Source organism: Podarcis raffonei, chromosome 1, assembly GCF_027172205.1.
Source record: "Podarcis raffonei isolate rPodRaf1 chromosome 1, rPodRaf1.pri, whole genome shotgun sequence".
Taxonomy (NCBI): Eukaryota; Metazoa; Chordata; class Lepidosauria; order Squamata; family Lacertidae; genus Podarcis; species Podarcis raffonei.
The window spans coordinates 106,604,938-106,749,116 of NC_070602.1; the positions used below are offsets into that span (position 1 = coordinate 106,604,938).

The following is a 144,179-nucleotide window of genomic DNA, read 5'->3' on the forward strand; positions in this document are numbered from 1 at the left end:
GATCACTGTGAAAGTAAGGGGCTAAACAGTTAAGAACTTCATAGCCAACTTGCTGTTGGCTTTGTAGTTTACAGAGCATCACAGCAATCAGCGAGAGCTTCCTTGTGAGGAGGGAGGTAATATTCAGAGCAGCCTGGCCTTTAGCCTTAAATGCTATTGCTTGTGTGAGGAATCTTGCTTTATGCATTCTGAACCAGAAAACAACTTAAAATGATGCTTGATTCATATTATATCTGAGCATTCTGGGTAGTTATGGGTGCAATTCTGGAATTTTATATATTGCTCTGGATGTAGCCACAATGATAGCCATATGTACAAAGGGATGTCATGATAGCAGAAACATAAGACAAGCAAACTTTTAGAGATTTGATATATTTACATTATTTTATACGATGATTTTTATTTTCTAGATACCGGTATTATTCCTGGGTAGCAGTGGGGTATGTTGTTCCTTTATTGCATGGAAGTGTTGTAATAGTTTTCATATTGTGAGTGCTATTGTGAGTCTAGTGAATTAAATAATTGATTTTAACAGCCTGTATATCATCATCTGAACATATGACCTTAACAGGTGTCAAATACAATTCCTCCATACCAACATGAAAATCTTATAAATCAAAACATTGTGAAGATTTCAGGTAATCTCTTCACAGGTTCAGCGAGGGAAGGGCAAGGATTAACAGTTTTATTAATATCATGTTTAATGGTAAATTAATAGAGCATTTGTGTGCATTGACAATGGGCTGAAGCCCAAGATACAGAGGCTGTGTAGGAGAAAGAGAAGGGCCTTCTCAGTGGCAGCCTCCTGGTTGCAGAATGCCTTTCCCAGGAAGCTTTTCCTGGCACATACTTAATACTTTTTATTTTCTTGGGCCTTTTAAAGATTTAAATCTTTAAACCAGCTTTATTGCTAACATCCTAACATCTCCATTTTGTGATGGTGCTTTTTTGCCTTTAGGAGGATTTTATGGTCTGCTGTAATGTGATTTCTGCTAAAGTTTCTTGTGGTGTTAAGCTAGTTTTACGGGAACCATTATTTTGTTCTGCTTTGGTACCCAGAGACCCTCAGTTATTTGGCATTTGAGATATAATGTAATGTAATAACCTAATTACTATTTTTATTAAAGCAATCCACTTTGCAGTATATGATAAAATTTGATGACAATCCTGTGTTATTTATTATTTCAGGATCAAGTCAGAAAAAAATATGTCCTTTAAATTAGTTAAGCTATTTCAAAAATTGTTCTAAATATATGTCACCAAGGCAACCTTTTCCCTCCGATTAAGGATGGATGCCTCAAGCTTCTGAAGGCAGTGGAAGGTAACAATGTTCTGTATAAAAACTACATTTTAGTCTCCTCCCCGACAGGTCTTGAAATATATATTCCAGATATATAAATGGACAAGTAACATATTGTTTGCATATTAACGAAATGAAATTGCCCTCTAGTGGCTAATGAGAGTAAAGCCATTGAAATCCCATTCCCTTCTGGGAAAGATAATGGATTTGTTCCATGTCTGTTCCCCCTTCCCCCTCCCCAACCCTGGTCCCAAAATAGCTCAGAGGAAAATTCTGTGGCTGCTACTAAAATGAAGACACTTCTGGCATAAGCAGCCCTAAAGGCAAAGAGGACCTTTAGAGCAGAGCATTTGTACATTTGCCCTCAACTCCCCCATTTTTATGTTCAGGAATTCAGAGCAGCTTTCATAAAGGATCTTTCTCTTTGTGCATAACTAGTGCTGGTCATGTGACTGCCATCTGGAATCAATGAGGATCCCATTCACTGGCTGAAATACAGGCGGTGGTGTGTTCTTTTTGTCCTGAACTGTTTTCCCAGAGATAACTGGTGGATTATTTCATCAGCAAAATATTTTCAGGAAGGGAATTGACTGGAACTGATCAGAAGCTCCTTCCCCCACACCCTTTCAGACTGAAGCAATATCCTCCCACCAGCAAATCCCTCACTGCTAACGTTGCCCTTAAGAATGCAATGTGAAAAATCAGTGTTGGAGTCAAAGATTTCAACAAAGCACAAAGGATGGGCCATATGAACACTTAATGGTTGGGAGAGCCACGGAGAATATACAAAATAAATTCCCTTCCCCTCTGATGGACAACACACACTTCCCGTGGCAGCTGAGTTTTGTATTATATTAGGTATCCTGATGTTGTAAACAGAAGGGGATTACAGGGGGCCACTGCATACAGTATGTGGGCAAGGATCCATTCTTGGCCAATGATCTCAGAAATGTGTCTGCTATACATTTATAGACAAGCGCTTTCCCATAACATATTATGGGCATCTACTAGGAGATGTACAATGGACAAGTATCTAACTCTATAAGTCTCCAACATGGCACCTATGAACACATTGACATCCTAAAAACCTTCTTTGTGCCCACCAAGTCCTCCTACCCCTCCATTTTTTTAAAAAAAAGCATGGAGGGTTTTTTCCTCCTATTGTTTTTTTTTAGCTGGAAAGTCCCCCAAACATGGAGAGAAATAGACATTTTGCCTCTTGGTGAAAGAAGGGAACTGGGAAAAGGTTTGGGGCATTTCCAGTTTTCCTTCTTTGAAATGGGTGCCCACAAGAGTTTCCAAATGTGCCCCCCCTTTAGATACCCTAAAGTTGGGTATCCCTAATCTGTCTGTTGCAGGAAGTGTGAAAAAGTGTGTGATATACTCCTTTGGTCCATTCATCCAGGCGGTACCACCTTGTATCATTTCAAGGCACTCAGATCTTTTTGTCTTGGTGGCATTAAGAATTGAGTTTGGATTTGATATCCGGCTTTATCACTACCCTAAGGAGTCTCAAAGCAGCTCACAATCTCCTTTCACTTCCTCCCCCACAATAGACACCCTGTGAAGTGAATGGGGCCGAGAGACTAGCCCAAGGTCACCCAGTAGCTGCATGTGGAGGAGCAGAGATGCGAACCCGGTTCACCAGATTACGAGTCTACTGCTCCTAACCACTACACCACACTGGCTCTTAAGACATTGTGGAATGTCTCAAATGAGTCCTTGGGGATAATCTTGATTCTCATGGAATGAAAAGGTTTTAACTCACCCTGTGGCTGATAGAATAAAAATGGACAAGAAGCTGAGTTCTGCAGAAGCAGTATGTTATCTTTCCTGCCCTGAGCCACTGACGAATTTAACAGGCTTAAAAAGTAAATAAAAGAATATACAGAGATCTAAATGGATCCAAAACCCATGCCCATGAATTTCCTACTCCCCATCATCCAATTCTCTTAGTCAGATCCCATTATAGGCCAAGCAGGGTGATAAAATATTTTAATGGCAAGATGTTTCTGTGGAAGGGTTATCTACTGGCAGGGAGCAACTGTCCTGTCAAGCCAGTTCTTATAGGTGGCACAGGCAATTCGCCAGGGCTCACTTCAGGTCACCAGATAACTTCCCTCACACACTTTCCCAAAGCAAGCCTGACTGAATTTGTGCTCTTATCTGATCTGATCTGACAGCTAAGGGACTGCCACAGACAGTGCCCTTTCTTGGGCCTTCCTATATACAAGGGATCATATGTCCTGGTGCAAGGAACAAGTTCTCTGAAGGTACCACCCAGAGTAGAGGCAGCCTAGCTGGCTTGCCAAGTGAGCTAAAGTTGAAAGAACTCCTCCTACACATTTGGCCAACATCCTTTGATGTGCTTTTTACTATTGTAAGATAAAGAGGAAACACTGCCACTATTTTAGATGAGGTTAGAATTATGTGAGAGTCTTATTGATACCATATCTTCCAAAAAATTTCTGGGTCTGGAATGGAAGGACACTGAAGAGACAAATGCTCCTTCATTTATGGCAGCTGGTCGTTTATGTTAGCTACATTTTCAAGCATTTTACATTATGTAGCATTTCTTCCTTGAGAATAATATATTACAGTTTGAGAAAGTTACTATTCATTACAATAAAGCCTACGTAAATTCACCTGAGATAGAAGTAATTTTTTTTTTCAGTTATGAAGTTCAGCTGCTTGTTTCCACCCACTGTTAAAAAACACACATAAAAAGTTTATATTTTGATCTTTTTTATTCAAAAGTTTTCAAAAGAAACAAAACAGAAAAAAACTAATGATCTAATCAAATTTACAGTTCAAAAATGTCTTTTGGCATTTAACAACAAGTCCTAGGAAACAAAATGACAGAGTATCTTGAACCGGACAAATAAGTTACCACTGGCAAGTTTGTGGCACTAGTAAAACAAAAATAAAAAATTAACTCTCTTGATCATATAGATATCTCTATGAAAATCTTTTTTTTTCAATCTGTACAAAAGGTCTTTCTTCATAAATTATTTTTTTTTATAATTTAATGGCTGTCTACTATGTGATGTTTAAGTAACTGATTATTTCTTTATGTACAGAGGTTACATTTTGCAAATCTTACCCAGATAATGAGTATGGCACTTAGTTCAGACTTTTCTAGCAGCATCTATTCCCTCCCTCTAACCCTAATGCTTAGCTAATTGAAATAAAACATCAAGTAGCAAATATCTGCCTGCCCCCAAATCTTCTCCCCCACATCTGGAAATACACCAGCTATAGGGAATGAGTTGCAAGAAGTCTGAACTTTGACAAAGCAGTCAATTCCAGGGAGCATAGAACCAATAATACCACAACTTTTTAAACTTTTTTTTAAAAAACAAAAGAACAAAAACAAAAAGAAACAAACACATTTCTTATGACTATGTAATTTACTAGAATCTACACTTCTCAGAGCAGCATTGACTTTTGAAACTATGAAATGTCACTGACATCTGTACTTGAATACTCACATAAAATTTAAAAACTTTAAAAAAAAATAAGTGAAAAGAAAGAATTGCTTAGGCCTAGCTCCTGAGCTAGGATGATTTGGTCTGTGGTAACAGGGAGGGCCAGCAACCTGTCCCATTACAAAAGGAAATAAGCCTTGAGGTAGATAACTGATCATACACAGCTGACCAGACAAGTACACAGTTTTGGAAGACAACTTAATTTACCGTTTGATTTAATACACATGCGATCATAATAAAATGAGCTTTAATAGCAGTGAGTTTTATCATCTAATATGTAAAAAGTACAAATAACAGTGTATTTGTTAAATCAGGAATTTCATAGTTTCAAAATTGTATTTTCTTCTTCTTCTTCTTTACACTTAACACTTGTAGTGATGATGTAAAGTGTGGCACTGCTTGGATCCAAGTCTTCCTTCATGCTTTTTGTTTGTTTGTTTGTGTCCATACATCAATTAAAAATTATAAAACCTAAATGCAAATGTACAAAAAAAGGCACATTCTTCTAACCGCAAACTGGTCCGGCAACAAAATTAAAAGAGTACAGAAGACATAACTGCTGAGACAAAATCAGAATTATTGGTTACTGGCTCTTTGTTCTTTGGTAAAGTTACCTTTAAAAAGTGCCAAGTCTTTATTTACCTAATATAGAGAGCTAGTACCCAATCTAGTATGTTTTCTACTTACATCTCAGCTTATGTTTTGAAAAAAGTCTTTTAGCTTTCGCCTTTGCTGTAAAAGCAAACGCTTCTATTTGCTATTTTCTCTGCACAGCATCATTCTAAAGCACTATTCATTACTAGAAAGGAAGGACAGAAACATTCTGTGGATTCCCCATCCCCAAAACTCCCCCACCCTAAAACTAGAACATCAATTATCTTCTGGAAAAAGGCAAAAAGATTATTTTTTTTTTTACATTGCATCATACAGCAGAGTTCCTAACTAGCAGAGGAAAACTAATTGGCATAAGGCCTTACAAACAATTTATCCTATTAAAATTTCCCCAGTCAGAAAATGTGTTTCACACAAAACATTTCCCTACCCCCCAATCTTGCATTTCACAACCTTACATTATTATGTGAGGGGAAACAAAATCATTAAAAACACCTACTACACATTTTTTAAAAGCCAAATTTTTCAGCAATTTTAATCGACTACCTGTTAAAAGCCCTATCCTGCTGTTTTTACAAGGCATAATAGACCAGCTCATTTGGTCAAAAGCATTCTACACCATTAGTTTGGACTACGTACTGAAACAGCTACAGCATTAAAAGAGTTAAGGCAAATTGGAATTGATAGAAAAAGGATAAGACACTTCACACTACCTTAAAAGAAAAAGAGGGAGAGAGAGAGAGAGAAAGCTATGAAAATAGACCCTACAACTGCAACACTGCACTATAGCGACACTCACACGGCAAGCACAGAACATCGGCATGGATGTTTTTACTAGTTTAAACTTCAAAAAATAAAAACAAAATCTTAATACGGTAAAACAAAAAAAACTAAAACAAACCAAGAGACTGATTCTGTCATGCACGTGAACATGTCTCCATTGCAATCTGTGCATGGACAGATTTCCCCCCCATTTATTTAATTATTTACCTTTATTTTATTTTTTTTGCGTCGTTAATACTTGATAAAAAATTTCTTACTAAAATAAACCTGTTCAAGGGGGGAGGGGGAGGGAAACAGCTACTAGGATGAATTTAAGGATTTTTTTTCTTTTTCTTTATGCACCTTATAGAACTTATAGCAAAAATAGTTTCAGTTGATTTCATTATAAATAACGTTTTCAAGAACCTGTGCAAAACTGTCAATAATTTCTAAAGCACAATTGATCAGTAAAATCCATGATTGTTTCAGCCTTTGCATCCTTCTCCAGGCGAGGTCAACAACACATTTCTGAAAGGGAGAGAAAAAGAAAAAGTAGAATTCAGTTGTACTCTTCTGATTCATAGCATTTATAGCCTGTGTGACCTGACTCTGTGAGTCTAGAAATAGAAAAAAGTAGATAACTACATATTTCTTTGTGCCTGTGTATGTACAGGCAGATTTCTGCATGTGGTTACTTTGGCCAAAGGGTTTGTACTTCTGGTTCCTGGGACTGCATTAAGCATATAGAATGGAGAAACTATACTGATCTGAGCATAGAGGAAGGAGACATACTTTTCCACATCAATAGCATCCACTTAATTTATTACCTCCGCTTCACCCTAAGATTTTAGGGAGTTCATTACAACAATTTAAAACACATCACAAGCTTTTAAAAACAACTTACAATCACAAATGCAGGCAGGATCCTTCAAATAGGCCTCATGTGCAGGGCAGAGGATGTTGTTGTGGGGCAGATTCATGACCAAGTTACAATAAGATAAGGTTTTCAAAAAGACTCAAGTTCCCCAGTGTCAACACTCAAACGTGTTGAAGATACATTGAATATTGATGTTAGTTCAGATTGCAGTTGCGAGATAACTAAGTGACACTGGGCATTAGGATCATGTTACACTGACACCACGCCAGTTGCAGTGGTTCCCATCCATTCCCAGGTCCAATTCAAAGAACTAATTTTGATCTTTTAAAGTCCTTTGTGACTTAGGATGAGGATACTTGAAGGGCCACTTGTTTCCATATGTGTGTGCCTGCTCTGCAGGTTCTCTTGCCTTGTGAGGCAAGGTCAGCAGCCTTCTCTGTGGTGGTGCTCTCTGGCCTCCCTAGAGAGATCTGCCTGGCACCTACCTTGCTGTCCTCCTATTCACAGGCACAGACTTTCCCATAGGATTGTGCTTCTCTTTGCCACTAATTCATTAAAGTATTGCTGCCATCTTCAATTAGCAATGAAGTATCTCATATATAAAGTAATGAATCCACCCAGAGTGGCTGGGGCAATCCAGTCAGATGGGTAGGGCACAAGTAATAAAATTATTATTTGAATAACAAATGTATGATATTTAGGTGGTGCCTTTATCTAAAAGGTTATTGTAAAAAATGATTTAATGATTCCAGGTAAAGCTGTTAAATCAAATATGGCACTATTTGGAACAGCTGCCACACATGTATATGGGGATGGGTCAATGGTCCAATGAAAATTATAGATCCAGTAGCTCTGCACTAAACAATTTGCTGCAACAACCATAAACAGAGAACTTGGTAAATCACTTTATCTGGAGTTGTTAAGTCACTTTTATAATACGTTTGACAAACTGATAGTTCATACAAGCCAACTTTGGTAAGTCACAGATATTCTGAAGATGTCCAATGTACCAAGTGTATGGCATCTCTGGAACATGCATGCAGCTTCTCAGTTTGTTGCATCATTAAGTGAACATCAAAAAGGCTCCAGAAAATGATTGGAAGTGTCCGAATATACTACATGAAGGATGTTTTCCCTTCAATTCATTTTTTTCAAAGAAACATGAAAGCAACTTTACCTCATGATTACTTGTTTTGCTGATAAGTATATGGCGAATGATCACTGGACGTCTCTACTGTAACTTGCTGTTGACCACTGGCTTCCTGAAAGAGAAGAGATTGTAAGCAGGAGACACACAGCATCTAATTATTAGCTGTGGTATTACAAAGGGTAAATTTGTCTTGAGTTTTATCATTGACTGCCTGCGCATCTTCCATAGTTTATATCCCTTCCTGAAGAGCACTCGGGGAGGGGGGGCAGATGCAGGATTCGTACCAATGACATCTTTTGCTTATTGCAGCACTGATGTCATTTCAGCAAGTTACATTTATTGAAATATTATGTATGATGTAAATAATGGATTTTAACTAGAAGACTCTCCCATTAATTAAAAAGAAAAACTACCTCAACTGGAACAGCTGCTGTCTGAACGTGTGTGTACTGGGGTATGTAGGCTCCTTGCATAGCTGTTGTGGCAGGCATGTACTGCAAAGGAAAAAGAGATTAATGTATTCAGCTAAATGAAACTAATACACACAACAGATGGTTCGACCCAAAACAAATGTGAAAGGAAGGGAGATAAGCCACTAGTAAAGCTAAAGGTACCCCTGACCATTAGGTCCAGTCGTGACCGACTCTGGGGTTGCGGCGCTCATCTCGCTTTATTGGTCGAGGGAGCTGGCGTTCGTCCGCAGACAGCTTCCGGGTCATGTGGCCAGCATGACTAAGCTGCTTCTGGCGAACCAGAGCAGCACAAGGTAACGCTGTTTACCTTCCCGCCAGAGCGGTACCTATTTATCTACTTGCACTTTGACGTGCTTTCGAACTGCTAGGTTGTCAGGAGCAGGGACCGAACATCAGGAGCTCACCCCGTCGTGGGGATTCAAACCACCGACCTTCTGATCGGCAAGTCTTAGGTTCTGTGGTTTAACCCAGAGCGCCACCCATTTCCCTAAGCCACTAGTAGTGTTCCCCAAAAGCTTTCAAAAGTGTGATCTAATAAAAGGTTGCACAACACTTCCTTTACATGAGGTTGCACAGAAAAGACCATCTTTGAATTTCATCTTTCTTATGCAGCATTCCAGCATAAAACATAATGCAGCCCTTCAATGATGCATGCCCTCCACATGCATTAGCGTGTCTTTGGATACCACCCAAATAATTCAAAACACATAGAAAGCCCAACAGCATTGGTTTTTGTTTTTGCTTTAGGATGTAAGAAGAAAAGGATTTGGGTCTTCTCAAAATTGCTGCTAAGAGTGATATTTCTAAAGACACTGGCAATACATCTTCCCTTTAGGACAGAGGGTCCATTTGGCAATGCCAATTCTTATCCCCAGCCTAGGGACAAGGAGACAACAGGATGATTTATGCTGTGTTCCAAAAACATACATCCACAATAGTGTTATCAGCATTGACAGTTCAGATCACACATTTTGGGGGAGAACCCCGTCCAAGCCCCCCATCCCCTCTATTCTGATAGATAAAGGAAGATCAGCAAGATTCAGCCTTACACTGCTCAGAGATGTCAATAGTAGCCAAGTTTTACCTCTTTAATATTAAAAGTAAAATTTCCCCAAGTGACTAAGATGCATTGCAATAGAAAATGGATTTATGATGCACATGCAATTACTGGTCAGTGAAAACAAAATGTGACAGATGGAATACTCTAAATGTCTTTCCTACGGGCAGAATATATAGTAAATACGTCAGTTTTTTCTGGGTGTTATTATTATTATTAGAATTGTCACGTACTGTTCCAGTACTGCCCAATGAAAGGTGACTCATCTGCTGTGTCAGTGGACTTATCATTGATGCAGGCTGCAGTGACATGGTGTGGTCCATGGAAGGAGTTAATACAGTACCCTGTAAGAGTGGGGAGGAAATTGTTTCAGATTAAAGCAGTAAAGTTGTACACAGCTTCTGTTGATTTACGTTTTACTGACACATGTTCAATTTTTCTTTTGTAAAGGTGCATGCATTTGAAACACTTCATTGATAGCAAAACATGGTGATGTGACAAATACAGTAATAGTAAGATCCATCTATGGGTCAGAAAAGACTTGAGGGTATACATGAAATCCTGCACCTATGAGTCACTCTAGTTTGTGTTTTTCGCCAAGAACCCATGTGATTTGTAGCAGAAAAAATTCTACTCTGAACTGCAGCTCCCTTATGAAACTACAGTTCATTCATGGGATAACATCTTACAGTGATGTCAGTCTAACCCTCTCAATGCCTAGAGATTCTAGTTATCAGGGGTTCCCCCACTGAAATGAATGGGAAAAAACAAAACTAGCAAAGCTAATTGGGATCCAATCTATCACCAGGAACTTCATTATCCTGTATAAAATTCCATGTTTTGCAGTTGCATCTCATTGGGATTCTCCCCCCTCCCCGCAGTCCTTGAAATATTCTCACTTCCCTGCTTGTTTATATCTCAAGACAAACACTTGTTACAAAGCATTGCATGGGTCTGTTGGGCCAGAGAACAAAATTTTATCCTAGGGGATTAATTCTGCTCCAAGTTGGCTTTATCTTAACACTCTCATGATGCAAACAAACAACACTGGTTTTTATTTATTTATAACATTCTTCCAGGGGAAAAGAACACTATTAGGGTATTGAAATACATTGAACCCCTTCCAGTGATTTTATTAGGCGCCTAATATTTCCCTTAGGTATTTTTGTTGTTTCTTCCCACCCACCACCCCACTACCCCCGATTATGAACCTACTATTTCACCAACCCTCACCTCCATTTTCCTTCCTCCAGGATTTCCTGATATCCCATAAAAGAATTTGAGTTCAGTTTGAGGGGTTCAACATACTCCAAAAGTTTTTGCGTTAAGACTATGTGTTTGGAATGCAATGCTAACAAAGTTTTCTTTTATATTAAACTGGAGAAATTTTGGAATCAGCTATTAAAGTTATTCCCAGCTAGGACTTTGAAGGAGATTAATGTTATACTGGGCACTGTACAGAAGAATATGGGCTCTGCCCAGTTTCACTGAAGCAGATATCTGACTGCACAAGCTGCTTTGCCTAATTACCAGCAATTTCACCTGGCACATTCCAAATATTCAGTGTGGCTCCTCTGACACTCAGGAGAGGTTTGCAGGTGGTTGATGTGTTGCGTGTGTTCTGGGTAAGGAGGAGGAAAGCCTCTCCCTCTACTTTTGTAATGCTTGATTCAGCCTACTACGTTCCAAGTGTGGGCATGGATTTTAACTGGTATTGAGAAAATCAGTTGCAATCACACCTCTGTTGGCATTTTACTTGTGAAATTCAGCAGCCAGTGATAGACTGCAGGCAACCCAAAACATGCCTGGTGATTGTTATCCATGGCTTAAATTTGCTTTTCTTTAAGTACCCAACTTAAAGCACCCCCCAACCACCTTAATCTGGAGCAGCTCTCAAAGAGTAAGGGAATGAAGAACTATGACCTCCATGTCCTTCCTGCCTACGTGCTTCCCTGAAGCATCTGGCTGGCCAGTGTGAGAAACAAGATGCTGAACTAGATGGACCTTTGGTCTAATCTGGCAGGACTCTTTATGTTCTGCCAATAGGATTTTTTTCTGACCAAGTCATTTGAGAACTGTGGACTGTACTGGGGTAAGGAATTAAAACACAAGCACTGTGTTCCACAAATATGGGGGGGGGGTATCACTGCCCCATAGGTTGCAAGGTTCTTTAAATTAAATTCAGTGTCAAAAATGTGCACATAGAAAAAGTCAAACCCTAACCTTTAGAGACCACAGACAGGGAGCTTTTGTGTGTCAGAACTATACATCTGTGGGAGGCTTACATGATGCAGCATAATAGCCCAGCAATCTCAGTGCCTTGTCTTTAACTGCTTTGCTTTCGATTTGCATATTGTTTATTATTTTGGAACATTTGTTAAGTGCTATCATTGCACTTGTGAGAGACGAATCCAGCTATTCTAATTATTCTAATAGGAAGTATCAAGAGAATCTAAGTGTCCAAGACAATTGCATTTGCTTTCATATGTAGAAAAGGCATAATCAAAGATGATTTGGATTTTGATAGCTGTACGGAGATCAACACCAATACTTTGTCTATGCTAGATTCTAAAGTGCTATTGTTTGCAAGCCGTGACACTGCATACATTAACACAAGAAACCTTTATGTGTATTGTCATTGCTGTATGAATACGGTTCTCTTTTGCATCTGCCATGCAGCAGTACAATGTAGGAGATTAAGAGGCATGTATAGTCTGTGCGATATTTATATGTTAATGGAGCTTTGTTCCTCCCCTGCTCTGTACAGGTGCGTGCATATGCTTCTTCAACAAGAAACTCTTAATTACCTTGGCTATTTTACCTGGGGAAGGACTGTAGCTTACTAGTAGAGCAATTGCTTTACATGCCAGAAGTCCAAGGTTGGATCTCCAGGATCTCCAGGTAGGACTGGGAGAGACCCTGACCTGGAGAGCCATTGCTAGTCAGTGTAGACAATACTAGAAGGACCAAGCAGCTTTTTGTTTACATTAACCTCTTCCTTACCTCTGTCTTTTAATCAAAATTTGACTTCTACCTTCCATGAGCCCCAACCAACACAGCCAATGGTCAGAAATGATGGAAGTTGTCATCCACAATATCTGCAGAGCCACAGGTTCCTGGCCCCCATTGCACAGCTTTCCCTCTCCCCCCTCTACTACTCCCAGTTATTACTTCATTCCATTGGATGTTGCCAGAATCAATTCAATAGCCACCCATCAAGATTCTACTGTGCACGCTAGGAAGACTTGGCATAAGGCTAGGCTATCTATTATTGGGCTGCAGAAAGCCATACCAGTTGGATATTATTTAGTGTGGGCATTAAGAAATAGCGCCCACCAGAGAAAGAAATAACTAATGAAAATGAGGAACAAATAAGAATATTGATCCTAAGCTGACATAGGTGAAAGTATGCAAACTTACAGGATGCTGCATTATATATGGTTGAGGCTGCATCCATGAAGGGCTCTGTAGATAATGAAAAGGTTTTGTTTTGTTAAGAAAACAATATTCACAACTTTAATGTCTATATTACACACATTTCAAAGCATCATGCTTTCATCTTAACTCATTGTTCTGGCCTTCATTGCTGCCTACAAGTGCTAAGAATTGCAATAACCCTTTTTGAAGCACAAGAATGGGAAAAGCCTGAATTAAATCACAGCCTTCCCCTTTCTCTTATTAAGTGCACCCCCCCCAAAAAAAAATATTATGCACAGACAATTTCAACAGAAGCTCTGAGGATCTGAGATGGTGGTAGTATGGCACAGAGAGTAAAGAGAGAAATGTCCAGTTCCTCAAGTTCACTCTTAGGAAGAACTGGAATGAAAAGTATGATCAGTTCAATATTCACTTTTACTCAGCATGCAGCAAGCCGAACACTGACAATCCTATTCCAACATCACAAAGACAGCCAGAGTACAGGATGTGATCTTCTCTGTGTGCTTTTCTCAGAGAGCATGGAGAGGGAGTGGTTCTGCTAAGTGGTAACATCTGTTTCCTCTCTCTCCAACTGACTGAGATTTGCATTATCAGAGATGGCTTGAGCCCTGGTAGAATGCCCAACTGCGATGGCAGGTTAACTGCAGAAGATTCTCATAAATATGCTCAGCAGCTATTCTGCTTTTATTTTTGAAGGGAGGGGGAAATCTTCCGTAAAAGTAACAGCTAGTTGGGAAAAGTAGAGATTCAAGAAACTAGGGGAAATTGTTCCTTAGGTCTGATAAGGAACAGCTGGAAATTGGGAGGTGGGGTAATGGAGAAGAAGCTATTCCACAACATACAACTGCAGCCCTAGATCCTTCTTTGTTTGGATAACTAAACAAGAGTGTTTAAATGCTGCTTTCCTTTCCCAGTAAGTACTGATTAGAATTAGAACAACATACTCAGTTGGCAGTTTGGTAGGTTTAGAGACTGACTGGAAAACCAAGTGTAAGTAAAATTTGCCTTTAAAAAAAATCAAACTGAGGAGCTGAAGTAAGAGGAGAGTTGTGATGCATCCTTCTACCACTCCCTCCTGTACCTAGCTCTGGGGAGGTTAGTGGAGAAGTGGAGAGGCAGAGGGATGGAGGCTCTGTTCTTTGATCTTACCCATCACTTTTCACTGCATGTTCTCTTGAGCCCTCCTTTTCGGTTGCTTTTTGGAACTTGCAGGCAGGAGAATTCTGGGGAAGTGGCTAACATACCCAAATGAGATGTGGTGCAGATGTCCCCAGAGTCCCTTCTCTGTATGGAAGCTCCAGTGAGGGCAGGGGGGTTTACTGTTCTCCTTGTGACAAGCCCAGCATTCAGCCTATCCTAACCCTGAGGAGAGCCGCAGGCTCTTGTGTTGGCTGAACAAAGCTCTCTTCCCTGAAACCAGAACAGTTTCCTCTTCTAATGGGCCAAGTGTTAACACACACAACTTTGACCTTTGCTACCAGAGATATTTCCTGGAAGCATGAGGGGAAGTGTGCATGTACAACCTTCACCCACAGCAGTTCAACCCCACTTCCCAAACCATGCCTCTTTCCCATGCTCAGTGTCTTTAGAAAGAGAAAGAAAGAGACTCACAAAGGGACTCAAGAGAGATTGAGAGTAAATGGAGTAGCAGGATTCCCCTTACCACTTCCCACCCATTTCTCCTAATCTGGAGAGGCTGGTAAAGTGTCCTGAGAACACATGGGATGTAGGGTCAGACCTCCACAGAAACCGCCTGTGAAGAGTTTGGGGCTAGAAGGGCAGCTTGCTCACCACCCTCATCAACTCTGAGCCACTGTAGCAACTTGTCTTGGCATCAGGGAATGAACACAAGCGCTCTCTCCCCCTTCATTGCCAAATCCTCTATGTGTGGGGTACTGAGCTGAGTCAAAGGAAAGCAAACAGCAGGACATTTGCTTCCTTGCAACCATCCATCTCTCCCCATTGAGACTGGTTGAGGTCTTTCGCTTTAGCTCTTCAGAGTGTCCCTGCACCTCCAGGCAGTGTGTATTTAAAACTGCTGACCTGAACCAGGTTTTGGGGGGAGTTTACTGTGCACTTGCAGGATATGTTTGAAAGTGGTAAGCAAGCTCTCTTTCACAGAAGCTTGTCTTGCCATTACTCATCTCCTCACTGAAAAAAACACTATGACATCTGCCTTAGCAGTAAAATTAAGCAGACAAGCTTCTATTTCATCATACTCCACACACTGATTTCTGTTCTACAGGAAACCAAGAATACTTCAAAAGCAAGTTTCTTGTGTTTCCTTTCTGATCTCCGGCTGTTTTATACATAGAATGACAAAAATGGTAAGGTATTGCATTCCACAAAGCCTTCATGTGAGCTCTACACAAATTCCTACCAAGTATTTTAATAGCTTATCCTTCCATCTTGAAATACAGACCTGGTATGCAGAAACTGGAGAAGCAATATATGGCGTGATAGACGTCTGAGTGATCATTCTGTTTGTTGCAATACTGTATGGCGAATGATAAAATCTAAAAGCACAAACACCTTTATTAATACCTTTAAAAGGGTACCATGGAATAACTTATATTTATTGTCTGATTGTACATACCCATTTTGTAAAGCAGCTGTAGTTGGATCATACGTAAGTGTCATTCCAGCCTTTAGGGAAGGGATAAAACATATACTCAATGAAAAGATTGGCTACCACTCCAAACCAAAACATTAGCACTAGCCCAACTGTCTGAAATAGTCAAAGTTGCCAGTACTGCCTTATGTTTTGTGAAATTTTGTTGGCGCAAGTGATTTGCAGTAAGTAACCTGTTTTGGATCTCCCTTATGCATTAAAAGATTATGGACCCAATCCAGAGGCTTCTTGCATGGACACAGAGCTTCTGAATATACAAGGGCTTCCTCATTCCCTACAACACCAGGACAGTTTTGCTTCTACTACGTTGCAATGGCCGCTCTGCAATTATACTCCAAAGTACCAATGGACCCATGTGTGTATCCACTGTATACGTTTTCATTATTTTGATGTGCACCACTAAGAAACTTTTGTAATTAAGCGGCTTATAAATACCTTAAATAAAGAAAGTACCATCTCTTTTGAGAGGCTGCTGGTAAGATCTGCTTTGATGAAGACTCAAAAAGGCCCAGCTTACATGCACGTGAAACAGTGTGCAGGAACACAGTTGAGATGTTAAATTATGTGCAGTAAGTTCTAGAGCAGCGGTTCTCAACCTGTGGGTCCCCAGATGTTGTTGGACTACAACTCCCATCATCCCTGAGCTCTGGGCCTTGCTAGCTAGGGGTGATGGGAGTTGTAGTTCAACAAGATCTGGGGACCCACAGGTTGAGAAAGGCTGTTCTAGAGTGATGTACTAGCAGCGGGGCAATTTCAGTATTTGCAGCCATTTTATTGGGACGCCCAACTGGCTCCAGTGTTATTTGCCTTCAGACACCAGGTTAAAAGCTGGCTTTAAAAATAAGGACTCTGGGGTCAGTGAATCTTGCTTTTCTAAAACAGACAATTTTCTGCTTCCCTGGATTTCCCCTGATTAATTATATCATGCTGATTTGGTTACAGATAGTTGACTATTTATCTACTGACTTTGCTGGTGTTTTTATTGAGTCTGTTTGTGAGCTACTATGAATTATTTAAGAAAAGTCAGCCTTATACACACACACACACACACACAGGCAAAAGAAAATACATTCGTATAAAATATTTACAATGGGTTGCATTCATATAATTACAATGGGTTGTACTCAACATAGGACTAAGGAGATAGAAATATGTGTGTTCATGGAATTATCTCCCCTCCCTTCCCATAGTGCACTGTTCTGGTAGTTTTCCAGTCCCTCAAGAACAGATTCAGGGAGGGTGTGTAGGGGGAGAAGTACTGCTGGCGGGAATTCCCATTGCACTCATGGGAACCCTAGCACTGGTTTCCGCTAACACAATAAGTTGGTTGAATATGGCCCAATATTTTAAACAGTGCATTTAAATATGTCCAAGTAACAAAGCGGAATGCAGGATTGTAATATTCCATTGAACAATGCAGGAGGACGCCAAGGTAGCCCATCTCTTTGCGACTATTGTTTTCTTAATGCACATCCATAGACACACACACACACTCTAACTAAAGGTTGAGAGGAGGACTTACAAGTCTCACCTCGCCTTCTCGGTGCCACGCTCTTCCATTCTGTATATATTTGTTCTGATTCTGTCTCTTTTTTTGTCCTCCATCTGCAAACTTGCACAACAAAGGTTCTGCAGGAGCTAAAACAACAACAAAACAAACCATTTAGGAATAGTCTACATAATAACCTTTGTGATATCAAAATAAAGTGCATTTCAAAAGTTGTCACTTGTGAAAAGATGTTACACAGTAGGTTTTCCCCAAATTATTTTGCTTGGAAGCCATAACATTCAGATACATGCTTAGTGCCCAGTGTTTTCATGCATTCCCAAACATCCTGATTGCAAAGATTTGCTATGTTTTAGTAGATACAAGCACTCCAACACACCTCCATGTGACATTTCTTCATTATTTCAACAAAGGGCCATAGCTGAAAAGGGATGGATACATAGAGCTGCTGCATTAATTGATGTAATTTGGAAAGCCTGATTTCTTTAGGAGCTCCACAGATGCATCAGAGGACAATGAGCTCTAGACTGAAGGAAGGGTCTGCAGTGTGGAATCTGTTTTGATGTTATGATCAAAAAAATAATCTGACAAATGGTTTACACTAGGGGTCAGCAAACTTTTTCAGTAGGGGGCCGGTCTACTGTCCCTTGGACCTTGTGGGTGGTTGGACTATATTTTGAAAAAAATAATAATGAATGAATTCCTATGCACACTGGGAAGAATGGGGTGGGGGAAGGGCAGGTGTTATAAAATAAGATAGTGTGCATTAAAGCAGGGTGGGGAAGGCTCCTCAACAGACAAGCTCACCCACTACCATGCTGCTCATCCTCCCGCCACCCCCCAAAACATACACACACACAGACCCACAATCGCCCCACAGAGAAAAGGGAAGCAAGTTCAATATGCAGAGAACAGCCGAGGCGAAGGAGAGATGGCGGCTCTGGGGAAGCAGCACCAGGGGGGTGGAGCTGGAAGAAGAGGCAAGGGGGGCAAGTAGTCCTCCCCCCCCAGCCCTAGCCACCTTCCCGGTTTGCCGCCTGCCTCATTTGCCGAAGGGTTGGCAGCGGTGGCATGAAACAGGCTTCCTCCCCGCCTAGAGGAAGCCGCCTCCGCTTTTTGTGAGGTGGGTAGGCAGAGTGAGCTCATCCACTCTGGTCTCTGGCCCACAGGAGCACTAGGGCAGTGGCGGCGGTGGCGATGGGAGGAAGATTATTATTATTACTACTACTATTTCCCCAATGGCCTGACTTAGAGGGAGAACAAGAGGGGAAAGGCTGGTGGGAAAGCAGAGAGAAAGAGAGGAAAGAGGATTTTTGTCCTTCCACCATCTAACTCCCCACGCCCACTCAGCTTCTGGGGGCACAAAACAATACAAATACTAATAACAATATTAATGATATCGGGGTAAGTAAGCAAGCAAAAGCCACTGAGGTAAATCAGGCACGGCATTTGAGTGCCAGAGCCACCACTGCTTGGCCTCTTCCTCCTGCTGCGATCGCCAAGAGTCTCGGCTTTGCGGCGGGTGGTGGGTTCTTAAATGGCCGGGTGGGCCTGATCTGGCCCAGAGACGTAGTTTGCCAACCCCTGGTTTACAGAGAATTCTCCCCTCATTATAAGTTTCTGGTTACAGATGTGCTATATATGAAGTCACACCTACGTGCTCTGTCACTTCATTGCTAGCAGCTAGTCCAACTCAACTTCATCCAAAAATACTGTATCTGAGACAAAAGTAGTTTTCTTTGCCTCTGGTATTAAGTCTACTTTGGCTTATTCACTCATGCACTTAAGTGATTGAGGTGCATGTGTGCAATGGCCCTAATGAAACCAATGGGGTTTACTTCCAAACCAACAGCTTTAGGGCTGAGGTCAGTCACTTAAATGACTTAAACGACATTTAAACCTGTGTGGGAAGACCTAGGATTGGCACAAAATGGCCATCAAAAAAAGCTACATGTTTATTGTGCTACTTTATGCAACACATGAAAGAAACTAGTTAGATACAGGTATTCACTGAACATTATTTACGTAGGTGCTCTGGTTGGATTACTTATATAAATTTTTAAATGAGGACACTATAAATTGCTCTCGGGACACACAATATATGTTCTGGCATGCTTCCGAAGCCAGCAGAATCTTGGAAGGCTAACTCTGAGCTCTGCATTCAAAAGAAAAAGTGGCAAGTTATGAGCAGAAGCCACTTGAATTCATTTCTATGGTTTCCATGTCTGGTCCTTTCGTTAAATGAAAACACCCTTTGAGTGTTTCAACAGCATCCCTTTACTTACGTATTGTTCCAGTACCACAGATTTCTACAGAAAAGGGTTCTCTGAGAGAGTAAATTACTTTTGACAACCATGCAACTAATGGTTAAGGGCATAGATACAAAGATGCTGCAAAAGGGTTGAGTGCTTTTTTAACTCTTTCCACTGCGCAAGCCAGAAAGGTGACTTTCAGCGTTTTCTGTCTTATTCTACAGAAGTATCATATTGCATGATGAGCTAGCAGGTGGCTTTTACTTAATCTGATAACATATGCAGGTAACCCATGCAGGTATTATTCCTATTTTACAGACATGAAACCCAGGCTGAAGAATTGAGTTTACTAAGCAAGCTGGTAAAACGCAATAACCCAGTTTCCAAGCTCCAAGTCAAGCGCTCATGTCCTTCATTATAGTTCTTGTTCTGTTTTTGAAGTTTAACACAGGACAATTTCAGGAGTGGCAATGCTTGTCTCAGTCATACCCCATTACCTAAATGCACCACCTGCATCTGGCTGAAATAGAGTCCTTCTCTCTTTTTCCTTGTTATCCCTAATCACTGAGTGGAAATGCTGTTGTAGTCATGGCTTCTCACACTTTTTGCTAATAATTTCGTTCCTCACAAATCTACAGTTCGGTCTGTCCTAGACAGACAAAGATGCCTACAGAAATGTGCTGCTTCACGAAATATACAACCCATGTTAGAACTGTGTATGTCAGAAGGATTAAAAACAAAACTCAGATCATGAATGGGTGGCACAGAATCAAACAACCAGCTTGAATGTTCCAAGGTGTGACAATTCCCCTCCTGCTGTGGCTTTGACAGCATTGTGAGTTGCACTTAAAATGGTAACTCACATTCTTATGTGCTGTTTGAATCAGCAATGTACACTTGGGCTTTCAAACAAATACTTGATGATGTTCCCCACTAAATGTGCCTGAGTAAAATTAGCAGTCACAGGATAAGAGGACAAGCCCTTTATGGATTGACTTTTCTCACAATGGAAGGAATTTCCCCGCAAGGACCTGTATTAGGAGCAGTGCCTTCACACTTGTTCATAAATGATCCACATAAGAAGTGAGGCAGACAAGTCTGCATATGACACAGAATTATTCAGGGTGGTTAAAACCAGAAAGAGATTGCAAAAAAAGGGATTGCAAGCGGTTCCAAAAGTGAACGTCTAAATTGAGTGAATGGGCATTAAAATGGCAAATGCGATTCAAGATAGGTAAGTGCAAGAAGGTGAGCACTGAAGCAAAAAAATTACTAACCCCACATTGATGGGGGCATGGGATGGTGGTGAATGATCAGGACAGGGATGAGGTTGTTATTATTTATTATATTTGTTAATAACATTTCTAACATTGATTGTGATGAATTAATTGTTCAATGAAAATGTCAAACCAGTGTGGCAGTTATGAAAAATGCTAATTCTATGTTAGGGATCATTTGAAAGGCATCGAAAAATAAAATTTGCCACTATTGTAATGCCTTTATTCAAATCTATGGTATAACTTCACCTGAAATACGGTGTACAATTTGGATCAGAAAGGATACTGTAGAGCTGGAAAAAGTGCAGAAAACGGAAAACCAAAATGGCTGCAACTGGGCTAGTCCCACTATGAGGAAAAGTTACAATATCTTTTTTGGAAGAGGCAGGGGAGTGAGTAAAGTGGGAAATGATACAGGCATTTAAAAAATCATGTACGCTATGGAGAAAGCAGGTACGAGCTACGTTTTTCTCCCACTCATAAAGTATTAGGTCCCTGAGTCATCTAATGATGACTGTTGGGATATTCAAGATGGAAAAAATGAAGCGCTTCTTCACACAGCACACAGTTAAAACTTATGGAATTTGCTACCATGAGCTAATGAAGGATAATGCAATGGCTGCTAGTCAAGTTGGAGGGAAAAGATTGAGGCAAAAATATCCTAGCTCCACATATACATGGATGATGTCTGATCTGGTGGTGAGTGATGACTGATGGGGGAAGAATAGCAGGAGAGAGCTGTTGGGCTCCAATGCTTGCAGACTTCCCTTAGGCATCTGGTTGGTCTCTGAAGGAAACAGGATGTAATCCAAAACATCCGGAGAGCATCAGGTAGTGGAAGGCTGCTTTAATGTTACCTTGTAGCTACCACAGGCTGTGCCTGAGACTATGGCAGGAAGTGTAATCTTCAGAGTCGATCTGTTTGTGCGCTCTGAAGTTTTAACGTAGTGTTTCCACATACAAATTTACAAAAAAACCTACTAAAACTAAGTATGCGTGTATTTTTTACCAGCTGGTCTAGTCTCCTTGAGTCTGTTTGCACAAGAATTTCCTGACCTGCTTCACACTATCCAGGAGGCCCGACCTCCTTTCTTATAAAACTATTTAGCTATTCCATTTTCAGTTCCAAACTCTCGTTATTTTAGCTAAGCTGCACTATGACAGCATGCTTTTCTTAAACAGATGTTCCTCCTCCTCCCACACCTATTCCATTGCCATCTTCTGGATTCTCCGTCCATTACGACATTTCCCCCATCCAACTGAAATTTGCCAATTTACCCTAGTTTCTGTGAAACTTGGCGTTGCAAACATTCTCATGCTGCAGATTATTCCTTGCCCTTTACCTGGGAAGAACTTTGCTAATGGTGCGTCTCCTGAACTTGGGAGTGAAGCAATGCCTGCCTCTCTCACAAAGCCAAGAAACAAAGTGAAGGTCAAATGAGACAGATGACTGAAGACACACATAGGACTCCAGTAACATAACAAGGTCAGCTGAAGGCATATGTGTGCACGTGCACATGTAATTATGAGGAAAGGAATGTGGTGTAGTAGAAAATGGCTTTGACAACCTGCTCTGAGAAGGGAGATCCCGTAGGCCTCCATGTGGGATCACCTACAAGAGCTAAGTCAACCACAAATAACCAACCATTCAAAATTATGCTGCAAATTCTATAACATCTGGGAAAGTGCTATAGTTCAGTGGTAGAGCATTTGCTTTGCCTGCAGGGAAGTCCCAGGTTCAATCCTCGGTACCTTCAGTGCTTTGAAGAATGAGCCATGTCCCTCCTAATAGTGATACTAACCTCAACCCAGATTTGTCACTAAGTCTGCTGCTATTTGTATAGCACCACCCAAATGGCCTCTAAAGGCAGTAGAGTCTGTTAAAGGTTAGTTCCTGTAACATGAGAACTGAGAGTTTCTTAGTAATGGTAGGAGTATGGCACAGCAAAGGTTAATTTACCTTGTCCCATCAAACTGTGTACAGTGGTACCTCGGGTTAAGTACTTAATTCATTCCAGAGGTCCGTTCTTAACCTGAAACTGTTCTTAACCTGAAGCACCACTTTAGCTAATGGGGCCTCCTGCTGCCGCCACGCTGCCGGAGCACAATTTCTGTTCTCATCCTGAAGCAAAGTTCTTAACCTGAAGCACTGTTTCTGGGTTAGCGGAGTCTGTAACCTGAAGCGTCTGTAACTGAAGCATATGTAACCCAAGGTACCACTGTATTCTGCTGGTCAGAGTCAGGCTGCTCAAAAGTGGCTGGCTGCTAAGTCAGCCCTGTTACCTAAATAACGGGTGTTTGCAGTAACATGGGAAAAGGAAGTATATTATCTTTCTCTTTTTTTGCACTGGGGGCATCCTGGAAAATTCTACATTGAAACCCCATTTTGAAGAATGTGTGGCTACCACCCACACTAGAGAGGGGGGGAGCAGGAGAGAGAACCAAAACATGGGATATATAGTCTGAAGGTACATGAGGTCATGACCTTGCTGAAGTTCAGCCGGTCTGAGGATGGCCATTGCCTGGATGAACAATCACCAGAGAATCACATGTATGCAGCCTTGGGCTCCATGATGAAACAAAGACAGGATATAAATGTAAGAAAAATAAATAAATATGAATACCCTACCTTTGATTTCTTCACCTGAATTCTGCCATGAATGCTACTATGTCTCTTCTTTCTTATAGGATACAATTTTACTATCCCCAGAAAGTCAAAGAAAAGCACTATTTATTGTATAGTAAATTTCCTCTCTCACTCTGTTATTGTCTTCTGTCTTTCTGGTCATATTAATTTAGTCCTATCCAGCAATAATCTGCTACTCCCTGGCAGAGGCTGATAGTAAAAGGGTGTCAACTCTTGGCTTCAAAAGAGCCCATAGCAAGAAGTGCAATCAATTATCATGAGCTGACAGCTTTCCATCATAAGATGGCTTGGGAGTCTCACAGCAGCAAATGAATAAATTAAGCTGCATTAGGAGAACACCTCATGGACCTTTTTTGTTTCCTTGCTAATTTTTTTGCACTAGAAAGGCGCAAGTTAATTTAGACAGGAAGAGGGGGATCTAAAATTATCATCATCATTTGGTATTTGGGTATCAGGTTTTCTCATCGAGGTTCATTCACCTTCAGCGCTATTGAACAAGCTTGCAAAGCCACAGGAAAAAGGGGACTAATTAAAAATAGAAGCCTTATTTGTTCCCCTCCCTGCACACCTTATCTAGAACTATTTACAGCTGTTGGGAGGACCTGTGCCCGAAGCTTCAGAGCAATCCTTGTAAAGCAGCAGAATGCTACAATACTCAGAGTAGCAATGGCCTATATTCAGGGTCTTCAGTGTCCAGACTCACATGGTTTTCCAGAAAATGGCATAATGCTTGACTACAAACACAGTAGTTGGATCACTGGAATCAACAGCACCCTTAATCTCTCTGCCCATACTCAGGACTGGGGCTGTGTAATACAAATTCAGAGAGCTACCTTCCCTTGTCAGAGTTACAGTATTCTCAGTGCTTCTCCTATTATATGCAAACCTCTATAATGTAAAGAAAATGCGGCTGTGATTACAGAAATACTACCAACTATGCTCACTTGCTCAGTTCACAAGTTGCATGTGCCCTCATGAATGCATTCTGGGAATGATGATTTGGATGTTCAAGTAAAGGTGTCTGAATTCGTATTGGGTCTACAAGCCCACTAGCCCACAGGGGAAGGACTCAAGGGAAAGGTAATAAAGAAGAGATGCTTCTGCATTCCTGAAATTTCTTCCTCGGCCCCCCAAGGGCCTGAACAGCACAGAGTGTCCTTCTTCAGGGCTCCAGACAGTATATAACAGGGTTACTGTAGTGCTGTTCACACTCCTTTTAGAGGTGGTGTTATGCAGGTGCCACTTGCATAATCTAGTTACAGGAATCATTAGATTGTAACATTTTCAGAAGAATACTTAGACCTACCTGAAACTCCTGGGGGTGTTTTAATAAATTTCCCATTAAAATGAGCAATTACTGCTTCACATTTTTCTGTCGATTCCATCCTGTGTAAAAGACAAAAAAGAAAGAAAGAAAGAAAGAAAGAAAGAAAGAAAGAAAGAAAGAAAGAGATAACTGTGTAATATTGATTTGCACATGTTTTGCTTTCTTATTAGGTCACAATGACAAAGCTTCCAGCCCAGTCCCGTCGTAATGACAAAACAAGGCTTGGGCAGTATGTGGATAAACATGACTTGTGCACTCCCTTTATCCCTTTGTGCACTGTGATGTCTTTTCTCATGGTTTGCTGGCCATTGTTTGTCAGCACATGCAAAGTGGGCCAACTGCAGTTTTCTGACAAAAAGGGAGGCAGTGAATCTTAGTAGATGAACCCAAGATGAATCCTGTAGTGCCAAACCAGGGGGAGAGGCCATAGCTCAGTGGTATAACGCATGCTTTGAATGTAGTGTGTTCCTGGTTCACTTCCCAGAATTTATGGCTGGAAAATCTCCTTGAGAGATGCTATTGGTCAATATTGAGATGGATGGACCAGTGATCTGACTCATTATAAAGAAGCTTCCTAAGGTTTGGAATTATGTCTGTGTCCATATCTGTCCATCTCACTGTCTCTCCCCGGCTCCTTCTACAAGCTCTATGCAGTGCTTGCACATTTTTGTATGTGTGTGAGAAGGATGCTTTAACTGTGTGTTTTGAAAAAATAAATTTGGGGTAAGATTTATGCTTCCCCCCCAATCATCGTTCCACTATTAAAGACTGAAAGTAAACATTCAAATGGCAGTGTTTTTCTCATTGCACATTGGAACTATCTAAAAAGGAAAGTCAACTTGTCTTGGGTATGAACACAGTTTTCCTTATTTAGTTTAACAAGTTTCTTGTGTGTAATTACTAATCGAATTCAACTTTGTATATTACCTTTGTATGGATATGGCAATACTGGGTAATTATTTCTGAGTACTCATTGTGTAAGAACCCTTAAAATAACTGAGCCAATTAAAAACATGCAAAGAATAAGGCAGCAATATTAGGATTGGAATAGAAGGCAACTAACAACTTGTTTGATTGCAGTTTAATATTGTCTAATAAGTCAATATTGCCCTTGTGTCAGTTGTGTCCCATCTTGTAACTGCAAGAGAGCAATAAAATTCAAATTGCACCTTAAAGCAAGTGTGGTGTGAAAACCCTTTTTTCTTCAAAAGTCAGGCCCCACACCCATTCTTCTAAGACCAGCCTTTCCAAACCTGGTGCCCTTCAGCAGTTTTGGAGTATAATTCCCATCAGCCCCAGCTGCCATGCTGATTTAGACTATAACATCTTATGTTCTTTAACCACACCCACCTTTAAACATACACTTTTGTCTTTTGTGGCTGGTACATTAATAATAAGCTGTTAATGCCAATATTTGACATTTGTACAATTCTCTATTACAGTACTAATAGGTGCATGCCATGCATCCTTGAATATTATTTGACCCATTAATATTTTGGTTAAATGATCAGTCCTACCATCTTTGTTTTGAGTTTCTTGTCATGGTAAGATACTGTTTTCCTTTGCTAAGCACCTTCATTTTACTTTAACTATAATTGTTCTGAAGATACTATTCATGAAGTGATATAAAAGACAGCTACCATCGTACCTTGCAAAGCCAACCCCACGACTTGTGCCATTGGAATCACGAAGTATTCTTGTAGAGATAACTTGCCCAAAAGGTTTCAGCATATTCTCCAGCTCTTGTTCATCCATTGAAAGTGGCAAATTGGAAATATATAGATTAGTTGGATCCTGCTCTTGTTGCTGAAAAAAAAAGCAATAAAAATAATAATATTACTTTTCAGAAGAATATTGGAAATTTTGAACATAAAATTGTACCCACGAGACTTACTTTGCTCTGAAAGTCTCCACAATAAAGTGGTACCAACAGCAGTCAAAGCTAAATGTGTAATTTTGAAGTCACTGAATAGCAGTCTCTCAAGACTTCCCTAGGAGATCAATGAAACTAGAGAAACGGCTGTGGCCAAAATGTATGATTACATCTATTCATCGTTACTACCATTCACAGAATAAGCTCTTCCTTCTTCTGACAACATAAGCCATTATCATCTCTAGAATTACATTCATGGGAAAATAAATAGATAAAAAGGAATGTATTTGCTGCACCATGGAAAGGCTTTTGCCATGCTGGATCCTGCATCCCTGAAAATATTGTCCCAATTTTAATCAGTTAGCTAAGACGATTCACATGAAAGTCTACAACAGATCACAAGGCCTATTTCAAAAGTTCTGCAGAATAAAGTGGCTTTGCTCAGAGTTGGTCAAAAAACCATGGCTCGGGTTCAAAGATTCTGATGTGCAAGTAGGAGACCCTTCTGCCCATAGGTTTTCTGTTGCCAATTTCCCCTCTAGAAATCCACCTCAGGACTCCTATCCAACCCCCTGAAGCTAGCGAGGACAGTTGTAGACAGAAAGGGAATCTGTATGTTTGCACTGGAGTATTTGGCTCTAACTATCTTGTTTGAGTGAGCTTGAGATAAATTAGAGTATATATGATCAGGAGCTCTTTTTCTGCCTCCTGAAGCTGCCTTCCATATTTATATACACTATCTCATTCTCTCTTTGACAGAGAAGACTAAGAAGTCGTTGGCTCTATTTTAACATTATATAAAGATGCAGATTATGAATAAACAGATGACATCAGAATAGTGCAAACACCCCAAGGTGTTCATACAAACCAGTAACAAATTTAAAGTGAGGGCAACTTCCATGCACGATCAGGCTCTGAGAATCCATTTAGCAAAGACTCACGAGAAGCACATGCTTCTCAAAGGCGTGACAATGAAACTGAATATACAATACAAAATTATTCAGCAAGCATATGTGTCACCTCAGCAATTTGTAGCAGGAAGGATAACATAGCAACACTTTTAGGTAGAGGATGCTTTTTGGCCTGTCCAAAAAATACATCAGGCAGCAACACAGCAGTGGGCTTCTCAATGATGGCACCCACTTTATGCAATACAAAAGGCACCAACAGTAGTTTGTCTCAGTTACCTTTTAAATACCTATTTTTGTTTTTGTTTTTGGATAAGCATTCCCAGATATTTGATGCCAGCTTTTATTTCACCTTCCACACTGCATGGTGAATGTTTTATGATATTTTATAATACTGTTGTCCTGTTGCTGTTTCTGTAAAGATTTTTGAGATTATGTATCAAAATGTGCTGCTATGTTTCTGTTTTGAAGGGAAGGCATTGTTTTATTGCATTTATTATAGTTATGTTTAATACCGCACCACATTGAATAACAAATACAAGAAGTAAACTGGTCCTTGCAAAAGAAGAACTCCTGTGTTGGGCTTCCGCTAACAAAAAGGGAAGGAAAGGTAACTTAGAACTAAAAGCTTTCGAGTCTGCTGAATTCACTTATTTGCTTTTCCTCAAGCATATCAAAACAAGGCTGATTTTAAGTTAGCGTTCTTCTGTATGTATGCATGTTATTCTTCCTTAGGCACTCAAGGGATTAAGTATCTAATAAGCATAAAGCTATGTTCAGCATTTTTTATGGGACGCGGGTGGCGCTGTGGGTAAAAGCCTCAGCGCCTAGGGCTTGCCGATCGAAAGGTCGGCGGTTCGAATCCCCGCAGTGGGGTGCGCTCCCGTTGCTCGGTCCCAGCGCCTGCCAACCTAGCAGTTCGAAAGGACGTCAAAGTGCAAGTAGATAAATAGGGACCGCTTACCAGCGGGAAGGTAAACGGCGTTTCCGTGTGCTGCGCTGGCTCGCCAGATGCAGCTTTGTCACGCTGGCCACGTGACCCGGAAGTGTCTGCGGACAGCGCTGGCCCCCGGCCTCTTGAGTGAGATGGGCGCACAACCCTAGAGTCTGTCAAGACTGGCCCGTACGGGCAGGGGTACCTTTACCTTTACCTTTATGTTCAGCATTTATTAAGAAATGGGGACAGCCAGCCGTGAGCATCGACTTGAGCAGGGCAGGGGTGGCAGATGGGGGTGGGGTGTTGGAGAGAAGAGCAGTAACTGGAGGTCCTGCATGGTGTAAAACTCCCAGTCATCATCTGAAACTAATTAACAAAAACTCCCTGTGTGTAGAACTGTTCCTAACATGCAGGGGGGGGGGGAAGCCCCAACAACTTGGCAGCATGATAAAACATCTGTTTTCTCTTCCATTGCAAAGGGTCACGGCTAATAGACAGCCATTCAGAAAACATGTGACTGTATGGAAGACCCTTTTGGCACAAGGGATTCGATCCTAGCTGGCCTGCCTTCCCATGGAAGCAGTGCTCATGTGTATCACTGAAGATGCACCCACAGTTAAATGTAAAACTATTCAAGCTTCAGCTGCAGTGCTGTCAGTTACTGCTCTGACCCATTCAGCAAATGGGTTGAACTAGGCATCCATATATGGCTTTATTTCTGGTCTGGAACAGCCACAAAAATGCATCAGTAAAAAATAACTCCCAAGTCTACATTAGTCAGCTAATTATCAGGGTCCTCTCTCTAAAAATAAAATAAAATAAATTAGCATGGTTATTGTTTTTGTTCATTGATCTCAAGGAACTATTTAAAGGTACTTTGTTACAATGAATGCTGTTGTAATGCTAACAGCACGGTTAATTGTTTAATCATATGGTTTTTCGTCTTCACGCACATCCTGTTTTTCCTTTTAAAAAGTACATGAAGCATGAAGTTGAAATAATTGTGCTCCAAGACCGCTTAGAACACAGAGCTCACCCTTGAAATCACAATCTCTATAATTAGAAGTTCCCCCCCTCCTGAACAAGTTGAAATACTAAGCCTCTTAAAAAAAAAGAAAAGTGGTTGTATTTATTTAGTTTGGAATGGTGCCTCGAATTGCTTATATTGTGTAATAGGTGCACAAAATAGGGGAAAAGATCAGCAGAGACAGCAAACTTCATAACTGCAACAAAATTCATATGTTGTAGAAATTTTTATGGATGAATTGCAGCCACCGTGGATATACCTCCATGGTCTTTGAGGTCTGTGGCTGAATCCTTCATTCATGTTCCCAAATTTGTAGAGCCAAGTTGTAATATAAAGCTGGGCCTTTTTTTCTAGTTATCATGGAGTCCACATTATGTAATTCTCTGTCTGGGAACATTGGCTATGTAGCCTCCTCTCATAGCTTCTGCTGATAAATTGTCATGCTTAGAATAATGCAATTGAAATTGATGGGTCTTATATTAGCCACAACTAACTTGCTGATCTCAGTAGGTCTACTGTAAGCAAGGCTGGATCCAATCCACTCTGGCTGCTGTCATATAGGTTTCCCCCTCCTCCCACTTAATATTTTAAAAATTAACTGTTGCTTTAACAACTTTTGTTATGTTTTAATATACTTGCAAGCAGCTTTGCATTCTATTTGCTCTGCAGAAAGGCTGTGACCCTCAGGAAGTTCCAAAAGATTAGTGGGGCTTATTGCAGATTTCCTTAAAATACCATGTTAGTAGCAGCTCTCAGTATGCTGGGAGCACCAAAACAATATCCCAACACATGGGGACCACCATATGTATTTATCTAGCTCTCTTTGAAAGCTGGAGAGAGAGAGAGGGAACACAGATCCATTATGTTCCATGGGGATCACTTCCCAGTAAGTGGGTATAGAACTAAAGCTTTAAACTAGTTAGAGAAAGGGGGGGATTAAAACCGAAAATGAAAAACAAGAAACACACCTTGCATTATCTAGTCAAATATAAAAAATGCCAATGGAAGCAAAGTTAACATTGTATGGCAACATTTTCAGTAGGCATGATTGATAATCCTTTCTGTGTCATAGAACTTGATTCCATTGCAATGGCAGGGGAGAAAGTGCCATGTATATCATGGTTCAGTATGTTACTTGCTTTCCAACAAGGGATATACATAGGTAGTGAAGTGAAATGATGCTCATGTAACTCTTTCAAAAACTTGCCACCTGAGGAAAGATTGCGCCCCCATCCCCCAAATGATCTAAGTATTGCCGGAGGAAACGTGTGTAGCAACCCACAATAATATGGGAGTCTTTGGGACATTAGTGCAATTATGACCAAATTATTCCTCAGCTTGCAACTCAGTGCTGACAATCACAATCTAGTACCTGATTCATTCATTCATTCATTCATTCACTCACTCACTCACTCACTCACTCACTGCATTCATATACAGTGGTGCCTCGCAAGACGAAATTAATTCGTTCCGCAAGTTTTTTCTTCTTGCGAGTTTTTCGTCTTGCGAAGCACCGTTTCCCATAGGAATGCATTGAAAATCAATCAAAAAGCCCCGGGGGTTTTAAAATGCAGAGAAGTCTCCGCTGTCCCGGGGGTTTTAAAATGCTGGGGGTCGGCAGCGAAGGCTTCGCTGCCGCCCGCCAGCATTTTAAGATCGCCCCGGGACAGCAGAGAAGTCTCCGCTGTCCAGGGAAGGCAGGCGGGGGGGAGCAAAGACTTTTGCCCCCCGCCGGCCTTCAGAAGAGGTCCAGGACCTCTTCTGAAGGCCGGCGGTGGGCGAAAGTCTTTGCTCCCGATGGCCAGCATTTTAAAAGCGGTCCGGGATAGCGGGAAAGCCCTGCTATCCCGGACCGCTTTTAAAATGCTGGCGGTGGGGAGCAAAGCCTTTCGGCCCCCGCCGGCCTTCCTGGACCTCTTCTGAAGGCCGGCGGGGGGCGAAAGGCTTTGCTCCCCACCGCCAGCATTTAAAAGAGGTCCCCGGAGATTTCCCTATGGGCTTTCTTCTTGCGAAGCAAGCCCATAGGGAAATTCGTCTTGCGGAACGACTCAAAAACGGAAAACTCTTTCGTCTTGCGAGTTTTCCGTTTTGCGAGGCGTTCGTCTTGCGAGGCACCACTGTATGCCTTTCTGTATGGGCACCCAAGGCAGCTTATGATTCTAAAGGACTAAAACAAAGTTAGCCTGATGGGAGGGGACAGTCCCACTGGAGCAGGCCCTAATGTTGTCTGTGCCTGCCTCCCTAGCCTCTTCTTCCTCCTCACAGGGCAGATAGTGCAGGAAGAGAAGTCTTAACCTCATAGAGCTTAGCACAAGATTCCACGATTCAATTCCATCACGGAACTTTCAGCACTGCTACTAGAAAGCTTCACTGAAACAGAAAAATGGTGTGCCATTCATACTGGTCTTAAATCTATGTATGAACACAAAAGACAGTTTCTGCTTCCTGATTATAATGGCATTCAAAAAAGACAAGCAGCATGGCTGAAAGGGGCCTTTATTTTTCGCCAGACTATGGTACAAGAACATAGCTGAGCAAATCTGAAACAGCGTTTCTTTTCAATTCATGAGAATGGAGACATTCCTAAGTGCCTTTTGGATAAGAGGACAACCCTTTGTATGAAGATGTTCAGGGCTTTGTTAAGAAAGCAATGCAATGAGACCTTTTAGAAGCCCCACGTGTATTCCACTAACCTTATCTGAGAGGACCACACAAAACCAAAAACATTCATGGGGAAAAAATAAAAATAAATACCGTATTTTTCGCTCTATAAGACGCACCAGACCACAAGACGCACCTAGTTTGTGGAGAAGGAAAACAAGAAAAAAAATATTCTGAATCCCAGAAGCCAGAACAGCAAGAGGGATCTCTGCGCAGCGAAAGCCACGATCCCTCTTGCTGTTCTAGCTTCTGGGATAGCTGCGTAGCCTGCATTCGCTCTATAAGACGCACACACATTTCCCCTTACTTTTTAGGAGGGGAAAATTTAGTCTTATAGAGCAAAAAATACGGTACTTTTCATTTTGTAAGAGGAACTCTCAATTAATTAAATCAATGGGCATATACTGTAGGCATGTATAGGTGTTCAGACTTCATTTTAACATTGCACTGAGCTCATGGAAGTTGGGCGGAGTAGACAAACTAACACAATAAACTTAAGAAGTAGACTTGAGTTCACGTAATTGGAATCCAAAAGTCCAAGCAGTGGTCCAGAGTAAGTATGTTGTAAGAGACATCTCACTCTACTGTCTACGGTGATGTTCTGGTGTTTAAGTAAATATAATTGTGTGTGTATGTCATGATATTAGAGTAATTAAGGTAAATGTGTAGGTAATTGTGGTATTTACATTAAGGTATGTGTTAGGCTGGGAGAAGGAGAGAGTTCTTGGAATGCTGGAAGTGAGTGGTGACTGAATAAGAGTTTGAGAGGGAGCCTCAACACTAGTGTGAGACTGTTCAGAGAATAAGTTGAGTTTCAAACTGGGTGGTAGTTGGAGTGAGAACTGGAGGTGTTTAGAGTGTGTTTGAGTGGTGGTAGCAAGGGTTGGCATAATAGAATAGTATTAGTACTACATAACCATTGCTTCATATGTAAAAAAAGGGGGGGGGGAATAAAACATAACAGAAACCATACCCTTCTGTGCACTAAGTGATCACATAACTTCTGTTTTAATAAAATTACTGTATTGCACCACATGCCACTTATTTGGCTACATTACAGATGGGAAGGATTCTGGTACATCGTATGTGGGGTGGCAGTAAGATTAAAGGGAGTTTACAGAAAGCCATTAGAAGCCCAACTCAGAGCTGTACCTTTTGCAAAGAGTGAGAAGGTGGTAGAGGGGAGTAAGGAGATTAGTTTATCAGGTGACAAAAGCAACATAAGAAAAGGACAGAAAATAACCATAAATGAAACTGCTAAGGCCCTACAGGGAAAACTTTAAGCTGTCTCATAAGCAATTTGTTTATAAAAGCAAACATACTATATATTTTAAGAAGATTACACAGCACACCCAGATATCAAGACACAGCATCAATAGCCCTTATTAAAAATAGGAAATGTTTTGTTGAAGAGCAAACACATTAAGATGTCATCTCCTGAACCCTGTCATTTATATAACAATGTTGTCAGCTGCCTAACTTTATAGCCCTAACCCCTTTAACCAGCCAACATAACGGTAAATAATGGTCCCTTGCATTACACAAAAAATTAAGCTTACCTATGGGCTAAAACTAGATTTCCTTCTTGATGCAGGTTAGTAAACATAGTGCTCAGTCTACAGCAAACTAGATGTACAGGTTCTAGGCTAGTGTTCTCTGTGACATGTTAGCTTTCTGTGTGAGATTTTCAATATAAGCAAGCAAAGGAACATTGAACCTTGTAAGCTTCTGTCTGCAATGGTTCAAACCACACACAGGTTTATCCTCTCCATCAGACTAGGTCCAGGCCACTATATAATCTAGAAAATGAGGTCTCTGCATGCCTGAACCAGGATGACATCTCTAGTTAGCCGACTCTGCTATTCACATGTGAAGTACATTTCCCTTTCTCTCCCCTTTGTTGACTGAAACTTTGCTCATTCCAAATACTATGGAATTAAATGCTTATCACTCACCATATGTAATAAGGGTGATGAAATTATAGTCACATTGCCTTTTGAGTTTTATAAGTGGACCCCATCAGCACATACACATAGTTCAGAGCACTGTTGCCTTTTCAGATTTCTATCCTCTTGTGTTTCCAACTTCCGTTTGAAATTTAAGAGCATAACCATGAACACATTGCTGCTTTTAAAACTCAAATTCACACAAAGAGGGCTCATTAACATTGGAGACAAATGTGCACTATTTCCAGTTTTTGTTTTGTGTGTTCCTCTCACCTGTCACGTGCCTAGATATTAAATATTATGACACCACCATTAACACAGAGACCCACAGAACAGCCATAATGCAAGAAAGTCATCTAGTAAGAGCAAGTGTGCATGCATGTGATAAAATGTGCATTAAGTAATAGACATATGGTTTTCATTTTGCTGTCCTGGAACTAATCCAAGGACATTTCAGGTTATTAGCTCCACTGTTCCTCAGTGGAGAATTTGGAAAAATATTGCCTAAGCTGAAAAAAGCCACCCTGGTTTATACATTACTCAAGAAGAAGCAGAACGGACAAGAAAGGTGTGCCAGATTTGTTTCATATTTAATCATTCTGAGGGGCTCTCACATTATTTAGTCACTTGAATATTTTAGAAAGTACTATGTTTTCAAACTTGGAAGGATAGACTTTAAAGAATGATTGCAATATATGTATGTGCAGAAGACCTGCATCACTCATAGTTTACAATACTTCCCATTATTGACAGCTGCCTGCATTATAATCTGTCACAACTGGACAAAGATAAGGACCCATACAGCAAAAGACTGGAGGATCAAAACATGGAAAATAGTAAATACAATAAAATTAACTAACCTTGTGGAAAGGTGGGGTATGTCTATAATATATTAGTGCACCAGAGTACAGGAGTACATACTTTTCAGGATGTTGCAAGTCACTTAAGAAATTATATATATTCTGTTTAGGTAAACAGTATTGTTGGAATAGATTTGCTATTACAATGTGTTGGCAGCTGATGACCACGCATCCCAGAGAGTTTTGTTGCCTTTATATCCCTATCATTATATCTCTATCATTAATGTATCTCTTTTGTTGTAATTATATTTTGACCGACCTGTAGTTGGATAACAACAAGAGCAACGACCACACCAATGGCTCCCACTTGCTGGTCTTATGAAAGTTTGACATACAAATAAAGGCTATTTGAACTGCTCTGCAAAGATTCACACTCTTCAGTCATTTTCTACTTCTTTCATTTCATATGCCGTTAATGCAGAGAGGTATTACAATTACCATTGTAAGTAGGGGAATATGCTTTAGAAAAATTAAGTGTTTTGCTGCTATAACCAATACAAAATTTTCCAGGAAATGGCAGGGACTTTCTATTTAATGAAGTTCAGATTCTGAAGAAAGTTTATTCCCGCCCCCCGCTGTTCAGTTCTTTCCACAAGACTGCTCATTCTCCTAATTTATATGCATTCTGTTGGCAACCTTTGGCCTTTATAAAATAGCAACATTTGTAGCATTACTCAGGCTGACTTGAGTTTTATCAGATTACGTTTCTTTTGGTGGCTGAAATGGCTGATTCTAGATCAGCAGAACCTGACAAAAATACCGCAATTTATTTTTTAGTGAGTGAACCATGCCTGACATTTGGCTTCCTCCATCTCCAAAGCAAGTTCTAGTGCAAGTTCCATGTGCTAGGCCACAGTATGTGATGGCTGGAGTTGCAACTATTTACAAGAATTTGCCACTCACTGGTTTTATTTGCAAGCATCTTCATATTGGAGTACTAAATGACCTCAGAACACTGGTTGTCATAGTGTAGAGCTTGGTCTTTTGGTTCCTGATTAACTTGCATATTATGCGCATAACCAAGTCAACATACCTTTCTTTTAAGGGGAGTAAGAAGGGTGATGGGTAAATAGGCCTCAATGTGGACAATTGCACTCCCCCCCCCAAACATAAATGCAGCATAAACAGCAGAGTTGAAAACTGTTGTGTTCCATCTTTTAAAAACAAGAAACAATGCATGTTTCATTGTCATAACAAGCTGCTGAGAATATGTGCCTGGTAGTGACATAATTTTTGTCTTGATGGTTAGCTTAGTATTACAAGTGGTACCTGCTGAGCATTTTGTCTTCATTGGGCTGTTTGGAGATTTCATCTTCCCTTACTTTTCTTCCTAAAGGTTTGTTGTTGCAAACCTTGGAGTTCCCCCTCCTCTACTGATAACCTCCTTTCTCTGCGTTGTTGTGCTGTTTTGGCTACATTAATCAACAACACTCATGGCTGGAGACTGGAATTAGAGGGGGAAGATTCCAGGCATGCTCTGTAAGGTAGCCAAAAGTGGTGACTACTTCCTGAGTAAAGTATTTAGTTTCTCTTCAAGTGACAAATTGTCATTGCTATAGGTTTATGGTAACAAAATCTAACTACCCCAGGAGTAGTACTGTCAAAAGTCATCCTAGGTGATGGTTTAAGACTTTGCCCCATGAGCATGTTTTGTTTTTTTAAATGATGGAGGACTTCAAGTACACATGAGAAGGTCCATTATGAGAAGGCATTGATGAGAGGGCATTGATTTCATGCCAGGAAGGATCCACCAGAGTGTAGAGCAGGGGTGAAGAATATGTGGCTCCCCAGGTGTTGCTGGACTATAACTCTTTTCTTGTCCCCAGCCAATATGGTCAGCAGTGAGGGATGATGGGAGTTAAAAAGTCCAACAATAACTGGAGGCCACAGGTTTCTGAGGTTACTCTCCGAATGATCCAAATGCATTTATCTTACCTTTGCCATCTGTGCTTGGACTCCAGTGGCCTTCAGAGCGGATACTGCTTTCTGAGCTGCGGCTGGACTGTCAAAGTCTACAAAACCATAACCTGGAATTTAAAACATCGCTTATTTATTGGGTAAGAAAAGCTGAAGTGTTCACTTCCTATTTCATCTGAAAGCTTAAGGGCAATGGCTTATAACATGCATGTTTTATTTCATCCTCATAACCATCCCCTGAAAAATGAGGATGAGGAAATAGTGTCTATGAAAGCACACTCTGCATTGTTTTCCGGAGCTTCCAAAAGGCTTTTTTTCTTTAACTGTTACTACTGCACAATTCACTAGAAAAGAGATGTTGACTTAGTTTGAAACATTTCATATTGCAAAAAACAAATATCTGAGACGTTTGTTTGGATTTGGTTTTTTATTGGCACATGCTCCATTTACTGTCTATAATGATTCCTTGTTCAGTGCCATATATAAGGCTATCACTTGTAGCCTTTTACAAAAATTGTATATGCACATTATTTGTACATCTACTGAATATACAATATACAATGGGCATTCATCCATGAATGGTGATATCTCATCATGAAGAGAATGGCCAAATGTATTTAGCCCATATTTGTTGCTAACCCTTATCTGCACTGAAATATGACTGCAATATCACTAAATACAACAATCTGCTTATCCAGATATTTTTTTTAAAAAAACCATGCTATTCTTGGGTTGGGTCATACTTGCACCATGCCATGGTTCAATGCTTATGTTGGCAAGCTTCTGAGAGATTCAGCAAAGAGTAGGGTCTGCATGCTCCCTCTTACCCACATGGCCAAGACTAGTTTGAAAGAACTATGGGTGAGCAACATGCATGAACCAAGAATCCTGGTTTAAAACAAGCAACAGACTGTTACAACAAGCCAGCTTCATAAACCATGGTTTGAAGTTGGCTTATTTAGCAACTAATCATTGGTTGTTGTAAACTGGGGTGTAATACGAAGCAGATATTCTTTGAAACTAAAAGTAAATTAGGAAGATGCAGCCATGCAGGAAGATGTGAAGAGGATGTGTCTGAGCTCATTAATGCTTGCTCATGGTTTTTAGTGCTTTGTGCGGACCAGCAGATTTTCACTACATGCAGTTAAATTAAAAGGAGGAATGCATGCTGTCTGCTTGGGTGGACACTCTCATCGCAGTCATCCTAGATGGGAATCTGGAAATCTTTATTAAACCCAGCCAAGGATTAGATGGCAACTGGGAGTGCACCCATATACTAAATTAAAGAGACTGTTTTGCATCTTCTTATATGTTCTTTATTGATGATGGTCATGGTGGTAAAACAGAGGAGATTAAGCAGTCTTTTTGGTGGTGGCACACATAACCTTCCCTGAGCAATAAGGCATATGCCACTGCTAGTTCAGTTGCTGAATACCTTTTTATTTACTTTCGCCTTTGTTGTTACAAGTTTTAATTTATTTGGAATATAGATTGTGTTTGGATTTGGATTTTATTATGCATTGTATTGCTTTTTACTGTAGTGCATTTCCACAACTATCAGAAATGTTTGAAATTAAGTTTTTGATTAAAAGGGAGAAAGTCAACAAAGCCCTTTTTATATGCCTTGAATATGACATTTAAAGAAATGCAAAGCTTTACTTTGATATTTTTTAAAAAAATCACAGTAGATAGTATCCAACAAAGTAGATCTATTAGTGCAAAGATTTTCATTTGTTCAATGGAACTTTCCCTCCATATCTTCACCTAGGGTGACATTCCCAACTTTGTTCTGGAGCATTGCGGGAAGTCCCAGAACAGATTTAGGGAGTGCACAGGGATAAGAGTGGGAGGTGAATTTTCACTGTGCAGTCCAAAGTCCTTGTGCTTACAGAGATACTTCATTGGATACCCCCAATATTTAGAATATTTTATATATGTATTCTAAATAAAATATGATATAATATAATTTAATATATTTAGATATTGTAAGTAAGATTACATTTTATTCTCTTTCTTAAGAAAAATGAAGACACTATGTTGTTTCCACTGCAGTCGTAACCTTGGTTTTCGAACAGCTTAGTTCTCGAAAATTTTGGCTCCCAAATGCCACAAACCAGGAAGTGACTGTTCCTGTTTGTGAACTATTTTCAGAAGTTGAACGTCCAACGGGGCCTCTGTGGCTTCCGATTCGCTGCAGGAGCTTCCTACAGCCACTCAGAACCTGTGCTTTGGTTTTTGGAAGTTGAACGGACTTCCGGAACAGATTCCGTCCGACTTCCAAGGTACAACTGTAGTGGCCTTCTGCAAATGGAGTCTTTCCATTCGCAGAAGAGTCTTTGTTCTAGCATATGCCTTTGTTAATGAAAGAGAAAGAGAGACGGCTTGTGCAGCTTCTACCTTCCTTCTGCACTCATCTTCCACACTGTTCTGGATGGTCCCCACAACCTCCTGGGAAGAGACCCCTCACATGAAATGAGGGATTGCTGCACAGCAATTAAGTACAAAACAATCCAATAAAGAAGGATAACGTATGACAATTGCAGTAAGCAGGACTCATTTGACTAGTATCAAAGGCCTGCGGAAGCTTGAGTAAGTAGAAGCTCACTACAGTTGCCTGCTGTATGTAGGTGGGAAGGTCATTCCACAGGCTGGGGACCACCACGGAAAAGGTACTTTGTCATCCTAACACTGCAATCCTATACATGTTTATTCAGATGAAGTCCCTGGGACACTCCCACAAACGGGTATAGGACTGCAGCCTAATTCAATTTAAGTAATTCCTGTTTTCAAACACTGGATACATCTGAGCATTAAGTTTAGCATCAGCATGAAAATAATGTGGACAAATCCAATTAATAGAATCTCTTTTGAGATTAAAATCCTCTGTATGTTTTCTGAAATAACTGGCTTTTTACCACCAGCCTTTGAGTAAAATGTTTGGGTTCGGTTAATGATGAGCTTTCACTTTCTTTGTTCTTGCTTGTCAACTTTGTCCCTAATCGTGGAGGGAGTCAATATTAGCCTTGCTAAGTTGGCAGATGCTTTCCTGTGCTTAAGAGTGGTGTTCCTCCCCTTTTGGAAAGAGGGGCTGCGACCTGATATGTCAGTGTTTGCCATTACGTTCCACCCACCACTCATTCTGTTAGGAAATGATCTAATCATAATTACACTGAAGGTCACCAAACTAAATTAATGTACCCGGTGTCTCAGAAAGAAGTTTATTGTTCCCCCCCAGCTATAATTATGTCAGTGAAAATGAACCCCCCCCCCGCTCCATTATATTCAAAAAGAAACAGAACACAAATACAATTAGAGGATTGGAACATGCAATTAAGAACTGATTAACACTACTTCGTTCTAATTAATAAAGCCAATTTACACAATATGTAATCTTTTCAGATACTTTCTGCCGTCAAATGGTCTTTGTAAAGAGTTCTCATCTCGGCAGGCTAAGGGGGGTGGTGGTGGAAGCATTTCAAACCTCCCTTTCTTCTTTGAAGCTGAGGCTAAATGGCAAACAGTGCCATGCATGTTAAATTTGACTGAAGTCATCTGAAGTTTTGGCACCCTGTTTGCAGGGCTGGGTACATTCCAGACCTACTAGGGAACAAATGCTCCAGAGTAATGCATGGCAAGACCATTTGTGTGTGTGTGTGTGTGTGTGTGTGTGTGTGTGTGTTTAAAGCAAATTTTAAAGGATATTAAATCAAAAATTGAAAAAGAATTAACAAGGAACATACCTTTGCATTTGTTTGTCGTTTTATCCAAAATAGCTTTCGTAGACACAATTTTCCCATATCTAAAGTTTTTTTTCATAAAAGGAAGAAAGCAGAAGTTACGCTTACAAAATTCCAGCACTAAGAATGAAACTGCAGCACTACTGTGCAACCCTGCACTTGTGAAAATACATTTACTCAATTGCTTTAACCTCCAAAAAGGAAACAAAAGTACTGCCCAACAACCCAATCCTACCCGTGGCTGCAGTGACCTGAGTACACAACAGGGCTTTGCATCAGACCAGCAATAGTGGCACCCACTGTGCCTACTTTCTATTAAACAGAAGGTGGGGCAACTGCATGCTTCAACTCCTTTATATTATGTAATACTGCATTTGTGGACCAGAACAGCTGGATTCCATCCTTTGTCCTTAAATTTTATCTGTAGCACTCCAAAGCATTACATTTTGGATTTTTTGTTCCCATTTTTCAGAACTGATACTTGAGAGTAGTAGAGAGATGGTATGGTCCACAACATTTGGAGGGAATGTCTACCCCTGGTATAGATATTATGTAGCTAGATGGAAAAATGGTCCGACTTGATAGAAGGGTAAGTCCTCCTTATGTTCCATCAATTAGATCTGGGCTCTGATCAGAGTGAAGCCTGCTGAGTTTTACGCACTCCAAGACATGTGTTTCATGTGGCTGTTGCATGAAAGCTGCACTTTAGGTTTGTAGTACACTGCAATAAGGTACAGTAATACAACACAGCATAAAATTGTCCTTTATTTCCTGATAAATTTATTTATCAAGGAATATGCAGACTAAAAATATGAAATCACAGTAAGAACTCCTCCATTGCATTCCTGCAACACAAACCTGTGTTTTCAGGGCTATAAGCTAATAAACTTTTTTTAAAAATTTTTTATCTAGTGGCATAATAATACCCACTTTCAAGTGGTGATGAAGGCCAGTAATACGGGGGTGGTAGTTTCCTTTCAGATGCTAGGTGCAGATGTATAAAATTTATAGAAATTTTGAAACTGGGGGCGTGGTGCACTTATTTTCCTGGTTTGTGGGGGGAAGAAATGGAAATCTTAGAGAAAATAGGAAAATATGCATTTTTAACACCATTTACAGATCAAAAGCCACTTGGTTTGTCATAACATTATCATGTTTGGAAAGTAAAAGTACAGTTCATTTATACAATACAGTACTTACAATTTAAAATTCCTTAAACAAACGAATTTAATTTCATTAAAACAAATTATTATGTATTTTGGAATACATAATAATTGGAATACACAGTCTCCACAGTGCCAAGCAGACATAAAGCATTCATTGCCATAAAAAAGAGAGTTTTATTCTGGATTGTTCTATTTCATGTTTTAATGTGTTGTAAACTGCTTTGAGATTTGTTCTTTAAAATATAAAGCAGTACAGAAATAAAATGAATAATAATAATAATAATAATAAAGTCCACCGCAAAACCAAAACAAACAAAAACGGTGCCTAGACATTCCATTTATGGCGCCATTTTGTGCATATGGTATATCTGGAGATGATGAATGAACTAAAGAGGAGATGGATCGTTCTGAAACACTTTTTGGACTCACACATACTTCTTGCTTTAAAAAAAATATTCTTCAAAGGAGCAGCACACATTCCAAAGAGGAAATTGTGCCCTTTTTGGAGGGTGGGGGACTGGAGGCAAGAGGTACCAGGTCAGCAGCAGCTGCTGACTAGCTCAATGTACCCCACATGGACCTGGACATATTATGTCATAGGTCCATGCCCACATGGGATGCAGCTGGCCAATAAGCAGCTGTGTGCCTGCACCATGGTGACCTATCTGCCCTCCACCACTGCTGAAGTCACCAACTGGTAATGTCATGTCCACATCGTCAGCTACCACCTCTCATTTCTGCTAACATTATCTCACCTAAGAAAAGCCCTGCTGGATCAAGCCAATGGCCCATCTAGTCCTGCATGCTGTTTGTACAGCAACCAAACAGCTGCATGTTGGAAACTTCCAAGCAGGATTCGAGCAGGAGAGAACTCTCCCCCCTCCCTTTGGTTTCCAGCCACTGATTTTCAGAAGCATTTCTGCCTCCAACCATGGCTGGTGCCTTGCGGCTGACCTAGAACTGGTGCAGACCAGAGGAATCTGACTGTTCAATGTCGCTCAGAAGTAATGTTTTAAGCATATTTAAAAATGGATTTGTTGGAACCCCACAAACATATACAATAAATCAAATCAAATATATAGCCAGCATCGTTTTTTCACAGATGGTTGTACATATGTTCTCAAAAAATTAATAGCCAATTTCTTTGGAACATTCTATCACTATCTATCTTCTCTGCACAGAATGTGATGGTTTTCAGAAGAGCAGAAGATCCATGCATTTTGTTTTCCCACTCCTAGACACTTGGAATTTTCTCCAACCTTTAGTATTTTTCATGAGTTCCCTGCTACCATAAACAAGCATGATTACATCCCACCTCTCTCTTCAGTTAGTTTTTAAAAAATAAGTTGGAAGGAAAACAACATGATCTACGTCTATTAAAGATTATTATACAAACCACATTCCCAATCATCACAGCAATACTTTTATTTAACTGGGAACATTCAGTCTTGAAGCCGCTTTATACAAATACAAAAAATAAAATAAAATCATCATCATGAAATATTTTATGGTGGTGTGGATCCTTAACAGTCAACGATGATTACAGTCTTACCTTGGAAGTCGAATGGAATCTGTTCCAGAAGTCTATTCAACTTCCAAAATGTTAGAAAACCAAATTGCGGCTTCTGCAGCCAATCAGAAGCTGCGGAAGCCCCACTTCCAATTAGGAAGGGAGGAGGGAGAGTGCAAACAAAGCAGGAGACATGGTGCCTGAAAATTATCTGTAAAGTATCTGTTCAGCTGAGCTACCCCCTGGAAGCTGTCAAGTCTCCACCTTTTGTTCACAGCTATATTGCCTTGTCAAAACACTTATCACAATGTTATTTTAATACCGGTATTCAACAATATGGCGATTTATCACACAGTCCTAGTGTGTGTACATATATAATGTAAATAAGGATTTATTACATATACATTCTCTATCTGTTCTTTCAATTATTCCCCTATAGCTAACATTTTCACACCTCTTTTTGAGCTTCATAATTTTATAGTTTTCTCTCTATAAATCTTTATGGATTGTTTCACATTCTACAACCCTTTCAATAAAAAAGGGGAAGGGAAGGCTGTATATGTAAGTAAACTTTCTACTGCATGTAACACAATAGAACAGCAGCATATGCAACTCTTTCTGCTCTGTTCAAGTCCAGATCACTTTTAAGTAACATCACTCAAGGTACTTTACTTTAAATTAAATACTTTAATAAGCATAGTGTCTTGGAATGTGTTCATCACACAAGAAATACAAGTCAAACCAGTTTCTCTTCACTTGAAAAAAAAAAGTGAATGGGAAGCCACATCCCTGCACTATTCCTTTTACAATGGAAGTATCTACACAAGAACAACAAATGCAGTCTTCAATAACTCATGCTCAAATCCTCCAAGGGAAACATTTTGTCAAGTCAGGTGTATGTAGCATGTGGCTGGAATACTATGGCATATTATCACCCCACCTTTCCTCTAAGAAGTTCCATGTGATGTAGTTGGGGTTCTCTCTTGTTAACTACAGCAACTACCCTATGAGGCAAGTAGGTTGAGTCACTGCAATTTATCCAAGGCCACCCAGTGAGCTTGATAGCTCAAGCAAGAATTTCATCTGAGCTACAAAAACAACAAACTCTAACCACTGCAGCTCATGCAGAAGCTGATCTGTTGCACAAAGTATTTCAAGGAACACGTAAGAAATGTAGGCAACTCTAAAGCCTCAACTCTCACTCTTCACTTTTTTGCTATCAGCCGCATATGCTAAAATGGACAGAACTCACCCTATTTTGTTTATACAGTGTTCGATTTATTCTATTCACTTTCAAACTACATTTTGTAAGTCTGTCATTCTCAATTACCTTCACCAGTGTCAATGACCTTTCATAAGTATGTCCTCCCCCTTCAGGAAAAGTCAGAGGAGAGTCACACTCTGTGCACTCTTATGTGGGAATAAACCCCACTTAATATAATAGGACTTACTTCACTGTTAATTGGTACTCTTAATCAAAATCAGCATTAATTCAAAGAGAATGGGATCTTGGAATTCCCATTATGGAACAAACATGGCTCCCCATATTTCATTCTATTAAGACAATGCCATTAAGTCTGCAAATACAGTATAAACTGTTGCTTCAGTGGTTCTTAGAACACCAGTGCAACTTAATGGGATATCCTCAATCATTCAATTCAAATGCTAGAATGTAAGGCATCTGGAGCATATCATCTTCATATCTGATAGGGATACCAGCAGGCTCAGGTGTACGAGCAACAAATACTGCATCATATCTCAAGATGGCATCTCTCACATTTGGTTCATATCCTACTGATATCGTTTAATATGACAAAGACAGATTTACCAAGCCCTATGAAACTGTTCATGAAACTCATTGATTTCTGTTAAGACAATTATGGGCAAGACATTGGAAACATTCCCAATCAACCACAATTTGGGAATGGTTATTAAAACATGTTAAAACTGGGCTGCAATGGATAAATTAACCAAAGAGGTGCACAGGAAAGAAGGCTTGCAACAAATAATCAGAGGAGAAGATAAGGATAGAATTTTACAAATTAATGATAAGATTATGGATAGCACTGAGCAAATGGAATTCCAATGCGAGTGCCAATTCATTATTATGAAGTATGTGTATAAATGACAAGGATGCCATTTTCCCAAAGATGGATAATTTAGGACAGAGAAATGGACTAGGCCTATAACTATAGATAATGGGGATGCTATTCCTTTAGGGAAAGTGGACAAAGCATTCTGGAAGCATGAGAGGAGGAGCAGAAGCAAAGACAGAAGTTCAGTCTCATTCAAAGTACTGACATCAGTGTCAAAGCATGACCCTGCATGTGTTTTCCCAAAAGGCTCTGTAGTGCTGGAGGAAAGGGATACAGCGAGATGTGCATCCCACTGTGATAGGAATGTCCACATCACCTGGTGGCCAGCAGCGTTAGTAGAACTTCAAAAGCAAAGTAGAATTTTATTCTGGAGTGTTTTGACATATGCTTGCATGTACCTGTGAGATGACTTTGTTCAAAGACTTGAAGAGGGCCCAGTTATTTTCACAACATAAAAATAATTATATCCTTTAAAAAAATGTTTTAAATTGTGCTTCTGTGTTACTATGAAGCTTGACCCTTCAGGGACCAGGTAAATCTAACTTTATGCTTCATGGTTTCAAAGAAAATTAAAGTTCATAGTTGTTTTCTATGAAGTACTTATGCATATTAATAATTTAATTCAGTTATTAAATGTGTATACAGCCCTTCATCCGAAGACCACAGAGCGGTTCACAATACAAAAACACAAAATACATAACAAAAAACCAAAATCAGCCATATTAAGATTTATAAGTTAGAAGAATGAATTCTCTTGCACTGTGTCACCCAATGGCCATGTTTGCACATCATGGGAAGTCATACACCATAAAGTAGTGCATATAAGTGAATTGTATCCACTTTGGTCCTTCCTATTAGCTTGCGAAGGAAACAAAGTCTGGCTTAGCAGTATGTCTAAATTTAAACAAACCTTGATCAAAGAACAAAATTTGGCTTACCAATCATGGTTTAAGGCTTACTGTGATGTGTGAATGCAGTCAATGCCTTTTGCTGGTTGTTTCATAACAATTTGTGTCAGTGCCAGATTTCTTTTGCTAACCCATCTTTGGATCCAGCCCATGACATTTAAATTGTCTTGTGTATGCAAAGCTTGCTATGGAAAAGTTCAGCTGTGCAATAATTTTGGCATAGGAAATGAAATGAAGGCTATGCAAACAAGAGGAAAGGAGGGAAATGCTTTAGAAGTCAGGAAATGTTTCTTTCCTCCTGTTTGTAGAGACTGGGTACCAGCCTGTGTAGTCCAAAATCCAACCGGAAATGCAGTAACCCACACATTATTTTAGCCTTGAACAGGGATTTTTTTGGTCAAAATTAAACTTAGTTGTTTCAATATGGGGAGTGCATTTTGGTATACTAATAGAAGAATAGGGAATTAAGTGTATTATGGCTGTGTCATCTCTAGGACATTTTGAATAAACACATCAAAGTGCATTTCCTAATCATGACTATAAGATCTGTTACTGGTTTACAGAGAGGAAAGCAACAGTTTTAGTTACAGAAGTTTCAATGTGAAAGTTTCCACCAGACAGAAGACAGAGCCTGGCAAGACAGATCAAAGCATCCTTTAAGTATTTTAAGAATATTGTCTTCCATGAAAACATGTGATACGACACCATGCTCTAGTCATTGGGCTGGATCCAAAGGACTATGAGTGGAAGGAAAATAGTAATTGGCTCTGTTCTGCAACACTCAAACAGATCACAAAGTGGGAGCAACTATGGCTCAGTGGCACAGTGCATGCTCTACAAGAAGAACATCCCAAGTTGAATCCCCAGCATTTAGAGTTATAAGCAGGGAACTCGCCAGAACTGAGTTCTGGCACCTCTCAAGTGGGCAACATTGGCATTATAAGAGAACAAGAGAGACGTTCATGGTGAGTTCTGACACCTCTTTTTCTAGAAAAATAGCACTGGTTGTAAGGCTCAGGTAACAGGTGATAGGAAAGACCTCTGTCCAACTGTGGGGTGCCACAAGCCTTGGGAATATTGCCATGTATACACCAAGAACAAGCATACACACTTCCTGTGAGAACAGAAATAATTTTGTTTTCTTTATAAAGCAAGGCCAAAAGGTTAAGCTAATCATGAATTTACTGTGTTTCACAGTAATGTGCAGAACACAAACAAATGAAAAATCCAACAAAATAAATAAGATCCAAGCTTGCAGGCGACCCTTTACTGACCAAGGATCTCTGGTAATGAATAGGCATAGCAAGGTCAATAGTATAGACAGACACCTAAAGAGGGCCAATTACACTGAACAGTGAATTGTGAAAAATTAATGCGGCATTCATACAAGCAAAATTCATAGTTTGCTTTTTGTGATTTAGCAAGAGGAAAGTATAGCAATCACTAAGCTCAAAATTTGATTACTTTGGCCTGGTTATGGTGCAATGTTCTTTTTGTCTAACCATGTTTAGGAGACTGGGATCATCTCATCTGAGAGCAACACACGTGCTATTCTTCTACCTCTCATTACTATTGGTCTTGAAACATACAAGAAAGAACACGAATAGGTTTAATTGGGACAGAAGAGTAATTGATGCCCTTATATTCCTATGCTCTTCTACTTAACCATTGTAAATTAAGTCAATTACCCTCCTAAACAATGGTCTGAAATCCATTATATGGGGTGGAAACTTTTCCATTACTGTAGTTTTCCATAGGAAAATATTCCACCTTCAAAACTGATCACACTAACACTATACACACAATACAAATTGAGCAAATAGAAAATACAGTATCTAAAATACAGTATCTAAAAATCAAAGTTGTAATTCTTTTTTCATAGCTTCATTTTCTCTCTTAAAATCTAACTGCACACTAATGAGCTGACATTATTTACACATATTCCAATGAAGTAACAATAACTACTAAGCCAAGCTCTGACTTTCTTTCTAGTAGCACCTCCCCCCCCCCCCAATGCTGTGCAGCAGACTGGTTGGAGCAACATGGGAAGCTGCCTTATACCCAGTCAAACCATTGAGTCCATCTAGGTCAGTACAGTCTACACTGGTTGGGACTGGCTCTCTAGGGGACATTCCTAGCCCTACCTTAGAGATGCCAGGGATTGATCATGGAGCCTTCTGCAAGTGGTTGTTTTATCACAGACTTATGGTCCTTCTTCAAACTTGGAGAGTGCCTCTGATTCAACAGGAGAAACTAAGGCTAGCATAAAACATGAGGGAAACCACGAGGGAGAACACAGAAGTGCCTGAACACACCTAGGTGAGTATCCTTTTAAAGTACAGTGGTACCTCGGGTTAAGAACTTAATTTGTTCTGGAGGTCTGTTCTTAACCTGAAACTTTTCTTAACCTGAGGTACCACTTTAGCTGATGGGGCCTCCCACTGCTGCCATGCAATTTCTGTTCTCATCCTGAAGCAAAGCTCTTAACCCGAGGTACTATTTCTGGGTTAGCGGAGTCTGTAATCTGAAGCATCTGTAACCTGAAGCGTCTGTAACCCAAGGTACCACTGTATGTCATTTCCCCCTTTTAAAAGGCTAAGTTATTAGAATCCCAGTATTCTGCCTGCCCCATCAGAAGGTATTAAAAAGTAAAGAACAGTAGATCACCAGGACAAGAAAACCAAAGGTTACAAATATCTATTAATATGTATATAGCAGGTGTGGGGAGCCTATGGCCCTCCAGATATTGTTGGACCTCCAACTCCCATCAATCCTACTCTGCACAGGTAATGGTCAAGGATGATGGCAACTGCAATCCAAAAATTATATGGAGGGTCAGTTTCCCACCCTGATGTGTGGAGCGTGCTTCCCTTCTGCAAGGGGAATTCCCAAGCCTCCACCAATACTGAACTGAACAGTAAGTGTGGCCTCAGAAACAAGCCAGGTTTAATGTACCTGCCAACCCCAACTCCCTGATGATAGAGGGGAGCAATATGTTTATCTTCAGAGCAAAAAGCTATTATGCTCCCAGCTGGCTTATCTTGGCTTCCTCATCTCAGAGGTGAGTCCTCCCAGGTTGGTCACCCCAGGTCTAACACCATATCCATTTAAGACTATCTGCTGCTTCGCCTTCCCTTCTCCCACCAGGCCTAATAGGAAGTATTACCTTTCTGAGAATTGGAGTGATCCCTGAAGTTGTTTTATCCAGGGACTTCTGGGGTTGATGCCTAACCATAACATATCAAATGAAGCAACAAACAAACAAGCTTAATGGATAAGCCCAGTTAGGAGCACCCTACTGGGAAAAGGCCACAGTAATTTCAGAGGAGAGAACAACAAGAGGTTGCTTCTCTCTTGAATCTTACTGCCCAGTATAATCACTCAGCCAAGACTTCAAAGCAAGCACTTCAATATTAGCTGCAACACTGAATAAGACTATATTTAAATACATTAATCAAGATCAAAACAGGATCCTTGCCAAGTGGTAACAATTTACACCACAAAGGAATTCATTCCTTGGGTTATTTGAATTAAAAAAGATCAGCATTTCCTCCTCTGATTCCAGAATTAGAAAGAGCTGTCATTAAATTGGGGGGGGGGGGAGAGAGAAATTATTGTTATTATTAAACTGAAGGTATTAAAGATGCTTAATAAGAATGATAAAATTAAAAGTACTGGAATAATTTAAATAAATCCTTCCTCTAAAGGCTTAATCAATGGTTAGGTTTCTGAAATAGTTAATGTTGAAAGGCTATCAAATAGCGGAGTCTCATTCCTACAACATTGCTTAGCATCTTTGTTCAGCAAGCATAGCCATTATGCTCTTGGGTCCCATTATCCCCGACCACCTGATGAGAGCTGCAGTCCAACAACATCTGGAAAGTGCCATGTGGGCTACTCCTGCTGTGTAGGATATTTTTTAAAAAATAAAATGATGCAAACATGCATTACTTAAAGAGTGTGGCTTAGCAGCAAATCACAGATTCAAAGTCCCAGATTCAATCCTTGGCATCTCTAGATGGGACTGTGGAAAACTCCTGTCTCAAATGCTGCAAAGCAGCTGCCTGTTGCTGTAGACAACACTGAGCTAGATGGCTCTAGTAGTATAAGGTAGTTAGATGCATTCTCTGTAAGGCAGCTTCTTCCTATGTTCCTACAACATAGCAGTGTGCACTTTTTCCTTTTGATGCACAAGGCATGTTAATGAATTGCAAAGAGTATGCCAGGTAACATGTTCAGATATTAATGCAGAAAGATTTTATTATTTCTTGTGCTGGAGGAGACTCTTGAGAGTCCCATGGACTGCAAGAAGATCAAACCTATCCATTCTTAAGGAAATCAGCCCTGAATGCTCACTGGAAGGACAGATCCTGAAGCTGAAGCTCCAGTACTTTGGCCACCTCATGAGAAGAGAAGACTCCTTGGAAAAGACCCTGATGTTGGGGAAGATGGAGGGCACAAGGAGAAGGGGACAACAGAGGCCGAGATGGTTGGACACTGTTCTTGAAGCTATAAACATGAGTTTGACCAAACTGCGGGAGGCAGTGAAAGAGAGGAGTGCCTGGCATGCTCTGGTCCATGGGGTCATGAAGAGTCGGATACGACTAAACAACTAAACAACAACAATGCATTAGGCACAAAGGGAAGGATCTTTCTATATCTCCATTTCCCAGACCAGAGAATAGGATAAGTGCACACAGATCTGCTAATCAGCTGAGGTACCTCACTTTCTAACTAGTATCTTTTTTGCCACCCAGAAAGTAAGAAAGTGTGACTGATTCACTGCTGCACACCAATCTCTTTGTGGCCCTTCAGTAATCCAAGATCCAGCAAGGAGAAGATTCATAGATCTGCAGCCCTGCCCATCAGTGGCTGTTGTTTGGAGGGAGGAGAAAAAAGAGTTTAATTCCCAACTGCATCCATGTCCTCCTTTTTTAAGGACAGCCAGTGGGAGACATGGTGCAGTGAGAAGATGATGTTGAAGCAAATATCTGTGCTAGTGGGGACAAACAATGCATTTGTGCATAAAACTCAACACTGAAAACTTTCTTCCCCGTGTTCTTCTGATAGAATGAGGATCTTGCCAGTTCAGACTCATGTGCATACTTCGTGAGTAAGAAGAGGTGGGTGCCATGCCACTAAAGGTGCAGCATTATGAGGCTTAACTGTAAGATTACTACACCAATCCATTAAGAACAGTAGCAAGATTGGCAATGGTGATCATTATGATTAGGGTTACTTACTCAGTTGAAACTAGCAACATGCTAGCCCAAATGGAATGCACATTCTCTGCACCATGATCTCCTCTACACAAAATACTCAGTTATGACTTGAAGGAACAAGATCTTATTGATGGGGCTCACAAGAATGGAAATAACACAGAAAGCGGAGGAAACTGTCAGCCAGGTCTTCTGTGCTCTTCTTGCCAATAAAGCATTTAAATCTTGCTACATGCCTCTTTCCTCATATCAACTGAAAAAATCAGTGGTACCAAGCCAAGCTGCCATTGTTTTTGGCATACATTTTAAAACCTGCTTTGCTGGTTTCCCATACTTATGGCTAAGTTTGTAACAAATATTCAAGTGTTTATCTTAATTTTGCTTACTTTAACTTTTTACATGCCACTTTTTCAGCTGTTATGAGTGGCCAAAATCAGCTTAGAGCTAAACTACTTGAATGTAATAATGATAAGCAGGTAAGAAGCAATGCAGCATGTATAATATTCCAAAGAAGAAATGGGAAAGCAAAGTACATTGACAAACACCAGCTGGGCATATAAGCCTGCTGATACAAACCGGTTTTCACTGCCATAGTAGGAGCCAAACCATAATCAAGGGCAATGTGTTTCATAATCTGGAAATTACTATGGATAAGGCCCTCTTTGGCATCACCACCAACTAAGCCTCTTACTTGTATTATAGACAGCAAGAGAGACCTGTAACAATGGCAATGTGAAGTGCTCTTCATAAGGGTTCTAGGTAGTCAAGCAACAATACCTTCTTTCAGGATATACCATTTCATAGTAACTACTATCTCAGAACTATGCATTCATGAAATTGGGAGGCAAATGAGGAAAACCTAAGGTTATTAATTTAGTTACCCAAACAGAAATGAAGACTAATTAAACAATGATGTAGAAATACCTGCAAGCTTATTTGTGCTACTCAAATTTACAAAAAATAGGCTACATGTGTAGCAGAAAAGCTTATTGCTGGACTGTTACATCTAAATGTTTTGCACATAAAGCCATCAACTCAGCTACCTCTTGGATTATGCTGGAACTACCTGCCTACAAAAAAAGAGTTTTACTTCCTTGGTGCTAAAGTGTTCAACTTTCTAAGGCTAAATGTGCATCTTTCTGAAGTTCAAGTAGGGTTATAAAGGCATAATTCCAAAAGATTTGCAGTCTCTTTGGTTCATGTATCACAAAGCTAGTCTTTAAGAGACCGTGGTCCATTATTACATCAATCCTGGAAGAGGACTGTGATCTGCAGCCGTAATTATATCACTAATTTTATTATCATAAGAACAGCTGCTTTTCTAATTGCAGTTCAGTTTAATGTCTATGTGTGGCAGCCATAACAGCAACATTATAGGAAGAGGAAGAACTTGAGCAAGAACTTTGTTTCTGATTTTTTATTATATATGCTTGCCAGGATTTTAAAAAAGAAACAAATCAAATAGATTTTGAATAGAATATTCAAAGCTAGATATGTCAACCGTGTTTCAGCAGCAGGAGGGCCACTTAAGAACAGAACACCACTTAATACTAAAAAAAAGAGAAATGTGCAAAAAAAAAGTTTTCTTTTGGAGTATCTCCAACCAATGGACTCCTGACACAGGCATACTGGTAAGTTACACTGCTTCTTACAGTGTGGGGTTGTAAAGATAACAGGATGTCAGGTTTTAGCAGCAGTCTGGTGTTCTTACCACAAACGGTTTTGCTCTATGGTGGTGAACCTGTGGCCCTCCAGATATTGTTGGACTCCAACTCCCATCAGCCCCAGCAAGGATTGTCAGGGATGATGGGAGCTGAAGTTCAACATCACCATCTCTATTCTATGACACCCAACTATAGAATGAATGAGGGGCAGCCAAGAAAAGGCCATCATCACAAAGAAGTGCTATGCATAAGAATTCCTATCTTTGGATCAAAGTACAACATGTTCTTAAGTTCTGAACCATGGGACTTATATAGGTATTCACCTCATCCATCTTTTGCTTCAGTGAGATGCTCATAGTTCAGTAATATCCACCCCCCTCCCCCCGGGAAACATTTGTATGATAATTTGAAAATGCAAAGCACTAGCTGCAAATCACCTCAACAAAAAGTCCAATTGAGCACAATCCTCAAATCATTCCGTAGTCTCTCAAAGGGCAGGGAGAAGACTTGGCTGTCCTAAAGCAAAACAACACTGGTACATTTGTGTTTCAAAATAGGGCAACCTATTGAAAACAGAGTCCTGTCTCCCCACTTTCAGCGAGAGCTCCACTAATGCCATCTGAAAACACCTGCTCTCCCAAGCGAGTCTTTGACATACACTATACTGAAGTCTGTTCCAATCTGGCAGGAAAAGCACAAGCTGTACACCCGTTAGAAAGAACAGATGAATAGAGGTGAGGAATAGAAGATACCCAAAGAGGAAACAGACTGGCAACAAGAAATGGTCTCCCCAGCAAAAGTACTTTCCCCACATTAATCTGTTAAAAAAGCACCCAAAGCAGCACAAAAAAGAATGCAAACATTATAACTGTACTGCTACAAATAAGGAGATAAAAAACACAACATGCCTGTAATTAGATAAGAGCTCTCTCAAGCAACTTCCCAAAAGAAGAAAATAATCATCAGAATACAAACATGTTCAAGTTTATCACTGCCAGTAGCACTATGCCAAAACCGAGATGAATGCAGTGGACGAAGCAAGAAGGGGCAGAAACAAATGGACACAGAACTAAGAGCGACACAAATATAGCAAAAGCTCCTTCTGAAACCGGAAGAAGAATCCAGAACAGAAATACAAATGAACAGTTTAGGTGTAATTTTTAAAGTCAAACTGGAAAGATTTGTATCACTTTGCCCCTCTTGCCAAGTACAGGGTGCTGTGGTATCAAACCACTTTGTATGTTATTGCTGCTAAAAGCACATTAATAAGGCAGGGAACAACATTGTCCAAAGAGAAATTTAGCAGGAAGAACTTGGCTTGTGCTTAACTTTCCACAATCCATAAAATTAATACAGTGACAACTTGGCAAAGGCCAGCTAGTTTTTATCTTCTTGAACCATTTGCTTCTAGTTGTTCAGGACCATGTTGAAAGAAGTTAGCTTTCATAGACCCACATATGTTGCCTGCAGTGACCCAAGCCTCATGCACCTATCTGGATATCTTTTGTTAGAGAAATCTGGGCCTGTTCTATCTACACAGTTGCCACTTGATTCAGTGATAAACTTAAAGGGTTGGATCCAAATAACTGTGAGTGGAAGGTAAACAGCCACTAGCACTGCTCCACAAACGCCCATCCAAGAACTTGAACATATAGTGCTATAATATGTAGGTTCTCTTATAGTTGTTATGCTTCCAAGTTCACAAGCTTTTGTGCTTATACAAAAGAACGTAATTGGATTTAGTCAAACTTTTTTTCGTACAGCACTGTAGTATGAGGTGTAAAAGACATCCCTCCAATAAGGAGAATATACATTCTTGCATATGAGGCACAATATCCTAAAAAAGACCCCAACACAATATCCTAAAAAAGAACAGCACAAATATTTTACTAGTTTTTATTCAAATGATTTCTACAAAGCTAACAGCATCCCTCTTAAAGTTTGCAAACAACAGCCTTATATTTATATACGAGGAAGAAGTTTTTGCAAGTGAACAGCTCCATAACACAAGTTGCTGTACAGCATACAGGTGATGCATATGGGCAACCTCAACCATTTTGACTTACTACGCTTCAGTATTTATTCATTTATTTATTTAGGGGTTGTTTGCATGCCCTGCACAAAATCACTTAAAGCACCTTCTCACTTTAGCAACATATCCCTCAATTTTCAAAATGTATACTTACGGTTGGCATAGTTTTACTAAGTCCTGGTCAGTGGTGTTTGGTGGCAGACCTCGGATATAAAGATTTGTTTTGCTTAATTGATCCCATCCTGAGTTGCTGCTGCTGCTGTTGTTGCTATTGCTGCTGGTGATGATGGGGCTAGGAGGAGCCATTGGATGGGCAGGCACGATGGGCTGCTGAAAAATAAAGCAAGAAAAGAGGAGCTCATTTAGGACATACAGTATGAACTGCACAGCACCTTGATTCATCCTGGGGAAAGTTCTGATGCTATTACTCCGTGGTACAAATATCCTTGCTTCCACAGCACCTTGGAAGCCTACAGAGCAAGTCACTCAAAGCATGCAAGGAGACGACACACGTATTATGGTGCAAATACATCATATTGCCCTTTCACAGGATGGCATATAGTACAAGGTAGAATGTTTCTCTTTAAACAGACAAGCACAACTGAAGATGTAGAGAACATAAACTTCTTATCATCAGCATGTCTCTCTTTGACCAGGCTAAAGCCTCCAACTTAAAATAAGGCTGTCAAATCAGCATGAGCTGACCATATCTACAGCTTGTGTCTACCCTAAACATACTGCACTATGTCATATCATGGAAAGTTATCCACTCCTTTATGCAGGGGTAAGGGAGAAGAAACTTTTCAGGTAGAGGCAATGTACATGCTTGGTGATGTATTATTTAAGTTCAAACACACTGAATAGCTTAGTCCTCATTGGAAATACGTACATAACTGAATTTACAACAATTATTCTTTATTAATTTACTTCTCCTTTTTGTTACTGCTCTACTGCTTCCTCACTCACCCATCAAGTTCTAGCTGTAAGCTCCTTGAAGCAAGAGTTGACATTTTTAGTTCAGTTGCATTGAACTATGCACATTTATGGCATCCATTATCATAAGTGTACTGGATTACCAACCATATAGAACAGGGGTCAGCAAACTTTTTCAGCAGTCCACTGTCCCTCAGACCTTGGGGGGGCAGACTATATTTTTTGGGGGGTGAGAAGAACAAATTCCTATGCCCCACAAATAACCCAGAGATGCATTTTAAATAAAAGGACACATTCTACTCATGTAAAAACACGCTGATTCCCGGACTGTCCGCAGGCCAGATTGAGAAGGCGACTGGGCCACATCCAGCCCCTGGGCCTTGGTTTGCTTACCCCTGATATAGAATAATAAGTCTTGCTGAAGCAAAACCAGCATGGCTTTTGAAAGGGTAATCTGCCCTGCCTCCTGGATATGGAGAACGTTCTTCTTGGATCAGCAACAGCTAGCCAAAGTTATGGGGTAAGCTAGTTAGCATATGTCTATGTTGTTTTCTTCTGTTGGATTCTGGACCTCATAATCTGTTTACTCCAAATAGGTTTAAGCTTCAAAATTAGTAATATGCTTCTTCTATGTTTTCTCTGGTCAGAATAATCATCCCAGCAGCAAAGCCAGAAAGAACAATCTCTCTGTTAACAAATATATTAGCTGGTAGCAGTGAAAACCCCGATATAAGAACTGATTCCCTTGTTTCTGACTGTTACCACACATGTCCTCAAGGTCTGGGTTTGAGTAATACTAGAGTGACTTTCCTCCCCCATATGCAAATACTATGTTAAATGCATAAAATAAAATATACAATGCAATATGAATGTGAATGATCTTCACACCCACAGACAAGAAGAGCAGGCATCAAATTAGGTCATATTTTCTGCATGTGTTCCTAGTTATAAAATTAACTTGGATTTTTAATGTTGAAACAAAGAATGTATATATAAACCACTCAGCATATTAAAGGCAACCACTATTTCTACAGCAAATATTTATATTACCAAATGAGGGAAAACGTTTAGAGGACGAGCCAAATGTTCCAACCAAAATTAAGCAGTTTTAAGCTCAAAGGAAAGAGTAAAGAAGATGAATAAATCACTCCAACTTAAATGAATGAAACCAAGAGTTTGACTTGAGTTGGACTGTGCCCTAGACGTGAGATCTTCAAAAACACTGGTGCTTGGAAGTCTAAGCCAGCTGCACAGACAAAGCATGAAAGTTTGGCAATGGAAAAACTGAAAGTCTTAATTCCAAGAGTACCAAACACATTGTTCATAAGTACTGTTTTAAACAATGTTTAAACAATGGTTAGGTACTGTCTGAACCCTGAAAAGACCTAGTGGCTTAGTGCTTTGCCCTAAGAGAGGAGACTATAAATTGTGTTAAAAATGAGATGAGAAAAAGAAAGCTTCTCCTTTTACATAGGGGCATTGCTACAATTAGGGGCCAAAGCAGATAGTGAGGCAGCTGTATAGATCCAGCGCCTCGGGCCTTCTGGCGGTTTCCTCATTGCGAGAAGTGAGGTTACAGGGAACCAGACAGAGGGCCTTCTCGGTAGTGGTGGCCGCCCTGTGGAACGCCCTCCCTTTGGATGTGAAGGAAATAAGCAGCTATCCTATCTTTAAAAGACATCTGAAGGCAGCCCTGTTTAGGGAAGTTTTTAATATTTAATGCTGTATTGTTTTTAACACTTGATTGGGAGACTCAGCCAGATGGGCGGGGTAAAAATAAATTATTTATTATTATTATTATTATTATTATTATTATTATTATTATTATAACACCTGCCCTCCCGCAAAGCGTAGGTAACCCATTGCCCTCGAACCTTATTTTATGCAGGTCATTGAGGAAAAAGGGGGGAGGGGGATGACAGAAGAGAGAAACGGATTTTGACTCTGCCCACCAGCATGGTGCAGCCTCCAACAGATTCTATCAGAAGTAGCACGACCCACAGCAAAGATTGCCTGATCCTGTTGTGGAATGGGTGCTGGATTTTAGAGCCATGTACCCAGGGAGGACACGCCCTTCTTCAACTATGCAGTGGCTCAGCTCCCTTCATTTTTCTCCTAGCAGGGAATCAGATGCCAAAAGTGATCCTGGTTGAGAGAAAAATTATCAAGACAGCCGAGCTGCAGTGACATAAACCTCAGGAGAGGGATGGTTCAGCTCTCCTAATCTGGACAACCCTTTTGCTTAAGACACATGCCCCCTTTTAAACTATTGAGGAGGACCATGTTATGTTTAAACACACAGGACTGCCCTAGTTTGGCCTTTGAACAGAAGCAGCCTGTCTTAAGGATGCATCTTCCTGTACAAGACATGCAATGCAATCCTATGCTTATTTGCTTAGAGGTTTTACAGTGCTATCCTATGCATAACTTGCTTGGAAGTAAGTCTCATTGGTCTAAATGAAGCCAACTTCCTACCAGTGTTAGAAACTCAGATAAATAATTTAATCGCCAAATGGCACCTTAAGCCTAGGGTTATAGTCGCCACAATGAAATGTCTAGGCAAAGGTTGTTGGGGGGGGTTTTGCGATTGAAACTACTATTACTATTACTATTACTATTATTATTATTATTTATTTATTTTCATTTCTATACTGCTTTATACTTTAAAGAACAAATCTTTAGAACACATTAAAACAGAAAATAAAACAATCCAGAACAAAAGAAATTCAAGCTTCAAGGTAAATATTTCAGACCCTTCTCTAAGTGAATTTTTGCTTTCCCCAGTCGCCAACTTGGCATCCAGGGATTGCCACATGATTGCAATTGGACCTATGCCAGTCACAAAATGTGCCTGGTGCCTGGCTAGTTTCTAGCACTGCTTCCTACATAGGGTGCACAAGATTGCCACTCTGTACCCTGAACTGTGGTCTAGAGGTCTAACAATATTCTCAGCATGCTTCACAGTATGCCATTCATTTCCAGGGTTTTAAAGCCACAGCAGTTAAAAATGTAAGAAAACCATCACACATTTGTAGTAAAGCTAAGACCTCAGACACAATTATGCTCTGTATACCTAACCTGCAATAGATGTTAGGAGGATGCGCCAGACTTAACTTGTCACAAGAGTGAGACCACCTTCTTCCAAAAAGAAAGAAGGCAATGTTAGATGTCCAGATGTAATAGATTCACTAAGTTAGCCAAGTTAATTAGCCAATGATTTATGGCTCCTGCCCCTTACTAGGGAATTAAATCTGAAATGTTGCATACTAGCATGGACAGATAGTAATCTACCATTCTCCAAAGCAAATGCTAGTTTATTACATTTAATAAGCTGAATATAAAGGCTAATTGTATTTTCTTAACTTTGGTAAGGAGATTGTTTTCAGTACCCAAGTAATCTAATATATGATTTGGTTGAAGGAGAGTCTGCACTATGAGGAAATCGTCTCAGAATGAAGTACTAGCTGAATATTTGGATGATCTGAACAATCTTGCCATTGGCATTCAGCTTGCGACAAGGAATTAAACGTGAAGTATCAGCTTTAATCCACTTAACTGCCGTGCCTTTCATTAAGCCAGTGTCTTGACGTACAAAGACCAGCAGGTGTAGTTTTAAAATATAAGATGAGATGAAGCGTTTTGCCCAAGATACCTAAATTAGTGTGAGTGTCTGCACGTCCAAAATGCCTCTGAATTTGAGAACAAAGGTCTGAAGTAAAGTAGTAATTGCCCTTCACTTAAATGCTGCCAGATCACTTCAGATCACGCTGTTTGGTATGAAACTAAGGGTTTTCAAATATAGCTTGAGTTAACACGTGGGCAGCAGAGGTGTGGTTTTTCAAAAGCTTCATGGCAAAGTGAGACCTTAAGCTTGGGTTGCCCCACACTTCATCCTGCGCTCTAACCACTACAATTCACAGTAACTACTTCCTGCTAGAAAGCATTTTTAAGAACTGAAAGAAGTAGTAACAACTTTACTCTAGTAACTTTTTATCCAATTGTTCTGATGCAGATTTCAAATGTTGTTTTTTTTTAAAAAAAAATGTTTTGGGGTTGTTGGTTTGTTTTAAAAATAGAGGAGGAGCAGCAGCAGCACCCTTTAGCGTCTACTTATGAGGCAGTGTTTACATTAGGGCTGAAAGGTTTAACACGTTTAAAGATAAACCAACTAAATCCTTAACCACAGATATGCCAAGCACCCTCGTTGTCCAAGGCAGTGGCGTAGCGTGGGTTGTCAGCACCCGGGGCAAGGCAAGTAATTTGCACCCCCTAACCCGTGGATTTGCGCCCCCTAACCCTAACCCCCAGATGTTGCGCCCAGTGCGGCCGACCCCCCCCTGCACCCCCCACGCTACGCCACTGGTCCAAGGACAGACTACCACATTAGATACTCACTAGTATGGAACTAAGAGGAACCTGTGTGAGCAGAAAGCACTCCTGTGTTTTATTTATTTGTCCAAGTTTTTTCATGTTCTTTTCCTGATTTCCATAGGCTCATGTCTCCTCTCCCTGCAGCAGCAGCCTCATATGTGAGTGCAGAGTGGAGAAAATCCCTGTGTTGTGAGTTGAAAGCCACTCGTGATTTATAGGATTCCAGTTCAGTTGCCCCCTGTACCTCACAGTCCATGCTTTATTAAGCTGTCACCTAGCACAGCTTCAAATTATTAGAATTTATTTTATTTGTATTTGGCTCATTTAGAAAAAAAGGTGTAAACCATTTAATTAAAAAAACTAAGCTGTGTACATAAAATAATATAAAACACCACCACCAGATAAAATTAGCAAAGTTTTTTTTTAAAAAAACAAAAAACAGGTACACATCACCAAATATTCTAATTGACCAGCTTCTAGAGAGCATAGGAGTCACATTAGACTGCTTCAGCCTTGTTATATCTTAAAAGACTAATGGATTTATTATGGCAGAAGCTTTTGTGGACTACAGTCTACTTGTAGAATTCCCACTGCTACTGGGAGCAATTTGAAGCACTCTCCACTTGGCAGGTGTTGCAAATTCAATGGTCACCAAGAAAGGGGAGGTTTGCGTGCCATGCTGTTAACTATGGCTCATAATTATGAAGGGAAAACCAGGAAGAGATGAACATGGTACCTAATAGTAAAACAGAATTTTCAAAATTTCAAAGGAATTGTATGGCTTGGATACAGAATTCCTGATGAATAGAACTTTGCTTGTGGAATGCTGCTGGAGGAGGATGGGGCAGAAGATTTTCAGTGAGCCCTCTTGCAGTACCCTGTAAAACCTTATTATCCAGAGGGTTGAGCAACTCTTAGGAACAGAGTGAGAGATGGTGTACAGGACTGCAGGGGGGTATAGTGTGTGTGTGTGTGTGGGGGGGGTGAATGGCCTCTCTTGTCTTCTTCCCCTGGGAATTGCTGCTGGATCTCAACCTCTTCTGTTCATAGAAGGGACATTTGCCAGCCTTGAGGGTTTATTTAAAGAGATTGAGTCTAAGGCTGCAATTCTATCTCTAATTACCTGGGAGTATGTCCCACTGAATTAAGTAGATACGTTTCTGAAAAGATATGGTTAGGATTTCCCTGTAAGATGGCTAGCAAAACACAAATAAAAACACTCTTAAAATGCTAACATCAAATACCATTTAAAATGCTAACATCAAATACCATTTAAAAACTAACACCAACAATAAAAACAGATTAAAAACCAGAAGGAAAGCAGCCACAACACAAGACAAACAGCAGAAATAAAAGTATTCATTAAAGGAGAAAATAAATATGCCTTAAATAGTGCTTACTGCACCACCAAATTTGGTGCCACCTGAGGGTCCCTGGGGATGGCACAACCAGGGTGGTTGCCATTTTTGCAGGTGGCAACACTTCCAAGGGGGCCTTGGATTCAGATCTTAATAATCAAGCAAGCTCTATAGAGCTAGGTGGTCCTTCAGATACTGCATATTAACAACAGTATTGTAGAGTTGGAAGGGACCACAAGAGTCATCTTGTCCAATCCCCTGCAATGCAGGAACCTTTTTGTCCAACATGGGGCTTGAACCCATGACTCTGGATTTGAATATTGCATGCTCTGCCAACTGAGCTACGTTGAGCTCAAAGCGGCTAACAATAGCATTAAAAAACAAACATTGCAACCACTGTAATATCAAAAACAGCATAAAGCAAACAACAACAAATTCATCAAAACAATTAATACAATTTAACAAAGTTATAGTAATGCGTCACTGAGGAAGTTATAGGTACAAATAGGCTGGCAAAGGTTTTGTGCATAGGTGCAATTTCATCCCTGTATATTCACAAAATTATTTTCCCACCTCCAAGCATGAACAAAACAGAAACAAGCCAGATCCTGTGTTAGCCAGAAAATCCATCTGTGGTCTAATCCTGTGACAAAACAACCTAGCAACAATCCCAGCGCCACCAATACTATAGGCTGGGTTTGCCAAAGAAGCAGATGCATCTTATAATAGATATCCTTGGCACACAATTTTTGCTTCATAATGGCCGTTTTAAGAGGAAAGAGAAGAATAACAGGATGTACATGTAGTTTGAGGAGGCCAGTCATTCATAGAAAATGTACTTAAAAAAAAGTACACTAATGCAGGACTATTTGTAGTTGTCATACAGCTTTCCCACTAATGACTTGGACAGTGTGGCTCATGCTATGTGAATTCTTTCAGAGACAATTCCAACACAAACTTCACAGATAAGATACTCTGAATCAATCATGTTTGTTTGTACTGAACATGGAACCTTTGCCTCTTCCTGATGGGCACAGAAAAGGCTATTATGCTTTTGCCATTTTTCTGAAATAAAATCTGTTCCAGTTACTCAGAACTATCAGGGAATGGTAAATATTTGTGCTGAATTTCACATTAGGCAGCTGTAACAAGATTTTAACTTTAGCAAAACTGTCATCGGTTCTACAGCCGTGTGCCTGAACCAAATTTTTGTCAATTTCAACATGTCTTCCTGATGCACACTAAATGCTAAAATACTTTTTTCCAACTTCCATTCTCTTAAGAGATGGTGGAGCATTATATTTTGTTCCATTTACATTTAAATCTTGGATCCAGAGTCAAACACAAAGAACATGAAATATTGTAGACATGTCATAGAGATGTCTCCAACACTTTCTGGCAGATGTATCTTAAATAAAGGCTTTAATAGTTATGTTAGTCATGTATTACAAAAAATTATCCATCATTTCACTGGCAGTGTACTGTTTTTCTAGGAAAGCTGGTTGCTCAAAAGGGTTTGCATAGCTTGGAATTTTTGCTCTACTTACAAATACTGTACTATAAATTTCTTAAATGAAATCTTGTAGCTTCTAAAATGTGATATGACTGGATGTGGTACTATTATTTTTAGGTCTGACTTTTATTTTGTTTTTGGGTACTAACTAAAAATTCCAATTTTTTTAAACTCTCCTCCCTTGGTGATGTCTTTTTCCCCAAAAAGGCATTGCAACAATTCCTCTTGCCTCTGAAATTATGAACCACAAAGAAGAAGAAGAAGAAGAAGAAGAAGAGGAGGAGGAGTTTGGATTTGATATCCCGCCTTTCACTCCCTTTAAGGAGTCTCAAAGCGGCTAACATTCTCCTTTCTCTTCCTCCCCCACAACAAACACTCTGTGAGGTGAGTGGGGCTGAGAGACTTCAAAGAAGTGTGACTGGCCCAAGGTCACCCAGCAGCTGCTTGTGGAGGAGCCGAGATGCGAACCCGGTTCCCCAGATTACGAGACTACCGCTCTTAACCACTACACCACACTGGCTCTCTGCAAAGCTTCAAATTCTGCACAAAGATACCATTCCAAACAGCATCACCATGCACCAGCTCCTTTTTTAATGAATGGGTTTTGTGAGAGAATAAGTCATTGATGGAATGCACCATAAAATTAGAAGAACCTTGCCAAATATTAGTGACAACCTGAGCCACGTTAGTTGAAAATTTACCCCAAATTTTGTTATGTCAGCCACTATTTGGTAATTGTTCCAGTTATTATCCAGTTTTCAGAAATGCTTCTTAACTGTTCTGAAGACATTGTTTAGGTGACTATACCTCAACATGTCCTGAATATGAGCACAGATTGCTTGAAATTTATCATTCACTTGAATAAATTATTTAGTATTCAAATTTCAAGAAACACACTTGGGAAGTTACAGAATAGTTACTTTGGTTCAGAGACCTTGTGCATGTGATTTGAAAATGCACTACCTGAAGCAAAAACACACTAAGCAATCAGCTGAGTAGAAGCAGATGGGGATGTTGTGATCTTATTAGCACCAAACAAGTCTTGTATACATCTGTGAACTGCACACGGATGCAAATGTGATTCCCAGATGTATTAGGGGGGGAAATGATGTAGCAACCAGAGTGTCCCTGTAATCACAGAAGTCTTTGCATCTGCCATCTCCAAAGCACGGCATACTGCTTCAGCTTGCTGTATCACTGTGCATATACTTATCCTTTTTTTGTAGTAGGTATTTATCACAAATTAATAAAACTGTATTTTATTTTACTTTTTATTAAATTTCTATACTGCCCATCACGCAAAGATCACAGAGCAGTTTACAATATAATGGTAAAGGTAAAGGTACCCCTGCCCGTACGGGCCAGTCTTGCCAGACTCTAGGGTTGTGCGCTCATCTCACTCTAGAGGCCGGGAGCCAGCGCTGTCCGCAGACACTTCCGGGTCACGTGGCCAGCGTGACAAGCTGCATTTGGCGAGCCAGCGCAGCACACGGAACGCCGTTTACCTTCCCGCTGGTAAGCGGTCCCTATTTATCTACTTGCACCCGGGGTGCTTTCGAACTGCTAGGTTGGCAGGCGCTGGGACCGAACGACAGGAGCGCACCCAGCCGCGGGGATTCGAACCGCCAACCATGCGATCGGCAAGTCCTAGGCGCTGAGGTTTTACCCACAGCGCCACCCGCGTCCCTGGTTTACAATATAGAAGCACAAAAAATATATAGCATAATAACAAACAAAAACAATACCCCCACCACATAGTTTTAAAGGCCAGAGATTGTTAAATTAGCCTAAAGCCTGGGAGAAGAGGAATGTCTGGCACCCAGATATGTAATGAAAGCACCAGCGAACATCCCTGGGGAGAGCATTCCACAAATGGGAATCCACTGCAAGAAAGGCCCACTCTCATGTTGGTGGTGCTTTCTGGACCTCTTGTGGAGGAGGTACACAAAGAAGGGTCTCAGATGATGATCACAGGGACTGAAAAGGTGCATATGAGAAGAGATGGTCGTTGAAGTATTGTGGTCCTGAGTTGTTCATGGCTTTGTAGGTCAAAATCAGCACTTTGAATTGGGCCTGAAAAATAATTGGCAGCCAATGCAATCGGCCCAAAGTTGGCATTCTATGCTTAAACCATCTTGCCCCAGTGAGCAACCTGGCTGGTGAATTCTGCACCAGATAAAGTTTCTGAACCATCTTCAGAGGCAGCCCCATGTATAACACATTGCAGTAATCTAACCTAGTGGTTACTAGAGCATAGACAACATAGGTTAGGCTCTCCCTGTCTAGATATGGGCACAGCTGGGCCACCAGCGAAAACTGATATAGGGCACCGTGCACAATTGATGCTACTTGAGCCTCAAGCGACAGCAATAGATCCAGTAGTACCCCCAAGCTGTGTACCTGGTCCTTCAGAGGGACTGCAACCCCATCAATAACAGGCATCCTCCCATCCATGCAGTCTAGGGAACTACTGACTAACAGTGCCTCAGTCTTATCTGGATTTATCTTCAGTTCACCAGCTCTCATCTAGTCCATTACTGAAGAAAGACAACCCCACTCAGTGGTTTCATGTAGATGTTAAACAGTATAGGGGATAAAATCGATCCCTGAGGAACCCCACACTGAAGGCCCCACGAAACTGAAAAGCACCACCCAAGCATCACCCTCTGGAAACACCCATCCAAGTAAGGCCAGAACCACTGCAATTTGGTGCCACCCACCCCTAACTCATCAACAACCGCTCCAGAAGGAAACCATGGATGATGGCATCAAAAGCCACTGAGAGGTTGAGGAGAATTAACAAGGACACATTTTCCCTGTCTCTCTCCCGACAGCGCAGTACTACCTGAGAGAACATTGGGATAAAGCCAAATATCATTAAACTGTAGGCACCATCTACAGGCTTTGGCACCATCTACAGCTTCACCAATATATGTTAAGGAATTTATGAAAGAAACAATGGGTAGGAGGGAAAGTAACTTATTTCGATATTGCGACTTGTTTAGAAGTAAGCATCTCCTTATCATGAAACATTGGAAATAAGCTTCAAGAAATGGGTAGTGGTTTATTTGTCCTCTGGCCCCTCAGCAGGTTACCTCCAGAGGCTTTGGAATAGATTCTTTCCCCCTGGAGGACCAGAACCTGTGGATTCGATCCAATATACACATCCAGTTAAAAATACATGTGCCAAAACTCTTGGGCAATATGACCTTCATTAATGTCCAACAGATTTTTCAATCAATATTTTGTAAAAGGAGGCAGTTTCAGCAAAAATGTATTCAGTGTTAATTTACTTGGAACTTCTCTACCAAAAAGTTTCAGAATACCCGTGAAAAGGTTTAGAGGACAACGATTACTAATGAAGATGGGTAGTGTGCCTTTGGTTCTTTTACACTGGCAGTTTATCATTCTTATTTCACACTGCTCTTTAGCAAGGCAGACTAAAAACAAAATTTAAAAGATTTTGATTAATTAATCAAAACAGCAGCACTTGCTACAATGAACAAGAAATTCTAATATAATGTATATGTAATACAAACAGACCAGAAGCAATTCTCAGTGAGATCAACTTGTCCCTCAATTAACTAGGTACAAGGAAGCAATTACTCTGAAGTGGCTGGGTTCATACTTTGGCCAAGCCACACAGGGGACCTAGTTGCTCAGGGATAAGCAGCCAGAAGCACAAAACAAGCTCTAGATACAAATATTCAGCAAGAAGCTGGTGTGTCAGACAATCCACATGATCCCAACACTTGCCTCAAAACTGTGGTCAATTGTGGTTTGAAGCTTTACATCATCTGATGCAAATAAAGAAAACCAGAAATTCTAGAATACCATATTGAAACTAAGTCAGCCTCATAAATCCTTTCAATAAGTGCAGTTTCTAGGCTACCTCAACCTTCATTAGAATATTTAGCTACTCCAACATTGATTAGCCAACATATTATAAATGTACAAGGACAGCTTTGTCACCTAATCAAAGGGTATACTTATAGTCTTCCAAAGAATGAATTAGTGCCCTATCACCATTGCAGAAGTTACCATACCTGCTGCTCCTACCCATCTTCCAGTAACAACACAACTAAGTACGTCCATCAAGAGTTGCAAATCTAATTATGTAATTGCACCATGTTATCCATTAAAGCATCTCAACAACTATATGTGGACTCCAAGAAGTTGTCAGACTCCAACTCTAATCAGCACCACTCAGCATGGTCAATGGTGAGGGATAATGGGAGTTGTTGCCCACCAAGGTCTAGAAGGCAAAGGTTCACCATCCCTGCTACAGGTCTTTTTTGACAGGCTAAAAGATAGTAATATAAGCAAGGCTTCTATAACAGGTCATTGCAAGAGTCAGGGACCATGGAAATCAGTTATGTATGCCATATATCACCTGCTAAGCATAAAGGATGTGCTTTGGGGAGAGTTGAACTGGTCTTGGAAAACACATACTTCATGCTGCAAATTTCCTGAACAAAAACACGCCACTTTCAGACCTCAGTCTGAAGAGAAGTTTTCGCTGGCAGGAGGCCGAAGGTTTCCTCACATGTGTAGTGAATACATCATAGTCCAGGACTGTCCTGTCTTCTGTTTTGCAACCCAACAGAGCTTTTAACATACCATTAAAGGAAATAGTCCCAAAAGTGACAGTGTTGTAAAGGGGGAGAATGAAGGATGTCAATTGTCAGGCATAATACATTGTGAGTGAAATTGTAACTGAACAAGAGAAGCTTCTATGTTACTAAGTAGACTAGCCTGGCAACTAGTATCAAGAAAGGATTTCCATCAGGTAGCACTGAAGGAGCTTTTGTAATCTGGACGGAGACACGGTTCCCTGCCACCCTGCCCAAATAAAACAGGCCTTCAAATCCACCACAAAATTGCTAACAGAATTTTGTCTTTGCAGACAGGTTAGTAATTATTATTTATGGCATGGCAACTTTTGTTGGCATATTGGCAATGATTCAATTAAGTCATAATGAATGAGTGTACCAATGACGGCTCTGCACTTGTGAACACTATCTCCTTCTGGCTTTCCAAATACCGCAAATGTTAAGGGCATTATGTATTTTAGCTGAGTCTTCATCTTGTTAGGATATTGACGTTCCATGTTAAACTGGTTTTTTAAAGTTACAGTTTTTATGTGAAGCAGAATAAAGTCAAAATTGGCTAACACCTAGCTCAGACTCAACGAACAGTCTGCACTGTCTAAAATTGCCAAATTGTTCAGATGCTCTTAATGCAATTTAAACATATATTTTAATCTGGCTCCTTGCTATCTTTTCTTACATCTCACCAGAACAAGACTGAGTAGGTATTTTAGGAGCAGAGGATAGCGTTAGCATAAATGCAGCTGTAGAACAACACTAATTAAACCTGTACTAGGCTTGCAGCATTCTAGTTAATAGACAGTGCCGGTCTTACACTCCCTGCTGAATTAACAAATGGTTCTCCACCCACTTCTCTCATCTGTCTGCAGCACATCCCTTCCCTTTCCTGTTGCATCAGGAAACTGCAAATTGAGACGGTTCTGCACGGTGCAGCTAAATTTACCACACTGCAATGCAAGCATCTAACTAACTTATCCTTCCCCTATGGCTTCAACCTCTTCTTTGAATTTAGTCGAGTGCAAAACCCCAGGCAAATTTCCTTAAGGAGAAAATATTCATTATTTTGGAGAGAGAGAAATTCATTTGGAAATACATTCTTTTGTTTTGAGATTTTTTTTCTCTGGAGAATCTCCCTCCATAAAGTGAAAACAGCTGCTTGAGAGAGCAAGACAGAGGCCTCCTATACATGAAAACTTTATTGACTGTTGTTAGCTATGTCTGTATTTCACACTGTGGTACACATCCTTGCTTCTTAGATATATTGGGATTTGCTTCATACAAGAGCAGTCTATTTATCCACCTAGCTCGGTATTATTGTGATTGAAAATAGTTTGCCAAGGTCTCAGGCAGGGATTTTGCCCATCAACTGCTACCTAGAAATACCAGGTATTGAGCCTGGGACTTTCCACATGCAATGCATGAGATCTCCTACCAAGCTAGGACCATGCACAACTAATTACCGTATTTGTCACTCCATAAGACAAACTTTTTTCCTCCTAAAAAGTAAGGGGAAATGTCTGTGCGTCTTATGAAGTGAATGGCGTGGAGGAGGCACGGAAGGGGAGCCATGGCAAGTTGACTTGTATGAAGTTCTACACATTTTTAGCAGCCTCAGTTACTGCTCTTTTGTCACCAGTTACAATCTTCTTTGCCATGGAACTGCATATACCATCCATAAAGATATACCACCAGCACAGTTGCAGGATCCCTTGGTAACTGGGGAAAGGGGAGGGGAGGAAGAACAAGAAGGCATGCTGTATTCTAAGAACTATATAGCTCTTAATCTCCATATTTTTAAAATCTTGGGAGTTTCAAATAATGGCATGCCAAACAAACAGAAAAATGACCAGCTTTTGTCATCCAATTCCAGCTGTAACAATAATACTAAGCAGCAGGTTTTGCTAACATGCTTCTAAGGCAGGTAGAAGGGTGATTTAGGCTGCAATCCTAAACTTGCTTGTCTAGAAGTAAGTCCTACAGAACTCAGCAGGATTCAGTTCCATCCATTAGTAGTCACAGTGTTGCAATGTACATTAGGTCACCTTGCTTGGTTTTAAGATATCGATTTCAAACCACTAAAAATGAAAGCCAACATTATTCCGTTTTCTCCTCCCAATGCACTTTCAAACGCCTGTCCTAAAAAATGCAAGGAGAGGGCACTTCATGATATATGTATTTCACTGCTGTGTTTGGCAAGCCTATGGAAGCTGGTCAGCCAAATTTATGGTTTGCTAGTAAAACAATCTTTCTAAGTACATTTGCACACATGTTAAGATTCATGCCTTATAAAGTGTGAATAAAGTAGTGTCAGAAATAGTCTACAGTAAGGATGTTTTGACAGATGCTCATAGAGGAAAACAAATGTGAGCATCTCCTGAACAGAATGACAATTTACAATCTACCTGAAGAATTGGAAGAATTTCAAGCAAGGGAGCTACTAACTCAATGTATTAAAAATGGGTAGAAAAGCAAGCAGTGACTGAAAAAAGGACCAAGATAGGACCACCACTATAACTTACTGCAAGTGTGCGCACTTTAGACCAATAGTAGTTGTCCTGTCAAGGACGGAGAGCTCTTTTGTCACATCCAGCTGTTCAAAAGAAAGAGGAATTTATTGAATCTTTTAATGTATTTTATGCTGTTGCCAGAAATGTATGTCATGGGCATGAAGACCAACTGTGATCCACATGCATCATGCTTAAATGTTACAGGTGGGATAGGGATCATTTGTTGTGTGTGTTTGGTGGGATTTCAGTACCAAGTTTAATATGTTCATCAACCATGACAACGTGTGTGACTAATTGGTCAGGACTCCTTGTTATGCTTCATCAATATATCAGTATACTAAAAACGTGCAACACATTTTTCCATTAATCAAAAAAAAGTGGAGAATAAGTGGAGCGAAATCAGTACACCCAGATAAAAGTATTTTCAAAATGTAACTTTTTGCTGCAATTTTACTAAAGATATGATATAAGAGGCTGGTGAAATTAGATTATCAGCCATAGGACAAACCAGTACTTGGCAGAAAATAAAGCAATTCAAGTATGTCTACAGCTTAGTAGCAGAGTGCAGCAATATTCCCCTACCCACTGTGGCTAGCAACTGATATTCAGATGCATACTACCCCCAAAACTGGAGATAATTTAGCCATCCTGAGTAGGGCCACTGAAAGCCTTGTCCTCCGTTAATTTGTTTAATTTCCTTTTAAAACCATCTCAGAAAGCGGTCATCCCCCCAACTCATGGAAGTGCATTCCATAGCTATAAACTTCGCACTGTGTGAGAAAGTACTTTCCTTTTGTTTGGATTCGTTATAAAGATCTGTTGGATGACTGATCCCTAAATTCTAGTGAAATGAGAGGAGAAACACTTCTCTCTATCCATTTCCCCCCACATCATGATTTTGTACTTCTGCCTAATACATCACTGAATATAAAAGAGAAAAGAAAGTAGGGTATAGAACCTTCTACCACATAAAAAAGAAATGTCTGATATATCAGATACATTTCAAAACAATAGTCCATCTTGACATTTTCCTTTGGCACTGTTCTGTTTCTGACTTTTGACTGAAGTCTTTTGCCAGTAACCCACTGCCAGTAAGACTAGACAATAATGGGATAGATGGACAAAACAGCCTGACTTGATTTAAAGCAACTTCATTCAGTTAAGATTTGGAACAATAATATGTTTAGATCTGTTCTTTAGAATGGAGAGGAATGCCACATTCTAAATTACCTACATCGGAATTCAGGATAGAGCATTAGAGCTGCAAGAAGTGCAATATCTGTGAGTTATAAAGGATTCATGTTTAGATATATTTTTTCTATCTACTTCTCCAGTCTGGGCTTTAGGAGAACTATCCTGAAGGTTACACTTTATATTTAAAAAGAAAAGAAAAGAAAAGAATTGCAAGCAGATGATGACACATAAATAATTCCACTTCATGCCCACATTGGAAACTACAACAGGCCATAGCTTCAAGTGCAAAGCACTTCATGTACATTTGCAGAAACACATGCGTATGCAATTATTGCAAGCCATAAGAAACATTATTCTGTACCTAGAACTACTCTGTGTGCAGAAAATTGATATCTGAAGTATCTTTTACTCCACAAATCCCATTTTTAATAGGATTATTCCTGAGTAAATTAATTGTGGACTGATGCCTAAATGTTAATCCAGAAGGCATTTGTATACACATGCTTTTCCAAGTTCAAATGCAACTATAAAAATCTAAATATATTAAGAGTTTTTAGGATCAAGTGTGCTGGTGGGGGTGCTTTTTAGTTTCCTGCACATTACTGAGCTAAAATGCATCACCAAGCTTTTCCCTCTCCCTTGTATAAGGCTTCACCTTTCAAATCTCTATACCGTCACTATCTACCCGCATTAGAAAAAAATATAAAAATTGAAGAAGGAATTTTACAACGGCAAACAGATATGATGCTTTGATGCTATACTTTAAAATCAAAATGTTGAAAATCAGACACCGTACATTTTAAACTTGGATCGCCATGTAGCTTTTTTCTTTTTACCACTTCTAAGCAAAAAAAAGCCAGTTTTAGCCAAATTTAAAATTCATAATACAAATCCTATTGTGAACAGACCTGGGATCAAGAGTTTTGTGTGTCAGCCACTAAACAAGGCCAAGCACTGAATCAGTGTTAAATTCCTCACATGCAGCTACGCCCAGTTAATCTGCTTGAAAGCAGCAAACTATGTAAATCTACTTATGCTAGTGAGATAAACATTACAGTCATCAAAAATGTAACAACTTGCAACAAGAATGACTGTTACTTGGCAAAAGTGGATGTTGGGGAGGGGAGCTAAACACCTCACAAAACAGGTTGTCTTACAACTAACTCATTTTCAAGCAGTACAGACTGGCAACCCCCCCCCCCCCAACTTCCTTCCCTAGTCAAGTTTCTCCACCAGCTCTGCAGAGGCACAAATTGCATACAGAATCGACAGCAAACCATGCTTTCCTAAGGAAAGCATAAATCAGTTTTTGCTTTCACATCTGCAATTCAAATGCATTTGAGAAGCCGCTCTCTTGTCTCACACTAAGATTCACAAGAAACAAAATTCCAGGCTAAATTTGCATCACCTGTGAAAACACCCCAATTCTCTATTCATATAGCAATACCCAGGAGTCTCAAAGAAATGTCTCTGATTTGTACAAAGCGAGAAGGAAAAACCAGACTGCATAAACAGGTTTCTGAAACGGTTAAGACAAAAAACGTATTTGGTAAAAGAGTTAAAATTTGATAGTGCTCCAAGGTAGCCTCTTTGTTGGTAAAATGCCCTTTCAATTTTAAATATTGTCTAAAGTAAAGCATCAATAACTTTTAAAGACATCACTGCTCTTGCTTGGAAGATTATGATTCGCATTTCAACTGTGTTCCATTATTCTGTATTACCTAGCCACAGTTTCCAACGTAATTCTGACCTGAGCAAAAGAGGACTTCAGCATGCTCCATTCTGACCACGATGCAGGAAAATCCTGTTTAAACAGATGACTTCAGAGTTCAGTGTTCACTGTTCACCATAACAGTAGAATACAGGAAAAGATTAGGCACCACCTATCTCTTTCTGACCTGAAAAAAGAGAGATCTAGCTGACTGGCTCCTATGACTAATGTAGATGAGAAGCAGAAAGCAGTATAGCAGGTCTTTACTCAAAGTACTGTAATTATATATTCTTCTGTAACGTGAACAGGTTATTTAAGCAGCAATACACTCATGCGCATATGGAAGACACATGAACATTTTTTCAACGTTTTGAAATTAATGCACAATTTCTTTCTACAAAAGTTGTCAAGAAAGTGTCTTCCCTTTGCCTTATGCATTGTCCCAAGGTTGTCCAGGCTCTAGGACCTAGGGCAGACCATCCTTCTCTACCTCTTCAGTGGGAGTAAGCCCTCTGAGCTGAAAGGAACTTCATTTCAAGAAGACATGTATGGGACTATCCTGTGACATATACTAAGAGCGCCTCAATGATAGTTCAAAAGATTTTGGAACCCAGACTTTATTATCTTGTATCATAATAACATATATGCTTTGTTTTTGTTTTGTTTTAACTCTATTATTTTGTCTGATCAACAACAAAAGCATATGTGTTCTTATGATATATGCTTCATGAAAAGGCACATTTATGCTCTATTATGACTTATAGTTATTTAAAAAGGGATATAATGTGAGAATAATGTATTGGATTTTATTGGATTTTTCTAACTTAATGAAAAAACTGGGAAACATACTGGAGTGGGGGTGTGTGTGTAACCTGCACTGAAAAGCTTAACATGGGTCGTTAAATTTTCTATTTTAAAATATTAGGATAATTTTAGGGTGAAATAAGAATATCTGCAGATTAAAAACCAGACAACCACTTTTTTTATCACCTAGATTCATAAAGACATCTGCAAAAATGACATCACGAAAAGCACTTTTGAGTGACGAGGAGCCACAGTTGTCCCCAATTAAAATCAATAGGAGCTTATGCAGGCAAGAATGCAGGCACACTCAGCCTTCCCCTGTGTGGGAAGTGTTTCTCCAAAGAATGGCTTGACACCAATAAAAGGAATCTTTGGCACCCAGGGTCTTAGGACCACATAATGACCACACATTCGTTTTTTCCGCTGCCCATTGAAAAAGAAGTCTGTTTGTTTTTCTGATTCAGTCAGCCCTTTTAGCTCTTTGAATTCAAGGAGTGCACTGTGAAAAGAAGAGCATCTTATCAGTGTGTTCCAGACCAGCAGGCCAACTCACATCCGCATGCAAAACATACACCCCTTCCAAGTGAAAGGCTTGCCCTCTGCACTCCCCCACCCCACCCCGCCTTTCATCACCAACAGCCCATGGTGCCACTGACAAATCAATGAACACACAAGACTCCAAAAAGTGCCTGGCTTAATTAACTAGCTTTTCAGACTCCAACACTCCCTAAGTATTTGTTTACATAGTATTTGCAGACCGAATAACGCTATCCTTTACTGTACCATCCACACGGTAATAGTTCTCTATTAAAAAGTGAGAGGATACCAGCTAACCAACAGTATCCACTAACTATGCCAACTAATGAAATTTACCAACACTTACAAATTAAGGCTTTAAAATTTGGTAAAACATGAAAAAAAAAATAGGGTTTTCATCATTCAAAGTACTTTATGAAATTCACAACATCCTCAAAAACTATTGGTGAGTTGGCTTTAAAAATTAAATCAGTACTCCATGAAATCCTTGGCAGACGTATATATTGTACAGTAACTATTCTCTGCCTACAATAAAGTCAAAGACTGGCCAATTCTATTCTATTTTATTTATTTATTTTATTCATTAAATTTATATGTCACTCTTCATTGTAAGATATCAGGGCGGTTCACAGAATAAAATACAGGACAAAAACCTGTAAATAAGTAAAATGAAACAGCAAAACAATACCCCCCATGCCTGTAAAGTTACAATAATTAACTTATTTAACCACTTACATTGGTGTAATCTCACTGAAGTCATCACAGACACTGATTCACTTCCTTTAAGCTACTGAGAACAGGCCCAACTCCCCACCACAAGAAAACCATGAGTTCTTATTTTCTAACCCAATTTCTTCCTGATCACCTCTAAAGGAGGATTCACAAACACGCACACACAATACATGTATACCCAAACAAAGAAACACACAACAGCAAAAGAACTTTGTGGAAGGCAGCAAAGTAAAAAATGAATGGACCACAACTGCTTCATAATGAACAACATAGCACTCAGAAGATTGTTGAAGGAGGCATTTCCAACTGCTATCTTATTTTTAAAAGCAGGTTATTGGTGCAACAACCATTGTACAAACTCTGCCTACTACGATGTCCTTTTTCGGCATAATTAAATCAGCATGTCAGACTGAGGCAGATTCATCCTATTTATTAGAATCCAATTTTCCTACAGTCTGAGACAGGATGGAGAAGGAAGTGGGCAGGAAACAAATCCATAAGAATTTTGCATCTAGTTACCCCTTAACACGTTTTAAACATTATTCCTTAAGATTAAAGAATGGCAATGGGAGTAATTACACATGTTTTTACCTTACATATTTATTATTATTATTATTATTATTATTATTATTATTATTATTATTATTATTATTATTATTATTATTATTCTAAAAGGGTGTCTTATCCCAAATGTATTTTGTTTTTGTTTTTTTACCTGGGGGGATATTTCCCACAAGTACGGGCCATCAAGACCCGCGACCGCACTATTTTGGGGGTGGCTTTTTATTTTAATTTAAGGATATAAGTGAAGTCGCTTCGCGTTAAGGGGTTCCCACTCCTACTTGGCTGTTTCAGTAAAAACGGAAACGGTCGGTCTCAAAGTTTCGATTTCCAAATCATGTTGTCGCAGGCTCTAGAAAGCCAAAAGGAAAAAAAAGAAAGAAGAGGGGTCGGGAGCCAAAGAGGGGAAAAAAACCCTAACTTGTTGCTCGGAGCCTGATAGGGAGTTCCCCCTGGGCTGCAGTGGTTGTACCACCTAGGAAAGTTGCCCAATCTGGCACCTCCTGCTCAACCCAATTACGACGAGGCAAAAGACGTCCCTTCTTAAATCTCCAGGGGTGGGGTGGGAAGGAGAGAGAAGGTTAAAGAGGATCGCACGTGACATAAACTTAAAAGAGACACAGACTTCTTGTCTATAGCCCCCCCTCCCCCCGGGCGGTGGGGGTGGGGTGGCCCGAAGACGCTTCCTCCGCCAGAGCAAGCCCCGACGCCTCCAAGTCCCCACCCCTCTTCCCCTCCCCGAGACCTCCTCCGCCTCTCCCCCTGCCATACCCACCCACAAATATTATAACGCGATTCCCCCCACCCCCACCCCCCGTTTACCTGCTTTCTATAAGGAGTCCTGCCGCCGCCCGCAGAGTTACTGCTGCTGCTGCTGTTGGGGAAAATCATCGCCCAGCCAAAGAGCGAGCCTCCCCTCCGCCCGGGAAGCAACTTTGGAGGCAACTTGGCGGGCGCGCGATTCAGGGAGGCGGCCGCGGGGAAGTGCCTCTCCCTCGCCGGCTGCTGGGACTGGGCTCCTCTTCTCCTGCCGCTGGCTGGCTCGACGCCTCTGCCGCCGCCGCCTCCACCCTCTTCTTCTCCCTTGGCTGAGTCTCTCATGCAACGCTGCTGCTGCGCGTCCTCCTTCCCCTCTCCCGGGATCCCTGGCGGCTGCAAAGCCAGGCTGAACGCAGACAATCAGCCCAGCCTGCCAGCCATAAAAGTCACTTCATTGATCGATCTACTACGATCCGCGGCGGCGACTTCTGCACCTACTATCGGCCTCAACCACCGCCCAGAGAGGGAGAGAGAAACACACACGCACAGAGGCTGAGAGCGCGCAACCGAAGAGGAGGGAGGAGGGGGGGGAAGGAACAGCCGAGTGCAGGCACCGCGCCGCCTCCACGCCTCCAAGCTGCAGCGGCGACAGTGAAGTCTTGGGCACTCGGCGCCGCTTGCCTTTGTCCCCCGAGGGGCGGGCTGCTCCCCCGAGCGCGCGGGGTTCTGCGCCGGCAGGAGGCGTCGGCCGCTCCCTTCCCCCCTGCCCGTCCCGCCGAATGGTTGGTTCTGCCTCCTGCATACCGCGCATTCCTCGGGGCAGCCAGTCAGTCGGCGCGCTCGGCCGCCCCTCGCCTCTTTGCGCGCACCAGCGGCAGCAGCGCCGCTCTCTACGTGCCGGCCCAAGAGCTCTCCGGTGGCGGGCGGGGGAGAAGGGATCGAGCGAGTGTGTGGGAAGGGGAACCCAGAGAGACACCCCCCCCCCGCCGACACCTTCGTTTACCTTGGAGAACAAAGAACCCCAAATTTGGCTAAAGGACTCGCGCTCTTCCACGCTGTAAATCTCGTGGGGAAAGCGCGAAATGTCTGCGGGTCTGTTTGAGAGGGAAAACGAGAGAAACTGCCAAGGGAGTGCGCCCTCTCAAGCCTCTCGCGTTGCCTTTGCGCCGACGAGCCCCGTAGTGGGCGCGGAAAACCGCGCACCATTTTAGTTTCTGTGTTCAAGGAGAGGCCCAGTTGTCAGTGGCCGACTCCAGCTTCTTGCAGATGGCTTGGAAAGGGCCCAGCCTTCACGAAGGCGCAGCCAGGACGCTTCCCGTCTTCCCAAACACTTTAGGTCACAGGGAGAAAGCTACTTTTACCAACAGGCTCAGAAGCCAGAGAATTAATTCGCGCTCCACTCACTGCAGAGTTTGGCACGAACTTTTCGACTCGTGCCACATCAAGGGACGAAACTAAAACGCGCCTCTCTCCACCCCACCTCCCTACCCCGCTGTCCCCGGGGAGACTGCAAGCTACCCTAGTGGCAGAGGAAAGAATGTGCGTGCGTAAAAACTTGACAGAGGACTCCAAAGCTTGTGCCAAAGCCTTGTGATCTCCAGTAATATGATCCCCGACACAGGCGCGTAAAGAGATTGTGAAACTGCTATTAAAGCGCCAAACCCCGCTCTTCAAGTAAATGCGTTCTTATTAACTACGAGATCAACTTTTTAAAATAACCTAATTTTGATATATACGGAGCGGCCCGCCCAATAGCAGTCAGGCGGCCAACAACAGTCAGCCCAATAAAACGACGAATATCTGTAAAGTAGAAGCACTGGTTTTTATGTCCCCTTAAGTTGCTTTGCTGTGGATTTGATTTGTTGAATGAACAACGAAAATGAAAGATATTCTGGAATCTTAATTTGGGAGTAGGAAGCTTAAAAATCTACTTGTATCTTCCCTCTAAAAGTAACTCCCAACAAAAAACAACAAAAGTAGTATGGGGTTGTACGTTCGTAATGGCTACAAAATTGGATGATTAGACTGCAGACAACCACAAACGTGAATAAGATTCTGCAGAGTAAGAGGACCATAGGTTGCAACCTTGTTTCTTTTCTTTTCTCTGGGGGCACTGATTGACTGTGGCTGCAAAGTCTAGACTTAAATGTTACACAGGAACATTACTTTGTTTCAACATGGTAACCCTGCGCCCAAAAAGTCTTTCTAGCATGGGAATGTAGGAGGAAACAAGCCAGTTTTTAAAAGCATGTTGGCTTTACAAGAATAAAAACTGTATTTTTACCACCGGGCCCAATACGTTTTTACTTGGATGTAAGACACAGTGTTAAATGGTACTCACTCCACATTTTAAGTGTGCACAAGAGTACCACGGTGGTACTTAGATGAGCTGCCCGATGTATGCCCATCTTGGGTAGGGAGGAACCTAGGTTTTCCTCATTCACCACTACCCCATATATTACACAACTGAGGAATTATGGAAACTTCAGGTTTTGACAACTTGGGAACTGTCCACTCATTTGCCAGTTACCATGAACAATGAAGAGTCACAAGCACTGGCTCCCGTTTAACTTGCTATCTGTGCAACTGAAAACTTGCCACAACTAAACAGCAAATAAATGAAGAACTCCTAAATATAGAATTTACACTTCTGTTCTAAAATTAAACTTGACCTTTGAATGATAATGTAGAGCATCATCTGCTTGCTTCTAAACAATGAGTATATGCCCTTATGGGAAAAGTCTCCACACCTTAATTTTATTATAGTATCACATACAGATGACCTGAGCTGATAGATGCATTTCCAGTGAGACAGAAAAGGAAACAGAGTTTTGCTGCACAGCCCTAAGCAGTGTTGCATCATGACGTGGTTTCTTCTACTATATGGTGGATGCTTGGGTTGCAAATGTTCACAACCTGCAGTGGTGCATCTGCGCACGCACAGGTTGCGATTCGGTGCGCATGTGCAAAGTGCGATTTAGCGCTTCTGCGCATGTGCGACTGCCGAAACCCGGAAGTAAGCTGTTCCGGTACTTCCGGGTTTCGGCAGGTGTGTAACCCAAAAAGACGCAATCTGAAGCAGCTGTAACCCAAGGTATGACTGTACTGGCAAGTCAAGCAATGCTGACACATTAGCATGGCACTTAGCCTTCGACATCAACAGATGCAAAGTTTAATACACCTTTTTTCTCATCACTGAAATAAGGGAAAGAGAAAGATAGGATGAGGCCACAATGAGGAAGTCCTCATAAAGAGTGAACCTGCATAATATCTAAAAGTAATTCGGGACATTAGGGTAACCTTTACTAATCTAATATTTGGTAGGATGATGTTACAAGAAGATTTAAATTGAAAGTGGTGTTTGGTTCCTAATCCCACATGCTGCCAGCACTCTTATCTCATTTTGTAAATTGCATAGCTCTAGGCTTGAAGTGTGTGATTATTATTTTTATTTTAAAAAAAGCTTTCTCAGATTATTAATTGTGGCTTATTTACAGTATGGTACAATCTGTGACCTGACACTAGTTCAATGATTCTTGTTTACTGTGAATTGTGATACATTGTTTTTCATGAATTGTTTGTATTCTGTGTTGAATCACTTATAACTGTTGTTTAGCACTGAATTATTTTGTTGTATGTTACCTTAGTATGATGTGAATCAGAGGCAGTATATACATAATTGAAATGAATACAAAAAAGTAAAGAAACACATTTTGCTGCTTTTTGCTATTCCTATGAGTACAGCTTAGAATTTGGAAAAATGCAGCTACAGCTCATGGTTTGTTGCAAGCAAGACAAATCATTTTATCTCCACGCCATTAAAAACGATGCCTGCAGATCAAGTTCAGTTAAAAGTCTAGGACACTTCTTCAGACTATCTGGCAACTAAACTTTCACTGAAAGCCAACACTCCACTAGCCAACCATTGGCCTAGACATGCTGCAGAGCCTTATACCTACTGAACAAGTTGGTTCAACAACTTGGAATAACTTATTTTATTTCTTTCATTCATTCGGTTTATACACTGCCCTTCCTCCATAGAGGAAAGAAGAATATGGGTACCAGGATAATAAATATCAATATGTGATACTGAGGAAGGCAATCATTTAGGTACTTGGGTCCCAAGTCTTTTAGGGCTTTGTATGCTAGTATTTAGTGATGTATGGAAGTGAGAAGTGAGAGCTGGACCATAAAGAAGGCTGATCGCTGAAGAATTGATGCTTTTGAATTATGGAGCTGAAGGAGACTCTTGAGAGTCCCATGGACTGCAAGAAGATCAAACCTATCCATTCTTAAGGAAATCAGCCCTGAGTGCTCACTGGAAGGACAGATCCTGAAGCTGAGGCTCCAATACTTTGGCCACCTCATGAGAAGAGAAGACTCCCTGGAAAAGACCCTGATGTTGGGAAAGATTGAGGGCACAAGGAGAAGGGGACGACAGAGGACGAGATGGTTGGACAGTGTTCTCGAAGCTACGAACATGAGTTTGACCAAACTGTGGGAGGCAGTGGAAGACAGGAGTGCCTGGCGTGCTCTGGTCCATGGGGTCACGAAGAGTCGGACACGACTAAATGACTAAACAACAACAATGCTAGTATTGGGCCCAGTAACTCATTGGCAGCTTTCATGGTCGGTGGTACATGGCCCTATCAGACTGCCCCTCCTACCAACCTAGCAGTGACATTCTGCACGAGCTGTAGCCTCCAGACCACCTTCAAGGGGAGTCCCACACAGAGTGCACTGCAGTAGTCCAAGTGGGAGATCATGGGCAGCTAAGGCCAAGCAGTCTTGATCCAGGAACAGCTGTAGCTGCCAAACCCAGTCTAAGCTGGGCATAAACATTCCTAGCTACAGAAGCCATTATGACTCTAGTGAGAAAACTGGAACCCAGGAATAGTCCCATATTATGTAATAAATAGAACTGCTCCATTGCTTGACATGCTACCAATTCTGCAGGCATATCTGTGCTGCAAATTAAGCTACACATCTGCACTGCAGACTCAGCTATCACGGTTTATTTAAACTTGCAGCTCTTTGAAGAGCCTTAAGAATTGCTATTGACCTCAAAAGTGCCGCTCCCAGGCTTCTTTTGGGTTCACATGCTAGTCACAATATATGCTCACATTATTTCCAAACTGATTGAAATTTGTAGTGCAGCAGGTCTGTGTGACTTATGATTCATACACAGACATTCTGTTCCATGTTCTACAAACAGCTGCATTCGTATTTGTAATACAGGGGTTTTGCCTATTTTTTTTTTAAAGCTACAAATTTTTTTGTCTATGCTCCCTCATCAGCAAGAATTGTCCTTATTTTAATGCACAAAGAAATTCTTCCTCGATATCAACAATATTGCACTTGTTTGGCAAACGTTAGTAATCAGGTAAAGAGTTGACAACTGTGACCAGTTTCCTCTGTTCTTATTTACACCTGTCAAATGCCTTTCTCTTTCTCCCCCGCTCCCCTGCCAGCCTGACAATATTTCTGTGTTCAAGGTCTCTCAAGTAGACCCATCACCCTGGAATAGTTCCATAATATGGGTGTGATGTGTGGCAGTTTTAAAGGTGAGTAGTAGTGTTGTTTCCATTTGTAATGAAAAGTCTCACATTCCATCCCACTCACAAACCGTGCTACTTCCTCTTTGACAGTGTAACTATTCCGGAACTACCCCCTACTAGCAGTGCCGGATTTATGTATAGGCTAAGTAGGCTGAAGCCTAGGGCCTCTAAATCTAGGTGGCCTTGCCAGCCCTCCCGCTCCCCAGTGGACAGTCTCCCCTCTCCCAAAATTGCAAACCCAAGACTTCATGCGAGGGCAGGGCAACTCAGGCCTCTAAATCTAGGGGACCTCACCAGCCGGCCCGCTCCCCAGTGCCGCAGTCTCCCCTCTCCCAAAATCGTAAACCCAAGACTTCATGCAAGGGCAGGGCAACTCAGGCCCAGCAACTATGAGACTCAGGGCTAGCCAGTGGGGCCCAATTTGAAGCAGTGGGGTGCAACATGTTGGTTTTTTTTTGTAGGGACCCAGTTGACAGCCAAAGTCTGCAAAATCTTACAGATATAAATAAAATCCATGTAGATTGCCCTGGTGCAGGGGTCCCCTTAGGAGTGGCCTACGGGACCCAATTTGGCCCAATTGCTCCAATTGCCTTAAGGTCAGCCCTGATGAGACTGTGCAGGGATTGAACTGACAAGCCCTGCACCTTCTAGGTCCCTGGTGTCACCATTCAGAGTACAGAGTCAAGGACTTGTTATGGACATAAAGGAAATCAGTTTTCTCACCTCTTCCCCCTCCCCAAACCCTGAGACAATGAGCCCAGCCACCTTTTATTCACAGTCGCATAAGTCGCATGGCCATAAACTTGTACGTTCAACCGCTGAAATATACACCCAATATGTAGCAATGGAGATTTATGTTACTGCTTTATGAATGAACACTGTGTTTTATGAATGGACTCTGTATTTTGTGAATTACCTAAAAGCCACCAATAGGGAGCTCTAGAATCTGACAGCTAACCAATTGGGTACTACCAAACAGCGACCCCTATTGCTGAAAGCAGGTAACCAGCAGGGAATGCTGCAGCTCAGCCTTTGCACTGTTGACTGAACACCCCCTGCTGTGCAGATAATGGAGAAAGCTCGTAAATTGTATCCCTTCTGGCATCCTGGCCAACTCTATTATGCTGCTGTAAACCCTGGTGCACCAGAAGCACAGAATAGCAGCAAATAAAGTCTGCTCATATGTCAGCGACTGATAAGACTTGTCAACCAGTTCTTCCAAAGTCTTCCTAAATTATAAAGCTCCAAAATACAGGCCAAAAGAGACCAGGTCTGGGAAGAGTGAGGCATACAATGGGCACCACCAGTGAAAAGGCCCTGCTCTGTGTAACTCCTGCCTTGTCATTTGATAGAGTGCCCACTTGCCCTCCTTCTTGACATGGAATGCTCTCTATTGGAGTCTCCAGGTCCAGTACAAAGACCATAAGAAGGGAGAGCAGGGACCTTGAAGTTCCCAACAGCTGTTAATCAAGCAAGCAAGCACACAGGTCACCTTTGTCACAGTCAGGATGCCTATATCCTGGCCAGGCCTGCACCCAGTCTTGTTTTTATACAACCTTGTTTGTCCGCAGCAAACAAAATTATATTATCAACATATACAAGCAGAAAAGTTGTTTTCCTTCATTTGCAAAGTATCATATAAAACAAAGTGGCACTAATAAAGAAAAGTTCCAGGGTGGCAACAGAAAGCAAACTAAAAATGCTTTTGCATTTCATCAAAACTATCCAGCAATATCGAATTATAGGAAAACTGGTGCTATTAACAGTAATCCTTCTAGTTGGTTAATTGGTTTGGCAACTTCCATGCACATGACGTGTGATGCTACTTATTTCCTCCAAGAGTTAATAATAATTAATCACAGGCAGCTACAGGAGAGCTATGAGATTCAGGTGAGGGTCAGATGCCTTGTCAATCCCAGCAGGTATATAAAAGGACGACCTGCCTGTGGTTTGCCTACCATTCTCCTAAAGAGGAGAAGCCTAGCATGGAAGACTTGTGTATAGTATGCAGATCTGAAAGGGCTGCAAAAGGTATGCTGAAGAGTTTGCTAAAACAGTCATAGGAGATACAGCTGTTGTTAGTAACTCAGAGAAGGTTTGGGAACCTTCAAGCTTCCAAGAGGTCCAAAGTTTAGCCTCAGAGGATGCTGAGCCATGGTTAAATGCCATGAAGGCTGAACTTGATTCCTTCTGTTAAAGGGCCAGCCTGTAAACAATACTACTAAACACCTTTAAAGACAGCTGACAACAAGACTTCACAAATGTGTGCTCAAATGAATTCTACCAAAGTTGCTTCTCTAAACATAAGAATACATGGCTTAGAATACATATATTTATTGTTCATTTGGCAACACTATGGTCCACGATGACATTTTGCTCTATTGTAAAGTGAAAGGGTAGTTGAGCTGTTCTTACTACAGAAAGTGTATCATCATCATCATCAAACCTTTTATTGGCATCACATAGAGGCAAAAAAGTCTAACGTTACATCTCTAGGTCTCCAGGAAGATCAGACATCTGCAATGTGTTTCTGTGACAAAAAACCAAATAAAGATATTTAGCCACTAACTTGGTGAGCTCCTGATCATTCCCCAGTAATAGAAAATGTATGACCTCCAACTCTGGTTTCCATTTGGGGATGCAGAGTTGATCTAGAAACTGCTGGCGGAGATCAGCATATAGTTTACATTTAAGAACCATATGAGTAAGAGTTTCCTGCAGGTGGTCTTCACATGGGTAAATTATTTCTCCTTCCACCATTCCCGAGAACCTACCCCAAAGAAGGTTTGATGGGTATGAATTAAACCTGGCCAGCAAAAATGCCCTTCTTTCTTGGGGGATAAGCAGAAATTCAAGATAATTATAATTAGTTTCATATGTCCAAGAAAGCTGAAAGTAAAGAGGGCAGAAAGTTTATAAACCTTAATGTCCTAACCTGATCTGATCTCAGCAAATGCCTGTTTCCAGTGTCACATTTGCTGAAATAATGGGACTAAGATTGTCCTTAGTGGAGCACTTGTGAAGACAATCAATTGGCAACCACTAGCTTTTAGTTTTGGGTCCCATCTTGGGTAGGGAGAACACTGCAGGGAAAGATTTACAGTAAGTGTTTTACTCTCAGTTCTCTGTAAATGTTTTACACACACAGAATTACAAGAGAAACATTGGATTGGGATCCCAGTGCTTACCTTGTATAATGCCTAATGTAGACTAAGCTTTCAGACAAACTGCCCCCCCAAAAAAAGTGTGAAGAAAGGGGTGCGTGATATGAACATTGATGCTTGATAATAGCTGGCAAGAAGTATGAGTAAAAACAAATTTTGAGATTCTTTGTGTAAAGAACATCACTGAAGGGATAACACTTGAAATGAAACCCCCCCCAACTTATTGATACAGATCTGTTACTCTCTGTGATTGTAATTTGTATCACCATTATGCAAATTTAAAAATTGCATGATTGTGCACAAAAACTACAAGTTATGTTAAAAACAGTGGTTCTATCAATATTAATTAATGGTACTTTTTACAGTGGCAATAATGTTTCCAGATGGCTCCTAAAACCAATAAAATGTTCACTATCTGAAAGCAAAGACACTCCAGAGGGCAGCTGCATAATGCTATTGGAACAAAAACGTTGGGGCATTTTTCTGCAACTGTATTTGGCTCTCCAACTTTGGATTTTAGCATTGTGAAATGTTTTTCAACTGCTGTATTCAGTTTTATTAGAATGAGTTTATTTAGTTTTTGTGTTTTATTTATACATGTAAGCAATCCTTGCTCTGAACAAGACAGTACAACAATGTTTAAAATAAAGAAACAAATAACAAAAGGCAACAAAAGGAATACTTCAATAGGCTTGCACCCATTCAGCTTTGTTATAATTTGGTGCATCATCATGGATACACATCTATCATTAACACTGCATTAATTATAGACTAATCATAATAATCTTCTATTAATATCCAGAGAGGTGACAAAAATTTACCTGACAGACTCTCAGGGTAGGTATTTAACAAAATAAATATGTATTGAGTGTTTTATTTCAATAGAGGTACTTTTAACAAACAATCTTGCTGAGTATTCTCTTTTCAACATTTTTAAATGTACTCTCATACTGCTTTGAGATACAGTGGTACCTCTGGTTATGAACTTAATTCGTTCTGGAGGTCCATTCTTAACCTGAAACCGTTCTTAACCTGAGGTACCACATGATTTCTGTTATCATCCTGAGGTAAAGTTCTTAACCTGAGGTACTACTTCCGGGTTAGCTGAGTCTGTAACCCGAATTGTTTGTAATCTGAGGTACCACTGTACTCTGGTTGCATCCAGATATAACATCAAATCATGGTTTGGCATTATGTTTAAACTTTGCCAACTTACAAGCCATGTATTGCAAGGTGCTGTTTAGGCCCGGTCCTTCTATTAGGCAGAATGAGTCAAGCTGCCTTAGGCAACAGATTTTGGGTATCACGAAACAGCAACAAAATGCTATTTAATGTTATTTCTTATTGCATTTTTATTGCTAGGGAAGAGTAGAAGTGCATGGTTTTTTTTTTTCTGGTCCCAAAATAATTTGGTGAGCCTTGAGTTTTCCACAGCTTGCTTTGGTAGGAGGGTTGGGAGCCATTTGCTGCTCTGTCTCACGGAAGGAAGGGAGGGAAGGGGGAAAGTACAGTGTCATACCTGGGGCTCTTGTACTGGGATATGAAACCATGGTTTCAAGCTAGTTTGCACACCATTGGGTCTCAGTCCAATGGTTAGAAAGATCTAACCCTTTAAGCCACATCTGTGAGGCTGCCAACTATAGTTGCTGCCCTGACATCAGACAGGTGAAGAAGACCCATGATTACAGTGTGCCAAGATAGGCTGTGAATCTGCAGGATGCAAAGCTCTCCCATTCCTCTGGCATGCCTACAGAATGGGTGACAAATTACATTTGCCTTGGTATAGTCTTCTCCCTTCCATGGAGTCTATGAAGACACATTATTAAAGGAGGTGAGGGAATCAGTTCACACAAATCTATTCTGCCCTGCTGGGAGAAGCCTAGAAGGGCTTGGCTATGGTGGACTCTCTACCTTCGGTTCTCCCTTTATCACTCGCTTTCGGTTGCTAACTGTGGTTGCTGTTATGTCTGAATTCACAAGCAATGGTTAGTGTAACTGCTGCACCACAGTTATAGAAAACTGAGTTCTGAGCAGTTCGAAGACTTATGCAGTCAAGCAGCTTTAAACCATGGTTTGCCTGCTGTGAGTTGTATCCAATGAAGTCGTCCCATTTGGGCAAGGAGTTCAATTTGTGCAGCAGATCTTCCACTCTTCCTCTCATTTCCCACCCAAAATCTGTGCTTGGTGTCCCCTCCAACCCGCCAGAACAGATTTGCAGGATGTGGGGGGGGAAGACAATGGAGGTTCCACTGCACAAGTTGAAGTGCTTGTATGAATAGGACCACTTCATTGGATACAAGCTTGTATGCCTAGAACAAGGCATAGGCGAACTCTGCCCTCCGGATGTTTTGGGACTACAATTCCCATCATCCCTAGCTAAGAGGACCAGGGGTCAGGGATGATGGGAGTTGCAGTCCCAAAACATCTGGAGGGCCAAGTTTGCCTATGCCTGGACTAGAAACTCAAACTGTAGAGTAGTTTGGGTTGCCAAACTCCTCTGCACTGAGCCACTGTTGCTTTTAAGGTAGAGAGATTAACAAAATTGGAACATCTACTCCTATTATTATCCAGATAAAGCTTGGGTTAAGATAAGTTGAATGAGTAAGGGTTGAACCTGTCTGAATCAGAATTCTCGTTTTACTTTCTATAAGTAGATGACGATAATATCTACTTCTTATACAGTTTATTCCAAGCAGCTACATCTCGCTGCTGTAGATTGTACTACAGAGGGAACAGAATGCGTAAGAATCATGTTGTATCATGTCAGCCGAGTTTTATAAAGCTAAAGTGAAAAATAATTTTGAATCCAAGAAATGCCAGCTTCTTCAATGAATAGAGAATAATCTACTTGTGGTTTTCAAGACCCCTAAGAAACAATTCCAAGGAGCAGATGGGAAAAAGAAGCTTCCTTAAGTCTCACAACTATTTTTTTGGTCTTGCTGTTGTGCCTTTAATAATAAAAAGCAGTCATATACATAGAGTGGAATTCAATATTGTGCTATGTTGAATGTTCTGTCTGCACAAGCATATCAGTTGGCCAGACAGAACAAGCAGGGGAAAGCCTTGTTGTGCAAGTGGAAGCCCTTCCGCTGATGGAGTTCGTTAGGTGAATCCTGCCCAAAGAAACTGAAGTGAAATTTTTATGAACTAAAGTAATTCAATTTATGTGGGTCAGGCTGGTGTTATAAGGTGCAAGAGTGGGGCCAGTGAGCAAGGATCAATTATGAGTGGCACCATCAACACCCTGCTTTCAGAAGGGAGTCTTCAGAGCATCCTAATCCCTCCATTGCAATGGATTGAGGGTTAAGATGGCTCTGCTGGCCCTAATCTTTCTGGGTTTATTGTTTAAGATAAAAGCAAAACTTGAAGAATTGTTACTTGAGGAACACAAAACTGCTTTCTCATGTTCTGTAAACCTCAGTTCCAGAATCATATATTGGCTTAATTCAATTGCGTTTTAATGCATCTTAATTCATAGGTAAGTGTGTTTATTATTTTCAGCTTCTGGTATATTTAATAAATTTACAATATAAATAATATGGACTAGTTTTTGAACAAATTCAGTAGTTTTTATCCCCCACCCCCCACGGTGGATCTTAAAGGGCACTGAGTACTGATGCAACTTTCCAGACATCAATAACTGTTGTTTTACAACCCTGTTTGTTGCAGTTCTATTCAAGCCTCAGCAAAATAAATGGAGGTTGCACTGCAGCAGGGGAATATGAATTGCCCCCTATATCTGTCAAGGATTAAAGCACATTCTAAAGAGCATATTAATAAAACAATGGTGATAGAGGAGCCATTAAGCAACAGGCTAGATTATAAATTATTTTTCTGTGTAGATGTTCCTTTTCTATGAGTCTTGGGGAGTAAGCAGTATTTTTACACCTGTTTCACTTTTCAGCAAGACCAGTTCCATAGTCATTTTTTAATTCTCTTAATTTATTTACTTAACAAAAGGCATATATTACTTGTATGCAACAAAAACTCAAAGCAGTGTACCACAAAAAATAAACCATGAAAACTATCAATACCATTAATAACTATCATTTGTTATTTCTTTTATATTTCTTGCAAGAAAGCACTAAATCCTTTTATGTTACAGCTAGTAAATGTATTAGTTTTACAATGCAATCCTAATACTGATACTTAAGGCTCATTGGGACCAGTGGGGCTTACTCCCTTGAGTTTAGTCCCACTTATAACTGAACCATTTCAGGCAATCCACCAGCATATCTTTACTGGTTCATCATATCTGTCCCCACATTTTCTGCAAGCATATTTTTAATGGTGCATCCATTCTTCTGCTAGCATAGTGGAGCTTCCAGCAAATGCTATAGGTTCTCCACCAGCAGATATTCATTATAGGTTTATGCCTTAAATCTGTAAACTATTATTGCAAACTACTTACTTATGACAGATGGACTACTTAAAAAAAACCCCCACCATGCACACCACAAAAATCAAGCTGAAATCTGTAGCTGGCTGGAGATGCAGCATGATTTTTTTAATACAGTGCCAGAGCAATCCTATGCATGTTTACCCCACTGGATTCAGTTAGGCTTACTCCTTAGTGAACATGCTTAGGATTGGAGCTTGAGTTTGGAATGTTGGTGTTTCAATGCCTTCATTGAATACACCAAAAAACAACTTGTTTTTAAAAGGTTTTTTTATTTAAAAAAGTGCATGTCTAGGTGTAGATTGAAGGAAAATGGGAAGCATATTTAAAACGTATGAATCCTTAGCTCTAAAAATGGTGACATTAAGAATTTCCACAGTGAACTGTTTATAAGAAATTACCTCAGCAGGGTGCACATGTTCATTTTCATAATCAGGCTCCCCTACTCTACAGTATTATACTGTATTCCAAAGAAGTTTGCATACTAAGTTGAATTTCACTCTTTCCAGGAAATGATTTTAGTCCAGATTGAATACAGCTGTAAAAGGGTTTGTCATTGTCAATAAATATAGGCCAAAAATGTTTCACAAGCAGCCGATGCTTGCTTCTGTGAAACATACACACACCAGCATATGTACTAACAGAGAGAATAATAATAGAACCTTAGAACCCCATTCTTCTGAGGGCTGCAGAAAATTCATTACCGTATTTTTCGCCCTATAGGGCGCACTGGCCCATAGGGCGCACCTCGTTTTTTTTGGGGGGGGAATTAAAAAAAATTATTTCCCCCCCTCGCCGCGGGGGGGGGGGCCTCCCACAGGGCTCGCAAGGCTTGCAGACATCTGCCCGCAAGCCTTGGGAGCCCGGTGGGTCCTATAGGGCGTCCTATAGGGCGAAAAATACGGTACCTTTCCAAACAAATAATACAAATACCAGAAAAGGTTGTTTTTTAATGTTTTGCACCAGCTATTTTCATGTTGTTTTCTAACTCCAAAGAGATCCAAAATAATGGGGAATATATGCTGTTGTTGGCATCCATCTGTCTTGAGAGACAATGGAGTGCACCTCTGGGAGTGAAGTCAAGCCACTCCATCACCAGCACCAAAGTGGAGCAAGCCTGGGCAGTGTGTATGGAGGTCCTGAGCTGCCCAGATGACAAGACCCCCCCCTCGACCTCGCTCAGAGAGCCGAGCAATGTTTGGCAGCAGCTTGGCTGCAGGAGATGCCGGAAAGAAGCGTACAAGGTGCCACCCAACTGTCTTAAGGACTCCACTCTGGATTTGTGTAGGGTTTACTCCTTAGCCTTCTCCCAAAGATATCCCACAAGGCAGTGGAGGTTTAGAAGCACAGTTTTCCTTCTCCTAGATGGGCAAGCTTCCCAAGTTGACGAGCCCCATCTGCCCCACACTTCCCACTACGGTATGTGCAGAAATCACCTTCTTGACCGTTGGACCCACTATTGGTCTTGTCTGCTCAACCAGCCAGAGACCCATCAGCTACCCTCACCTGGTTTAGCCGGCCAGATATCGATATCAATATAGATTATATAGATATATTTATTGCTTTGCCTCATATTCTAGTATGGAATATCACACTTCTACCCTTAAAAAAACCCCACCATTCTGTGTTCTCTTAATATGTGTGCAAATGCACCCTGGCAAAGACTGGGGCCTTCAGAGAGGAAATGCTGCCAATTACTAACACAGGATGTAATTGAGACCACAAGAGACACACACTCTGTTTTAACTGTTGAGTATGTGGGGGGACAGGACCCAACACTCTGGTTGTTTCATTGAAACAATTAAAATAATCTCATACTCTTGTTCTAATGATACACAAATACATATTTTAAGTCTGTGTGACATCTAGTCATTTCTGCTGGCCTAGATTTTTGTAATAGTCCCTCTGCACCACCCTGTTTGGACCAGGGCTGGTTTTTATTTTTATTTTAAAGGTATACTGACTGGATACAAGGAGGCAGTATCCTCTTTAGAATCCAATGCCCAAAGTGAACAGTTCACCTTACTGCACAGTAAGGCCAGTCTTGCACTTTATCTTCCTAGAAACCTTGTTGTGCTGGGAATTTAAGACTGGAAGAATGAGAATCTGAAAATCTGGGTTTCCACAACCACCCTTAATTCACTTGCCTCAGAGAAGCAGAGTTGGGTGTCAGTAGCTTACTGACAACACTTTGTCCAGGTCTCCCAATTACCACACCCAATAACAAATTACTGGTTAAACAGCAGTACCACGGTACCCCATGGAATCCCACAGCATAGTTGCCAGGGGGCAACAGGAAGGCCCCAGTACTGTTTGCTAAGACTAACCCTGCATATAGGAATGGGTCCACTGAAGATCAGTGTTCTCCTAAGTAACCTCCCACATGCAGGCATTGTGCCAGACCATGGGTAGCCAAACTAAGGCCTGAGGGCGGATCTGGCCCAATCGCCTTCTAAATCCGGCCCGTGGGCGGTCCAGGAATCAGCGTGTTTTTACATGTGTAGAATGTGTCCTTTTATTTAAAATGCACCTCTGGGTTATTTGTGGGGCCTGCCTGGTGTTTTTACATGAGTAGAATGTGTGCTTTTATTTAAAATGCATCTCTGGGTTATTTGTGGGGCATAGGAATTCGTTCTTTTTTTTTTCCCTTCCAAAATATAGTCTGGCCCCCCACAAGGTCTGAGGGACAGTGGACAGGACCCCCACTGAAAAAGTTTGCTGACCCCTGTGCCAGACTCACCCAGCTGTCAAATACATTACAATTCACAGGCCATCGATGATTCTACTGGACATTAAAAACTATAATTAATTCACTTATTTATATATTGCCATGTTGTCATAAAAATAATCAGAGTGGTTTACAGCAACAATATATATGCAATAAAAACCACGTAAAAATGTTAACATCGCAGACCAACTAAGGAAATGAGCTTTCTTTATTGCCTGCATGAGCATGGCAGCATAGAAAGGTTTTGATTGGGTGTTTAAGTGGTACAACACAAGGCTTTTGTGGAAACCTTGCTTTTCATCTCAAAAAAGGGGGAGGAGAAGGTCCATGCATTAGTTAATGCAGCATCATATATACCTCCATGGTATAAAAAGCTTGATGTGCCTTATTGTCCTGTTTTCAATGCATGCATTTTGAGCTGCTGGAAACAAAACTGCCACACTGCTGCAATCCCAGTGGTTGTTTTGCTTTTTTGCTTTTTCTTTTTTTTTAAGAGTGGAGGAAGTTAAACATAAACTTTGTTAGCCAAAGATTTGCTTCAAACCTGGCACACAGCTATCTTAGTAATTAAAATATTGACTTTGGGCAAAAGGCCATAAAGTGTATGATTAAAATGTTTATGAGCACCCCTTATCAAATGACACACCAACACAGCATACATTGTACATTTCTGTGCCTCACTTGTTGTGATTGGTTTCTATTTGATCATGCTTTTTTAAACCAAAAAAACCATTTATTTATTTATTTATTTATTTATTTATTTATTTAAAATATGTATATAATCCTATTCATAAAAAATATCAGAGAGGTTTACTACAGCAATACATAAAACCTTATAGTAAAAACTACATAAGAAAAGTAAAATAAGAAATCAGCTAACTATTGCAGAAATATGTATTCTTAATGGTCTGCATAGGTCTGGCAGAATAGAAAAACTTTCAGCTAGCATTTGAAAGTTGAAACAGGAGGCACTTGCTGAATTTCCATTGGCAAAGTATTCCACAATACTTGGTCTGTGCCACTAAAGGCTCCATTTACTGTATTGTCATCGTCAAAAGAGGAATGACGTTGCTGCAGATGATCTCAGTGATCAAGCTGGGTTATAAGGGTTCAGGCACTCCCTGGGGTACCCTGGCCCCAAGTTGTTCAGGGCTTTGTCCATTAATACAGGGACCTTGAACCGGGCTCGTTATGTCCTGTTTGTTTGCACTATGAAAGATTCCAAGACATCCCACCCCTGCAAGAGTCACTGCTGCTGCTGAACAAGGGGAACCAATGCATACTGTACACAGCTCTTGGTTTATATACAATGAAAGGCATGGCCAGACACAGCCAAGGAAAATGCCAGCAAGTTGGCAGGCAATTCAGTCATTCTAGCTGCTGGATAGTTCCGAGGAGGAGGAGGTGGTGGGTGCTGGTGGTGCTGGTTTGGGATTCCTTGTCTGGGGGTGGGGAATAGCCCCTTCAACCTCCATCTTGGTCAACAGCAAAGTGTGGAGGACTCACAGATTGCAACCTTAGAAAAATACCACCTGACCCCTTCAACAAATTCATATGGTGACAGACAGCCATTGGTGAAGAAAATTTCCCCATACTTGTCTCCTTTAAGCAGAGTATATAAAGAGTACATGAGCATGTGTACTACACATAAATAGTATAAAAAACAAAGATTTAGATAAATGTATTTATTCATCACTTTGTGTCTTGCTCTTTCTATCAAGGAATACATATCATTCTCTCTTTCTCCAGACAAGCAGGCTAGGCTGAGAGATTGTTAACTCCCCACAACTGCCTACTGAGCTTCATGGCAGACTAGGGATTTCAATCAGTCGAAGCTCAAAAATCCATCCGCTGTGACTAAGCTATGTTGGTTCTCAGTGTGAATAAATAATCTCATGGTACCACCATTCCTCTAAGTCAGCTTGCTTGAACAACAGATTTCCACTTGCACAATGGGACTTCCCTTTCCTCTTTCCTCCCACAACCCCCTCAATATATTAAGGAGTGGTCAACAGAAGGTAGACCAGGATTTACAGGTAGATCGGTTGGTGATTGGAAGTCGATTAGCAAGGATTTGTAGCTCCCAGTTGTTGAACAATAGCAACAAAATGTCCCCCCACCAAATTATGCTACTGAAATGAAGAAGGGTGGGGACCAGAAGTGGGGTTTTTTTTGTTTGAAAGGAATGTGAACTACAAACAGATCCCTGGGCTCAGAATTTTTTTAATTCTAAGTGTATCACTTTGCACCTGGCTACTGTGTTTAGTAGATTTCAGGGTTCTAGCAGAAACTAAGTAGATGCCAGAAGCCTGAAGTATGCCTGCACTTGGTTAGCTTTCTCTCTCCTATGTGATTTCTCAACATGAGAAATGAGCTTAAATCTTTTGTTCTCTAAGGAAGGGCAATGTGGGATCAGCCCTTACAAGCCATTTCTGATGTAACCATTTTGTTTGTGGAGGGCCTCTGCCAATAACTCATATGATGAAAATAGTAACATCACAAAATGCCATACCACTTTTAACAAGCAAGCCGATCTGTGTGCATTACCAACCAAAATACAGCAATGTTGGGTACTATGGAAAGGGTCACGAGAAGGCTGTGGTGTGCTAATTTTTGACTATATTTGTATTTTGTCATTTTAGAATTGTGTACCATTCAGGTGACATGGTTTATTAATGCAATGATTTAAATAATTTTTGAATTTTCATTTTTAAAGCCACCAGGATGGTCATATTGGGGTTTCTCTCCTATAAACAGATGGCGATTTCACCTCTGGTACTGGAGGAGAGGGAGGTATTTAGTCACTTATCTTGTTGTGCTGTTCTTATTGCACTATAATGGGTTGTTCTTAACATTTTATTATAAGTCGCCTAAAGACTGTGACAGTAGGCATCCAATGGGTTCAAGTTACAAGAAATGAGATTTCCAACTAAACATCAGGAAGAACTTTCTGAAAGTAAGAGCTGTTTGACAGCAAAACAAACTCCCACAAGAGGTGGTGGAGTCTCCTTCCTTGGAGATTTTTAAGCAGAGTTTGGATGGGGTTTGGACTAGATGACCCTTGGTACCTTTCAACATTTATTCGAAATCCCCACCCATTTCAGCCCCTTAAACTAGGCGGAGTTACCACAAGAGTGCTGTGCTCCAAAGAGAGGAAATCACTCTTCCCTTTAGAGTAGGCAGAGGCACCATAGGAAAAGTTGGAACATAACCCTGCTCTTGTAACGATACAAGAACCAAGAAGTCAGGAGCAATTTCTGCTTTCTAAATATTGCTAGGCAGGTAAGTTAAACCGTGTTAAGGATTTAATAAACTGATGGAAATGCTTATAGTTTCAGGGAATGCCAATCTTTTCCATGGTTTTTAAAGGGTCAAGTGTAAGCTCAGTGTTACTATTTTGATCACAGTGGTCACTTGCAAGAGCAATTCTATGGACAAAAATAGTAACATCAGAAGCAGCCAGCAGCACCACCATGCGTGCCATCCAAGGCACATAGAGAGACATTTTCCTTCTCTTTATTCTCCTGCGAAACCAGTGCCAGCACTCAATTTACGTGCTGCAGGAATACAATACATTGTATTCAATACAATATACATTTTGGAAAATACAATATACAACATACATTTTGGAAAACGGGGTAATACTTTGTACTTTTGGAAAACAGGGTACCTCCCATGGTAGAAAATATTAAGGGGCACATACATTATCCCATGATTCCAAAGGTCTATCTAGTTAAGCATCTTGTTCTTATAGAAGCCATCCAGATACCTATGGGAAGTCTCAAGCATGGCCTGAGTGCAGCAGCACTCTTCCCACTTATGATTCCAGCAGCAGGTATACATAGACTAGAGGCAGAACAACGCCATCACAGCTAGTAGGCATTGATACCCCTATCCTCCACAAATCTGCTAATTCTCACTTAGAGCCATCCAAGATGGTGGCTGCTACTACAACCTGCTTAGCTGTGCGAAGTACTTCCTTTTGTCTGTCCTAAATCTTCCAACATTCAGCTTAATTGGAGGGTCCTGAATACTAGCATTATAAAAAAGGGAGAAAATTTCTGCCAACTTTCTCCACATCATGCACAAACTTATTCAATTATACCATGCCCCCCATTATGTGCCTCCCCCCCAACCCCCCCTAAAAATCCCCAATGGTTGTTACCTTTCCTCATAGTGGACTTGCTTCACTCCCTTAAACATTTTGGTTATCCTTTTATTAAACTTTTCCAGCTCTACAATAATCATTTTGAGATGTGGTGATCCAAATTGTACACAGTATTTCAAGTGTTGATGCACCATATATTTGTATAATGGCATCGTGCTTTTGGCAGTGTTATTTTCAATCCCTTTCCTGGTGATCCATAGAATTGAATTTGCCTTTTTACAGCTGCCACTCAAGGGGTTTACATCTTCATTGAGCCAGCTACTACAATCCCAAGGTTCAGACCCCATTAATGTATATGTTAAAGGGGAGGGCTGCCCCAATGTGCATAATTTTACATTTGCTTACATTGAAGCACATTTGCCATTTTCCTGCTTATTTATCCAGGTTTCAGGGATCTTTTTGGAGATGCCCACACTCCCCCCCCCTTTTTTTTTTTGGTCTTAACAATCCTGGAGAATTTGGCATCCTCAGTAAACTTGGCTACCTCACTGCTCTCCTCTTAGATCATTTATGAACAAGTTTAAAAGCTCATGTTTGTCCCAATACTAATCTTTGGGAGAATCTTATTTCTACTTCCCTCCATTGGGAAAACTGTCCAGTTATGCTTCCTGTTCCTCAGCCAGGATGACATCTGAACTTGGCCAAAGAGTGCTCTTATTTAGCAGAGTAAGAGTGGAGGATGCATGTTTTTATTAAGTTCTTATTAAGTAAATAAAAAGGTTAGGTTTACCCCTCAAGGCATTACATTTGCTGTTACAGGTACCACACTTTTTGTGTTATTCATAGTAACATAAAGGAGTGGGTGGGAATGCGGGTGTACACTAAGCTGGAAGACAATGGGGTTGACTTGGTGATAACGTCTGAAAAGTTCCATTAACAATATGGTCTGTTGGTTGATTAGTGCTGCTGATCTGAGTTTTTCAAAAAATTAAAAAAAATTGTGGTTGCTTTAAGAATGCGTTTAATAGCATTGTGCATGTTTTATGGAGTTAGTCACCTTATGCTCCTGTTAAAATGAACAGTTGGATCTAAAATAATATAATAAATATATAAATATGTCAAACTGTACAACTTCTACTGCTATTTTTCTTTATTGTTAAAAATGACTGTCTTTTCAATTGCTAGCAAATGTATTAAAAGTTAAATTCAATCAACTCTAATCTTGCTGCTAAGATCTATTTTGCAGTGTTGTTGTTGTTTTAATTTTAATTTGTGTGTGTGTGTGTGTGTGCAAAGCTTCTGAACAATGCACCGTTGCAGGAAAGGTTGGCAAGTAGTACCTTGAGTGTAGGAGGAAAGGAACCCTTCTTTTGGCACTGTGCCCCACTGTTTACCCAAAGCAGACCAATATCTCACACAGCTACAGAGTCTGCCATAGCCTTTCTAAATAGTAACTGCAGATATGAAGCTCAGCATTCTAGGCTGCATTTCCATTAAACCAAAAAAGAAATTTACAAATGCTTCTGGTGTGGATTTTCAATTATGTCCTGTTTCTGTATAGAGCAGATCCATGTCAGACTAAATATCACTTACTTGCTTCTCCTGCCAAAAAGCAAGTGACCCTCCTTTGCCCACAGGCCATAATGGCAGAGAAACACAATCTGTATGCACAACGTCCTGGGTTTAATCTGTAGCATCTCCACTTTATGGGTTCTGAGATTTGCCAGTCTAGGGGAGACCTTGGAGAAATGCTGCCAGTCAAAATATACGGCTTTGGGACCTGTGGTCTGATTCAGTACTAGAAAGATAAACAACAGCAGGCAAATGATATATTCCAGAGTTGGGAAGCCTGTCCCTCTTGTTGGACATTCATTCATTTAAATTGATACATCGCTTGATTATTTTTAAAACCCTCAAAGCAGTTTATAAGACAACAACAACAACAACTACCATCATCTTTGACCACTGGGCATGCTGGTAGGGGGCAGATGGGAGTCAGTATGTCCATTATCTGGAGAGCTACAGGTTCTGTACTCCTTATAATCTTTGAATGAAAGGTGATTAGATAGATAGATAGATGATAGATAGATAGATGATAGGTATGCATTATATCTTGACACTCTTTGTGTCAAAACACATTCTTTGTGTTTTTAACCTAGAACAGTGGTGGATCTTGGCATCTCAAATTTCAGTGGCACCCTGTGTGATGCCAGAATCTGGTGGCCCCTGCCTCTCACCTTCCATTGGGCGTCATTGCTGCAGCACCTGCTGCAGTGCCCCAGAAGCTTAGGGCCTGGTGCAACCAAACTGATTGCACTCCCCTAGATCCGCCTTTGCTGAGAAGGATAAAGGATGATGGAGAAGAAGAGTAGCTACCTGTTTCTTTGCATTTTCAAAATCTTCTGACAATTTCCCCACTATATTAGAAACATTTACTAAGAACAAGAAACTGAGTCCCCATCCACATTTACAATAGCAGATTTAAGTGCACAGTTGCAGTTATCATCTTCACCAGCTTAAGAAGTACATAAATAATACTCAGGTTGTTCACAAGATTTTGCCTCTTATTTAAAATATGGGAAACTGCTCTCGGTTTCATTCACTGGAAATAAATTACTCTGAATCTGGTTAGACTTACTTTCATGTTAACAGACACATACAAAGAAAAACATTTTTTGTGATAGAACTGAGGTTTTCATTCATTTTACTGTAGGCTAAGAACAATATAAGTCTCTCTCCCTCCCTCTCTCTCTGTATCTTACTTTGTTGTGCATCCTTAAGAATCCATATTATTTTTGTGCAACCCAACTCTTCTATCCTTGCTTTAATGATTTTCTTCCTTGGTGAAGAAAATCCTTGGTGAAGAAAATCCATGTTGGACATGGATACACACTCTCTCTCACAAACGTATATATCTTATTACATCCCACTTTCATGTTAAAAATTTGCAACCAAAAGCTTGCAACACAGCAATAAGAACAATTTTTTTAAAAACCACAACCCACAAAACATCAGTAAAATAGAAGAATAAAAGACAACATACCTAAAGTTGAGAGCAAGTAAGAAATGAATTACAATTAAAAGTCCGGGCATTTTTTAAATCTTCCCACCTGATTCTTAATATTGGGTGCTCAAAGACTAGATAGTGATCATTAGACTAGTGTTCATTATACATTTTCAGCTGCAGCAACATTATGTAGTTTCTGACTTATTGGCTTGATGGAGTAAATTCAGAGAGGAGGGGAATAGGCAGATAAATAAAAAGAGCTCCTTGCAACCTGAGAAAGATGTTCTTTCCCACTGTATTGTACTCTGATACACACTACACACCGTCTCTCAGATAAACATAGTCTTCCACTAAGAAAGGTTTGGGCACATTAATTAAAACAAGCATTGTTTAAAGTTATTATGGTTCTGCCCCCTCAAATGAATCATTCTGTCTAGTCATGTCCAATCTATTAACTAAGACACAAGAAAACATTTCCCTAACTTTTGTAACTCGTTTTTCAGCCTGGTTTCTGTTTTCCTGAGTTGCAGCCCTCAACAGGTTCCACTCCTATGTTTGCTAATAGGGATTAATTACAGAAACAAGGCAGCTTCTTATCTACACAGGATGAAGGATAATAATGCAAAGGAGTGCTGCTGTGCAGATACCAGTGAGTGTCATTTAGGATGCAATCCTAAACACACTTATCCGGAAGTCAGTATCTTTGAACTCAGTGGGAATTAGTTCTGAGCGGGCCTGAATAGGAATGTTGAGCTGTAAGTCTCTTAAATAAAAGACTTCTGGTGAGAGACTTCATTAAGAAAGATGAAAGGTGGCAATAGTTACACTTTCTTGGAGTATTATCATTTTAGAATATTAAGCATGTAGAGGCATTGCCAGTAGTAAGTAGTTTTATTTTCCAAATTCATGTCATTGTTCATCTGTATGTTGCTTTCTCTTGGTACTTCAGTTCTATCCAACAAGACTTTTAAGTAGAGCTATTTCTCAGTCTGCATCTGTACAGGAATTGAGTTTGAGATGTTGTTATTGTTTTATCAATTCTTGTTTGCTGCGTTGGGCTCCTCTGGGATATAAATTTAATAATAAATGAATAGATAGATAAATAAATAAATAAATAAATAAATAAATAAATAAGTAATGTGGCTCTAGCACATCCTAGCTCATTAACTGGGGAAATAGGTAATTATTTGAAATTAATTAATTAATTAATAATTCTCATTTTGATCTCTAGGGCCAAACAGGCCATAATATTAATTAATGAATTTTGTTTATAATTGATTCTTCTCTGGTTCACAGGCTATATATTTGTTCTTTGGGGAACATATTGAATCTCAGTTCAGCCCTTTAGAAAAGCTTGCAAACCATGAGAATTTAATTCTCAATATTCTGAATTGCTTATATAATTCAATTCAAAAGTCATAGTTCTGTCACCAGCACATGATTCTCCATTAAAATCAATTCAATCTCATAGAAATGAGGAAGAAGAATTATAGGGTATAACCTCGCCATTCATTTTTGTGCAGAATCTGCCATTTCCTCTTTATAAACAGCCAGTGGCTAACATGCCTAAGACTTAATGTTCTCATATCCTGGTTTGATTTACAACTCTACTTCTGGGGGTTTGTATAGGAAATCTGACACTTCACAAAATAGATATCAATAGGACTGTCAGCTGTCAACACTGCTGGAAAAGAACTTAATTAAAACATCTTGAATAGAACATTAATACTTTGCCCCAATAGTCCTGTATTTTATATTACTGAGGAACTCTTGGGAATAAAGGAAAAATGTGCTGAACATTTAATTATACTTGATAAGGTCTAGTGGGGTGGAGCAAAAGAATAAAGCATTAATTTTGCAATATATGTAGTAGATGAGCATTGCCTGCAGACCTACAGACCAGCTAAAAAATGCAACCATACATCCACAAGCCCGGCGTATAAATCCATTAGTATTTCATAGTATTGTGCATAGTGTTACATTATTCTGCATTACTTGATTTCTAGCTTCTGTTCCATCATATCTAAAACTTTATTCTCTGTGTACTCAGGAAGCATAGGAAACAGTTACAGATTACTGCTTTCTGCTCCTGTTTATGTGAAAAGTTCCAAGAACGGCAATCATATGAGTACAATGGAGGTCTTTTAGCAGTGTGCTGACACGAGAGAGTCATGGAACTATGTTGTTTAATTGTGTATTCTCCAGTGCTAGGCAACTCTCCAAAACCTTATTGTAAACATTGTATAAGATTTGCCAGGATCAGCACAATAATGGAACTCATGTCTTTATATGCCTAACCAAAAGTGACAGTTACTTCTTCTTTAGCATTTAGATTTCTCTTACTCTGGATTGCAGATTGTGACTTTATGCCTTTGACTGACCTTTCCATGGACATGATTAAAACCTGCCATTTACAGCTCCAGCCTCATACCAAGCTCATGTACTGGCATATTTTTAAAAATAATAATAACAATACAGAAGCACTCATCAGTTAACTTGGGATTGCCTGCCTTTTTACTCCCCCAAAATATTCATTTGTATGGTAATATATGACAACAAGCAATAGATTAAAGGTGAACATGCATATTTCGCAATCATTTTGTGCACATTTCTAATGCAGTCAAAAATGTGCAGTTCTTTCTCAACGTGTTTGTTTGCCGTGCTTTTAACTATTGTCCACCCACATTTGAATATTATCACTATTAACTACAGTGGTTTATAGTTACTGTGTTATGGGACAAAGAGTATAGTGCAAAAATAACAGAGACAATTTACTGTTCAAAGAATGTGATTTATATAGTTCAAATTTCCATTGTATATTTGCTCTATAGTTGCTCTACAGAAAATAATGATAATAATAATCATCATCATCATCATCATCTTCTAGTGCAGCTATTACCCCAAAATATCTACTATCTATAACCAGAATAAACCAGACTTTACTTTCTCCTGCGTCTAACGATTGCATGTTACAAATGCCAATCACAGTACATTTTAATATAAATAAGAAACCAATCTCTCATCCTTCAACTTTTTACATGATGTCTTGATTGAAATAATCCAATTTATATGGAGGTTTTCAGTTACAAAGACAGACCATCTCAGGCTCTGAAAGGTACAAGGAAAAACAAAAAGGAACTGCATGGTATGATCTGCAGCTATTCTCACAATTAAATGTTTTAGAGTCACGTGGTTGACTGGCAATTTATAAAGAAACAACAAGAGAAAGCATCCAACTGGTAAAAAGTTGTTCCCAAGCAGGTCAAAAAATGTTAGCCTATCTTAGATTTTGCAGTGCAGTATCTTCTTTTAAAACCAAAATTGTGAAAGTCAAAATTTTCATTGGCACCAGTCTCTGGTTTTGACATATTATTCTTTCCCCCTTCTCTCAGTGAACAACTCATGCATTATTTCTGTCTGATTCAAGAAGTCCATTGCCAAAGAGCCAGAACCATTCACCAAAGAGCAGGTATGTCCATTTTGGCTACCTCAAGAAATATAACTGATTATATATATATTAATGATTAAATGAAAGCAAGTCTTGTTTATAACAAATGGTATTTGCAGTGAAATATTGCTATAATGTACCATCACCTCTAAACAGGAGTGTTTCTGTTCCGGGTTCCGGCCCTGTAGTCTTCACCAGGGATACAGAGACTCAGGCAAGCCAATTCACTTGTCTTCCTCACCCCAGTTTTTTTGTTTTATTTTTCCAGCTAACTTTCAACATTCTATGTTGTGCTTCGAGACCAGTCCTGTTGGCGTTCATCCACCATTCCTTTAAGTGTGCCATTAGATGAATGATTTATGCAACATTGGTAAGAACTATCAATTTGACAAAAGGCACAATGTTCATAACCCCGTTATCATATCCTTAATATATCAGTATCTAAAACATTTACATTTGATAATTCTCTGTCCCATGTTATAATTTATCTAGGAATATCTATAAACCTTTTGAACTGCAGGACATATACATGTGCTTTTAGGTTCACAGAGTCTTCCTTCGGTAATTTTGTTCTGCCTTGTGTGCCACTGCAAGCCTTTAAGACATGGGTAGAGTTGCACTGGGCAAAACTGCAGCTTTAGAGCAAACTTTTCACATGACCAGTTTTCCATCTGTAGAAAGCCACCATGAGAGTGGGAGAAAAATAAGCTATTATGGGCATCCAACATTGATGGTCTGGTTCAGCTCTCAGGAAATCCTATCAGCTGGAGAAGCATCATCATTGGCATAACTGTCAAGTGTCCCTTATTTGAAGGGACAGTCCCTTATTCCAGCACCATGTCCTGCTGCTGTCCCTTATTGATGGATGTCCCTTAAATGTCCCTTAAATGATGTCCCTTAAATTTCAAAGGAAGCAGCTCCTCTCCCTCCCTCCCTGCCGGCCAGGGAGGAAGGAGGCTCCAACTGTGTTGCTTGGCTATGTTGCTCACCCAATAAGAAGTCTAAGAACGACTGGGGGGTGGAGCTTGCATGCCTTGTGTGTGGCTAGTTAATGCAAGCTGAGGGGTTTTTTGAATGCTGGACGCCATTTTGTTGCACGTGCTGCTGCAAAGCCAGGCTGAGGAGCCATCTTAAGTTGAGGCTGCATAGGCCTTGTGGTGCATGTGATTCAGATTCTATTCAGTTGAACCTCTGGTTACAAAGTTGGTTGGACAGTGTTCTCGAAGCTACCAGCATGAGTTTGACCAGACTGTAGGAGGACAGGAAGGCTGGAGTGCCTGGAACAGGTGAGGCTGCCGGTCCCTTATTTTGGCTGCTGGTCCCTTATTTTCAAATCTGTAAGTTGACAGCTATGATCATTGGCCAATATGTAACCCTTGTATCCCAAATGTTAAGGGTCTGTGCCATACCTGGACAGGTGCTAGAGAGTCTGTGGACCTAGAAACCCAGGTCTGCACTCCTGCCTGAATCCTTTGTGCTGTCTGCCCATTGGCTCAATAGGCAAAATCACTCCAAAGCATGGGAAGGAAGGGGCTAAATAGTATGCTTGGCAGTGGCACTCTGTCATATTTTGAGATTTGACTTGCAGTCCACTTGATAAAAACAATAGTAGGTTAAGCTATCTGTCAAAAACTTTCTATGCATGAATCTGGTCTACCAAGACAACAAACAAGATGGACTAGCAATAGGATTCTCCTTGTCAGTAACCCCCTGTTATCGGTTAAATTGATATATTAGATTTGCTGATCTCATAGCAAATAATTGATACAATGTCTTTCCAAGCTGATGGGTGAATGCTAATGGCAATTAAAAATGAGAAGGATTCATTTTCTTCCTGAAAGAAGTTTACTTTAAAAGCATCCTTTTTACTGGCAGTACAACTAAAATTGTAACACTACATATTAATCATGCCATGTACTTATTCATTTCACTCATCCTTGCAACCTAAGCTTCCCATTAAGTATATGACTTTCAGAAGAAAGAACTAGAGAGCATTCATTATTCACATAGTGCAATATGTTTCCTTGAAAAGGACTGTTTAAATCATTCCCACTGCATCGTTTGATTTGAATTCCCTGTAACATGTTCGTCATGAGACACATTCCATTCTTATGACGTGCTTCATTGATGAAATATGTGTGCTTCTTAGCATCATGATGAATTCTGTCCTTTCAAAGAAATTATGCTCAATATTGTTCATATGTGGCTAATATTGTACCTTTGATTATTCACATACATTGGTGGTGCTGCCCCACTGATATGCTCCTTGCCATTTCCATTTGCTCAACCTACTTTACAGAGGACAACCCTCTATCTGAAGGGCTATCAGAGGACAGTCCTTCTGGAATAGGTTATGAAGATCACTGGCTGGTCTTTTTAGGAAAGTTTAGAGCTCCAGGCAGGTGTGATCCACAGGGAGAAATAACTAAGAAGTTGAAGAAGCCATATGTAGTGGAACAATGGGGTTGACCTAGCACACTCAGTTCAAAAACTCTTTCAAAGTTCAGAATGCTATCTGAGGGAGCTCTGATTCACAAAGAATCCCTGCCCACTGAAGTAAAAAGGACCCAAATAATACAAGTGGCATTCCAATGCAGGACTACTAATGAGAAAAGAGGGGTCCATAATGGAAGGAATACAGGGTATAAATGAAAGAAAATGAATCAATATATTTTTGCAACGGGAGCGTACTTTTCCTGTCATGCACCGGCAGCATGAAACACCTTCTGAAAACTAAGATGTCTCTTTCTTAGAGAAAAACGTAAGAATGGTAATCAAATAAAACATGTTTTTACAAGCTTCACTGAATCACAACACGAGATGCTGAAGCCCCCAAGACATTCCATGAACTTCCACAAAACGTGGACCCAGATTTATCCTTGCAAGTCGCTTATTGGATCAGGAACTGCAGGCCTACAGTTCTGCACCCAATGCACCTCAGAATGCATACCTTACTCTAGATACATACTCAGTAGCTGCACGGCTTTCAATGGGATGCACCGAGACCACAAAAATCAGTAACAGAATATATTTCTTGGTTTTCTTACTCAGAAAGGAACCACCATCTAACAACAACAACAACAATTTATTATTTATACCCCATCCATCTGGCTGGATTTCCCCAGCCACTCTGGGTGGCTCCCAACAGAATTAAAAGCACAATAAACCATCAAACATTAAAAACCTCCCTAAACAGGGCTGCCTTCAGGTGTCTTCTAAAAAGTCAGATAGTTGTTTATTTCCCTGACATCTGATGGGAGGGCGTTCCACAGGGTGGGCTCCACCACTGAGAAGGCCCTCTGCCTGGTTCCCTGTAACCTCACTTCTTGCAGGGAGGGAACTGCCAGAAGGCCCTCGGCGCTGGACCTCAGTGTCTGGACTGAATGTTGGGGGTGGAGACACTCCTTAAACATCTCAGTGCAAACTGAAGTGCTGCAAAGGTATAACTTTTACATAGCCCTGTCCACTTAAAATCATAGGATGCTGCCTTATGCTGTGTCAGACCATCTAGTCTAGTATTGTCAGAAACGCCTAGCAGTGGCTCTCCAGGGTCTATCCCAGCTAGAGATGCTAGAGACTGAACCTGAGAACTTCTTCATGAAAGCAGCTGATCTACCCACTGACCTACCGCCATTCCCTTGTGGCAGCAAGTGTGAATATTGTGCATATTACGGATATTGTACATATTGTGAATTGTGCAAATGGAGCAAAAAAGGCAAGTTACTATTATGACACCTTAGCTGAGATATTTGTTCCCTCTTGCCTGTTTGCAAATGTATTGTGTCAAGTTGGAAACTGAATACCGTGGTACCTCGGGTTGAGAACTTAATTCGTTCTGGAGATCTGTTCTTAACCTGAAACTGTTCTTAACCTGAAGCACCACTTTAACTAATGGGGCCTCCTGCTGCCGCTGAGCTGCTGCTGCTTGATTTCTGTTCTCATCCTGAAGCAAAGTTCTTAACCCGAGGTAATATTTCTGGGTTAGCAGAGTGAGTCTGTAACCTGAAGCGTATGTAACCTGAGGTGCCACTGTATACGGAGGGTGGATGACCAGTGCTGCACTTTCAAAATTGTATGAAAAGTATTTAATGGAGTTAATTTAACTTCCAGAAACATAGTGTTGCTGTGCTAGGTAACTGTTTACTGATCATCTGTTTAATCAAACTAGAAAGGTATGATCCCTAGCTCCTTGGGATTGTATTCCCACCCAATATATAGTTATAGAGAAGCAATATTAGTACACTTTTAGAACCCTTTTGTTTTCGTTTTCATTTACATATTCACTAAATTGTGTTTTCCATTATTTAAGTTTAAAATATCCCTAAATACAGGTTTTTCATTCTGTGACACTCTTCCGAAGTTTCATTTATTTATTATTTTAAACCCTGCTTCAGCTTCCTTGTTTTTAAACAGAAGACATGACAGACACAGATGGAGTGTTGACTTTGTGTGTACTAGCTATGATGCTTCTTTCTTTCTTTCTTTCTTTTTTTCTTTCTCTCTGGGGCAAGGAGACACTTCACCTTGGCAGAATCAGGTGACAGACTCCAGCAGTAGATAGTGACAGACCTATTTGGCAAATCATTGTGACTAGAGGGCCAGAAATCTCTTGGATAGATAGATTAGATAGATAGATAGATAGATAGATGATAGATAGATATAGATAGATAGATGATAGATAGATAGATAGATAGATAGATAGATAGATAGATGATAGATAGATATAGATAGATAGATGATAGATAGATAGATAGATAGATAGATCGATAGATCGATAGATCGATAGATAGATGATAGATAGATAGATGATAGATAGATAGATGATAGATAGAACAGAAAAATAAAAATATAATTCTAGAATAGTAACCAATGGCCATATCAATTTAGTGCTCCTGCTGTGCTTGCAGGCTGCTAATGGTGATGTAACATCAAGACCCAGACACACAGCTATCTAGCCAACATACTCAGAACATAGGCTTCCAACCTTATAGCACAATCCTAAGCATCCCAAGTCCCGTTCAGTTACATGGAGCTTACTTTTTCTCTACATTTAGAGGATGGGGTGTTCCTGATTTAAAGCAATAAAGGTAAAGGTACCCCTGCCCGTACGGGCCAGTCTTGCCAGACTCTAGGGTTGTGCGCTCATCTCACTCTATAGGCCGGGAGCCAGCGCTGTCCGCAGACACTTCCGGGTCACGTGGCCAGCGTGACAAGCTGCATCTGGCAAGCCAGCGCAGCACACAGAACGCCGTTTACCATCCCGCTGGTAAGCGGTCCCTATTTATCTACTTGCACCCGGGGGTGCTTTCGAACTGCTAGGTTGGCAGGCGCTGGGACCGAACGACGGGAGCGCACCCCGCCGCGGGGATTTGAACCACCGACCATACGATCGGCAAGTCCTAGGCTCTGTGGTTTAACCCACAGCGCCACTCACGTCCCCTAAAACAATAAAACCATTTAAAAACCTTCAAGGTAGCTCACAATATTTGCTAAAACACTACAAGACAACCCAACAAAAATTGAGAGGATAATAGAAGAAAAAAAGTTCACAAAGTCAACATATACCATAAATGGGAATTGTGGTTGTACTCAGTGTAGCCCTAAGCAGATTGTTCCATCAGTGCAATGGAACAATCTACCACCTCAGTCCTCCACACACACACTCAGTTTGTTCTGGGATTTCTCATCTACCCTCCAGAACCAATTTGGGGGGTTGTGTGGGGTGCACATAGAGGCAGGAAAGGTGTGTGTGTGTGTGTGTGTGTGTGTGTGTGTGTAAAATATCCTTGAGCTAGTGTTAATCCTTGTACTAGTGCAAAAATTCAGTTGGATACCACCCCATTGTATATCACCTCATTTTTTAAATTAGGAGGTCATTAAATTGTTGTTAACCTATCTTTTTTCATTTGTTTAACATTTCTTCTTATATGCAAAAAAATACTAAAAATACTTTTTAGAAAGTAAGACATCAAGACCTCACAACAACAGACAGTTCTTCCATAAGAGGCACATCTTATAGCCGGTAAACTGTAGTACATTGTAGCACGCCAATGACATGTTGTCATAGATAGATTTGTTACTTCCAAAGCTTTCCCCACCTTTTAAAAAGACCTACATTTTAAGAATATTTCTGTAGCATTTTGACTCTTGTGCCTTCATGTCCTGAGGTAGCAGAAACAAACAAGGAAATCCTAAATATAAACTACAGGAAATAAATAGATGTGAAACCATCAATTCTGAGCAAAGAATTTGATAGAGACTGCTCTCCACATATGGACAAATTCTCATAGCACATCTGGAATGGTTCACTCTATCTACGAAACCTCTAAAAGGTCCCTGTGTCTGTGCACATTTCACCCACTTTTGGAAGAATAAGAGGTTCCAAAACACAGAAATTCAGCTGGTCTTCTAGCTAACCAAAACATCTTTTTGAAAGGTAAAACTGAGATTCTCTTCCACTGTCACAAAGATTTGTGTCCAGGTATACTGGTATTTGTTCATTTCTGTGTCCCTCCCTGCAGTCATTCCTGATTCCCATATCAAGTATGCATTGCCGTCATTGTCTTCCAGCCCTCCAAAGAAGCAGGTGTTCATTTTCTTGTTTGCTCTTCCTGAATTATGATTATGTTCTGGTCATGTAGTTTCCTTGAGTGCTGCAGAAACATCTATAACCCAAGTGAGTGCCTGCAGTGCCACTTGAAAGTGTTATACAAGTATTAATATTTTTATGCTGACAGCCATTCACATCTTTCTCAGGCCAAAGGCCTACAGCCAACAAGGTCTAATCATATGCCCTGAAGGAAGATGTAGTTCTATGAAGTGTAGGTTCACATGTAGACAAACCCAGGCTCAGAGCACTTCACATGCATTATCTAGTTGTAATCCTTACAATGGAGGTCAACAGCAACTCCCATATTGCAGGTGGGGAGATGGATGCTTGGGGAGATGCTTAGGCTTGCCCAAGATCACCTAATAAGTTCATGGCAGAGATGAGATTCAACCTGGGGAATTCCGGGTTCATAAGTTAGTCTATTTAACCACCATTTAACCACTACACCTCCCTGGGCCAGGGAGGTGATTAGTGCCTCTTTACGAGAGGGGATGGCTCCTGCCTTTTTGAAGGAGGCAGTGGTAAAACCACTCCTTAAGAAACCATCGCTAGATTCGGAAAACCTAACTAACTACCAGCCAGTTGCTAATCCCCCTTTCCTGAGCAAAGTTCTAAAGCAAGTGGTTGCAGACTGGATCCAGTTACTCTTCGAAGAAACTGATTTTCTGGATCCATTTCAATCAGGGTTTTGGCCCAGTTTTGGCACAGAAACTCCTTTGGTTGCCCTGTATAATGACCTCTGTTGAGAGAGAAACAAGGGAAACATGCCCCTGTTAATTCTCCTTGACCTCTCAGTGGCTTTTGATACCATTGACCATGCTATCTTTCTGGAGCGACTGTCTGAACTAGGGGTGGGTGGCACTGCTTTGCAGTGGTTCCAGTCCTACTTGGATGGTCTTTCCCAGAGGGTGTAGCTTGGGGAATGCTTTTCAGCCCCATGGAACCTTCAATGTGGGGTTCTGCAGGGCTCAATCCTATCCCCTATGTTGTTCAACATCTACATGAAACCGCTGGGTGAGGTTATCCAGTGGCCTGGATTACGTTGTCAGCAGCATGCTGATGACACTCAGCTCTATTTCTCCTTTACATTTGCAGGTGAGGCAGTGGAAGTGCTGGACCAGTGTCTTCCCTCGGTGATGGATTAGATGAGAGCCAACAAACTGAAACTCAATCCAGATAAGACTGAGACACTATTAGTGGATGGTTCCCTAGACTGGATGAGTGGGAGTTCACTTGCTCTTGATGCAGTTACACTTCCTCTGAAGGAGCAGGTTCAAAGCTTGGGAGTACTACTGGATCCTTTGCTGTCACTCAAAGTTCACATGGCCTCAGTGACCTGGAGTGCCTTCCATCAGCTTCAGCTGGTGGCCCAGCTATGCACCCTATCTGGACAGGAATAGCCTAACTATTGTTGTCTATGCTCTGGTAACCTCAAGGTTAGATTACTGCAGTAAGTTATACATAGGGCTGCCTCTGAAGATGGTTCGGAAACTTCACCTAGTGCAGAATTCAATGACCAGGTTGTTCACTGGAGCAAGATGGTTTGAACATATTACACCGATCCTGGTCTGACTGCACTGGCTACCAATTAGTTTCTGGGCCCAATTCAAAGTGCTGGTTTTTACCTTAAATGGCTCAGGACTGCAATACCTCAAGGACCACCTCCTTCCATATGAACCTACTCAGACCCTCAGATCATCTTCTGAGGCTCTTCTTCATGTGCCTCCTCCCCAAGAGGTTTGGAGGGTAGCAACACAAGAAAGGGTCTTCTCTGCAATGGCTCCCCATTTGTGGAATGCTCTCCCCAGGGAAGTTCGCCTGGCACCTTCATTATACACCTTTAAGTGCCAGGCAAAATCGTTCATTTTTAACCAGGCCTTTGGTTTATTTGATTGACATCCTATGCCCTTTTAAAATGTGATGGGGGGGTTACTGGGTTGTTGTTTTTATTTTGATTATGTTCTTTGTGGTTTTATATTTTGATTTTATTCTGTGAATTGCCCTGAGACCGGCGGGTGTAGGGCGGTATATAAAGTCAATAAACAAATAAATAAAAATGCACTACACCAGCTCTAAAGGCTGCCTTCACCAACCTGATGTCTTCCAGATGTTGTTGTAGTACAACTCCCACCAGCATCAGCCAGCATGGTCAGTGACCAGTGATGATAAGATTTGTAGTGCAAAACATCTGGAGGATACTAGGTTGGTGAAGGGTGTCAGTATACCTGAAGAAGCATCTCCACCCTCATCGCTTAGCCTGGACACTGAGGTCCTCCTCCGAGGGTCTTCTGGCAGTCCCCTCACTGTGAGAAATGAAGTTACAGGGAACCAGGCAGAGGGCCTTCTTGGTAGTGGGGCCCTCCCTGTGGAGCCCTCCCAGTAATAATAATTATTATTGACAGAATTATAGAAACTGCGTGAGAAGATGGATGGAACTGGTGTGCTGGCTAGTTGTACTCAAGCCTGATCTCTGTGTGGTTGCTTTGAAATGAATGCTTGCTGGGACTGATGGGAACTGTAGTCCAAAACGTATTGAGGGGAACAAGTTTGGGGTAGGCTGCATTAAGGTCCCCAGTGTGTAGTCATCATACCATGGAGAGGAAACTCATCCAGAGGGAGCAAAAAGCTGTACATGTAGGTTCAGATCATGGATACAACACTCTTCACAGCTCCATAAGACGTATGATAGAGGATAGAGCAGCTCCAAAAGAACATGAAATCAAGAGAGCTCACATAGAACTGAATGACTCATTTAAAATAAAAGAATAACCCAAGAACAATCAATGCCTGTTTTCTCAAACTTATCACAGGAATAACAAAAGATATATTAGGGGACCAAACTAGAAAAGACACACAAGATCCATGGTCAGCTCTCCTGACATTTCTATCAGGATTTGTTCTGTGGTACTGAAGGGGTCAGTAATCTATTCCTCATGTCATTCTTCAAATTCAAATGCCTACACACTACAAATGCTATGTGTGAGGAAATGTGTAAGTTTCCCTGCACTGCAACCGAGTAACATTACCAATGGGGTTTGCCTTTTACAGCATTTTAATTTTTTTCAATGAGGAGACAATATTTATATCCATGAGGAAGAATATTTACTTTGGGGGACAGAATTAAGTCTATGAAGGACAATGGTTAAAACAGTCATTACTAAAGTTCTTTAGGGGAAACATTCACTGTTTAAAGTAGTATCGGATGTATGGTGTGAATATGGCCTATGTCAAGTTAAAAATGTGATCGTTTTAAGAGTTTGCAGTAGTGTAGGTGGCCGTCAGCTCCTATAGTTGCATCATTTCAATTGTTCCAAGTTTCTGGAGAAACAGCGGTGAAATGCTGTTTTCAACCATTCAGTCCTGGATGATAAATTTATTGAATCTCTTACAATGTATATGTTTTCTGGCTCTTGTATCAGGGCCTGTATTGACATTTTTGGTTTATATATCATTAGATAAAATATGTCCTAGCAGTTCTTATTTCCCCCCCAAAAAGACTTAGGAAAAAATGATACATGGATTTTGCATACTAATATGATATAACAATCAACATTTGTTTGGAATCAGCAAATAACATTCACATATGACCAGCTAGCCAACAACAAACCATGACTTAAATGTCAGCTACTGATCATGGCTTGCTAGAGAGCAACATATCACTCTTCCTGGTTTAGATATAATGGGAAGCTAAGTCTTCTGGAGGGATGTGGGTGGCGCTGTGGGTTAAACCACAGAGCCTAGGACTTGCCGAACAGAAGCTCGGCGGTTCAAATCCCTGTGACGGGGTGAGCTCCTGTTGCTCGGTCCCTGCTCCTGCCAACCTAGCAGTTTGAAAGCACGTCAAAGTGCAAGTAGATAAGTAGGTTCTGCTCCGGCGGGAAGGTAAACGCCGTTTCCGTGCGCTGCTCTGGTTTGCCAGAAGTGGCTTAGTCATGCTGGCCACATGACCTGGAAGCTGTAAGCCGGCTCCCTTGGCCAATAAAGCGAGATGAGCGCCGTAACCCCAGAGTTGGTCACGACTGGACCTAATGGTCAGGGGTCCCTTTACCTTTACCTTTTAAGTCTTCTGGGTTTGCTTCTCCACTAGCGCAAATGTTATAAGCAAAGTGGGAGTGATTTAGTAGTGTGCACTAGCAAGCTGCTAGTTCATAATAAACCATGATTAGCCTGAAAGTTTGATTCATCCTTACAGGAGAAAACAGACACCATGCAGATAAGTTGTGCTGAACTAGGCATCATTGTTGTGAAATCCTATCACTCTAATACTTCCCAGAACCAAAGAGTTTGGCTAAAACTTGGTAGTCTAGTTACTTCAAATCTGACAGTTATGTGGGAAGCTCAAGTTTTATGTTTCGGCTGGCCAAAGGCAGGATACATTTTATATCCTATATTCATTTTACAGTATGCAACAGCCAGCTTTAAAAAAGCTGCATTCGCACAGCACCTTTGTTTCACAATTTTGTTTTGTTATTAAGCTAAGGGCGGGTGGGGAGGACCACTATAACTACATTTTCAGAACATTTTTATGGTGTTGTAAATCACCCTGAGTGTTGTGGCTGCAATTGGAGTCCAGAGTATAAATTCTCTTTAACAGAATTAATAAATAAATTTAGAGATGGAAAATAACAAAAAGGAACCTTTTTTTTTAAAAGGGCATTTATCCTAAGCCAGTTTTCTTCCCTTTTAAAGAGTAAGGTAGAAGTGGGATTTTACACATAAATTGAAATATATACACCTTTTTGCACACACCAGCTCCCTAAACATTGTTAACTCACAGGAAGCACCTTGTTCAAAATGTTGCTTAACCTTAGAAATTGCTCTCTTTACTTTTTTTTTTTTAAATCCTGCATCATTTATCATTGTATTTCTAAACTTGCCTTGAAACCAATATTGAAGCATAGTATAGAAAGATATGCAGGTATGCAAATGAAAAGTGGGGCAATTCCCCTCTTCAACCTGCTGCTTTCCAACTCTGTACTTTACACAGTGAGCCATTGGAGAACACTGCCATCAATGTGTGTCTGTGAATTCCCTTGTTGCATGACACTAATTAGGTTTTTGCAGTTCTTATCATGGAAAAGTGGATATTACGCTACTATGGGAACTGTGGATAAGCAAAGCCAGCTTGCTATGGAAATGATAGATGATAACCTAGTAGATATTTAGTTGCATATGCTGACACTTTGAAAATGTCTCAGATTTTAGGAAGTGTTTTGGAGAACATTTTAAGAAAGCATATTTCCGTTTTCAGGCCTATTAGTTTCATCAATGTTAAACAACTAAATATACATGTGTTAAATGGAGGTAGAAAATATCATTTATTCACTTATTCAATGGGATTTGAAATTTGAAATTGAAAAACTGAAAATTTGAAATTTTCAGGGACAGTTGTCCCTGAAAACTGTGAACTGTGAACATGGTGTTTTAGGAAGACAGCAATCCTTTCCAGAACAGGTTGAATACCATTCTCTTGGTGGACGGACCATCAACCAAGATTGCATGGTCTAACTACCCACAAGAGGATTTGGTTTATTTATTTGTTTGTTTCATTCACTTATTTTTTCAGGCCACTGCATAGAGTACAGCTTAGGCTGTAAATATATAAAGGTTGGTCAACCCTGGGCTAGGTCAACCACTGTTGTTCATTCTGGTATACAGTGGTACCTCAGGTTAAGTACTTAATTTGTTCCGAAGGTCCGTTCTTAACCTGAAACTGTTCTTAACCTGAAGCACCACTTTAGCTAATGGGGCCTCCTGCTGCTGCTGCACCGCCGGAGCACAATTTCTGATCCTGAAGCAAAGTTCTTAACCTGAAGCACTATTTTGGGTTAGCGGAGTCTGTAACCTGAAGCGGATGTGACCCGAGGTACCACTGTATATGATATCTTGACATAGCTATTTCACTACCTATACCCACAATAATGACCATGAGAGAAAAGTACATTGTGTTATCTTTACAATCTGTTATCACAAGGCCATATCCATTTTTGTAATACTTAAATACTATGCACATGGCTGCAGTTGGAACATATTCAAATAATATTTATGGTATACAGTCGGGCTTCCAGCCACGAAATTACAGCTAAAATGAATTGTGGATTTTCCTTGGAAAATCTTAATATAGGTCTAGCATCAAACTCCCAAATTTTCCACATATCATACAAATGCTACAAGAGCATTATTATAGGAATTCCAGAACAAAATTCAGTCCTGCTGTTCCGAAGTTTATTATACCACCAAGCAAGCACACTAAAGAAGAAGAGTGTTGGTATTTGAAGTTACTGTGTTTGAATGTATCAGGTACTTCACAGCATTAACAGGAATAAACAACTATATTTAAAGTGTTCTCAAAGCAAAATGTTATAGCATAACCAGTAGAGTTTGTTTATGTACCGTTCATGATCTGGAGATAAGGGCAAAATTAAAGTTTCATAAACCACACGGCAACAGTTTGTAATACTTTCACCCAGGAGAGGCTATATTAAGAAACATGGTCATTACTTTATTACGACTAGGTAAAAAGCTATTGTATTTGTCTGCATTCCAGATGGTTTAGCCACTGTCATGAAGTTCTGAATTCAACAAAATGCAAGGAGAACCTATAGTATTCATCATTAATATTTCTGCACTTGCATTGTATTACAACTTTTGCTTAGTAGAGCAGGTCAGCTGTGCAAATATGCATGTTAAAATGGCCTCTGTTTTATATGAATGTGAACACAGCCTTAACGTTGCAGTTATCACCTGCTAATCATGTCTCCATTGTAAAACCAGATCATTTATTCTGCAGGAATATAAATAGTATGGGTAGGGTCCAGCCAAAGCTAAGTGATACAGTGATACAGATATAAGTGTTTTCCCCTGGAAATATGTAGTACTTAAAAGAGTTTAACTTCAGCTGAATGATCACCTATGAAATCTACCCAAAAACTTATTACAAAATAAATTGTCTCTATTTATAACAACAGACAGAGGAGAATTCTTATTCAAAATCTATTCTATACATGATAGCTCTTTCTATTTTGAGAAGAGTCATTGTGTCCTTGATCCACAAAATTTACCATCTAAATGTGGAGTAGGGAAAAGAGATGGAATCACAGCTACTTACACTACTCTGTGCTTTCATCGTATGACTATATTGCAGAAATAATGAGAATGTTTCATGACTAACTGCAATGAACACATTAAAAATGAAGATTGGGTCGTTTAAATTGCTTCATGCATTTTGAATCTGATGAATTCATTTACAGTCATTAAAATATCATATAGGGATATTTGACCTTACAACCCCATTTGGGTTGGGGTTTTTGTTTTTTTGTTTTTTTGTTTATAATGAATATTTTTGCTAGCTTAAAGATGGGGATCTTTAAACTAATTCCAGTAGCTTGTCAATTCACTTCTTTTGATGGCTGTGTAATTTTTATTTAAATCTGCTTTAAAGAAAAATCCTATTATATCACATTATTTCTAAATGTGCTATATAAAACCTGTGGAGCACTTCTATTGCTGCCATGTAACAAAACCTGAAGCCACTTGAACTACTGGAGTATTTAAACCTATTTGGGTGAGTGTGCGCTTTTAAGCTAAATTACAGGGCAAATGAGCTTTTGTGTATGGAAACAATTTGCCCACATGTCCAGGCCAGATTTATGTAGAGACAAGAAATGGCTTACTTATTCCACTGAATTATACAAAGTAGCTGTCTGCCCTTTTTCAATTGGAACCATCTATAATTTGTTTTTATTTTCTCCCTCTCCCCTTAAAAAAGAAAAAAAGAAAAAAGAAAACAAAGAGCAGGATCTCACTAAATCAGGAAATTTGGATATAATCATCAAATCTAGCAGTTCATATATGTAGGTCAAATTGACGTGTGAGCTTCCCTTATGAAACAAAGACTAATGTGATTTCAGACCATAATTTCATAGGAGTAACTGCAATACATGTTTTGAAGAAGTCACTGACTATAGAATAAATCAATATTAAATACTTTATACAGGAAGCATACTTTCAGAAGATGGTCCTTGAGGCTTTTCTCTAGATGATATCCTAATTACAAGTGCAAGCTTATTACAGTTTATCTCTCCCTTCAATTATTTACAGGGCAAAAAAGGCAAGAGGTACTGCATTAGCTATATTAAAATATTGTGTGCTTTGTTTCTCTATTATTAATAACATACAAAAATAGCTCAGGCAAATATTCCCGTGCAAAAGTGTGCTTTCCCCACCTGAGCTCATTCATTTATTATTCATATTGTTATGTGCAGAAAAGAAAAACAGAAAAGAAAAACACACCAAACCCTTTAGGCTTCTACTCTGCATTACTGAAATAATGAAGGGTGCACTTCAGTCATAAACCATAACACTTGGTAATAAATGATTCTGTTGTCTCATATGCATGCGTTGGCTTAAACCTGAGTCGACACAGAGCTTCTAAGCACCAACCATATTCCAATGCCTACTATGGTTTCAATTCAAAATATCCAAAAGTGCTGATACATTTAGTAAGACAACAACAACAACAACACGAGGTTACTTTTTATGAAATGCAGCTAATCTGTAGCAACTTGATGTGAAATAATGTGATTGCTAACAGATAAGAATTTGCCAAGCTCAAACTGCTGCTGCCAAAGACACCAAGGCAGAGAGAGTTCAGAGATCCATGTTTCTCAAAGCAGGAGGCCAAGGGTTCCCAATATAGCTGCTGGGAGAAGTGTGAGTTCCTTCCCATTCCCTCTTATCATAGGCTCAGCACTCCTGCCTACTAGCCACAGCCTGGTCACTGCTCCATTTTATAATTTACAGGCTTAGGTGGCTTCCCTCTAAGAGAAGCAAGATTCTATTTAGGTAACTAGCATGTGAACTCTTCTAGTTTGTATAAAACAAATGCGAAGATTTGTGGACTTTGGGGATACCCATGTGAACACTAGCAGTCTCAGATTAATTTACTGAATGTCTGAGAACATATGTCAATAGACACACACACACAATTAGTAGGTGCTAACAGTCCTATTTCAGTGATTGTCAACATTCACCTGTCTATATGTAAGTTTTAAGACAATTTGTCTGAGACTGTCAATGTTCACAACTGAATTTTCACATTCATCACATTTTGGACGGTTGCATTTTGGATGGTCCGTTAGCTAGAAAACCATTACTGTATAATGATTGTCAAAGTTCACATATGATACAATTTGTGTATTGTGTGCAATGCTGGTAGCTGGAGAACATTTGGGATGCCAAATATTCCAGACAGTTGATGCAACCAGCCCTGAATTTGCCAGTTTGCAGCATGATGTACCGACTGGCCTTAGGGATTCCACAGGCATCCATAGTCACAGACATGAGCATAACAAGAGATGTCAAATGCACTTGAACAGAAAAACAAAACAAAACAGCAAACAACAAATCCATCTGCAATCAAACTAGCTTCGAGTGCTGTACTTTCACTGAAAGAGATTCCTCTGACTCTCATCATCCAGTGATGAGAGATAAATGAGAGTTAAATCTGAGCTTCATTAAAATGTAAACCACAGCTACTGACAACTGATTTCATTTTTAACAGTCTGGCTAACATTTTAAATTTCTGAAAGCAAACTTTCAAATGCACACCATCACCGTCATTTTAAAAAGGGTTTTCTGTTGCAATCCAGCTGTTTCCAGACTTGAAAGTATCTTTAAGGTCAGTTGCAAGTTACAATGCACTTATAAGAAGGGGGAAAGGCAACAGAATGTGGATGAGGGCTGGCTAAACTTGATCCCATTTTGTTACTGCACAGAACAGAGATGGAAGGAGCGGAAATGGGGAAGGCTTCACTTAAATCCCCAAGGGAAGCCCCAAAGCCCAGGGGCAGCGAAATGCCCATCTCCGCACTGATCTCTATTTAGCATTGTGGAAGGGGAGAAAAGAGCGTTGTCAGCTGAGGAAACATCTCAGAAGGAGGCAGAAAAGAAAAGAAAAGAAAAAGAAAAGAAGAAGGAATGTTCTCTGGATGAAGGAAGGCAGCGTGAGGAAAAGGGGAGGGGTGAAGAGGAGGGGAGAGAGAAGACAGCTGAAGACAAGGGGAAAACAGAGGAGGAGAAGGGTCAAGAGTGGCTGATAGACATGAGAAAGGAGGGAAGCCTGGGAGATGGCAGCAAGGCAAGAGATGGGCACAGAGAGGCAGCTCTTGCAGTTCAGTGACCCAGCCAGATTCAGAGGGGAAAGCCTGACACTCATTTCTTTCTTTCTCTCCCAAACACACGCAAATATATATATATATATATCCTGAGAGGGAGCAGAGGAGAGGCAGAGCCAGGAAAGGGGCTGCAGGCTCTTTCCTGTATGTGTGTATGTGTGTGTGTGACTGTAACCTGATGCCATCCCCAAGAGCCTTCCCCCTCCCCCTTCCCCCAGAGCACCCCCTCCCTCCCTCCCTCCCTCCCTCCCTCCCCCTTCCCGGCTATAGTTAGCAAGCCTGCAAAACTGCAGCCCAGCCCAGCCCTGCCGCCCCCCTGTGCCCTTCCCTGGCAAGGGAAGAAGAAGAAGAAGAAGAAGAAAAAGAAGAAGAAGAAGAAGGCGGAGGAGGAGGAGGAGAGAGGGAGAGCAGCCCGGCGGCAGTACCGTACCTTAGCCTGCAGATACTGGGGGTAGTAGTAGGTGGTGTACTGGGGGTACATCTGCTGTTTCCACACTTTGCCCATGAAGCTGGAATAAGGGAGCCCGCAGCGCAGGGATGAGGGAGGGCACTTGACAAGGGGAGGGGAAGTGGGGGGGGGGAGAGAGAGAGGAAAGAGAAGGAGACGGAGAAAGGAAGGCGCGGGAGGGGGGGGAGAGGCTCGCTCTCTTGCTCTCCCTTGCGCGCGCGCTCTCCCGCTCTCCCTCCAAATGTCCCTGGCTCGGCTTCTTTTTTCCTGGCGGCGGTAGCTGCGGGGCTCCTCCTTCCTCGGCTGAGCCCAGACCTTCCTCCTCCTGTTGTCCTGAAAGGCGTCAGCGGCGGCGGCGGCGGCGGCAAGAAAGAGGCTGCAGAGGGCACCGAGGACGACACCAGAGCGCTCTCTTCTTCTCCCTCACACTCGCGCGCGCGCGCGTGTGTATGCGCGAGGGGGAGGGCGCGCGCGCGCGAGGGCCGGGAGTCGCCTCTCTCTCTCTCTCGCTCGCTCACTCGCCTCAGCAGCCCAGGCACGACCAGGGAACAGACGGCGCTACCACCACCAGCGCCCGGCCGGTTGGGAAGAGTCCTGCGCGCGGGCGCGCGAAGTGGGGTGTGTGTGTGTGTCGCTGACTGGAAAGCCGAGGGTGTCGTGCCCGCTGTGTGGCAATGCCAAGGGGTGGAAAGGAAAGGGCCGGGGTGAAAGAGAGAGAGGGTGGGGGTGGAAGAGAAGAGGCGAGGAAAAGAGAGGCGCGCGGGGAGGGCAAGGTGGGCGGCGCTTAATCCCGCCGAGGGTGGGACGGGCTTCCAGTACTACTGACTTGGGGGAAGCGCGCGCGGCGAGCGCTCCGGAGTAGCGTCCAGCCGGTCGTCGTGAGGGGAGCTCCGAGAGGCAGCCGGGCCAGCAAGCGGCGGGAGCCGACCCACTCAGGGTTGCTGCGAAGGGGCACGGCAGCGTTGGCGCCCGGTGCTCTCCGGCTGCTGGACGTTGGAAAGCGAGAACTCAAAGAAAGGAGAGGAACGGAGCACCTGCCTCCTGGGATTCCTGGCTGTTCGCTATAGATGCTCAGCTGCCTCCCCGGGCCATTTTTGGAGAATTGAACGAGCCTCGCATTGTTCCTTGCAGAGCACGTTCCCTGCGCTGCTAGGGGCCACTTGACTGTTTTTTTGAAAGTTTATTTTGTTTGGTTTTGTTTTAGTTTGGTTTTTCAGGAACACACACACAGGGGTGCCTCGACTGTACATTATCAACAAAGGCATCACAGAGCAGGAGGGAAGCCCCCCCCCAAAAAAAAACCCCGTTTCGGTGGGTTATATAATGCTCATTCTTGCAGCTCATTTCCCCAGCGAAATTCTGGAGGAATTGAAGGGTGTTATAGTCTCCATTCTGTAACATAGTTGACTTTCTACCCTCATTTAAGTTGCTCCTGGATACATTTGTGTCTATCCAGACTACATCTGACATGTACCATTAAGTATATATATAAAATGCAGTAAAAGAAGTACAAGCATGATAGGAGCAGAGGTTGTTCATAATTCTGTCCTTGACTCTTGGCAGCTTGTTTCTCCCATTCAGTTTTTCAGTTTTTCCCATTTCTGGCTTCCAGAACTCATGCTGAGTTAGCTTCTCTGTGCAATTCCTTGTTTCAGGGTTGATCCTCTTCACCTAATAATCACCTGTTATAGTAACAGCAGTTGTCACTTGGAAAGAGTAAAGGAAAGAGCAAGTCATAATGAAGTATGTCACGCAGCATAGAAACAAATGTTTCTGGGTCGTCTTAAAAATTAACATAGGATTTAATAGCGTTCTTCTTCTCAACAACAGAGAAGCCTGGACTGACACATCATCAACATTTTTGGTACCACAACTAAAGAGGCAGGGAAATGCAGGCACATTTAGGCTGCAGTCCTATGCACACTTACATGAGAACAAGCTCCCATTACATCTTAACTTCAATGTACAGAATCTGACCTCTGGAGTCTTTGGAGAAAAATTACAAATATGATGATTTAGAATGTGCTTCATATTTATTACTGCTATTAACAACATTTCTAAGTTGTGATCAACTTCAACCCTTGAGGTGGTGTTCAACGATATATATGGAAACATAGTTAGAACATGGTGCTGATAAAGCCAAGGTTGCAGGTTTGATCCCTGTAAGGGACAGCGGCATGTTCCTGCATTGCAAGCAGTTGGACTGGATGCTCCTCAGGCTCCCTTCCAACTCTGTGATTCTATGAAATACATCATATACATAACAAAGCATTAAAATGCAGGAAGGAAATCTTCAGATGGAGGGCAGTATATAAACACAATAAATAATAATAGCAATAGTAATAAATGCAACTGAAAAATGAGGGCTTCTGTTTCCAGTGTTCAGAGGTGAGTGCAAATGCTTATGCGAACAAAACATGACTTGACACTAGGCAAAACTCCTCGAGAAGAAAATCTCACAGTGAGGTGCCACCACTGGAAAGGCCCTCTCTGATCACTACCTGCCTGGTCTCAGAGAATAGTGGAACTCAGAAAGAGACATTTGAGGAAAATCTTATGTGGGATGCTCATATTGAATAAAGGCTTCCATAAGAAATTTAGGTCTCACTCCAAGTCTTATAAATTTTGAGGCTGCAGTCCTATATCCCTTTTCATGGAAGAAAGACATACTGAACTCAATGAGATTGCTGCTGAGTAAGGATGTTATAGGACTGTAATGTGAATGTCAAAATCAGCTGTTTTAAGACTGATGAGATACATTCTCAATATGTTCTCCGATGCCTTTTGTACTATATATAATGTCCACTCACTCAAGGCAGCCCCATGTACGTACAACACTTTTCAGTAGCTCAAATGCAATGCTATCAGAGCTTGGATAACTGGCCAGGTTTATGTCTTCAGCAGCTGCCCTCTGCAGTTTTGGCAGGACACTTAAATATTGTATTTAATTTGAAGTTTTGTGGTTGTATTATATGGGGGTGGAATACCTGATTTAGCTCACTGCTTGTTGATTTTTCATATTTATGAGGAAAATAAGTCACAATATCTGGTGCCTAGTTTATGGTATTGATTACTAATTAGACAAACAGCAACTTTGTTTTTGTTGATAAGCAGAAGCAAGCATATACCGGTAATTGAAAAGATGGGTTCCTTTGCTTGTGCAGCAATGTATGTATGTATGTATGTATGTACAGTTTTAATGGTTGATTTCCAGGTCTTTTACTTCTATGGGCCATCTGTAAATTTTGTTTGATTTTTGCTATAATCAATGTATAATACCAACCAGTTTTCTCCTGGTGAAATGTAGTATAGTAGTGTATGCAGAATGCTTTCACTCATGTATTCAGATGTGCTTTATTAAGGATTCTTGTTAAGTAGCAACAATGATCCATCCCCCACATCCTCACCATGATCTTCACACTCACAGCATTAGAACAGCATGTCTCTATGGCTGGCATTTACAAAGGTCAGCAGATGTACAGTGCTATGTCTGAACAGGTTCCATGGAACTTCATGGAGAAATATGTGGAGGGCATGAAGCATGTTTAGAATCAGAAAGGGTTAGACTTTGCAAGGTCAGAATATCTTTCTCTCTTTCTGAAGAAGAAAATGTTATAGTATTTAATATAATAAAGCAGATATGCTTCCTGTAAAACCTGCCAAAATTCAATGTTAGGTAGTCAAAACCAAACACAATCCCTTTTACCACTTAATATAATTTCAGCTGAATTGTAGGCTATGTACACATCACTGGCTTAAAACATAGTAAGGTGCTTTGTGCATGTGTATGTATATGTGTGAGAGAGTGAGAGAGGGGGAAGTGTCTTATTGCATTTCAAGACACATTTTTATGCTGCTGTATCCACCAGGGAGAGTCAGGGATGTTTTCACCTGATTCACATCACCTGTTTCTCTATGCTTGCAATAGGGCAGGCATAGGCAAACTCCAGCCCTCCAGATGTTTGGGACTACAATTCCCATCATCCCTGACCACTGGTCCTGTTAGTCCCAAACATGTGGAGGGCCGGAGTTTGCACCCCCAAACCCCTATTCAGTGAAAGCATCTTTTACACAGCTGCTTTAAATGTACACACCCCACCTCAACTGCATCTTATGTTTTCAAATTGGATGGAAGCTGGTTTGTGGGGAAACATATCAATCAGCAGTATTTCTTAGGAATCTACAAGATACAAATGGATTGTGGCTAGCATCACGCGTACTCGGCTTCAAACACCAGCAGTGGGAGCCGGTGTTAACAGTAATGTGTGCACTGTCTAAATCTGCAGTGTTGTAGTCATTGTAAACTTGAAGCCAGACAAGGATGTCCTTATCAATCCATTTTATAGTGTCACCGGAACACTGTCTTCCCTTCCCTTAACAGTGATGTTTTCCTCTTCCTGACAAGGCCTTATAAAGTAATCCATGTTTAATGATGGGATCTCTACTGCTTCCTCAAGAAACAGTTAAGCAAGAAACAAAGAGTTATGCTTTCCCCCCCCATTTCATTGCCACCAAACACTACCTTTTACAATTATTTTTCTTCTGCGGTGGAGTCTACACCAATGAATACATATACCGGTACCTGCCATTTCATGTGAAGGAAACTCAGATCCACAGAACATTATGCTGTAATAAATTTGTTAGTCTTCAAGGTGCTACAAGAGTCTTCATATTTTCTTTTCCGGGCTGCAACAGCTAACACACCTACCCCCAGAAAGGAATGATTGTTATGCTCTGCAATTCAGGCCTTTGAAAATTCATGCTTCTTTTCCTTATTTAGCAAAGCCACAGCCAGTTCTCTGTTCTTCTGTTGTGCTAGTATTTGTCTTTCTTTCCCAGGCATCTTTGACTCTCCCCACTCCTTGCTTTGTTTTTCAACCTACCAAGCAGGACAGCTGGGGGAAAAAAATGAGGGTGACCGTCTATCCCCTGCCTACATAAATATTTGACTGATAGCACAGCATCGTTCCTTGCCATTTCCCCTTCCCCTGGAAGTAGTCCCCTGTGTAAAAGAGAAGGCTAGGGTTTTTTCTTTCTTTCTTTCTTTGTTTCAAACTTATTTCTCCTATCACTTCTGGCCTTAAAAACAAAACTGAAGGCAGTAGACTGGCAGAACATGGATCTGATTTTGGTCCCAAGAGAATTTGTGGATTCTGGGAATTGTTTCTGTGGATGAAAACATCCTTTGCTGCAATACTAATCTTACATCTTAATAGCAAACTCATCATCCAAGTGTGGATCCTCATGTAGCCATAACAGCACCATCCACACACCAGAGGGTGGTATCAGCAGGCTCTGTGGGAAGCCACAGTTTTGCAAAGGCAGAAAAAGTCATTAGGGGATAAAACGCTAAGAAGGGAGAATATATGTTTATTAAAAAGTAGCTCAATGAGGACTGAGTGTTGAGGAGGGGGGAACTGGGAAAAGGGGGGGGGGAGGAGAAAGAATGAATGATTGGCTGGGGGGGAACCCTGAACAGGATAATTTTGCAATATAACATTTTGTTGCAGGTCCCAGTTGATTAAAATCATGTTTAGAGAACTGCAATGGATACCAGTTTTGTTACCTTCCAAGATTATGTGAGTGTAGGGCATTTCTATCAGATCGAAACTATGGGCACCTGCCCATAGTGCCTCCTTTCTTGAACTGCTTGATATTCAGATCTCTACAGACCTCTTGGATAGCTAGAACATCAAATCTAATGTTAGAATCATTTGCAGCTCAAATGGTCCATGCTGTCAAATTGGATGGGAGTTTTGTCTCCTAAAGAGATTGCATGCTGTCAAGGTCACTTGTATAATTTCATGAAACATGGGTCTGTTTTGTATAAGAAAGGGTACAATCCATCCAAAGTTAAACACTTTTAAATCCTACAGATTTCAATAGGATAGTTTATCATCCAAGTAAATCTCTTGAATTTAAGTGAACAGGACATAAAAGCACAACTTTAGATGGATCGTGCCTTTAATCTTTATTTTAAAAAATTAAAATCCAACCCAGTATGACGTGGCAAGCATTCAGTTTACACAGGGGTCATGAAAATAGAGAACATTTTCTTGCGGGACATACAATTGCACTAAGAAACAGATCTTACAATTCATATAAGTATAATCAACACCTGTCTATTACACAATCAAAACACCTGCCAAGTGAAAAGATGGTTAATTATTTTTCCCAGTGAATGTGCAGATTAAAATAAATCTTGGTAACTTCAACAGCCATTTACAAATGTTAATCAAGGAATCAGACTATGGTTAAAAATGACAAGTTGGTTTAAAGGGGACTGTTGTAACCTTCTTTGGCACATAGCAAACCTTGTTTTCCTCCAGGACTGCAGGTCTTTCCATTGTCCAAGGAGGAGTGAGGAGGTACAGGTGCTGGGCAAATGAGGGCAAACTTAGTTTACCATTACTTGTGAACCAGTGCTTATGGTTTGTTTGCCTTTGACAAACCTTAGTTTACCAGGTTGGGCAGAAGGTAAGCAAGCAATGGTAAGACAGCCTCTGGTTACCCCCAACACCTCAGTGTGCTGAAGAACAGAGTAGGGGAGGAGTGAAGTTCAGTCTTTTGAGCAGTGCAGATCAGCCTACTGCTCATTCACATGAAACCATAATTTAAACTATGGTCTGATGTGACATGTGAACCAAGTCAGCGGCAGAATGTAGATACACAAAATATTTCCCCAGCCCTTATCTTAGATTCTATTTTTGATCATTTGGAAATATGTGGACGAGGATCCAAAGAATTAAATATCTTGTTCCATGACCCAAAGGGAACTTTGTGACTGTGTTCCTCAAACAGCAGTTGGCCCATACCATGCAGCAATTTGCTTTTGAACTGAAGAGAGCTTGAAAAAGGAGTTTATGATATACCATGAGTGTCTAATGTGCAAACAAAAAAGGTTGTAAAATAATCCCAATGTGCATACCTAAGCTCTTGGGTGTGACTGAAGTAGTTCTTTGGATCCTGGCCATAAATATTTGGGCCACAATCCAAATGCACAGTTAAGTGCACTTGGGCCAACTCATTTCAATGGGCATAAGTGCAGAAGATCTTAACCTGGTGTCCTTTGAAAGCAACGGAATAACTTAAGCTACATGGCGTTGAGTTGAAGTGTATGTGGCTCCAGTCCAGCTGCCTTGGCTTCAGAAAGATCTCTTCAACCTGGGTGAATGGGCATTAAAATGGCAGAAGTGGTTCAATGTTAGTAAATGCTAAGTTGAGAACATGGGTTTCAAAATAAAAAATCAAACTTTACATATATACTGATCAGGTCTGAGTTGGAGGTGAGTGACCAGGGAAGGGATCTTTATAGGCATCAGCAACACAGAAGGCTCAAGACCAATCCCTTCAAGTTAATACCAAGAGTGTGAACATGCATTAGCCTTTAATGTGTGCAGCTGTGAGCAAAATGCATTGTTTTGGTTATGCCATTAACAGTTGTACACATAAATAAAAGTAACAGTTTTGGAGGAGCATGTATTTCATCCCTGGTATCTGAAGTACTTAGAACACAAAGCTCAGTTTGTACTTAGAACACAAAGCTAGATTGTAGCCAGTTTCTACATATATGGAAAGCCTCTCTTATGCTTTACAATTATACTAATTAAAAGGAAAACAGATTAGAATCACACCAATACCCATGTGCTAATTAAATGTGGCAAAGGCTGATCTGTTTCCTTTTTCATCTCTCTGCGATAACAAAATAGTAACAATGCCTCACCGCTGTAATGTACAATGAATTTCCTCCCACATTCACCCATACAACATATCTTCTGTTATTGTTTGGTCTTGTGTCTTTTGTTACTTTTTCTATTTGCTCCTAAGATAATTCCATTCCCCCCCCCCCACACGGACCAAAATAAATCTTCTTGAATGAGTTGGTCTCTTTTGTCTCATTTGTCTCTTTAAACCAATGAGATAATACATGAAATTTATATTAAACAGTAACAGGAAGGGGGGAAAGGAAGATACTATAAGAGAAGCCAGAGCTTGCAATGTTAGCACATATTTAAATTCCACAGATGTCCATTGGATTTCAGCTGCATGTGTACAGCATTGCAGCCAAAATGAGATGTGTGACAGCTGGAGTATTCCAGAACATCTGGATGGCAGGAGGTTGGACCTAGATCTTCCTCTTGCAGGTCCACAAATATGTAAACATTGTACACATTATTCTAAACCTACAAGCACACACATTGTGTTGCAAGGACCACACCCTTAACAGATTAGAAGCATTTCAGATACTATTTCAGAAATATAAGACTGCATTTTTTATTCTTGAAAAGTCAACCAGGCTGTGAAATAGTTTTCCTAGCATGTCATAAGGAGCCCTAGCTAACAGATTTCCGACTGAATACTCTTTAAAATTTGATCAGACAGCCAGCATATTAAATGCTGAATTGTTCCACCCTACCTCACCCATCCTTGCGACCAAATCAAAAATAACAAACACTGTATTTGTTCAAATCCCAAATCAGTAAAGTGGAGTCAGCACAGGGGGAGGGGAAACCCACCAATGCTCACTTCAGATCCAAGTGGGAAAGTGTGAGTAGAGTTTTCTCCTCCCAACTGAGTGCCCAGGGGAGAGCCAGACTACACAGCTGCTCTAATGAGCACAGACCAGAGCCAGAAAGTCTTTCCCATAGCAGAACTTGCAAGAGAGCAAAAATCCACTCTAAGAACACCACACTGTTCTGCACTTAGAGTGCCTTATGCTTTTCTCAAATGCAGGAGTTCTGACGGCTTTTGCTCATGCTTTTCTCAAATGCAGGAGTTCTGACGGCTTTTGCTCCATTGTAAGAATCTCAGCTTTCCTTTAGAAGACCACTCAGGCCTATTCACAATAACGAATGTTTATCCTTTTGGTTCTTATTACCAGGCTAGGTCCTACCATTAGGCAGGGTGAGGCGGCTGTTTTTGTCTGGCTTGAATGAGCCCTTCAGCTGTGATAAGGCCACCTGCTTGCCTGGAAGGAGTAGGGAGAGAGGTGTGATATGTGTGTCTGCACAGAAGTCAACTCCTAGGGGCTGAGAGGGCTTCTGCCCTTCCAATATAATATTTGAGGGGGACAAGGGCCTCCAAGTTAATGCGCATTGCCATTCAAATTGTGTACATGCACCGAGTCATGTGATGGATTATGCGGGGCGAGGCCTACCTGCTCCCCCCCCAATATTTTATTCAAGTTGGCACCCCTGTGTGCGTGTGTGCAAAGAAACTTCTGTGTGGCTGGAGTGTGCCTGATTGTACAAAGGTAAGATTCACAACCATCGTTATGCCCACCTTTGCATCTGGCTAAGCTCATCTGGTTTGTGGCCCCCTGGAAGGCTGCACATGAAGGACTGTGGCACTTGGGATACAAAATGTGACAAAAGGGTAGAGACCGATCTGATGATTGGGGGGGGGGCTGGAGACAGACAAGGGGGGAAATTATGTTTATCTTCATGTTGTGAATGACTATATCTGAATGTGTGTGTGTGTGTGTGTGAGAGAGAGAGAGAGAGAGAGAGAGAGAGAGAGAGAGAGAGAGAGAGAGAGACTCTTACATACACACACTAGGCAGTCTCACACACAGAACAGAGAGACCACATACCACATCCTGAAAGAATCGTGGTGACTGAACTTGTTAAGGGTGCTGGGAACTGTAGCTCTGTGGGGCATAAAAACAAATACAAAATATAAACAAAATATCTCCTTTGACTCCCCACCCCCTTGTGGATCCTTATGCTATGATTTTATATGCCTGTTGTCTTTGTCCATGGAGTTTTCTTGGCAGGGATACTGGAGTGGCTTGCCGATTCCTGCTTAAAAGTCTCTCAAGAGACTCTTGAGAGTCCCATGGACTGCAAGAAGATCAAACCTCTCCATTCTGAAGGAAATCAGCCCTGAGCGCTCACTAGAAGGACAGATTGTGAAGCTGAGGCTCCAATACTTTGGCCACCTCATGAAAAGAGAAGACTCCCTGGAAAAGACCCTGATGTTGGGAAAGACGGAGGACACAAGGAGAAGGGGACGACAGAGGACGAGATGGTTGGACAGTGTTCTCGAAGCTACCAGCATGAGTTTGACCAAACTGCGGGAGGCAGTGGAAGACAGGAGTGCCTGGCGTGCTCTGGTGCATGGGGTCACGAAGAGTCGGACACGACTAAACGACTAAACAATAACAACAACAATGTTATGATTTCCCCCCTAAATCTCCATAGTTCAGATTTTAACTACAAGTTTTCTGTCAATCCTAGTAATGAATGTAATTTTATCTGTTGCGGCTTTCAGTCTGGTTATGCCCACTGCTGGAACGCAGCCTTCAGAGGCTTGCCAATAGTAAACATGGCACTTGGGCCCTCAAAGGTTCACCATTGCTGCTTAAATGATTCAATGAATGCATTTTTCACAGAACAAGTATGCCACAAAATCTGCCCTATATTGTTAATATTTTGAATATAAAATTAGAAAGACCAGAAGTTTCAAGTTCTCAATAATCATTTTTTCACAAATATACCTTACTGGAAACAACATTTGTTGTCGTCATCAATGCTTTTTTTAATTTAACTTTTAGGGTTGCTCCATTGGTTGGCTTTGACGCTGGGAACATTGCAAACCTGTCAGAAAATATTTTTAGCACTTCCTGATTTTGTCATAGGGCTCAAAAATGTTTTGTTTTTCATCTTTTTAAGTGTGCTTCTAATTCCTAGGAAATGTCATGTACAAAAAGTCAAGTAATCAAATAAAATTCAGTGGCCTCCAAGAAGATTCAAATATAAATGGATGTTTTGCAGTGCGTGTGTGTGTTTTAGATTATTATTTTGCGCAAACTGTCTCTCAGTCTCTAGCTTGTCAGCAAAGGGTTTCTCAAGCATATTTCCATAACAGGCCTATCTTGAAGGCAAACCAGCAATGTGGAATACCTAACCCAGCTTGTATTCTGTTGCAACTAAAAACAGTAAGTACATTTAAAACAAAGTGGAGCTGATAACACAACTAAGACAACAAACAATGCACTATTTTATAGTCTCACCTACATATTTCATATGCACAATAATACAATTGTTATCCTCTAGGCTATTGAATGAGTTATTTCTACAAGGAAATGATGAAAACCTGTTTCCCAGGCACAAGAATCTTTTTCTACCTGTAAGATTGCTGCTGATTGACTTCCAGGCTTTTAGGGAAAACAAAACAAAAATGCATGGTGAAATTATCACATACTGCTTAAGGGAAGCTATCAAGAGAGTTTAAATAATGGTTGACAAAAGAAACCTGAGAATCAAATATTAAATTCCTAACAAGGTTTTTTTGTTTGTTTTGTTACTTTGACTATCCGGAGTTAGGTGTTATTTATTTATTTATTTATTTATTTATTTATTTATTTATTTATTTATTTATCAATCAATCAATCATATTTAAGAGCTGCTTTTCTGAACAAATGCTACCTATGTTCAACATCAGCATAGTTTTAAGACACAATATCACAATATCAACAGTTGGAAAATGATGGTACAAAAAGATATGTTACTGAAGCACATGGGTGCCAGCCATATTGTAGAAGTGAGATCATTCCAGAGTAGGCACCACCACAGAGAAGGCCGCTTACTGTGTTGCTGCATGATGGAGTTCTGAAGCTCATGGTACATCTAACAGGACCTTCTCTGAAGATCTTTGTGATCAGGTAGCTCTATATGGGGGAAGGTGCCTGTCTGAATCAGGAGCTATGTGAGAGCCAGGAAGAGGAGGATCCTCTTATAGGAATATAGCCTCTCAGTCTAGAGTTAGGAACATATGAAGCTGCCTTATACTGAGTAAAACCATTGGTCCATCTAGCTCAGGATTGTCTAGAGTGATTGGTAGCTGCTCTCCAGGGTTTCAGACAGGATACCTACCTTGAGATGCCAGACTTTGAACCTGGGACCTTCTGTATGCGAAACAGGAGTCCTACTGCTGAGTAGAAAGCCACTGTTCTCTCTCAGCCTTACATCCTCATCTGCAATGTGATAATAATAACACTAATTCACTTTTCTTTACTGTTGTGAGGATCGCTGAGATAATATCTGTGAAGTGCTTTGAACAGTTGAAAGTGATAGGTGAATTATGTCAGTTATATGAGTTAAGTATTTATTAACCAACACTAAAAAAAACCCATCCCCAAATGCTTAACATTACATGACAGGCATAGTTGCCACTGCAATTATCCAGTTGTTGGCTTATATGTTGTTGTACCAGTGTGCACCAGTCTTTCAAGCTTTTCTTAAATGGCTTTTGAGGTGCCACATTTTGTAATGGAGCACAAATCTTTTTGTCCATAAATAGTAAATAACAGACATGTGAGTCTGCATCCTCAGTTGTGTGTCTTAAAGTACTGCTCTAGCCTGACCACAGACATTCCAGCATCACGCTGCACATCCCCATGGACACCATAGCTTTATTTTCACCACTAGAGCAACTAATTCCATGAGCACTCAGTTGAAAAGGTGTGAAAGCATTATTAGAACCAACGTAGTCCTTTGCATGGCTCCTGTATGAATGCAATTAACTATTGTTATTGTCTTTGTTACTATCATAATTACCACCACTGTTATTACTTGTTTGATTCATGAATCACTTTAAACCCTACAGTGTCTGTACTAAACATGGTTGTCCTCCTCCATCATATTCTAGATTATGGCTTGTATAATTTATATTCAGTACGTAGTGCGGTCTTCAACAGAGGTTTGAGTGCCATCAAACAGAAGAGTATGGGATTTCGCTGCCAGATATTTAAAGTTCTAAGTATGAACCTCCTCCTATCTTACAGAGTGTAACAGAGTTAATGTATACACAACTATTTTAGCATTGCATATGTTCTTTTTAAGTGAATCTATGTGTCATTGCTGTAATGTGAATGGTCATAGGCATACATTCGGATATTTTGCAACTGAATCCACCCTTTTATTATTCTTACACATGCATATGTTCAGATTTAGCTGAATACATACAATGCAAAATTGAAAAATGGACAATCTTTCAGTGGTGCCATGTTTATTTCGCAACCGGCAACAACTGATGAAAACATTTCCACATTTGATAGGTGCTTCTGCCAATATGTGATTTTTTTCCTTGTTTCTATAACCCAAGCTACTGAGCATCCCAAGGGAAGTTATTAATATTATCTTGAGAAACTATTAACAGGCCTCCTCATTAGCACATTCCACCACCCCCTGCCCGTATCCCGTGTACACTACTGGTGCTTGGAATCAGCACTGATGGATGCTCAGTAAATAGTGAGTCACAGTATGTTAATATTGCTCCACTATGCTAATGTCTTTATCTATTAAGCATGCCAGAGAATTGTATTTGCTGTTTCCTTCCTGTTCACCTGCATGCATCTGCAGGGCTCTGCCCACAACCATTCTGCATGACAACATGTGCTTTCTGAATACCTTGATGCCACAGAACCTGTGTGCATCTGAAACAATTAATCACCGTGGCGGTGAAATATATACAGGGTACGTGGTTATATAAAATACACAAGCTCTCTTCAGGCACTACAACCATGAATGGGGCCACACTCCTCTCATTGGGCTGCTCTTGTTGGCTTCCCCATGTCTGCAGTGGGGAGCCTTTTAATCCACAAGATTAAGGACTATGATCTAAAAGGTATGGATGGCCCCATGGCACTTTTCTTCCCATGCTGTCCCTTCGTGACCAGAACACCTGAAGAGGACACCAAGAGTGGCAACATAATGCTGTAGGAAAAGCCCTTTCATTGTCCATAAATAGCTGTACAGCTTAAACACTTTGGACACAAGCCAATCAAAGGCCCATTGATTTCAGTGGGAAAGGTTTAAACATGTGCTTAACTTTCATGGTGAAACCAATGGAATGTGAAAGTTAGGATCAATGTTAGACAAATTAATCTGAATGGATCAGGTGCTACCAAATTAAGCAGGATGATTATCTATCTATATCTATCTATCTTCTATCATCTATCCATATCTATCTATCATCTATCTATCTACCTATCATCTATCTATCATCTATCTATCTATCTATCTATCTATCTATCTATCTATCTATCTATCATCATCTATCTATCTATCTATCATCTATCTATCATCTATCTATCTATCTATCTGCTGTTGAACTGACCTGCTACTTGCAGCAAATGTGTGTTTCATTTTTCAACTTGCTTAAAAGTTATTCTGAATACAGTATTTACCCTTCTCTGAATGTGATATGCATGCTTTATGTGGCACAAATTGAAGCATACAAAAGATCAGTGAAGGATGCTAGGAAGGTAGGTGGAAGAGAAGCACACTAAGCCATTGTCGTGTGCCATTATCACCATGTTTTTTATATATTTTGCAAAACAAAGCATGCAGTGTCATTTTGTTGTTTTACTATTTAGCTTGCACACTCGAGAATAAAATGTAAATGCATTCATCATGCAGTAATGGGCTGTACTAGAAAGCAGCAACAGGAGGCATGGTGGTACATTGGAGAGATTATTCTCAGGTATGCCATGATGCATGGTAGAATTAATTCCAAGGTGCCCACTATGACAGGTGTGAAGGGCAGGCTTAGTTAAAGAGACTATTTGGAATACAATTTCAAATTGTATAAAAGTCCTAGGGCATCCTTGGCAATCTGCTCCAGAAGGAAGGGGATTTGTGCCAGCTCTACAATACTTTCAGAACCAGTTCATCACACATCATCAGCTGAGGTGGCAATGATCACAGACCATTTTACTTCCATAGCAACTACTCAGTTCACATTATAATAAAGCTCTGTCCATGGTAGCTGTTCAGGGACAGCTGATTTCACAACCCCAGTATATAAATAACAGCATAACTGCAGCTGGCACATGATAACAATGGTTTTGTTAAATGGACTCCACACACTTGAAAACCACTTGTTAGCTGCCAGAAAGAATTCTGGTTACTGGAGAGTTCTGCTCACAATCTTTGGTTCTCACCATAGCTAATGCTATTTCTACCACTGATCAGCTTTACATTTACCTCCTAGCACTCTTTCCAGTCTGCCTAAAAGTGAACCATGTTAAACTGAGTGAGGGACTTATTCTCCTTAGTGCAGTCTGAAGGATGAGGGGTGTGATCATATCCCCTCATCCTCCACACTAATTCTGCCTGGGTTGGTGGAACAACCATTTATGAACACTCTCTGAGTGCTTCATTAATCACTTGCATCAAGAAATGCATCACATGAAATCTTCTGAGATGGTGGGTTGACAGCAAAAGGGAAGTTGAGTTATCTCCTTAAGTTTCTGCTGTTGATTAACCTTGTTTGACTATGAAGTTGTAACTGTGTGTCAGGCAGCAGAGGAACCAACCCCTATGGCAGGTTGCCAGGAACAGATAAGACAAGGAAAAGTCTGTACCACCTGCTTTTTATTCAATATTCACAGAGACAGTCTTGGGAATGCAGCCTCTTGGAATAATGGAATAATGGTGTTGCCCCAAGAGACTCTCCACTCCCTTTTCTCCCACTTCCTCATTCGTCACCTTCTCCCCTACGGGTGACACTGAGGGCCCTTTGCTTCTGAGACCTTTGCTCTACTACTTTCAAGGCTCACCGGGTTCTGGGAGAGGGGGTGGGTCTAGAATGCTTTCTAAAGACACTGTCCATCAGCTGTTGCCCTCCTGATGCTTCCTCTTCCTCCTCTCCCATTATTTCCCAGCTTTCCCCCTCATCTGCCTCTAAGCTGTGACCTCCCTCAAACTCCTGTTGTAATTCTGAACTGTCTTCTTCTCTGGAAGGGTCAGGCTGGGGAGGCAGCCTCCACCATTCCTCCTCTGCCCAGTCCCTGACACTGTGTGATGAAGGTTATTTGATCTAAATAGTGCCCTAAAAGAGCTCATCAAAATTAAGAAGCATCGTAAGTCGTTGAGAATACTATTACCCACCTAGGCATAAGAATAACCCAGAGTCATACTGCTTCAGTCACTGGAGGAAGTACATAGCCACCAGGCAACTACCCATTGATAGCTCTTTTCTCTATGAATTTGTCCAACCTCCTTTTAAAGCCATTCAAGAAAGGCATGCTATCATATGGCCATTTACATACAGTGATTCCAGTACGAATGTAGGAATGTGTACAGTGATTCCAGTAGGAATGTGTTGAGTGTAAGATATCAATTAGGGTATTCTGGATTGCAATGATGCCTGCCAAAGGGTGGGGAGGCAGGACGCACTGGGCAACTAGGCCTGGAAGCCACCCACAATCCTGGCTACAGGATGAAGCCCACCAAAGGCATGATTCTGTGGGCTCCATTCAAACCTGGTGCCATCTTTGCCACTAAGCTGTGTAAACTGGTAGGTAACCTTGGACCATTCACCATTTCCCAGCTTTATCTCAATTGTTCATTTTATTTTATTTTACATTTTTCTGGCTTTAAATTGCTTTTATGTGTTGTATTTCATATTGTCAAGTTGCTTTAATACATTTTATTGAAGTGACTGATTGACATAATAAATAACAGCAACAATATGATGATAAAAACACAAGAATACGTTGCCCAGCCATGTGTACATTGGCTCATTTTCTGATCCTAATTGGAAATTTGTTTGAAAAACAAGAACCCAGCCAGCATCTGCAAATAAGTGTTTCTCTTCCTGTTTCTACTTTAGCTGTTGGGCTCTGATCCTCCTCCAAGTGGCTTTATTTGATAGAACATTTGTTTGTTCGGCTAGTAAAATAGTCACTGTCAATTCTGACCATGGAGATTTGAGTCAAAAATAGATCTTTAAGCTTGAAGCAGAAAGTCGACCATGCAGGTTTCTCCTCAAGAGGTGTAACACATCTCATTACCACATTTTGGAAGAAATCTGCTGTTAACAGAGGATTTTCTTCTTGTTTCAAGGGCATGAATATAATTAACACTTTATAATTTATGGAGTGCCAACTGCTCTACCACACATCTCCAAAACAGTAATGTGCTTTAGGGAATGCAAAAGTGTGTGGCACCTGCAACTCATTAGGAGGGCAGATTTTAAAAAATATATATCTATATCTATATCTATATAGATAAAGGTATTAAGGAAAGACTTGAGCAACCTACAGTTTTTCATTTATTTATGTGGACAATTTGTATGCTACTTATATTTAGCAAATCTCTGGTTTACAACAGAATTTAAAACAACAGAATATTGAATAAAGGACATATTAATACCAGGCACTGTAAGACACAACAGCTAAACAGAATATCCCCTTTAGCTTCAAACTAAACATTAGCTGCCCTGAATTCACACAGGGAGGGCAGTCCAGGATCAAGCTGCTGAATGCTAGAAAGGAATCGGGACATCTATTCTTTAGAAGGCTAATTAACAACTTTGAATGAGTTGCAACATAAATATTGCCAACAGACTATGCACTTTGAATGACACCTTATGAATGTAAATCGGTGGTGTAATTCTGGAACCTTGCAGAGCACAGTCAAGAATGACAGACAGACGGCACTTGCTGCTGGTAAGACGGATCATGTCACACTGAATATGAGAAGAATATCAAGATAGCATTTGTAGAATTCTATCAAATGTCTAGCAAAAACCCAAGCTAGACTGCTATGATCACCTTCCCTTTCATCTATACTCTCTTATTTCCTAGCTGAAATGTCAGGTCGTCCCTATGTTCTTGGCTTGTTTCTCTTGCCACAGAGCACATAGCTAGATAGAAGTCATCCATATTCTGCAGGGATCCTAATCCAAACTCCCAGCGATGTCCTCACATTCGTTTCCCAACACAAGGTGATGAAACCCAAGTCATATCGGAGCAGTGCAACATTTCGCCATTATTTTTTATTAAGATTGGGATGCACGTATCATCTGTCTGTTAAAGATGGAAGTGTGGATGATAAATATGCTAGAGTGAGGGGGCAGGGAGAGAGAAAGAAGCTCTGAGTCACTTCATGAAACAGATGCAATTGCCCCAAATGTTTTCCTTCCTGCATTTTCATGCAACAAATAAACTACGCACAGTTCCAGAACGTGCAGGCTGCCGAATACATCAGTGCAGTGCTCAGCCATTTCAAGGTGGTGATGGGGTTTGGTCCATACTATGCCACTAGACCATGTTTCCTGCTTAGAGCAAAATAACAAAGCTAAATAGAGATCTTAATCAACTTTAAATAAGTGACAGTTTCTTTGCAGTGTTCAGCTTGTTTCCAGATATCACTAGGGACTGGACAGTGGTTGTCAAAAATATGTTTATTTGCAACTGTGGAAATGCTACACCTGGATCAGAAAACAGGCACTCTAATTTTTGGGGTTCCCCCCTTCCAAATCTACATATTAGAAGAATACTGTTAATCTTTCATGAATGATTGCACATTGTGTTTTTAAGGGCATGTTTTCTCCAAGATATACAGTACACTTTTCCTTGGGAAAAATAAATATTAATCACTATTCCCAGGGAAAAAGAAATGATATTCACTTTTCTCAGGAAAAGTGTCAAGATACTTTTTTATATGCAGTTTTTAGCCTCCTAGCAAGCTTCCCTACCAGGTCACACCACCAGTCCACCTAATTCAGTACTGTTGACACTGAGTTGCAATAGCTCTGTAGAGTTTCAGAAAGGATATTTCCCAGTTTTACCAAGAGACACCAGGGATTGAACCTGGAGTCATTTATATGCAAAGCAAGCACTCTACCTACTGAGCTACAGCCCTTCAAAGACCCCCCCCACCTCATTGTATCATTTTTTGACATCTTTGCAGCTTTCCTGTTGTTATGTATATTCTAGATTGCATTACTATTCACTCAACTTGGCATACCAGCCTTGGGTGCAGAAAATATGAAAACATGATGAGAACACAGAGGTTTCATAGTTCCGTGAAACAGGGACACAGAGAGAAACATGGCAGAGAGTTCTATCCCCATTGGAATGTATCCTGGTGCAGTGCTGTCTTTCTAGAAAAAGAGGTGCCAAAACTCACCATGAAACCTCCCTCCTTCTCTTAGAGTGGCAATGGTGCCCACCTGAAAGGTGCCAGAACTGAGTTCTGAAAAAAGGCCCCTGCTGGTGGGCATGTAAATCTGGTTACACAGGAGCAAAGGAAGCCCAGAAGTTGAGGCAGAGCTTGCTAGAGGGTTTATAAAGAGGGTCAGACTTGTGGGATGTAATATCACAAAAGCAGTCAAATACAACATTTCCTGTTTGCCCAGAGTGGACACACAGGGGGATGTTGCTCCAGCCAGGAGGACTTCCTGTCAAACCTGGTCTGGAGCATCCTTCCCCTGCGTGTGACCAGGTAGATGGGTGTGACCCTGACAGACCCTATGAAAGGGCTGGTCATGCAGCCATCTTCACCTTTTCCCTTTCGCCGTTTCGCCTTGTTCCATCTTGATGCCTTTTGCTGTGTGCTGGCTCTCAGCCAGGCGCACATGGGCTCATCCCTCACAAGAGGATGAACCCACACCTTTCTCTGTAACTGTAACTAAAAGCTAAAGCCTGTCTTCAGGATCATACTGTGAACTGAATGTAAGTAAACCTTATCATTACTTTTAAAAGAAGACTGTTGTGTCATTATTGTTTTTAAGAGGGAACAAAAGGAGATTTACCAGGAACAATCCAATCTGGAGAAGCCAGACTGGATTGCTCAACTCAAATGGTTCTAACGAATCTATCATCTAGCTTCCTGCCATGTACAGGGAATGTGCTCTGCTACTAGCTCACTAGCGTGAGTGAGGAAGGATAATATAATCAATATATCCTCTCCTACTATCCTCAACATTCCCATAAGACTGAATGTCTACACAAGCCTTCACAAGCCTTCCCCACCCCTGAAGTCCTGGTCGCATGGAGAGTGAGCATCCCTGCCCCAACCACTGTAAGGAATGTGCAGCATGCAAACTGCGGTATGGAAACGTTTCATGCAGCCAGCTGGTGAGTGGCTACTTCAAACATAGTTTCAGTTCAGTGGGTCCCCACTCATCCAACAGAATTCAATGAACCGAAAAGCTGTCTTCTGACTGATCATGTGAATGAACTTATATGCATGTCAGCTGAAGGACTAGACCTACTAGCTACCTGAGAAGCAAGCCGAAATGTGTTCTAGTTGCCCATGGATAGAGTTGTGCAAAAATGCAACAAGGAAACAAGGAGGCTATCAGCTCTCACAGAGAAAAACAGATCCTCTGTTTTCCCAGGCAGGTTGACAGGTGCGGGAGACAAACAACAGAGGAAAGCTATTACAATCATTACCTTGCTTTTGATCTTCCAGGGCATCTGATTGGCCACCTTAGGAGTGCTGAAGCTGAATGGCAACTCTAATGCTCCGTCATTCTTTGACTATAATGAAACAATTGTCTGTCTGTTTTTTTAAAAGGAAGAATGGTGGCAAGCAACTCACCCTGTTCAACTTCTGAACGCATTGGTGGGCTAAACAGTTACCAGGGCTGGAAACTATCCCAGCTGCAATTAATATCTATGGATACCTTCCACTGTTAAAGTGAATGTGTCCCTGAAAACAAACGTTACCAAAGGCCACTTGACCATCAAGCGACAGTGATGGACCCAGAAGTACCCCCGGGCTATATACTGCTCCTTCTTGGTAGGGTGCTTTAAAGGTATGGTATGACAGCTACGCTAGCAGAATGCCCCATCTGAAGGCATTTTAAATTAGCTATGCCCAAGTCCTTCCTGTGGGTAACTCAAGTTGCTGAATGCCATGATACAGTAACCAGTGTAGAAGCTTAACCCATAGTGCCTGTGTTGAGTGAAAGACAGCCCTAGGTTATTCTATTGCTATATGTTGGCTGGTTCGTAGTGTAAATAGGCTACTTTCAGATATTTTAAACAAAATAAAAAAATTCTTCCAGTAGCACCTTAGAGACCAACTAAGTTTGTTATTGGTATGAGCTTTCATGTGCATGCACACTTCTTCAGATACACAAGGAAGCTCATACCAATAACAAACTTAGTTGGTCTCTAAGGTGCTACTGGAAGGAATTTTTCTTATTTTGTTTCGACTATGGCAGACCAACATGGCTACCTACCTGTATTCAGATATTTTGTGATTCTGCTGACTGAGATTGTTACAATGATAGATTTATTGTATTTTTATTGTATATTTTGTTGTATTAATACATTGTTCACAATTCTGGGGCATGTGACGTTAAACACAGTGTATAAAGTACATGGGGGAACAATCATATAGCCTCCTGCCATGTACACAACTAATCCCAGCACTACCATTCCTCTGTTTCATTAGATTTCTCACTGGTCACAGCAGGGCAGTAGTACAATGCTGAACCACACAGCCAGAGACAATGGACAACTTCTTCCTGACTTTGCAGGAGTTTCATGGTAAGCCAGCATGGAAAACCTCCAATAGGGGTGTGAAACAAACACAATAATCCTGATTCTGGAAAACTGAAGCTTCACATTGCCTCTGCACTCACTGTGATGGGGCAAACTATCTATTTACCATCTATCTATCTTTTTTGTGTGACAGGATTTGATGAAATGTGTAGGCACAGTAGACTACTCCTGAGTGAATTAATGCTTGCCTGAGAATACTGCAGATGGCTCTAGATTTGTCCACAAGGATGTGGGAGTATATCATATCCTAGAAGTATATCCTTTGACAGTTGGTTAACTGATATCTATAAAGTCCTGTAATAGTTTTGTATATGTGCGTATTTTTGTTGTTGCTGCAATGAACCGCATTTTAAATTCCCACAGTGTACAATTTCAGAGAGTAAAATATGCACCCATACCTATTAAATGCTGGCAGTTCCACATTTATAGCAATGTCGTGGAATTTATTTACAATAATTGTTCTCATTAGTAGGCTGGGAGCAAAAAATTCTCAGTCTTTTGGGTCCCGAGGGAAATTCAGGTGTCTTAGCTCATCAGACTTGTGTCAGGAGGTGAGACTGATCCTGCACTGCCAATTTGGAGCAAAGCCTCTCCCTTGTTCAGTAGCGAGCAGTGCAGAGGCTGTGTCTTGGCCTTGTTGGATTGGGAGCCAGGGTCATTTTCAGAAATGTCCCCCTCCTTGACACATCCCTCAGCTACAGGCATGGAGGACAAGACTGTCAGGGGCTAGTAGCTCTAACTCCACTGTCAGAGGCCATAGGCCTCTGGATACCAGTTGCTGGGAATCACAGGTGGGCAGAGTGCTGTTGCATTCATGTCCTGCTTGTACGCTTCCCACAGGCTTCTGCTTGGCTACTGTGAGAACAGGATACTGCACTACATAGACCACTGATCTGATCCGCCAGGGCTCTTCTTATGTGGGTGTATAAGGAAGGTGGAAGTGGGCAACATCAGGCCTCTCTGTCCCTTGGAAGTCTCTCCAGAACACACCTCTCACCACTCCTGCTCTGCACTCTCCTGGAATGCTTCTGCATGGCTGTAATGTGTGCTTGAGCTGTAATAATGCCTCTTGCTTGCTTGGACAGAGGATGGAGTGTTAAGTGTGGGGCTGTCTGTACAGAAACCTATTAGTGTGTTTGGCTAGAATGTAGTCTACTGTACAAAAGTTAGTGTCGCATCCGTTGCTCTGCCCATGTTTGACTCTGGCCCTGCCCGCCACTGACATGTGGCCCCCAATAAGTTGCCCACTGCTGAATGCAGCCCTTGGGTTCTCTGATTTGTTAACAAATCACACACATGTGGGTCCCTGCCCCTGGTATAAGACATTAAGCCAATATGTGAAACTAATCTTCAGATGAGACACATTTGCACTCCTGGTATAGTCTTCTCCAACCCGAAGCCCTCCAGACATTATGGACTATATCCATACCCCAGCTGGCACAGCTGCAGTGCAAAATCATCTGGAGTCTAAAACATCTAGAGGACAGTAGGTTGGAGAAACATATCCTAATACATCATCCAATGTGGTATGAAGTATGGTGGAGAAATAGCTAGCAACACCCTTCTTTTAAGTATGGACCGCAGGATATTTTTGTTATCATTTATGGCAATATAAGTGTCCAAGGATGAAGTGCTCTTGACACAGAAGGTTTCAGTCCTACCCACATTTTTCTGGGGGAGTCGAAACATGTTGGGACTTAATGCTGAGTAGACACATACAGGATCGTGCTCTAAATTGCTGCCCATCGTAATTTACAGTCAGCATCTCCACTTAGACGTGTTAGTACCTCGGTTTACAAACTTAATCCGTTCCAAAAGTCCGTTCTTAAACCAAAACTGTTCTTAAACCGAGGCACACTTTGAGATTATAAATGGAAGAAAGACACTCACTTTTTTCTAGCCTAAAGAAAGACAATTCCTTCACCTGCCTGCTGAACCAGCTAGCCTAAGTTTCCCAGCTGAGGGAAACACCTGGCAATCAACGAATTCATACTTCTGATTAGTACAATGCAGAAAACTTTCTTGCTCCAGAACTTTTAATGGAGCTGTGCCTTCAACTCTAAATCAGGTTCTATCAAATGAGTAGGAGAGACAAAGAGACACACACAGAGAGAGAATAAGGCTGGAAGGAAATCCAGTCTTTCGCTTCATTATGTCTAAACAGAATCTCTGCTGTCTTGAGCTGATGGGAATTATAGAATCACAGAATTATAGAGTTGGAAGGGACCCCAAGGGTCATCCAATCCTGCCCCCTGCAAGGCAGCAATCTCAGCTGAGGCATCTGTGACAGATGGCCATCTAACCTCTGCTTAACAAACTCCAAGAAAGGAAAGTCCACAACCTCCCAAGGGAGACCATTCCACTGCCTAACACA

General features: G+C 40.8%; 1 protein-coding gene across 5 annotated transcripts; it reads right to left on the minus strand.

The window, feature by feature from the left end:
* Positions 1 to 4,028: 4,028 nt before the first annotated feature.
* On the minus strand, positions 4,029 to 121,154 carry RBMS1 (RNA binding motif single stranded interacting protein 1). 5 transcript variants are annotated; one of them, XM_053408044.1, is made up of 14 exons: positions 120,478 to 121,154; positions 55,415 to 55,590; positions 40,669 to 40,727; positions 36,947 to 37,038; positions 26,448 to 26,605; positions 24,779 to 24,858; positions 17,321 to 17,427; positions 15,754 to 15,803; positions 15,580 to 15,673; positions 13,140 to 13,184; positions 9,953 to 10,063; positions 8,603 to 8,683; positions 8,217 to 8,301; positions 4,029 to 6,690 (listed from the first exon to the last, which is right to left on the minus strand). In XM_053408044.1, exons 1-13 carry the CDS (start codon positions 120,550 to 120,552, stop codon positions 8,224 to 8,226), a joined length of 1,206 nt encoding a protein of 401 aa, XP_053264019.1. In that variant the 5' UTR covers positions 120,553 to 121,154; the 3' UTR covers positions 4,029 to 6,690; positions 8,217 to 8,223. The 5 variants fall into 5 exon arrangements, with proteins under 5 accessions (XP_053264019.1, XP_053264010.1, XP_053264002.1 ...); XM_053408035.1 differs by having other exon boundaries at positions 17,312 to 17,427; positions 120,478 to 121,153; XM_053408027.1 differs by lacking the exon at positions 120,478 to 121,154 and adding an exon at positions 76,914 to 77,610.
* Between the last annotated feature and the right edge of the window lie 23,025 nt (positions 121,155 to 144,179).

Bases quoted from the DNA above. Each gene is read 5' to 3' on its own strand.
- RBMS1 (XM_053408017.1), bottom strand. From the start codon at position 77,192: ATGAGAGACTCAGCCAAGGGAGAAGAAGAGGGTGGAGGCGGCGGCGGC. The intron at 17,428-24,778 runs GTAGGTCTAAGT...TTGTTGTTTTAG, and splicing joins AACACCCCCAGGAGTTTCAG to CTCCTGCAGAACCTTTGTTG. The intron at 13,185-15,579 runs GTCTGTATTTCA...CATTATCTACAG, and splicing joins CTCCAGTTTCTGCATACCAG to AGCCCTTCATGGATGCAGCC.